Source organism: Zophobas morio, unplaced genomic scaffold, assembly GCF_036711695.1.
Source record: "Zophobas morio isolate AGI-343-1 ecotype UQ-CSIRO unplaced genomic scaffold, CSIRO_AGI_Zmor_V1 ptg000011l, whole genome shotgun sequence".
Taxonomy (NCBI): Eukaryota; Metazoa; Arthropoda; class Insecta; order Coleoptera; family Tenebrionidae; genus Zophobas; species Zophobas morio.
The window spans coordinates 7,700,105-7,842,677 of NW_026972116.1; the positions used below are offsets into that span (position 1 = coordinate 7,700,105).

Here is a 142,573-nt window from a genome sequence, read left to right on the forward strand (position 1 = left end):
ATTTACAGTGGTAACATGTCTGTGGTAAAATATGTCTTGGCTAAATATTGTGATCAGTGTTCTCGTAAAGTGACTACATAATAACAAACCGAAATTCATGAATTGCACATTATTTGAAGAAGTTAGCATAATTAAAATTTGAAATCTATAAATTTGTATGTTGACTGTCAATTATGCAGTCGAAATTAAAACTAAACTTACCATTTGTAAAATTAGCTTATATTTCAGAACACAATTATTTGAAACAGTACGAAATTTTGTTTTCATTTCAGAAAAAACAACTGTTTTGTTTTCTTACAATTTTCTGGATGAAATTACTGTAAATAGATTTTTAATTACTTTTCTCCGCAAACATTTTATTTAATTTAAAATAAAAGTAAATGAAAATGTTATAACAATGCAATGAATAAAACTATAAATATAACCCGCTATAAAAACAAAACTTCGTTCTTTAACACCTGTTTGTGGTCATAAATTTTAGTTATGAACGAAAAATTTGTACATGACATTTAATCTTAAAATGCATTTTAGGCGAGCGTAACTTTTTTCATCTAAAAATGACATATCCTTTATGTAAACGCCGAATAAAACACTGACTATTAAACAATTCGTAATGTTGACTCGTATGCAACTAACTAAACGATGAACTAAAGCGCCACACGTAAGTGTGGCCGTAATGTGAACACGACAGCAAATCATTTAATGCTCCAAAGCTACACCGAGCGACATCTGTTGGGCTTTTCTATGCTCGTCTAAATATACACTTCGTCGTAACACGCTGTGCTTTTTACCGTGTCACGCGGTCTTTTATCAGAGATCGGTTTGCTCACATTTCATAGCAATATTATGACCATTTCTTCGATAAACATACCTACACAATAATATTAAATAGTAGGTATTTAACTTCGTCATATTTTTTAAATTAATGGATTATTCAGGAATTTGTTGCCCAAATTCTCCACGCTATTAATTTTGATTTAGTTTGTAGGTTTGCGGATTTTTCGGGAAATTGGCGCCTAGATTTTTACAACACAAAAATTGAGATGAGATTAGTTATTTACTGCATTAATTTTTGTGTGTATTCTGTTTTGTTGCCTGGAAATAGTTAATGATCTTATACGCTTATTATAACTACATATTAGAAGTTCTATGTGTATACTTTGACCAGAACTCTTATGCGGAGTCTGCCTTAGGCGTCTTTTGAGTTCCACTAATTTTTATGAGGGCTTAACTAAAGACCCTTGTAAACTTATCGAGACCTCTTCCCAATGCAGTTTCAGCTCTCCATTCCCAAGGAAAAGGACACACATCCAAATAAATAATTTTCGTGATGACTGAAATTGTGACAAAGTTCCAACAGCGGCAGAGGATAAGGGTAGGTTAATAGACAAACAACGCCAATGTGGACGCTAGCGACAGATACACGACTACACACCAAGAAAAACCCGTTCCCAGAAGCAGTTCCTTTCTTCTTAATAGATAATTCCTTTTTCCAACAAGTAAAGATCCTTCCAAGTTATATCTTGCAGTCGTCATTCTATTCTTTAATCTAGATTTTGAATAAAATTCGAAGTGAGAATTGTTAGCATGAATTTCCTGGACACAGCTGAAAATAGAAAAAGAAACTGGGGTGGCAGGTAATCCGAATGATTTCCGATTGGTCGAAATTGTAGGTACAATATGTTAGGACAGTTTAATTTTAAGATTATTATTATTTTATGATTATTATTTATAGGACGTTGGGCATTAAGTTGACTTGGAGACTGGCAATATCGAACAGAAGGAATTTAGTGTACAGAAAATGTAAGAGTGGATCGTGTAAGCCCTTCGAGACCGTAAAGGACTTCGAATTAAAATGCATCCCTTGTTTGATCACAGGACGTGACGTAAAATTATTAAACAAACCTTTATTGAAAAATACGGTTCAATGTAAATGCAAAATCAATGGTGGGGGACACCTGAACTATCTGTACACACATTACATCAGGCGCAAGATGTTTGATTATGGTTTACAACCTTTACATCCTGACGAATTCGCGATATCATATCTCTAAACTTTCATAAACCAAATAATGTGGCAAGAACATTATTTTCATTGTGCTGGAAACTATTCAAAGTCGCTTGGTTGCCGAAATTGGCGCCCAGCTAGAATTATGTGCATGGGCATATTAGACACATGTATGCATTACTGCGTGTTTTGTCATATCCCATTTATTGGAATTCTTTTTTCTGAACTAAAACTGATGAAATATTAAACACAAACATTATCAGTTCCTTAGCATAAGACAACATATCTAACATACCTACACATTTCTAAATTTCTCAGTCCGCGTATACAGGGTGTTATATATATACATTACTTTTGAGTTCCTGTATATTTCTAGGAGATAAGTATATTTTATGTTGAAGATTTATAGTCGCTTTTAGATGGAGCTGAAAAATAAAAAAAATACTTATCTTTCTACTATATTAAATACAATAGTTGCAAGACTTGAACATTAATTAATAATAATAACAATAATAATAATACGCGGATAAATGATCGGTAGTTACGCTAGATTCTTCGGGATGCGGGTAAGATTGGACAATAATAGCAGACGAATTTGTATGCTGTAATTCTAAGATCTCAAAAGTTTTTTATCAATCTAATCAATACATATTATTACAGTGACAACGTTCCTTTTGTATACAATAAAATTTTATGATAGTTTAAGGCAGTTAACGTCACAGCGGTTCATACCCACCACAAATTGCAATTTTAAAATCGGACAAGTATAGTAGAAGACTAGTAATCTGAGCGGTTCTTAGCTACCCTTCTTCTGGTAGAACAATAGCGGCGCACCCCAAGCCGGTGGGACACTCAGTGGGTGAACAGCTTAGCCGACCCCTCGTAATGACATTGTAAAATTTTATTGGATATAAATGGAACGTTTTTGTATATTTGGTCTTAGTATCCGTAATGACAGAAGTCTTGCCCAAATGCTGTTTTTTTCCCGTCAGTGGTGGGTTTTATGCAATGGAGTGATAACCTCTTCAGCTCTTTCTTCTCCCTTATATAAGGAGGTCTGAACCATTTCGAATAAAAGAACCTGCACGTGGGCACATCTTGCGCTGATGTATAGTTGCATCAAAGTTAAACATGTCATATATACATATCATGTGTTTGTGAGTTTATAATCGTACTAACAACTAGTGCCCTTTATTATCACTTGTTTGTTAATTGTGCAATCAGTTTAAACACTGCACAAAAGGAAATTATTTTTATCTTATCTGTGTAGTAGGTTCGGAGGTGTAGCTCAATAGTAACAAAGTACTGCGACAATGTCTTTGATCGAATACGTTCTGATAGTTCTAATAATAGTGAATATAGATGCTCAGAAACTCGGCGAGCAAAAAATACGTAAGTTAAACTAATTACAAGACGACACTTATACCGTTTTGTTATAGTTATTTTGTAAATACATTCCCAATTACGTCCCCTCTCTATACGTTACACTTTTGTTTCAGAATCATATGCGTCATGTAGATCTGATAAAGACTGCAAACCTAATGCTTTCTGTTTTGATAACGACGATGAGATAGATGGAAAGTGTAAATGTGAAAAAGGATATGAATTAATTAGAAATGCGACGTTTTATGAATGCTTGCTAGGTAGGAAAAAAAATCAGTCATTATTCATTAATATTTCATAACCACACAACATTAAATATTATTATATTGTTGTATCTATACGTTACACGAATTCATACAAGGTGACTTATTAATTATTGTCTATAGTACGTGTAAAATCGGAAACTAAAATAAATTAAAAAAAGTTTTATGAAATAAGTAAACAAAGAAATGTAGGAAAAAAGTATTTTTATAAGAATCTTAAAATAATAATCAATCAAAATGAAATCATTAGTAATTTTTATTTTTAAGATGTGTTTGTTTTATATATTTTTAATCTCCTGTTGTGTAACAGTGGCTAACTCCTTCCTTGCATTTAATGTTTTCATATATTTTTTTTGCAGCACATAAAATAGGGGAGGCCTGTGAAAAAGATATACAGTGCCAAATTACTGCCGGAGACTTGGCCTTTTGCGATAAATATAAATTATGTACTTGTAATGATACATCCCACGCATATGAAGGAAAATGTGTACATAAAGCTAGTAAGTATATATTTGACTTTATTAGACGATAAACAAAAGCAACAGGTTTTTATCCACACCCAAATGAAATATACATATGTACCTATTGTAATACAGCCTGTTATTGAAAGGTACGTACAAAATTAAATCGGCAATTGGTCTCGAAGTATGGGGATGGGTGCTAAAAGTTAAAAAAGGTTCAGGTAAAAGTGTTCTCCTTTTAGAGATAAAAATTATTAAAATGTATGTCCAAATTCGTTGTACGCCTCTGATAAAAAGATCATCTTTCGTTTCTATAGCAACATTTAGTCTTGACAAAAGTTTTATTGTTACAGTTACTAGGATTTACTAAAATAAATTAATGTTACCTATTTATCCTTCAATAGCGCCAAAAAAGGTTGGATAAGGGTTAATTTTCCCCTTATAATTTTGACAACACAAAATAAGTTTTTCCGACTTCTTAGACTTCGCGAAGAACTGTCCATTTTGTTATACGTACCTTTCAATAACACCCTGTATAACTGTATTTCTGATGGTGCTATATTGTGCATAATTTACCCCAATAATAATAAATGCATAATTGATGTTACATCTAAGAACTCAAAATGTTCTCATTGTTGATCAGATATGAATCAGACGAATAACACCCAAGAAGAAATAATTTCGCTACAAAAACTTATAGAATAAGGAATAGGATATACATATTTTAGAACTACTTACATAATTGAAAATTTGCAATTTCTGCTGTAATAGGTATTAATTTATCAAGAAGAGTCAAATATGCCGTGCTGCTGTTCAATTTTTATAAAGAATAAGAAATAACACTTTACGGATATAAGGGCCAATTCTGAATCAAACATGTTAAAATTTAACAGGTTTGATTCAGAATTGCCCCTATAGTCTATCAATAATCAGGAATAAAAACAAGTGTTAATACCCCCAACACAAGAACAGTGACCCTCAAAAAGTCTGTATTTGGTTGAGATTTGCTGCGACGGTCGACGCTCTATCCCCACTTTCGTACGAATTGAGTTGATTCTTACACTAACTGTTTTATGAGCTGATGATTTTGAAATTACGTAGCTAAGAAACATCCCGATTAAATCAGCTTTCAAACAAAAAAAAAACGCATTAAAATCGGTTCATCTGTTTGGGAGCTACGATATCCCAGACAGTAAAGTAGACAGACAGACAGAGGCTTCAAAATTATAACATCCCGATTTTTACGTCAGAGGTTCATAATTGACAGGAAATCCTTTACCTCCAATAAATTGTTATAATATAAAATAGATCCACAGAAAAAGCAGAGTTAGAGAAACTTGTAGAAAAACTATTTTCGAAGAAGACGAGATAGGCATATTTTGACTTTAGTATGCAAGTGAAATTGAAGAAAGAAAGAAATTGACTTTCTACAACAGTTCGGAATGAGAAGTAACAAGAAAGTAACAAAGAAGTTCGGCTACATTGCATTAATTTACGTATAAAATTATCGACAAAGTTTGGAGAAGGTTCTAGAATATTCTCTTGAGAAGGGCATTACTTTTGTAAATTGGGATAGTTCACAATGGGTCATAGAAGGGGGAAGGACAGAACCTTTCTAAGCTATTTTATAATTGTACATTATATAAATTTGTGTTTTTCGCTGCGAAAACCACAAATTAGAATCTAATAAGAATCTATTGATGAGAGAATTTCAGAAATTTTAATTTGGACCATTTTGATAACACGGAACCGTCCATTTTCAAGAAGAAAGTAAATATAAAACGCATCGTACAATCAAGATTTCGGAAGGAAGAGTTGGAAACTATAAGAAATATGTACATGAATTAAATCGATTACTGGAGAAGAACGTAATTCAACAAGATCCCCTTTAGAAATGAAAGTATATAAGAATATTGTTGGTGCTGTGTGTCGGTAGAAACGAGAAACTATCGTTGAAGGACAACTTGTGAATTAAACACATTCCAGAAAAGTGAATATTTTACAAGAGTTTGCAGTTAAGAAAAACTAATTTGATTGTGGATCCGAGTAGAAGAATTTTCTGTGTTTATAGGAACGTAATTACTAGGAGTTCTAAAAGATGCTAGAGCTGTACAATAATAAAATTTCTAGAGGTTGGAGACAAGCATGACAAAATGATCTCAATTATGTTTAGAAGGCCTCACCAGAAATTCTTGACAATAAGATATTGAATTGTTCTATACGTATATATTGTTCTAGTCAAAATGTATTATCTATAACCCTCTTTCGGAGGGTTTTACAGCGAACGGCAGCTCTTTAGCCGGGGCGGGTCGCGGTTCGGAGAGTTCTTATTATTTTTTTTGTATTGGGCGCCACGTAGCTTCCTGTTGGGGTAGTTTACTCCGCTACGTCGAGTAAACAGTCGAGAAGAATCAAGCCACAAGAAAACACAGGAAAAAAAAACTAAAAATATATTCAACGGATAATAAAATTGACAAGTGTTGATTAAATGAAATTCTTCTAATATTTCACAAAAAAAAATACCATTAACGTCCAGAAGGGACTATCACTGAAATATATTAACGTAATATATCAGAAAATGAAATGTATTCATGTGTCCTCGTACAAACTATCTTGCGATATGATAAATTAAAATACAAAAAAACTTCCAAGAATTTCGATAAAGATAGCTGTGACCGGGCTACTAAATGGAAAATTAGAACTATAAGGCGTTAGAGTGGACTTAGCTCGTAACCGTAGTTATCAGCAGCTCCTCTTCGTCTGGATTGGGATTGATAAAGAAACAGCGGCGTCACAGACCTCTGGATCCGAAGAAAAACTTCAAGGTTAGCGGCGGCTCCGCAGGAACAACAGCGAAAATCAAAGTCGTCGGTTCGATATGGTCTCTTCAAGGGAACAACAGGGACGACAATAAGCTACTCACTGCAACGGCATCACGATAAGCTTGGTTCTTCCAGGAACTCTTCACTTGGGTGCGGTGATAAAAAAACGAACGATAAAATTCCTCTTTTCTGTGGTGGACGATACGAAAACGGCTCAACTAAACCTCTTGCTTCGAACAAAACGATAAAAATCTCTATCTTGAGTACTTCCTCTTCGTCCTTCCACTTCCTTCCTTCAGAAACTCCACCAAAATCTTCTCGAAAACTTCTTTTCTCCTCTTCGGCTACGTCCTAGCACTTCCTTCTTCCAGGATCTTCGCCAAAAACGCCTCACGAGAACCTCTCTCTTCCCCTATCAGGTCGATACTCTCTCGAATATTCTTTTTCGCGGGGTGGGAGTACCAGCGCATTAGCAGTGCCACGACGTCGTTTGACACTCCCCATAGGCAACCATGATGTCTTAGATGTCGGCACGTAAAATATTGCATCCCCAATAAAACAACCCTTTTTTTTAAAGAAGGGATGAAACAAAACAATTGGAACGTTTATCTCTTCAACAAAATTGAAACGTTACACTACCCCTCGCCAACAAAAAATTGATAACGCGAGGTGTCAATTTTTGTTAGCATAATGACGCTATGGCAGTAACAAGGACGGTATCTGCGCGTACCAGACGCCTTACTAAAAAGGGACATAATCGGTGTGGGTCAAATTCGAGTGAAAGTCAAAATCAGATAGGGTCAAATTCATTTTAAGTCTCATGTTGTTACTACCGGGCTAATATTGATATGCGTCATTGTGTATGAGAACGTTGGGGGAATAACAAAAAAATGAAAAATGAACAAAGAAAGAAATAAATATCGAAAAATAGTAAGAATGGCGGAAAATCTATTGGGTTGCTTAAGCCTTTCCACCTATAAAGATTTACATGTTCGAAATATCAGAACCCGACTGGAAATAAGGTTTCAACTGACTGACATGCCAGGCGCCAGCGTCGGTGCCGTTTTCATATTTTAGGTCATAAACTAAAGGTGACCGGACCTTATGAACCGTACATAGAAGGTACCTAGGAGCGAGATGAGCGGTAAAATCTTTTGCGGCGTTTGAAAGAACAAAATTTCTCTTTCAAACTTTCTCTCCGACTTTAAATTGGTGATGACGCCTTCTCAAATTGTAGATCCTAGCATTTTTTTTATAGTTAGCCGTCAGTTTATCCTGGACTTTTCGGTACAAGTCCGGTAACTTGTTAAGCTCAGCTGCAAAAGTTTTTACGTCATCAACGTCGAGATCGAAATTTGCGTTAGGATTTTCTTTATGATCGTAATATTCTCCAGAAACAGGCACTTTCCTACCGAAGTTGAGAAAATTAGGACTGTAACCCGTGACTTCGTGGATTGCTGTTCTTAAAGCATGACCGATACGAGGTATTTGCAGATCCCAATCTTTTTGAGAATCTTTAATAAAACATCTTATTGCCGTTCCGATAGTTCTGTTTACGCGCTCTACCGGATTTGCTTGCGGATGGTACCGGGCGTTGTACCAGATATTTTGAATTTTGTACTGTGCGGCTAGATCTTTAAAAAGTTTACTAGTAAACTGTGTACCGTTATCGCAAATCAAATATTGGGGGACACCAAACATCAAAAAGATTTCGTTTTCCAAAAAGTCCACCACGATTTTCGCGGTTACTTGACGTGCTGGCCTTATCAAAACAAATTTACTGAAATAGTCGGTGGCAACAATTAGATAGGAGTTTCCTTTACGAGAACGTGTATAAGGGCCCATTATGTCAATAGAAACACATTGCCAAGGAAATTTGATTTTTCTCTGGGCACCCATCAAACCCAACCTAAGGTAATTTGGCATCTTTTGCGAAGGACACACTGGACACTTTTTAATATGAAGATAAACGTCGCGCCTCATTTTTGGCCAATAGTAAGACTCAGAAACTTTGTGGACGGTCTTATAAAAACCAAGATGACCGGAAGTAGGGACGTTATGGCTGGCCTCGAGAATTTTTTTCCGGCATGATGACGGTACAACAAGTTTCCAAGGCGATATATTGGTTTGTGGAACTCGTAAGTCTAAGGGACGATAATGATAAAGGTAATTATCCTTAATGGCATAACTGGGAAAATTATCAGGATCGCTTTGTACCTTCTGACGTAGCTCTACGTACCAAGGATCTAGGTCCTTCAGATCTACACCTAAAAGATCTACATTCAGTACTAATGGTGGAGGGACGATAGGGGCGCGCGAGAGAGCATCAGGAACCACGTTAAGCTTCCCTTTCCGGTGGAGCAATTCGAAGTTGTGCTGCGCCAATTTAACTGCCCATCTAGCTAGTTTGCCGGATGGTTCTTTCATGCGGTTCAACCAAAGGAGAGAGTAATGATCTGTTATAACCTTGAAACGGGTTCCCTCTATGTAAGGCCTGAATTTGTCAATGGCGAATATCACGGCAAGACATTCTCTTTCCGTTACACTGTAGTTTCGCTCCGCGCGAGACAGACTCCTACTGGCGAACGCTATCACTTTTTCGTCACCATCTTGAATTTGAGTGAGCACACCACCTAGACCTGTTTCACTAGCATCTGTCTGTATCACAAAAGGGCGAGAAAAATCTGGAGATGTGAGAATGGGTGCTGAAATGAGGGCATTTTTCATATTATGGAATGCTTCTTCTGCGGCGTCATTCCACTCAATGGCTTGCTTCTTGCCTTTGCGTTTTATCAAATCGCTAAGGGGTGCCATGAGAGACGAAAATAAAGGAACAAACCGTCGATACCATGAACACATACCCATGAAACGTTTAATTTCTGTTGTATTTCGTGGTCTAGGATAGTTAACGATTGCTTCTATTTTTTCTGGACTAGTTCTGAGTCCTTGAGCGTCTATCATAAATCCAAGATAATTTAGAGAAGCGCGAAAAAACTGACATTTTTCTATGTTAATCGTGAGTCCTGCGGAATGCAAACGATCATGAACTACTTGTAAAAGTTCAAGGTGTTCCTCAAAAGATGAAGCTGTTATTATCACGTCGTCAAGATAAACAAAGACTTTCGGCTCAAGTTCTGGACCTAAAATATAATCCATTAGCCTTTGTTGGCACTGAGCAGAGTTCGAAAGTCCAAAAGGTAAAACAGTAAATTGAAAGAGGCCACGACCAGGTACTGAAAATGCTGTTTTTTCTTTGGATTCGGGAGTTAGGGGGATTTGCCAGAACGCATGTTTTAGATCAATGGATGACAAATATTTGGTGTCACGCAACATATTCAAAATATGGTCGACTCTAGGGAGTTGGTAAGAATCGAACTTAGTGACGGAATTTAACTTACGACCATCGAAACAAAATCGGTATTCTCCGGTTGATTTCTTTTTCACGAGAAGCACTGGTGAGCACCAACTACTGGTGGATGGTTCAACTACTCCAAGCGATAGCATGTTGTCAAGGAGGCGATTAAGATGTTTCAACATAAACGGGGACATTTGGTATTGTCTCTGGCGGAAAGGTTTCGCGTCACCGGTATCAATATGGTGTGTGATCTTGTTGGTTCTTCCAAGACATCCTTCTGGCGATAATTCTTTATATTGTTCAAGGACTCGTTCAACTTGCAACTTTTCGTCACTAGACAGATTTGATAATGATTCCAAACCATGTCGCCAACTCTTAGAACTACCGGTAGGAGAAGAGATAGTTTGTGTATTGATCTTCTGGACACTCTGATTACTAATACACCAAGAATTATTAGAAAAATTGACAACCAAGCCAAATTCTTTACAGAAATCACTGCCTAATATTAATGAATGACATAAGGTAGGTACTACCAATATAGGGAGAGACCGACATTGCCCATTTAATTTGATAGTCAACTCAACTTTACCAATTATTTTTTGTTTTGTACCATCTGCGACAGTCACTTCAGCTTGCGAAGTTGGACGAATATTGACATTAAAGGTGTGCAACAGATGAATGCCTTCGCTACCCAAGACTGAAGAATTAGCACCACTATCTAGAAGGGCTACTACGGGAAAATCAAAGATTAATACTTCGAGATAAGGTCTGTTATCACAAGGTTTCTCGACGAAAACGGGCGTTATTTTTGGCAACGACTCGGAACTACACGTAAGAGAGCGAGGAACAGAACGAGACGTACAAAAATTATGGACTTTACGCAGCCATGAATCCCATTCTGTGGAAGAAGTGTATTTTAACGGTTGTGCTTTAAGTTCATTAGATAAAATGAATACGTTATAGGCCTTGATTTGTGTGAAAGGAGACGCATGGCGACCAGCTCCGCACGCCTCGTGAGTTAGTTTTTTGAACAGACCGTACAAGATTTCACAGTGCAGCCAGGTTTTCCACAACGGAAACAAAATCGTTTTCGCGTTAATCTGCACTCAGAAAAGGTGTGGTTTGGTTTCTGACAGTTCCAGCAAACTAAATTTGATTTTGACCGGGTTTTTGGAACAGACGAAGATATTTCCCTCACGGATGGAGAAGAACTGGACGCTGTGTCAATATACGCGAGATCAGATTCTAAAAATTTAGATGGACCAGGTGGTGGTTGGTATTTTTTTTGTTGGGCCGAAGCTTCATCTAACTTCCTACACACGATAGCTAAGTTCGCTACAGAGTCAAATTCTATTAAAGCGAGATGACTCGCGTAATGGGGCAATAGGTTGTGCTTAACAATCTTAATTTTGGTTTTTTCAAGTGCCGGGCGCGAGAGTCTACCGAAAAGCGACTCCATAATAGCAATGTAGATATGTATCGGCTCACCTCGACCTTGTGTACGGCTTTTAATTTCCTCCCATAACTTGTCGTCATAATTACTTGGTAAGAAATCTCGTCGAAGTGCAGTGACTACATCCTCCCACGACTTTACTGTATTTTTTATCGACCGATACCATAGGAGAGCATGCCCGCTAAATAAGTCTACCGCGGAAAGAAATACATTTTCTTCGCTGACCCCTCGAGCGGCGGCTAATTCTTTTGCTCGCTCTAAAAATGCATTTAACTGGCTCGGGGTGCCATCGAATTTTAATCCCCATTTATGTATGTCTATCTTCCTAGATTGGGCTTGGGCGATCGCACTCTTCGCGACTGAAACTAAGAGATCCTGCGGATTACTACTTTGGCGTAGGAAAGACGATTCAAATTCATTAGTGGTCTGACCTTCGACCTTATCATATACTATGGCTTCTAATTCTACGCACGTGGCTAAGGACTCATTTTTAAAAGTTGCTACTTCTTCCGGGTTTTCTTCCGGAATAGGCATGCGCCGTACTCGATTAGTTATATGAATGAGACGAGAAACAATACGTAAGAAAGCTGAATCCGATTTCGGGCCCTCAAACTCATCTACATTATTTTTAATTGACTCGAGAGTTCTGTCGATCGCAATTCTTTCTGTTTCGAACGCATATAAAGGGTCGATAAATGTAAGGGCTCTATCCGCGTCTTGCGTCATCATGCGGTGCAAAATTTTACGTTTTTGACTAGCCTCTTTCCTCTCCGATACAATGCCACGGATCCTTAATTCATAATTAAGTTCCTCCTTTAATAGGTGGATGGGTTTCATCACACCCTCCATGATTCAAAGAAAATAATTCAAAAAGTCGAAACAAGGGAAACAACTCGATGAAACAAGTATAAGAAAACAAAAAAATATCACTCCTATTTCCTATTATGCGCAATCGAAATTGTAAATACCCAATGATAAAAATATCTCGATAAAATTCCTTGTGGTTTGGTTCTTCTCTAGGTGACTTAAGCTTGCCCACCGAAACTCAAAAAAATTCAGTCTGGCCCCACGTTCGTGCGTCAATTTTGTATAACCCTCTTTCGGAGGGTTTTACAGCGAACGGCAGCTCTTTAGCCGGGGCGGGTCGCGGTTCGGAGAGTTCTTATTATTTTTTTTGTATTGGGCGCCACGTAGCTTCCTGTTGGGGTAGTTTACTCCGCTACGTCGAGTAAACAGTCGAGAAGAATCAAGCCACAAGAAAACACAGGAAAAAAAAACTAAAAATATATTCAACGGATAATAAAATTGACAAGTGTTGATTAAATGAAATTCTTCTAATATTTCACAAAAAAAAATACCATTAACGTCCAGAAGGGACTATCACTGAAATATTTTAACGTAATATATCAGAAAATGAAATGTATTCATGTGTCCTCGTACAAACTATCTTGCGATATGATAAATTAAAATACAAAAAAACTTCCAAGAATTTCGATAAAGATAGCTGTGACCGGGCTACTAAATGGAAAATTAGAACTATAAGGCGTTAGAGTGGACTTAGCTCGTAACCGTAGTTATCAGCAGCTCCTCTTCGTCTGGATTGGGATTGATAAAGAAACAGCGGCGTCACAGACCTCTGGATCCGAAGAAAAACTTCAAGGTTAGCGGCGGCTCCGCAGGAACAACAGCGAAAATCAAAGTCGTCGGTTCGATATGGTCTCTTCAAGGGAACAACAGGGACGACAATAAGCTACTCACTGCAACGGCATCACGATAAGCTTGGTTCTTCCAGGAACTCTTCACTTGGGTGCGGTGATAAAAAAACGAACGATAAAATTCCTCTTTTCTGTGGTGGACGATACGAAAACGGCTCAACTAAACCTCTTGCTTCGAACAAAACGATAAAAATCTCTATCTTGAGTACTTCCTCTTCGTCCTTCCACTTCCTTCCTTCAGAAACTCCACCAAAATCTTCTCGAAAACTTCTTTTCTCCTCTTCGGCTACGTCCTAGCACTTCCTTCTTCCAGGATCTTCGCCAAAAACGCCTCACGAGAACCTCTCTCTTCCCCTATCAGGTCGATACTCTCTCGAATATTCTTTTTCGCGGGGTGGGAGTACCAGCGCATTAGCAGTGCCACGACGTCGTTTGACACTCCCCATAGGCAACCATGATGTCTTAGATGTCGGCACGTAAAATATTGCATCCCCAATAAAACAACCCTTTTTTTTAAAGAAGGGATGAAACAAAACAATTGGAACGTTTATCTCTTCAACAAAATTGAAACGTTACATATCAATAAATATTAATTTAATTATATATTCTATTTTTCAATAGAAATTGGTGAAATATGTATAGGAGATGGGAACTGCTACCTAGAAAATGGCACACCAGATGGAGGTCTTGGTTCCTGTACAGATGGCCGTTGTACATGTGGTCTAAAACAACGACCTTCAGCAGACGGAACTAAATGTCTCAACAGTAGAAAACTTGGTGAACCTTGCGTTACCGACGAAGAATGTATTGTCACAACTCTTAATACTAAATGTTCTGGAAAATGTGTATGTAATACAGCATACACGGAGTCAAGAAATGAATCTACTTGTGTTAAAGGTAAATTATAGACATATTTAAAAACCAAAACCTGTTACACAAATAGTAACTTTAACGTAGAAGAAAGTTTTTGTTTCTGTAGTTATTATTACTTTTCTTATCGTAGCTGCCACACAGTTTGATGAACCGTGCGACTTTGATGGACAGTGTTCAAAATATTTAATAGAAAGCATTTGCAATGATCGCAAATGTGGATGTGAAACGGGTTTTCATAGTTATTCTCTTCGATGTGTAAAGACGAAATTACCAGGAGAACCCTGCGAAGAAGATGCAGAATGTTTGTATGAAAAGAAATTATATGAAAATGTTAAATGTCAGAATAGGGTCTGTAAATGTTTGTATGGAACTGGAAATGACGGATCTTGTAGTATTGAAAAGACAGATAATAGCTCCGCCATTCAACTTACATATAATCTAGTTTATATCGAAATGTTATTTATTTTGTTACATGTAACGCTGATAGAGTACTAATTTATAAAGAAATTCTTTTAACATAAATTTTTTATATTGATCTAAATTAACTGGTTTTGAATTCCTTGCCAATGTTGCCTTACGACAATGTATTATGTATTTTACTTTTTACGTCTACTGTTTTGATTATTATTGTTATTATCAGTGTTACTAAGATCTGAAAAAAAGGAAACTTGTGTAATTTATTAAAAAGTTTGTATTCGATAAACAAATTTGACCTGTTCGTAAAACCATCTCTTTTGAAAAAACAGGAACTGTAGCTTACAACTAGACAAAAGGAGCAGATATCTATCTGAGAGTTATTACTCTAATCAGTCGTTGCACCATAGTGTTTGATCGTAGTATGTGTTGTAAAAATAAGAGGTAAGTGCAACATCTCTGAATTTGCATGTTTTTTTGATAATTTGAAAATGTGGTGTTTTGGGTTATCGTCTTGGTTTTTGCAAAGTTTGAAGTTCTGGGAGAACTGTAAAAATAAGAGAAGAGTCTCGTCTTGGTAGACGTGTTCGTCGTGTTGGAGAGTCATCGGGGTGTGTCGGTCTGGGTCGTACGGTCGTTGGTCGTATCCTGACGGATGTCGAGAAGTTATGTCGGGAGCGGAGACGTCAGCATTCTCGCAGTGAAATCAGCGTTTGCTCGGAAAGTCGGGACATAGAGCGGTAGGTGAGTGTTTGAATTTGGTACGATTCGAGGCGCCATCTTCCTCCTTGACAGATACCACCAGACAAAGCGACGGTCTGCCTCTTCACATAACAGCGCACACCGTGACTCTAACTATGCCATGCATTTCCACTACTTCCCCTCGAGTCACTAAAAGCTCGTCCAAAACTACTTTTAGAAACAAAACAGTTCTTGCACACTAATCGCACAGTTCCTTAACAAACCATAACTAATTTTGGAAACAAAACGGTACACCGTTATAACTGTTTTGAGTCTTCCCTTGTTCCGGGTCTCATTATTCGGGACAGAGCCTATCACGACCCTTAGCCTAGCATTCGAAGGTATTTGTATACTTTGACCAGAACTCTTGTGCAGAGTCTGCCTCGGGCGTCTATTGACTTTCACAAATTTTTATGAGGGCTTAAGTAAAGACCCTTGTAAACTTGCCGCAGTCGAGATGGCTGGGAGGGAGTTTGTCGAGATAGACCGTAATGAAAATTTTCCTGCCATCGGTATTACTCAAGACAGAGGTCGACAAGTTTACAACAGTGGATGGTTAAACCCTCATAAAAATTAGTGGAAGTTAATAGACGCCTGAGACAGACTCCGCACAAGAGTTTTTGTCGAAATATACTTGGGAGTTCCTATTCACCTTCGCTTTCAATGCTTTTTGGGGCTTCTCCGTCGTTTTCTTTCATCAAATCGTTACTGTGATCACTCGGTCCTGGCTGTCGATTATTTTCCTCTCATGGACCACTCCACCTGTGCGTCCAATTATGCGAATGAACATTGCGTCGCGAATGAACTGTAATCGCCGACGTATTGTCTTTGGGTTCACGCAAGTAGTATATAAGGTATCTCTGCTTTTATCTGCTGTGACGAGCCGTCACTAAATTCGTTCACGAGAAAATTGTAACTAAAAAGACTAATAACAAACCCTCAAAACATAACTCGAAAATTTGCAAATCTTAATTAATTAACACGCATGTTCTAATCGGCATATAGTACCATTCAAATAGATAAACAAAATCAACTATCAATCCCCAAATGCAGGAACAAAATTCGCGTATTCGCAAATTGCGAATAACATTGCGCTTGCCAGACATTGCAAATAACTTGTACAAAATAATACGCCAGAAACATCGCCAATCGCAATTACTTTCATATAAAATTGTATCCAAACTAAAACAGCTGCAAACGAAACCCAGACACATAAACAACCTCAGAAAAAACCGCCCTCTTTAAAAATAGCTACAACAAGCTAACCACATGTAGCGATGACGACATGAAAAGCATGACGCAAGTTGAAAAAACCCGAAAATATACGACACACTAACCAATAAAAAACGCCAGCCGCGGAACCATAATTAAAAGCTAAACCCTATATAACAACGAAATAAAACCTAAAATCCCGTACCGAGTAATACACTAATCATGAAGAAATATAGTCCACTAAAGTCACGGGAGACAAGAATAATGAGTAAAAATCCCTATATAAGCAGTAGCGCCGAAAACGGTAAAAAGAGAAGTTTCCAGTTGCCGCCGAAGGCTCTGTCCAAACCGGTGTCGAGAATTTTTATTAATTTTTGCTGAATTTTGAAGAAATCCGAACTTAGAAGAATTTGCTGAGCCCGAGAGGAAGATAGAAAAATTCTCAATGCTGCAGCTGTGTAAGTCTACCTTTTAGTCATTCTTAATTTATCTTGCTTTCCGTTTTTTCGTCATGTGTTCTCGAGTTCGAATCGTACATGTGTAGCGTTTAATTTATGCGTTTTCTCCGTTACGTTGGGTGTGAACAGTTAGCACCGGCACCGAAAGTAATCTTTAGTGCTTCCATATGTTCCCGTTTGTAGGTGGCACGTTTAGCCTTGCGTCGGTTCTTGATTATTGGGGAGGATTTTTCGATAAATTACCGTTTGCTTTTATGATAATTATTCCAAATTTCTGTAAATTGCCGATTTAACTCTTTTGCTTGCGACATAAATATTTTATATGCGTTTTGGAGAGGATTTTTCTGATTTTTACCATTTGCTTTTATAATAATTATTCCAATATCTCTTTAAATTTGCCGATTTAATTCTTTGCTTGCGACATGAATATTTTATGTACGTTTTTGGGAAGTTCCCGAATTGAAACCTATTAATCTAAATTTCTTGCAGTCGATTATTTTATATTGAATTTTTGCCGTTTAAATATGACTCCGTTCTCTGATTATTTTGCTATAGTATATATTATATTGCTATCTTTCTCACATTATACTTTATTTTAATCGTCTCATTGTGTTTTAGCGCATTTATGATACTAACGTCCCAATGTTTAACTGCATGTATAAATTATGACTGTTTATTTTCACATGTACCTACCTGTCCTGTAACCATCAATTTTTCTCGTGAACGATTGTTGTGCTCGGCATATTTAGCTAATCGATGTATGTGAAAACTTATTTATCTCTCTTTTTACATGTTTATATTCATAAGTTGTCGTAGATTTAAGTGCATGATTTTTACCCGTTATTTTAGTTGTTCTCATGATTTAATTAATATATATATATATAAATGCCCAATCGCAATTTATTTAAATAATTAAGTAATGATACCATTAAGTAGTTAATAGTTTATTTTTTTGGTTATTTATCATGCTCGTAATATTAATGTTGTTTAGAAGGTATCGCATTTAATTATGGATTTACCGAATTAATTTTTAGTCTTTTGCATGCTGATTTTTCTAGGATTAAGTTTATTAATTAAAAATGTGGGTTATGTTCATAGATTTTAAGAGTTTTATTAGTGGAATATAATTGCGTAGCGCTTTAGAAGAATGTTTTGCATGTTGTTTTGTTTTTTCGTGTTATGTGTGTGAATTTATTTTATGTTTTATTTTTCTGTTGATTATTTGCACATTTACTCGATTATTCTTTTGACATGCTTATTATGCTTTCTTTTAATATACGTATAAAAATGTTATATATGTTTAATTATTACCTCTTCCCCTACATGCAGTTTAGCTCTTCCATTTCCAAGGAAATGGGCCTACACCCAAATAAATAATTTTGTTAGTGTCCAAAAGCTCGGCCGCGGTCAAAACTATTTGGGCACGACACTGCATTTAATACCACGCTGCCATTTTTGTCCACAACTTCTACCTCATTCCTCTTGAAAATAACTTGTCGGTTATTTTGCCTATGGACAGCAGATTTGTTCGCAAATCTAGGACAAGTGCCGCGTTTGCGAGCGAAACTGCTTTCTTCGCACCTTTGGGTATTTCCCTGGACCTATGCCTTTAATTTCTGTAGTCGAATTATTCGCCAAATTCAGGGGGCTTCGTTTCTCGTCACTTATTTCGTGAAAACTGCTAACATCGTTACACATCTGTGCAGTCGCGTCACTGTCGAACCCAAATTGTTTGTTGTCCACGGCCGGGAATTTGGACACTAACAATAGTGTATTAAATAGGTATACAGCAAGGTAGTGAAAACAATCATCATAGATCGAACGCAGATTACAGACGAAGAAAGCTGCGGTATTGGAAAGAGCACACGTGGAAAAATTTTTGACAAGGGCTTGCGATGAAAAATATTTGATGATTAAGATAATATCTCTTAACCTTTTAGACATTGTACACAATAAACCTTGAAATATTTTAGGTTGCACTAATAATGGGGGTGTCTGGTGCTGTGAACAGACAAATTTGAAAATCAGTGATGTAGAAGACAGGGGCGCATATTTGCTTATTTCTATACCAGATACCAAAACCGGCATTTTACGAAAATTCACCATTATAGAAGAAGGATTCTCTATCAATTCTGTGGAGATGTGTAGAAAATACATGTCCTTACGTCCAAAGAAGTTATCAAATGACAGATTCTTTTTACGATACACTAATCAAAAATGTACTTCACAACCTGTTGAAATCAACACTTTGTCGAAAGTTCCTTCAAGAGTTGCTTCATTTTTGAATTTCGCAAGCGCAGAAGCTTATAGCGGCCATTGCATGAGGCGCACTTCGACAAGTTTACTGGCTAATAAAGGTGCTGACCTCATAACAATAAAACGACATGGTGGGTGGAGAAGCTCCGCTGTAGCAGAAAGTTATATTGATGGTTCTATATCTAATAAGCTTGATATCGCGAGTAAGATCCAAGGTACCCCTGGTACTAGTCGTTCCTTACAAGAGGAGACATCCATTGTTTCTACAGACAAGCACTATGCGTTCTGAAACTGATGAAAACTACAAGCTTGTTATTAATGGAAACGATGAAACAAAAAAGGAAATGTCTATTAATATAAATATTAATGTTAATATTAATAAATAATAAATAAATAACTATGATTTAAGATTGTATTTTTCATTATTCCACTAGTGGAATGAAGAAATTGGATTATTCCACTAGTGGATAAAGTGATACTTTATATGTTTCATAAGTGTGGAAAAAACTCCTATTATAATGTGATTGTAGATAAATAAATAAACATAACATAGAGTTCACACCTATCAACTATACAAAAAGCAAAACGTTATTTATTCTCCAAATAAGTTATTAATGATTTAGAAATGTTATCGAAACTATGATCACTAATATAGCATTGGTTACAAATTAAGTTAACGTTTATACACATAAGAATTATTGGTAACCTAGTCATAATATTGGTTCTATAGAATCCATAATAAAAAGTAAGAGTATTTCTATGGTATAATCTGGGTACCTAATAAATATGGATAGTCTATTTTGTTATTGATAATATTATAAAGAAACTTGACACAAAAGACGATTCGTCTAGTGCTAAGTAGGTTACAACTAAACCTGTTCAATAAGGCATTATGGTTAGATCCTCGAGCAAGATAGATTCAATTGTATTTTAAAAATTTTCGCTGTAAGGACTCTAATAAATTCGTATATATAGAATAAATCGGACACCATATTATAACTGCGTACTCTAACCGAGAGCGTATTAGAGAATAGTACAGGGAGAGCAATGCGTGTATTAGTAAAGCCGGAACAACTCCTATAGATAAACCCGAACATTTTATAGGCTTGCACAACAGATTCAGTAATATGATTCCTAAAAGTAAATTTATTGTCAAAAGTGACACCTAGATCTTTCACTGTATCCAATCTGGCCAGGTGAGTTTCCTCAATTGAGTACCTAGTACATTACTAAATAGTAATGTTCTCTTTTCTACTGTATCTCACAACAAAACACTTGCTTTTATTTAGAAATAGTCGATTTGATTCGCTCCGTGCAGTTAGTGCATTTAAATTTTCTTGTAAAATATCACAATCTCCAGGCTCACTTACTAACTGGAACAACTTAAGATCGTCAGCGAGTAGTAATTTCTGACAGGAAAACGAATTAACCACATCGTTACCATATAACAAAAACAGCAATGGTCCCAGACTGGACCCTTGTGGCACACCAGATGCGGAACAAAATGGCTCAGAGACAAAGTTACGGTATCTAACAAACTACTTTCTATCAAATAATTCATCATTCAGGAGGTTAATGAAAGACATAAACGGGCTAAAAACATAATTATTTTTGGCAGTGCCGAAAAGGCTGATGTGTCGATTGACGAGCAAATTGAACAAGATCGCTTATTCATTCATCAGATCCTTGAACAACTAAATTTACTAGTTCAACCTAATGAATTGAATATCCATAGAATCGGTAGACGCAATCTCTTAAATCTACGTTCAAGGCCTATCAGAATTACTCTTAAATCCTAATCCAACGCTCATATAGATTGTCAGAAAATTTCAAAATCTACGCAATATAGATCTCTACAAAAATATTTCAGTGAATTATGACAAAACGCCTAAACAGATTGCGAATTATAAATCTGTGAAGCAAGAACTGACAGATAGAATTAGTCGTGGTGAAGCAAATTTAAAAATTAAATATATTAATGTATAAAATAATTAATTATAAAAATAGCGATTTTAAACTAGCTTGCTCACTCAGTTATGATGGTAAATTCTTACAGTGCTATTATCAGAATGTTAGAAGTTTATGTTCTAAATGTGTTGAATTTTTTAATTCTGTATCATCCAATTATTTTGATTTTATAGCTGTTTCTGAAATTTGGTTAAAGCCAGATATTTTTGAAAATGAACTTTTCTCAAATAATTTTGTTGTACATCGTCATGACCGTAATTTAGCCGAACTTGGTTTGTCCAAAGGTGGTGGCGTACTTTTAGCAGTCAGTAGGTAATCAGTACAACTCTACGAAGTTAGATCTTTTGTCCATTACAAGCCTGGTTCCCATTGTAGATATTGTAGGTGTTAAAATCACCGGTAAATTTAGTCAAAAACTACTAATCTTTGTTTTATATATACCACCATCAATTACTCTAGCAGAATTTGAGTTATTTTTTGAAACATTCATAAATCTAGATTTTATACAGAATGAAAAATTAATAATTCTGGGCGACTTTAATACGCCTGATTTTAGCCTTAATCTTAAAAGTAATTCAAACTTAGTGTTAAATATTTTTAAAGAATTCTATAATATTTCACAGCACAATAATGTAAGTAATAGTATGGGTAGGCTTCTAGACTTGGTTTTTTCTAATTTGCAATGTAGTGTCACAAAATCTAAAGATCCGGTTGTAAAAGAAGATCCTCTTCATCCAGCGCTTATTGTCAAATTCTTCTTAACTGATAAACTGTTTAAAGAATTTTATATGAACTCACAGTCTAATAAATCTTTCAACTTCAAAAAAGCGAACTATCCATTAATGTATGATCTCCTCTCGAAAATTGATTGGTCTTTTGTTGATGATATATCTGATGTCAATACTGCTTGCGAATTACTTTATAATACGATTTATGAAATTTTTGAGTGTACTATCCCCAAATATCATTTCAAAACTTATCATCATAAATATTATCCTCCTTGGTTTAACTCTGAAATCCTAAATTGTATTCGTAATAAATCTTTAGCTCATCGCAAGTACATAAAGCATAAATCTACACATAATTACAATATTTTTAAATACCATCGATCTCAACTAAAAAGGATGATTAAGAATGCATACAAAATTATATATCAAATATGGAGGATAAACTGCATATAGATCCAAAAAAGTTTTGGGAGTATATTAACAACAAAAAAGGCCATTCGTGAATCCCCGGCTTAATGAAATATAATAACGAAGAACTCAACTCTCCGAATACAATTGTTGACGGTTTCGTAAATTATTTTAATGGAGTCTACACAAATTCTAATCCCAATACAACTGCCAACGACTATGAAATCAATCCATCGCTACTAGTGAATATCAATAATATTTCACAAAAAGAAATTAAAATATGTTAAAAACAATTGATAATAATCCTCAGCAAGTAGATACTATTCATTTTGACTTTCAGAAAGCGTTTGATCAAATTGATCACTTTATACTACTCGACAAATTAAAAAGATTTGGATTTTCAGGCCTTTTATAGTTATTTACGTGGCAAGCTTTACGGGCGAGCCGGAATGTTTGCAGGGCGAGCGACGTAGGAGCGAGCTCTGTAATCCGGTGAGCCCCAGTAAAGGCTAGTTGCAAGCGAGCCGCGTACAACGTTTTACTTCCTCTTGCTGAAAATCCTGAAAATGAACAACTTTGGCATCTCTAGAAATTTTACTTCAAATTATAGTCATAGAAATTATAGTCATTTTTCATAGTTTGCTCCGGTAACTATGGAAAATTGAATTGTTTGAAAATAACGGGGCTGTCAATTTGTAAATTCGATTAATAATTTAAATAGTTTAATTTTGTTTCTGAGCTCTGTTAATTGTGGAATTCGATGAAGATGAAGAGTTTGAAGGTGATTTTAACGTTAGTATTAGCACAGTATTAGTGAGATTAAGAAAAAGGCCGACGCAGCGAATGTGTGTTTGATTCCGGTGCTGTCATGACAACGTTTTACAGGCAAGGTGCCTGTAAAGCTGCCACGGTAACGCTTTACAGGCAGGGTGCGTGTAAAGGCTAATTTACCGAGTTAGTTCAGACGACAGTAAACGAGCTTTAACAAGACAAGAGGAAGTAAAAACTTTTTTGCACTCATGACCTTTTTTGATAGCTTTCGCGCATTCACCAGAGTGCGGGAGGTCGAACTTCCCGCACACGTGCATTTAACTTCCCGTTGCCATGGTAACCTTAAAATACTCGGGTAGTGTCAACATTGTGACGTGTTGACGGCGCTGTCAATGGCGTTGTTTATAAATAACTCACAGTTAATCTCTTCAGTTTAAAGGTTTATTCGTAGCAAAAAATATTGTACACAACACGTTCGTGAGCCTGCTTCCCGCATTCACGCAAATGCGGCACTCCCTTCGGTCGTGCCTCAAACAAGCGTTCATGCGGGAAGCAGGCTATCCCGAACTAGTTGCGTAAATTACTATTTCAATCATACTTATTTAATCGTGAACAATATGTCAAATATCGCAATTACAAATCGAATATTATCAAGCCCGCCTCTGGTGTTCCGCAAGGCTCTAACCTGCTTTTCCTACTTTTTATAGATGATCTTGGAGACGTTATTTCATGTCAGAAATTATTTTTTGCAGACGATCTTAAATTGTATTTAAAAATTGCCTCAACATTGGACTGTCAACAAATACAATAAAATATATGCTCAGTATGCGACTGGGCTTCCAAAAATAGATTATCTTATCGTTAAACAAAGATAAATGCTTTACTATGACCCACTCTAGAAAAAAGGAGAACATCATTTTTCCCTATCGAATCGACAACAGTTTGATAAATAGAACTGAAAGGATTAAAGATCTAGGTATACTCTTTGATACTAAACTTCAGTTTATAGAGCACATTCATGAGATGGTACCTAAAAGTTTTAGAACTTATGGATTTATCTACAGAAATTGCCGAGATTTTACTTATACACGAACCTTGTGTCCTCTATTGTTTTCTCTAGTGCGATCACAACTTGAATACGGAGCTTTAATTTGGTTCCCAATATATCAGATTCACATTCAACATATTAAACACGTCCAACGTGTTTTTTTTAAATTTCTATGCTTTCTACTTGATGGTACTTACCCAGCAAGAGGCTATGAACATTCTGCTTTACTCTCAAGATTTAACTTTTTACCTCTCCACTTAAGGAGAATTATAATAATAATAAAATTTTTAATACATCTTATAAATAATAAAATAGACTGTCCGTCACTTTTAGAACAACTCAATTTTTTAATTCCAGGGATTAATACTAGACAAAGTAAATTATTCTATTGTGAATCAAGCAGAACCAACGTATTAGTAAGATCGCCTATTGCATTAATGTGCGAATTATTCAATGATATTGCCGCCTATTGTGATATTTATAGTGACTGTATTAAATTCATACAAATTGTATTAAAAACCATTTCCGTTAAATAGGTTTATTTTTAGTTTTTTTTTCTTTTTTAGGGTTTTTTGGTTTGTAATCAATATTATAATTATTTTGTTATCTTTATGTATTCACTCTCACTCTATTAATCAATTATTTGTCAATATTTCCTGTAACTGGGTGTAAATATCGCAGGAAATAAAGATTTATTATTATTATAAATTGATACGAGGCCATGCAACAATTGACTAATTGTCATTATTGCTGACAAATGTCATTCTTAAGACAGCACCTGCTAAAATTTCGTGCAGATTCTACGTTCCGTTATCATTTTATAAGCATTTGAAGAGATCACTTTTTGAGTTAGAAAAAAAAAATCCAAAAAACAAGTTTCGTACCGTGATTAAACATTTTTATTTGAAGAAGTGGACGACCGCGCAGATTAAAGCGAAACTGGAAGAAGTTCACGGGGACTCTGCACCGGCCTTCAAAACCATTTATTTTTGGATACAAAAATTCAAACGTGGTCGCACATGTACCGAAGATACATCGCCTTCTGGACGCCCAGTGGAAGTTGCCACCAAAGAAGTTATTGAAAAAGTCCATGGTATCGTGATGGGAGATCTCCGAATCAAGATACGTGAGATAGCTGAGATTGTGGGCATCTCAACTGAACGGGTTCACAACATTTTGCACGAACAATTACATATGAAAAAACTCTGCGCAAGAAGGATGGCAAGGTTTCATCGCAACCCGCAGGACTTTTTGCGTAGATTTGTGACTGTGGATGAAACTTGGATCCACCATTACACGCCAGAGTAAAAAAATCAGTCAAAATAGTGGACACAGGCTGGTGAGAATGCTCCAAAGAAGACGAAGACCGTTTTGTCTGCGGAAAAGTTGATGGCTACTGTTTTTTTGGGATACTCAAGGGATAATTCTGATAGACTACCTGCAGAAGGATCAGACGATAACAGGAGCATACTACGCTGCATTCCTGGATCGTCTGGATGTTGCGTTGAAGGAGAAACGTCCGAGACTGGCACACAAAAAAGTGCTTTTCCATCAGGACAATGCACCACAAATGCGCAATTCTTTGAATTGGGTTATGAACGGATTCCTCATCCACCCTATTCTCCCGATCTGGCCCCTTGCGACTTTTTCCTGTCGGAAAATGAAAGCTGATTTATTTAAAATTACTGCACTTTCAACCCGTTACAATCTAAACGTTCCCAAACGAGTTTCTTTTCTCGGAAAATATTTTGAAACTGTCTTGTTCTTGTGGGGAAAAAACATTTTTTGTAAAATTATTAAGTATATGTCTTACAAACTTATTGAACTCTTTGAATCTTAAATTTCTTCACAAATTTTCGCCTGATGACGAACTCAAAAGTTTGGAAAAACAATTCAATTAATAAATGAAAACCACTTAATTTTTCTTAAAGTGAAAAATATGAGACAATGACGCTGCTATCATATCGTAATCAAATAAATAACAAAGCTTCAACTGCTAAGCAAACGATTTTTAGGGAAAAAGACGGTGTCAAATATTTGTTTTGTTCAGAGAATATTACCGTGATTGAGTAGTGAAGTTTTAACAGCAAAAACAATGTGAAAAGTTTTAAAAAACACATGTACCACTTTGAAACTGATTCTGTTTAAGGACAATCAGCTCAAATAAGTTCTTATTCTTAAAATATCGACATGTAAAGATCGACGAAAGCTTTAGTTCGTTTACAACTTTGACTTCATAAGTATTTTACAGGGGAATCCCATAAAATTCAATCAATGCAAGCACTGGCACGTGACAGAGACGGTTGGGTACGCCAAGTGCCGCATTGAAATAATGGGAAAGGTCTTTCGAGGCAAACGGATTTATTGCACCCCACTGTGATGAACTCGTAAAATTACTTCAAGATGATTAGCAAGTAAGCCATAACCGCACTAAAACTTTTCGCGAAGTTTCATACCCTGAATGATACGAAAACATTTACGTCTGTTTGTCTATCTGCTTGTCGATAATTTTATTGGGCAAGTACAGTGGTGGATTTACATAAGGGGCACGAGGGGCATGTGCCCCGGGGCGGCACCTTACAGGGGGCGGCAAGCGGATAAAATTTTAAAATTGAAATATCCCGTAAAAATGATAATTAACTTTTAAAGATCTCATATAACGGAACAATTGACCACCTAAGCAAGATTACTCAGCTAGTCTACTTATTACAATTTTGTCAAGCGATGGTGTAGGTGTGGAATGTGCAGATGTGGTAACTTTCTCTTTCTCCGATAACGGGGTTGGGGTGATCTGTAGCATGAGCATCATCTGTGCTTTCGGTTGCTCGGTTCACGTTCTTTCTTCTTTCTGGTTCTTGCGGTACTGTGTGCTGTGATAGTCAATTTGAAGACTAGGGTTGTACAAAAACAGTTAACTTGTTACATATTGTCATCAGAAGTTTGGCAACATGAGTGAAAAACGGCGTAAATTAAGTGGTGCTGCATACAAGAAAAAGGCACATGAAAAGCAGGAAAAACAGAATAAAGTTTTGTTAAACGTGCCTAAGCTTGAGACTTTTTTTAATAAAACTGAAAAAGAGAAACTCTGCCATACAGAACTTACAGAAGAGACTGAAGTTGAAGAAAAACAAATTTCGGTAGCTGATGACGTTGACAAAAATGGTAATCTATACAATTTATATTACATTTCTAAATAATAAGTATTAGACGTTTTTTCGATATTTACCTACAGTTTTCAGTTCTAATTTATTACTCGTATAATTCGTCTTTTCAGCGACAACAAATTTACCCGACGATCACGTTGAAGATGACCTGAGTTCACAAGATTTTCAACATGATGCGCAAACAATCAAAAACGCAAGTGTAGATACAGATAATCCTCAGAAAGATTCTGATCCTGCCTATTTACTTGACACCGATCCAGCTAACTGGATTATTGATGAAACCTTGCGTAATTATGTGGCTCAATATGGATACAGTCAAAATCAAAATGCCGATTTTTCCCAAACTAAGCGCATTTATAGTAACGGAGCAACAAGGTATTTATCTCCTGCCTTGTTTGTCAGGACTCTACTTAATAAGGAGAAAAAACCTCGTGCTTGGCTTATTTATTCTCCAGTTAAGCAAACACTTTTCTGTGCTCCCTGTTTACTTTTTGGCAACACGACCTCTTTTTCAAATGCTGAAGGGTTTAATGATTGGAAACATTCATTTGAAAGAGTTACTGATCACGAAAATTCCAATAAACATAAAGAATGTGAAAGACTTTTAAGAGCACGATCAAGGAACCAAGGTCGGATTGACCAGAAATTATCTGCTGCAATTGACGAAGAAGTTAATTATTGGAAAAATGTTTTGCGAAGAGTTGTGTCGTGTGTAAAATCATTAGCGTCGCGAGGACTTTCTTTCAGAGGACATGATGAAAAATTTGGATCCACGCACAATGGAAATTTTATGATGCTCCTGGAATTATTAGCAGAATTTGATCCATTTTTAGCAAATCATATAAATAGATTCGGTAATAAAGGTAGCGGTAGTACAAGCTATCTGTCAAAAACTATTTATGAAGAGCTTATTCAATTAATGGCGAAAAAAGTTTCAACTGCAATTGTCAAGGAAACAAAGGAAGCAAAATATTATTCCATCATTGTAGATTCCACCCCAGATATTTCCCATGTCGATCAACTTACATTTATCGTACGATACGTGAAAAACGATGGTTCTGCCGTAGAACGTTTTTTAACTTTCATCGAAAATCCGGGACACAAAGCCGAGGAGCTCGCAACTGCAGTTTTTACCAGGCTTTCAGCTTACGATATTGACATAGCTGATTGTAGAGGTCAGTCTTATGATAACGCAAGAAACATGTCAGGCATTTACACAGGACTACAAGCAAGAATTAAGGAAATAAACCCATACGCTGAATATGTTCCTTGTTCAGGACATTCGCTAAACTTGGTTGGCAACTGTGCAGCAGAATGTTGTTTAGAAGCAGTGAAATATTTTCGAATGGTTCAAAATTTATACAACTTTTTTTCTGCTTCCACACATCGATGGAAAATTTTAAACTCATTTTCTGACACACAAAACGTCAGAGTAAAATCTCTTTCCGTTACGAGATGGTCGGCGCGAAGTGATGCTGTACGCTGCCTAACAAAATTTTGGCCACAAATTTATAATTGTTTACTTAAAATAGAACAAGACGAGTTTGAAAAAGCAAGTACACGAAGCGAAGCTGAAGGAATCAAGTCTCAAATGGAATGTTTAGAAACTGCATTTTTGCAAAATTTGTGGGACTTTTTACTTTCACGATTTAATTCAGTAAGTAAAAAGGTACAAAGTGTCGATACAAGTATTATTGAAGTTATAGATCTATTATACCAAGGATTAATTAAGTTGGTAAATGATACACGAGACCAATTTCATTTTTACGAAGAAAAAAGCATTCAAATATCTATTCAGAAAACGTATGAAGCTGAAACTAGTCGTAAAAAAAAACGTAAACTGCATTTCGATGAAATCCAAAACAACGAGATTGAAATGACAGCTCAAGATAGCTTCAGAATAAAAACATTTAATGTTATTTTGGATTGCTTGAAATCAAAATTAATACAAAGAAACGACAGCTATAAAAAAATTAACGAAAAATTTTCTGTAATTACAGAACTTAGACATTTAGATGCAAAGAGTGTACGCGAGAAGTCAAAATCTTTGCAAAGTTTTTTTAGTTTAGATTTAGAGGATTCGTTGGAAGATGAAATGCTTCATTTTCAAGCACACTGCGCCGAGAAGAATCTTGGTAACATATCACCTATTGATTTGATGAAATTTCTTCGTAAAAATGAACTTGATTCCGTGTTTCCAAACGTAGATATTGCATACCGGATGTTTGTATGCACGCCAACCAGTAATTGCAGCGCTGAGAGGTCTTTTTCAACTTTAAAAAGGGTGAAGAACTATCTGAGATCCACAATGACTGAAGACAGACTAAATTCACTTGCTGTGTTGACGATCGAGTCTGAAGTTTTATTATCATTAGATTTCGATGATATCATTGAACAATTCGCCTTCCAAAAAGCAAGACGCAAGACATTTTAGAACTAATGGCTTGTTTTTAGTCTTAATTGTAATGATTTATATTGTAAGACCTAAAATAGAATTTTATTAATTTAGTACATAAATTTAATTTTTGTTTCTTAATTTAACCCCTAAAATATTTTGAGGTTGAGTCAAAGGGGCGACAGAATTGTAGTGCCCCCGAGCGCCCAAAACGTAAATCCGCCACTGGGCAAGTAATAATTTTCGACATTATTTGATTGTTGTGAAATTTTAGGTACACTTTAAGGATTACGAAAAACGAGATTCTTTAATATTATCAAAGATCATTATCAATAGAACTGTATTAATTTCACATAGACGTGTAAACATGTCGAAATATACTTTTAAATCAATCACCCGAGATTTCTCAAAACTGGTTTCCTTTTCTAGAACTGTTCTGTACTACTTTTGACATTTTAGTTTACAAACTGTACACAGCAAAGAAGGCTTTTCGTGATGAGCATTTTTTTATAAGTAGGTGACAATGTATAATAACATTTTACAATTTAACTTTGAAACTGCACTGTGAAATCTTCCAAACGTTTTCGTAAGCATGATAAATCGTTAATCATATGTAATTTATCCGGTCATCGCTCCAAAATTGATGACGTCATGTCAAAATTTTGCTAAATAAATCCTCAATAAATCATCCAAAATAGTATGAGTCTATGCTTGTGGTTTATTAAGGAATGCATATTTTTTTAATTGCTTATACAGGATGTTTCAAAAAATTTAACGAATGGGGCAGTTAATTTCTTTTATTGATCAAATCAAAAACGGCTGACCCCATTTTTGAGAAAATTTGGTAATATAGTACTTCTATTATTACTATTATTATTAGTTTTATACATATATCACACAAACAAAATTTTGTAATGGAAAAACTTACAGGAAACACACGCATAGTATGTTTCTTTACCTTTATTTTAACACTACACACATATCTTTAAGGGGTTATCTTTAAAAAAAAAAATAAAATACGTAAAATCAAATTTTGTAATTTTTCAAAAAAGCTGAATATGTATGCATTGTCCTCCAGGAGTGAGGAAAGTTCTGTAGAAATAATCCTGTTTGTGAAAGCGGCTGAGGCTGCCGCACCTGTTCATACCATCATCTAGAACGATTATATGAGTAATTCGCGATATCATATCTCTAAACCTTCCTAAATTAAATACTTAGTACGATAAGAACAGTAAGCATTTTTTTATTTTTTCTGTGAAATATTTATGAGAAATAAGTAGGTATACATAGGTTTCGATATTTTTGACCTGAAAGAATTTTATCATTAAAGATGTATTTGGTACAAGTACGACGCGTCAATTTATTTGATTCACTGAAAACTACCCCTGTTTAGGTTAGCTTAAAACGAAAGGTCCAATTGTGCCCATGGCATTGTTGCTAATGCCATTTTAACCAAATAGCATGAATTTCTACTATTTGTTAAACCAAATATCCATAAATTGGATTAATTATAAAAAATACTGTTTTATTTCATTACGTATTTGTAAATTTATAATCATATATAGCTTTTTACTAATAGTGTCACTTATTATTATCACTTGTTTGTTCACCTTGCGACAAGTGTACGTCCTATACAAAATAAAATTAATTTTATCTTATCACTATCGATGTGTAGGTCCCGAGGTGTAACTCAATAGTAACAAATTCCTATGACAATGTCTTTGATCCAGTATGTTCTGGTAGTTATGATAAGTATAATAGTGTCCATTCATGCCCAGAAATTAGCCAAACAAAAAATTCGTAAGTTCCAAGACTTTCAAGACTTCATATCTGTCTTTTCGTTACGTTTTATAAATACCTTCCTAACGATATGTCCACACCCTATATATCTACTTTTGTTTCAGAATCCTATGCGTCATGTAGAACTGACAAAGACTGCAAAGAGAAAGCATTCTGTTTTGGTAACGACGATGATACAGATGGAAAGTGTAAATGTCAGAAAGGATATGAATTAATTAGAAATACTACATTTTATGAATGCTTGCCAGGTAAATCAATCATTAATATTTCATAACTACATAACATCAAATGTTATATTGTCGTAGATATATGTTACGATTAGGCTATTTGACCTCTTCTTTATATATGTAGCTTAAAAAAGTGATCATTCGTCCGATGGACAGGATTACTATACTTCCTTAGCTTATGCTCAGGATCTAAAAAGCAGTTTATCCTATTTTATAAATATCACGTTCAAAAACACTTACAAATATGGCAGTAAAACCTAGAACTATATTAAGTTTCATCGATTTTGTGTGCTTCCTCGAGAGTCCGTTTTGAAAATACTTTTTTTCATAGTACGTAGATGTAGAGGATGTGTGATCTAAGATTTGACAGTTGTTCTTTTTTTTATAAGATACCGTATTATCATACTACATCGATTATAAGAAGTATATTTTTACGTTTTTTGATATCTTTGTATTCATGGTGTGTCTTTTATTCTATGGCGTTTCACCATCTACATGATGTTCCTAATATTGGTACATACAAAATTTGACAACAATCGATCTTGTAGTTTCGGAGATTATCAGTCTAATAAAAGTCGGCACAGACAGACAGACAGACAGAGTGACAGGAGAAACGAGATACTGACAAGTCACTTACACTCGGGAAGTAAAAAATAATTTAAGAAATAAATATCTAAATGAGAAAACTTAGAAAAATATTATATTGTTCAACGAGTGAGAAAACTGGACATTGCACGAAGATGAGAGTTTCCGGAACGAGCCAAAGGAGAGTGGAGGAACTCATCCGAGTGGAATGACCAATTTCTCACGAGTTTAACACTATACTTTTTCTGCTCATGCAATCAAGAAAATAAAGACAAAACATCAAGAATTATTTTTATTAACATTAATGGTGACGTGTAAACAAAACATAACCAGCCTAACGCATGGACGAGTTGAATTTTTATTACGGGTGATGGTGGGGAATTCTGGAGAAAAGGAAATGTCGCGTTCTGATTGGACAAAAGCTGTGGAGAAAAGTGATCATTCTTTAATAGATTGGTCAATTTACTCAATCCAAAATGCAGTAAAAATTTAACATTTTTTCAATATGAGCAGGAAAACATATTTTTTTAAGAATCTTAAAAATAAAAATCAAATTAAAATTATTCATAATTTCATTCATAATGGTAGCTAATGTTTCCTTAAAATTTAGTTTTTTTATAGCAATGAAGATAGGAGACCCCTGTGGGAAAGATATACAATGCCAAGTTACTGCCGGAGACTTGGCCTTTTGCGATAAATATAAAATATGTTCTTGTAATGATGAATCCCATGCATATGAAGGAAGGTGTGAGTACAAAGCTAGTAAGTATATACTTGATTTTATTATAAAATAAACAGCAAGTATTTTGTCCGCCCCCAAGTAATTTCTAGTTTTTAATAATAAAACTATATAACTATACTGATTCCAAAATTGCGTAGTGTGTAATTTGCACTAAATGTTGGATTAAGTAGTTTATAAAGAAGAATAGGAACACGTTTCAGAATGTGTTGACAGTGCTGATGTTAAGTTCCTATAAAAAACAAGAAATATCAATAGCTACGAATATATTCTATCAATAATCAGGAATAAACATAATTGACGATACATCCTTTATCCTAATAAATTGGGCTAATGTAAAGTAGGTCCGCAAAAAAAGGCTGCAGTGAGAAATTTGTGGAAAAGAAACCTAGAGGAATTCCGACTTTAGTATCGAAGTAACGTTGAAAAAAAAAAAAGGGAACTGACATGTTTTAATGAGAAGAAGTTCTACAACAATCCTACTCGAAATGAAAAAGAAAGACAAAAAAAATATTGCATTACAAGAGTAAAGTTTAAATACGAAAATCATGGACCAAATTTAAATAAAGTTCTAGAATGTTTTGTGGGAAAGAGGAGTTAATTGGTGGGGTATTATGAAGGGAGCAAAGGGAGAACTTTTCCACAAAATTCTAGGATATGTGATAATTATAATATGTTATAATCATCTCCTAATGATATCATCTCCTAATGAAGAACATTGTTAACATTCACCCGTCAATGATTTTCTTCTCAAAATTTTCCCATGATAGGTAATTGTCACGTCTTCGTTATCATTACAGGAAGAACTTCGTTTCCGAGAATTTTACTACAACATGATGGCTTGGATATTTCTTATAGTTTCCACGTTCTGTATTTACTTTTTTCTTAATAAAGGACCAACCCTGCACTATTAAAATACTCCAAATTTCAATTTTTAGAACTCTCTTCAATACGTTGTCAACTGACTCTCTTCTATAATTCTAAACGTAAACTCACAGTCTCACACCGAACTCCAAATAATGGGTGACCACTAATGATTGAAGCGTGGACCCAACTAACAAAATTTTTGCGTTCGTAGAAATGTAACGATTAATAAGTGTTCTGACAATTGGACTGTGTTATAATAAAAGTTATAGAATGAGTTTTGTTTTTAATTTTTTAGCCAATATTGGAGAAAATCGTGTCAAAAACTAGATCAGTCATTTTTAGAACACCTCATTGAAAGTTAAAAAAAACACACCGCATTGTTCTATGTTCTATTTGAAATTTAATATCAATTATATACTATTTTTCGCTAGAGATTGGTGAAATATGCATGGGAGATGGGAACTGCTACCTAGAAAATGGTACACCAGGGGGAGGTCTAGGTTTCTGTACAGATGGCCGTTGTAAATGTGGTCTAAATCAAAAACATTCAGCAGACAGAACTAAATGTCTCAACAGTAGAAAACTTGGTGAACCTTGCGTTGCCGACGAAGAATGTACTGCTACAACTCCTAATACTAAATGTTCTGAAAAGTGTATATGTGATCCAGCATACACAGAGGCAAGAAATGCATCTACTTGTGTTAAAGGTAAATTATGGTTTGATGTAGACATATTTAAAAACAAAAACCTGTGATACAAATAGTAATTTTTGCGTAGAAGAAAGTTTTTGTTTCTGTAGTTATTATTACTTTTCTTATCGTAGCTGCCACACAGTTTGATGAACCGTGCGACTCTGATGGACAATGTTCAAAATATTTAAAAGAAAGTATTTGCAATGGTAACAAATGTGGATGTGAAACCGGTTTTCATGGTTATACGCTGAAATGTGTAAAGACGAAAAAACCAGGACAACCATGCGAAGAAGATGCAGAATGTTTGTATGAAAAGAAATTATATGAAAATGTTAAATGTCAGGATAAGATGTGCAAATGTTTGTATGGAAATGATGGTGATGGTTCTTGTAAAATTGAGAAAACTGATAATAGCTCTGCCTCTCAGCTTACGTATGGTGTAGTTTATTTCGAAATTTTATTTATTTTAGTACGACTAGTATTGAGAGAATACTTTTAAAATAAATTTTGTGTACTCTATATTTACGCTTATTTAAATAAACATTTAAAAAAAGACACTGGTAACACACATCAAAAAATTCATGTCATGTTTATTATAGCGTAGCCTTACTATCGCAACCGATAATTTTCAAAGCAGTGTAGCGCGATCATTTAGGCAGAAATGTCGCAAAGGCCTAAAAATAGAATACCTATGCATTTTACATTTGACACATTTTTAAGTCTCAATAACCTTAAAGTTATTTTTTAAGGGCTGGTGATGGTTAAAATTTACTTTACTTATTTCACTGTTCTTGTTTAGTGTAGCTGAGCTCAATTTGCACTCACGTCCCAGGCAACAAAGTTATAGTGAACCAAGACCTATAAGGTTATATGGCCATCATAAAAGTAGTTGACCGCAAATAAATACCCCCTTTGTGTAGTTCGCACTAAGCTTACCGGTTGGCAATAAATCACCTTCTAAACATTTCTTGCTCATATTTAACAGGGTCGGCTTTCAAAGCGAGTGGTTATTTCGGAACCCTCAGCGGCTGCAGGTAGTAAAGAAATAGTGGAGTGGTGGATTTTCATATTTAGTGAAAGCCGCCCCTGAACGAAACCACAAGAGCCGGTCGAGCTGTAGTGGACACGTTATTTACGACCCTAAAACCTTTTCTATTGTAAACAACTTAACTTCGACACAATGGGATGATTTTATGATGGCCATATAACCTTATAACTCTTGGTTCACTATACTTGAGTGGTAGTTTTTCAGGGCTACAACTCAACAGGGTAGTTTAGTGGGCAGTTTTTCTACACTTATACAGTTGTAGGAATAACAAAATGATGAGATTATTAGTAGCAATAAATTTAGCAATGTTCAAATTAATTAATATATTTAATTAACAATAATTTACTTCATAGTAAATAATCTTACACAAATTAGCTGAACAAATTCTATAATTTAATTAAATAAAAAATTTCGTTTGTAAGTTTGTAATTCAAATAATTTTCAAACACTGATATAATAAAATTCCTGTAGTAAATAGGTGTGGTTCAAGGCTAGCAATCGATGGAGATTCTGGAACAAATTACAGCAAAAATGTGTGATTAAGGACTGTCTACACTATGCACCTATGTATAATATAACGATAAAATAATGAACCAGATGGATAAAGTAAAAATAAATATCCATAAATATGTATTTAAAAAATGTAATTACTTGAACAAGAAAATCTATCCTCAGAAGGATATAAGTCATCCTTGCACTGACAACTCATCTGAATTTCACAAAAGGCCCCTTCAATACAGTGTTCATCATAACGACATTTTTGTCCGATTCCTGAAAACAAGGAAATACGTTTTTATAAAATAAACAAAACAATACATTAAGTAAACCTCCAACACATTTGTCTCCATAACTGTTGAGTACATAAAACGGACCACACTGGCAAGTATCATTTTGTCCACAAAGGTAACCAAAAGTTCCACACTGGGAATTTTTCTTACAACTACGAGAAGTCACTGGTCCTAAAAATATAAGTTGATGTAGCTGTTCCGAGTTACCTAGAATAATACCTCCTGTTGTTTCGATTGTTATTAGTGTAAAAAACATGCAACTCAAGAAATACCACGCTTTCATCATGTTGTAATCTATAAACTGTATTACCTTCCGCTTATACCTATTTTATTCAATTGTTGCTATGTTCAAATGTTTGATCAATATTATCAATATTTTATTTACTTTATTGTACGCAAAAGATAGCACATACATATAGGTCTTCATAGGGGACGAATGCACCTTTTACATTTTCACCTATCTCTACTCTCCTCGCCCAAAATTGATTAATTTTGTTAAGTAAACAATATTTTTAAAATAACTTATTAAACTAATTTATAGGTCATATTTTTACTATTCGAGCGTAAGCTAAAGAAGAATTGCAATGAGATCATTTTGATGATAGTTTAATTTCATGGTTTCTTACCGTTCCGCAACGCATAGAATACGAAAATGTTGGTTTCCAGTTTCTGTTTACCTGTGTCTACAGAGTATATCTGTTGACAATTTTATTAGAATAATTTCTGGACTGATTATTATGAAATTTTACGTATATTAAGCCGGTATCTAAAATTTTTATGTTCATTCCAACGAAAAATTTGTTGACGCCTTAAAATTTTCCAAAAGTAAATACTACTTAAAATTTACATTGTCTCATGTTCCTTTATCTATGATTTATTAATAATATATCCACTCCATAGTTTTAAACTTATAAGTATATACAGAGGTTACCCTGAAAAATAAAATCGTTAAAATGAAATTTTAAAACGTACATGACAGACCCTGTTGGTATCTTGGTAACGCAGTAAAAAGTTGACAAAGCGATCATCCAATCTAAACTAAAATTTGTTCACTTATTCGTTCCAAAAATTTGATGACGTTGGGTTAACCCAAACATCCTACCAAAATGAGACATGTGCACAAAATTATAAAACCTGTGAAAAAATCCAAATTTGGCCCTAAGCTGTGATCGTCAACAAAATGAAACCCTATGTTGTGTTTAAAATGCAAAATATGGAGGACATTGTTTATCCCTCCTTCCTAAGGAGGCAAACGCTGTGAAATAAGTCTAAGAGCTCTAAAATCTCCCCAGAAAAAGTATAGTTAAAGTAAGTGGATCATAATACCCAAGGTAATACGAGGTATGGAGGCAGATTTAAAAACGATCAAAACCAAAGACTGTATCGGAAGTTCAATCATAAATCACGGTTATGGTATCCTCTCAAGGGCTTGGTCAGGCAACTGACTAGACAAACTCCAGGTATCCGAACTAGGGTCATCTGAAGATGTTCGCTATTACCGTAAATTGGATTTCATGCCTGATGTACATGCCATTCCCTGTGAAGGTAATTGAAAGTCGGGGAACTTGGCTTAACCGCCTGGTCCACGAGGAGACTGCTTCTACGCACAACCCCTTTACCTGGTTGGAGTAGAATTGGTTACTAATATGCGGACTCATGGGAACCTGGTGAACCCGTGTTTAAAAAGTCTTCCTATAGCATGTGGGGCTCTGCTATTGGGTGACTTTCTTTACCTTCCCAGTCGTGGGACCTATTGTAAAAGCCAATAGTATAGAACTAGAAAATGAGTTCAACCTCTCACTAACTGCAACCGAGGATGTTAAGCTCCTTGAGAATCCTCCAAGACCAAAACAGTCCATTCCTAAAGAATCCAAGGAGAAAACCTCCAGTACAGGATCGAAAAGGGTTCGATTTGAAGGTGATACTCCTGACGGCTATGGAACAAAAAAATCAAAAAGTCCATAGTATACGGCGGGAACTGATCGGCTTTAGTACTTTGGCCCATTTTGGCACAACCTATATGTTTTTCGCAACTTCAACGAAGAGAAGATGAAGGACTTCTGCTTCTGTAGGTGATGCCAAAGAAAAAACTTGATAGAGAAGGGGAAGAGGTTGCCTCGGATTTCCTCTCTATGTCGCAAGAAGTATCACTGTATACAAATTTCATGCGTGGTCTTCGAGGGACTTTCTCACGGCTGTGAACGTACTCTCTGTTAACAAGACAACGAAAAACATATCGACTTTAAGGAGGAAATATATTAAAGCATCACTGCAAGCTCGAACGAGCGAGCGACGCGAGTCTTCATTTCTCCAACAAGTTTGATATTGTATTTAATTATGTTTGTAAAAGGTAAAATTATGCTTCAAGCAACGAAAACTTTACACAAAATGGGCTGTTGTTATAATCCTAGAAAGTACTAAATTAAGGTCAGGTCTATAATGGAAACAAACTTGGTACATATGGCTTAAAATTCTGAATTTTTGAAATGTTTAAAATAAAGTTCAAATAATTCATGGAGTTTTATGTAAGTATATTGCGACGAAATTCCGAATGCGGACGGACGGTCCGGAATCTCGCCGATAACGTATGGGGTGGCGGCGTACTTGGGTGCCAAGCTTTGGGTCCACTAGTATCGCTGATGTCAGAAACACGTCTGGTCGACCAAGCTTATGCGACTACCTTCACGCCGCCGGGGGTGGCGCCTTCGGTCAGGAGCGGCGGTCGCTCGGGGGAGGGAGCGCCGGGGTGCTCTAAAGCCGGAGACACGGAATTCAGGTGGTGAGCCGCCGCGAAAACTCGAGAATAATAAATAAAACGGCAAGGATATTTTATACCCAAAAATAGGGTTTATTCCCTGCCACCAGCTACACGGTCTAAAATAATAAATCTTGCGGCTAATATTATACTAAACAATTACAAAACGGTTTTACAAAAACAAAGAATTAAACGTCCGGCATGGTCGTTCCTCCTGGGCGGCGACTTCTCTCAGGACGGACTCCTCTTGGCTCTGGGGGCGGCGACCTTGAGATCTGGAAATCGCGCGAAGACGGCACGGCGACCCGGGAGGGGAGCGCGGTGACGGTAACGACGCGTGCACGACGGTTTCGGCTTTTGACGGTGACAAAAAAAAAACGCGGTGACGGTGACACGGTTTTTCGCTCGGGAGCGGCGATTCCAAAACCGGTACTAAGACGGGCAGACTACCCAAATACGCCATATTTTTGTGTCGTAAATTCAACGCCACTTTTCCACCTTTGCGATTTACCACTTTGCATCAGAACGCAGTCTGCCATATCAAAACACAACGTAGGGTCCCATCTTGTTGACGATCACCGTTTATGGAGAATTTTTCAGATTTTCGCGGGGGTTTTCAAATTTTGTTCACGTGTCAATTTTTGGCGGAATGTTTGGGTTATTACACGACGAAAAAATAGACGGAAGAATAGAAAAAATGGACGAAATATAGACGCAAGAAAAAGAAAATGGACGAAAAAATGGACGCAAGAAATGAGAAAATGAACGAAAAAATGGAAATGGACGCAAAAATAGACAAGCAAAAATATCGCATAATCATAACTAAAAATTCCAAAAGAAAGCAGAAGTAAACAAGAATGAAATAGAAGAAATCAGAAAAGAAATGAAGGACGCAAAAACAAATTTGAAAAATATGGAAAATATTGTCGGACGAAATATGGTCTTAATGAAGCATCAGTTAAAGAGTGAGTTAGAAAAATCAATGGAATGTATAGAAGATCGAATGGAGAACAAAATGGAAGATGGAATCAAATCTAAAAAGCGCTAGGGACACCTCAAACGTGGGCGCCAGAAAGATCTCAAACACAACAGAGATCTCCTCATCAAAATGTACAGGAAAACTAAAAACACCCAGTACATTAGGTGATGTACTGACTGGGAAGAAAGGGGAGAAAAACTCATCGAGTACTTCAGCAGCGTACTTTCGAAACCCGAGAAGAACTATTGTGCTACGAGGAAAGAGTTGTTGAAGAATGTTAGGGCTATTGAACACTTCCATAAATATCTCTATAGACGCGCTCCACAATAATGCGGACTCTTTGTTAAGAAGACCGTGTAAGAATACTTAGAAAAGACTAAGAGGGGGACGTGGATATCGGACCGTTGATCAAATGGAAAAAAGGTGGTGTAGAATGGCCGGACCGGACGGAAATATCAAACGAGTCACTCTCTTTTAAAACGTTATGGTCTCAATGGAACTCCCTGCGTGGCGAGAAAGGATTGTTTAAACGAGCTTGGGAGAGTCCGGATGGAAAACATACCACCATGTACTTGGTAGTTCCGATCATCAGAATCAAGAAAGTACTTCGACAGATATACGGAGATTCTAGTACTCATTTTGGAATGAACTTGATTTTACTGGGTCCGTCGTCGAGAAGACGTCGAGAGCTGGTGCAAAAAATACGACCTATGCGGCGGTCAAGAAACCTAGAACTAGGGCAAGAAGGCCGAAGCAACAAAATAACGTCGCTTTCGAAAGAATTGCAGTTGACATAGCAAGTCCTTTCCCGGTGACCGAGAACATGAAGAAGTACATAATGGTCGTCAGCGGTTACTTCAGCAAATGGCTCGAAGCTTATGTCATACCGAACCAAGAAGCCATGATGATTGCAAAAATGCTGATTGATAATTGGATCAGCAAGTTTGAGGTCCTAATGGAAATCCATTCGGACCAAGGCAGAAACTTCGACTCAAACCTATTCCAAAGGATTACTGAAATACTAGGGATACGGAGGATACGGAGTACTCCGTTGCACCCGCAGTTAGATGGAATGGTAGAATGGTTCAATCGTACCATGGAAGAACGTCTTTTGAAGGTGATGGCCGAAAATCAGAAAGATTGGGATCGACATCTTTCACTGTTCCTAATTGCTTATCGATCAGCTGTCCACGACACGACGGGTCAGACACCGGCGCGCATAGTTTTCGGAAGAGAACTTTGTCTACCTTGTGACATCTTATTTGGCTCTCCGAGTGAAGAACCAAAGAAGGTCATAGATTACATCAATGACTTGAAGGAGAAGCTACTGAGCGTTCACGAAACGGTGCGCCACAAGATCAAGGTGGCGAGTGACAGAATGAAAACACGCTACCACCTTAAGGGTAACTCAGTAGGATTCCAAGCAGGGGATTTAATACGACTTTATAATGCCCGAAGAAGGAAAGGTTTTTGTCCGAAGTTGTCACCCGACTGGGAAGGTCCATACACTGTCGTGACGAGAATCAAAGATGTCGTTTACAGAATTCGAAGAAGGCCGAAGACGAAAATGAAGATTGTTCATTTAGACCGTCACGTGAAGTACAACAGTGACACCGTTGACGTTTTTGATCACGACGTTCAGAAAATCGTCCTATTCTACCATCCTCTACGGTACGACAACACTTCGACCGCTGTTCGACCATCACAATTCAAGCCGGCAAGTAGAAAGTTGTGGTAAACCAGCGCTCACTTTTATGTGAATAAATTGCTTCTTAGCCGGTGAATTCTTATAAATTACTTGTACAGTTGCGGCCCCCCAAAAGTGCACGACAATTTTCTCTATTGTAAATGTATCTTCAAATCATGGGCGCTCGAATAACAAAATTTGTCAAAATTGACATTTTGTTTATTCACTGGTAATAGCTAGACTTACATTAATTTAAAAATTCAAAAAATTTCATGACAATGAAAAATCGTGCACTTTTGAGGGGCAGCAACTGTACCTACGTTTATCCTCTCCATTTGCATACGGGAATCAAGGCAAATATTCGCAAGTTATGCTACACCCCCAAAAATTAAGACATGTTTACAGACAACCAAAAAAATAAAATAAAATGGATTTATGAATTTAGACAGTATATTATGCACCTCTATTATGCATAAAAGAACAATATTGCTTATTTGCAATACTAACTGATACTATAATGAATTCTGATCAGTGATTTATAATGTTCCCAGTAAATATGTGTACAGAACTTCAGAGCAAACGAATTTTGTACTTTCTAACATAAACTTTCAAAATGTGTTGTAAAATGTTGATTATTGTATCAAAATAAATATAGATAATGTGGTGGCCAAAATAAAGTAATGACAACTTTTGAAAGGACTTTTTCAAAAAGTTTTGTTATGTAAACTGGACTCAACTGAATAGGTATTCGTTGAAAATGGCATTTAAACGTCAATAAAAATTTGAAAGTTACACTGGGGAAAGAAAAGTATCCTACTTTATTTTAGCTGCCTCTGTATGTAAAGTTAACTCCTAACTTGGTAACGTACCTACCTCGCGAGTGACATACAATTGCTTTTTTTTGCTGTTAATTTGTAACATTTCTTTTTTTTGATTAAAATCATACATATGTTTTACTGTACGTCAAATTTATACTTTTTAGTTCCCGAGCATAAGCTAAGAACGTACTGTAACACTGTGGTAACAGGGTCTGTCTAAATAAACATAATTTTTGTTATGGTTCTGTTCAACTTTCCGGTAGAACCAGGTGTAATGTTATACTGTATTATTATATGTTGCCCGAATTTACTACGAAATAATGTCAAATATGTGGAAATTTGACTCCTTGTCTACTTTATTCTCTATAGGTACCTAGTAAGTGTTTTTGGGATTATGGAAACTCGCAGAGTAGAGGCGGAGAAGCCTAATACTTCTCGCCGCTGGGTACCAACGATACTTTTGCCTGCGATAATGCATACATAGTCCGACACAGGTAAGCAAGTATATATTTCCACACCTAAAATGCGGACAGTCTTTATCTGCAACACAGAAACAGAAATAAATCAGATATCCCAATTAGTACAGTTTTACATCTTGCCAAAAAAAATTCTGTCGCAGGGATGCCGTGTTGAAATTCCGATAGGACGTCGTAATCCGCTCCCGGGTTCAATAATGAAAATGTCAAACAAAAGAATTTGTAGTCACGACTAATAAAGATTCTTGCAATTTTCTAAATTAATATAAAGTTATTTAATTCAGGTCATTGATCATAGTCATTTGAGTTATTGCTGTAAATTAATGCTTGTTATTATTTTTATCCAAAAACAATAAGCTTCGCAATTTTTGGTCAAAAAATTTAACTGATTAGATAAAAAATTTGTGATTATTCAGTATAAAAATAATTTGTGATCAAATGGAAAAAGAACATCCATATTTTTTTTCTGTGCTATTTATTCGCGATTTCTTGTTTTCTATTAATTTTGAATAATCACAAATTAAACAAAGTCACACTACAAACTACAATATACTGAAAAAGATTTAACAAAGTGGAAAATGTAGTAGAAAAATCTGAACTCCAAATTCACTTCTTTATATAAATTATTTTAATAACATTTTTACCGTATCAACAATCATTTACATTAAGTACCTCGGATTTACAAATAACTGATATTTTTTACAGTTTCGTTTGTGATTTCGAAATTTGAATTCGAGAACGTACCTTAATTACAAGAACTTAAAAAAATAGTAAATAGTTCATATTCACTTGATCTCTCTGTTTTTTAGAAAATTGAAAATAGAGTTTCATACAGTTGTTCACCATTGGAATATTTAATTAATTTATGATCAATCGTGTTAATATTTCGAGTTGATTATTGTTGTCACTAAGCGTACGCTACTTGATATTTGATTAATTCTAGATCTAGATCTAGTTTTAATTATAATTATATAGTTGTATGGTTTTTTAAACACCATACACTAAAATTATATTCAACTACTGCATACAATACTGCGAATATTCAGCATGGCGGAATTGCAGATATGTGATAGATGCTGGACTTACTCTCACTACCATAATGTGTTCTCGACTTCGGGGTTTAATTTATGCGTTTTTGTCGGCGGTTTTCGATGCGTTTGGTGTGAACAGATAACGTCGGAGGGCGGAAAGAATTTTTAGCGTTAACAGATGTTCTCGTTTGCAGGCGGTTCTCTTGGCCTTGCGTTAGCTTTTGGTCGTTGGGGAGGATTTTTTTTGATAATTTACCGATCACCTTTTATGAAAATGAATCCAACGTTTTCTCGGCGTGTGGATTCGACCCCTGTGTTCACGACACAGACATGGGTTTTGGGAAGTTTCCGAGCCAGAACCATTTTAATCTGATTCCTTTACAGCTGATAAATTTATTTTGAGTTTATTACCGTTAAATATGACCCCGTTCTTTGATTATTGCGAATTTAATGCTTCCACCGTACTTTAAAATATGTATGGTACTATTTTCTCGGCGTTTAGGTTTACTGAAATGCTCTGATTATCCATTTTTGCTTTTATCTGACCACCCCACAACCGCTGATTTTCTCGTGAACAAGTGTTCGCGCCCGGCGTATTTCGCTAAATAATTAATTAAAGTAAAAATTACTTATCTCTCTTTTTGAATGTTTTATTTTCAAAATTGGCGTAGATTTAAGTGTATTATCCGGTTAGTTTTAGTTCTTCTTCATTTTCAGAGGAAAATTTCTTTGATTTTCACTGAATTTTTAGTTTTTAGCAGTTTTGACAGCACTTAGCAAGCGTGTAAATACTCAGTAGCAATTTCTTATTTGATTAATTACATTACTCGAATTCGTATCTTGCAGTTTTCGAGGTTTAGTTACCAGACACGTACTACTTTTATGTTTTAGAAGGTATCACACATATTTAGGGTTTATTAGGTTATTCTTAAGTTTTTAATCGCATGAAGTTATTCGTGGATTTTTAGGATTTATTTTAATTAGTTTCACGGGTTATTACTTCCCGAGCGTAAGCAAAGGAAGTATTGTAATCGAGTCCGTCGGCCAACTCTCTACTTTTACGTTTTCTCGATCTTTCATGACCCCTAGAAGACGAAGAAATAGGTCTCCCATTTCCGTCTGTCTGTCCGGCTGTCCGTCTGTCCGTCCGTCTGTCCGTCTGTCTGCCGTCCCGGATTTTTATTAGACAGATAATCTCCGAAAGTACTGGACCGATTGTTGTGAAATTTTGTAGTTATACCTATTAGGAATATCATGTAGATGGTAAAACGCTAACCAAAATTTGTCTAATCATCCCCACCACTAATGTGATGACGTCACTTCAAAATTGTACATAGTAAATGGGTTTTAAATTGTATAAAATAATATAGTCCTAAACATGTAGTTTACGACTCCGAATTGAGTTTTTACCCAAAACATCCAAATTTTTGGAAAAAAAATCAAAATTATAAAACAACATTTTGCAATTTAATTTTGAATCTGCTAATCCGAATGTTTTGAAATGTTGCAGATGTTTTAAGGCTATAAAGAGCATCATAAATCTTTACTCAAAACATATTTGGTTATCCCCTCCAAAAACTTGATGACGTCAGCTCAAAAGTTTTCCAAATAAATCCTATGTAAAATGTACAAAATATGATGAGTCTGTGCTTGTGATATATCACTCCATTCATATTTTTTGGATTTGCATATACAGGGTGACTCAAAAAAATTAGTGAATGCGCAAATTTATTTTACTGATTTACTCAGGAACTACAAAACTGAATGCTTTGAAATCTTGAAGGTGTTTTAAAGTTATCATAAGCATGGTAAGTTTTTGATCAAAATGTATTTGCTCATCCGCCCTAAAAAATTTATGACGTCACCACAAAATTTTGCTAAATAAATCCTATCTAAAATGTACAAAATATGATGAGTCTTTTCTTGTGATTTATCATTCCATTCATAGTTTTTGGATTTGCATATACAAGGTGACCCAAAAAAATTAATGAATGGGTAAATGTATTTTATTGATTTAATCAGAAACTCCAGAACCGAATGTTTTGAAATCTTGCAAGTGTTTTAAGGTTATAAAGAGCATAATAAATTTTTAGTCAAAATATATTTGGTTATCTTCTACAAAAAACTGATGACGTCAGCTCAAAAGTTTGCCGAATAAATCCTATCTAGCATATACAAAATATGATGAGTCTGTACTTGTAATTTATCATTACATTCATATTTTTTGAATTTGCATATACCGGATGACTCAAAAAAAAATAATGAAATCTACTGCGAAAAAAAAAACATAATAGACATGCAGTCGTCACGTTTCCGACAGCGAGGGAAGTACTGTCTAAACTCTTTAGACCAATTTTTTTATTTTCGTCGATTTTAAGATTTAGGTAATGGAACAAAAATTACATATCGCTTTTATCACAAGTACGCATGTTTTAGTTATGTAAGTTTAACCTTACATTTTATTTTGTCGTTTTCCTGATATATATTTATTCATTTTTCTCCTACTAAGATTGTAGTTTTTATCTTTCAATATATGTAGGTATCAAAATGTTAGGAGCGAGAGTAGAAGTCGGTTTCTATGACTGCAAAATCGGGAGAGAATAGAACATTTGCCCTCTAGAGAGAGAAATCGAATATTTGCTCCCTGGAGAGAGAAATACATAACAAATTTCCATAGACAATTTTTGTCATATCGGTCACAATTAAACAAAGAGAGTGAACTATTTATTTATTAACATTAAAAGTAAAAGATACTTGACAATTGTTACAATTAATATTCGGAATCATATTCAAACATTCTACTGCGTATTGATATCTTGCACTCTCAAGTTGACCAGGTCCTCACTTCTACCGGCACCCGCAACTCCAACAATAAGAGCAACCTACAGAACAAATGATTAAAATTTGATATAAACAATCATTCAATTCATGTTTTTAACTTGATCATGCGATATTGGTTGTCATTAGCAGTCAGTAAAAAACTCTCATTTTCATTTCTTGCCAAAACCTTTCTCCTTTTAGCCTGATATCTGTCAGAATTTCGTTTCAAAAACGAAACTAGTTTACAATACTTGTTTATATTCACGTTGTCGTGTACTTGAACACAAGCTTTTACCATGGAGTACTGAGCCCACACAGTAGAGGCTTTAAACAGTTTTGCCTTCTCGCTGCAATATGGCAACATTGCATTCTCTCTTCTCGCAGCACCACTCTCTAAATCTCTGATACGCTTGATCCTATAGTTTTCGCAATACAGCAGCTTCAGGAGCATCACGAATTTCTTGTAGATCTTCATGTTGCATTTTGTCAAAAAATGTTGACATTTTCGTTAAATTTTTAGTGGGCAAAGTGTTTTTTTTTGTCACATCACCGCGAAACACTTTTTCGTTCTAGAAAGTCAAAAAGACTTTTTCGTTCTAGTTTCGGAAATTTTGCTATATTTACATTTTCGTTAACGTTCAGTGTACTTTTTAACATCGAATGTATCGACCATAAAGTTGAGGGTGCTAACTTTTTTATTTTATGCTCAAAGTATGCCAATAACACAGATTTAGACACTTTTTGGATTTTCTTGGAACCGCACCACTCTTTGAATTCCGTATAGACAAGTTCGTATTGTCTTACGGATTTTTGTGGTAACTCATTTTCACTTTCAAAACCTCGTTCAGAACTCATTTTTTAATAAAACACTATAAAATTTCAGCTCCAAAACGAGTTTTTGAAACAACTTATTTTTATTGTTTGCTACGTTGCTATAGATCGTCTTGCTTCAAAAATTTACTTGATTTGATTTCTTTGCTTTGATTTTATTGGATTCTCGTAATTTTTCTTTGAGTTTCCGCTAATGTGGAGCTGTGCATTTTCGAAAAAACGTTGTTTGATACTTGATTGCGAAATTCATTTGCATTCTCGAATGTTTTTTTGCGAGCATCGCGAGCAAAAAAAACTGATTCTCATCAAAATGTAGCATTTCGCAATCTAGAATTAAAAATAACTATTATTGTTTACGTTTTTTTTTTTTTGTTGTCATGACATAGACTATTATGATTACTATTTTATCTGTATTTAATCATATCTTTTATCAGTTGAAAGAATGTGGAGGAGTCTCTGCGAGTGCAAAAAATTGTATATACGCCTCAGGAAAAACCATACATTTCCGAGACTAATAAAATTGTTATTTTAGTCCCTGTAAATCGGGACTGAAGTGGTTCTTTTTGACCCTAGGGATAGAAAGTGTTTCCATAACAACCAAACACTTTAACCTCGCTAACGCTCGGGTACTAATCTCCACTTTCGGGATTACATCGTATACTTTAGTCTTTTGGTATATAATGTACTATTGTTAGTGTTCAAATGCTCAGCCGCGATCAAACACAATTTGGGTACATCACATTACCGCACGATTTCAGATTATGGCACGATTTATCGTTTCATAGAGGTGCCATAGCGACGAAGTGGAACACCTCAAGAATTAGCGTGATCTCTTATGTTTCTTAAAAACAAAGTAAAGCAGTCAGTTATTTTGTATTAATTTCTATTTAAATGTAAAATACACAATTTGAGTTTCCGGTAATTGTAAATCCAGAGGTGGCGGTTTTGATGGTAGATTCGCTTCTTGTAGAATTAAAAGTGTGTAGTTCTAATCGGTGATCCAACTCCCACTGATGATTCAACTGTTTCTTTAATTTCAACCGATAATCCAAATGTTCGGACAACTTACTTTTTATTTTTTATGGAATCTGCCACATATGCTTTTGCAACGGTATCACTTTTCCAGTCGTCGTGTCTTTTTAGGGTCCTAATACCGGCAACACTATCCTAAAGAATTGTGGCAGACGTCCTCCGGAACGAGTGCCCCGTGTACATACCCGTTAGCATTAGGTAGCTTGAAGTATCCTGCTATTTTTCTCGGAGTTTGTCCAAATGTATTGATTCCTACGGGATTACAGGTGCATTGATTGTTGTTATAACACAAAAAAAAACCTTTGAATTTTAACATATTTTGGTCGCCAATTCCTATATGTTTTAATCAATGCAATATCATCAAATCTTCCAGTTTCATTTAAATGGTGAAAATTCTTGGTCTATGTGTTTTGGTGTATTTAATGTGAACAACTACAACCGATCCTTCCTCTTTAACGTCGTTTATTATATACAAGTTTTAGAATTCTACGGTTCTGCAGGCCCAAAAAAAAAACTTTTGACTTTTCTGGTATATAACCAATTGAGCGAGTCTTCAGGAAGGCATTCAATTTTGGGAAACTGCCAATATCTACGTTATTTTTTTATTCGCAGCATACACTTTATCTTTGAATAAGCACACCATAATGATGAAGCTTTGTATGTTTTCGACTATATAATAAAAAGAAAACAAAATTAGTATCAGCGTATTTAATTACCTACTGTTTCGTAATACCTGATCCAAAAAGTAGGCAAGTAGAACTTGTTCCGTCACAGTGTACACTTTTTGCTGTTTTCAGCAAAATGAAAAATTTTCAAATTTTTTGGCATACATAGTTCCGGACTTTTTTGGAATTAAACTTTGCTCAGCTTCCGCAGCCTGTTGGCTAATTTCATCGTATGATGAATTATTGAAAAAAGCATGGATTGCTTTTGTAGTTTTATTCAGGTGAGAATATAATTCATGTATCACATGACCTCATTTCTTCCAATAGAATTTGTTCATGCCCTTAGTTACATGTCTATCACAGCGATAATAATTTTATTGCCTTATTGTGGTCTGTTGCTACCTAAATTTAAAAACTGTCAAATTGACAAATTTTAGAATTTCATAAATTTTTTTGTCTTTTATGGCTTGCCAACGTTGGGGGCAAGCTCAAAACGACGAAATCAATTCTATTATCAAAAAATGTGTTCATTTATTATATTCTCATGTTGAATATAACTCGTGATATGATTAATAATCGAAGATATGGCTCGTGAAACCGAAGCAGCACATTCAACGAGTGCTTCGCACTCGTTGAATCTGCAGCTCGGTTTCACTCGAAATATTATCGATAATAACCATATCACTTGTTATATTATAATTGAAAGTAAGATTTCTAGAAATTAAAACTGATTTTTCTATTACCGCTACTTCGACCACAAAATGAAATATGATATTCGTTTATAATGCACGATTATGGCACTCGTGAAATTATCGCATTCGTTTCGCTCATGCGCTAGTCGCTAGACTTTCATTCGTGCCATAATCCTTTGCACCAGTGGCGGCTCGTCAGATGAGGCAAGTGAGGCGGCGCCTCACAGCATATATCTTACGAACAGATTGACTTAATTTATAATTAAAAAAGAGCTTTCAATGCATTTTTAGTTACAAAAATATGTTGAAATGACAAATCTGTACATGATTTTTTATTTTTTACACTTCCTGCTAACATTTTCCGTTGAATACCGTACGATTTATGCCCCTCGTTCTTCAACTGAAGCGGCCAGAACGTCGGTTCACTTGAACCAGCGAAGCCCAATCACAGACACGGATTTCCATGGCTCAGCTCCTATACTCATATACAAGAGTTCGCTCGGAACTGAGGCGATATCTTCGGTGCTTCTCGGCCAATTTCGGCGTACTCATTAAACCATTTTTCCATTTACTTTACAGAACGGAAGGGTTGCGGGGTGCGTGGGTAATTAGCATGAACGTGAATAAAAACCCACGTGTTGGTGTTTTGTGTTATTGTCTCTTTCATAGGTACAGGTGAGTGAAAAATGAATCCCGAGTACGACATCGTCATGTTGCTTCTTGAAACGCCGTTTTCACGGAGAACCGAGCTAGGACGTCGGCAAATTTTGCTAAATATCGAGCAGTCAAAACGGTTAATTCATTTAACTGCCATTGATAAGCGACAGTATCGTCAGTACTCCAAGTCTTTTAAATCAACTTGGTACCTACGAAACATATACCTAAATGGCTCTGCCGTAATATTTACATAACATCTCGGGATAGATATAACGATTTAAAGAATTTCATCCGAAATGTAAAGTTACATGAAAGTTCCAAAGTACACATTAAAAATTTCATGGGCTTAAAACGTTTAGAAAAGAACACAACAACTATTCCCGAATCCCTCCAAGAAAGTGCTACTTTCAACAAAATTTTGACTTGTAAAAACATTGTTGATTCAATGTGTTATGGGTGTTATTATTATTATTATTAGGACCTACTACTGAGCCGGGAATGACCGGTATTCAGGCAAGACTTCTATCATTACTAACTAGTAAGACCAAGTAATATTACTATTATTGTCAAACTTCTATCATCGCCTCACCACATCAGACAGTCACGAGCCGCCACTGCTTTGCACTATAAACTAATATCGTAACTTCATAACATACTAATGATACTACAAACACACTGGACATAGCAAAATAGTAATTTTCAACATTTAAAAAATTATCCGGAAATGTGTGTCATAATTATCAAAACTAATTTTTTTATCTCGCTCCACTTGTATAAAAAGTATCAAAACTTACATCTACTTACATCTAAAGATGTTATGATATGTTACTGCTGATAAAAGCCTGGCACAGAAACCGAATCATGGCTGTTTTAAAAGTTTTGTTTACACCATTGCCATGGAAACCACACGTCCTAGCCATTTCATTCAATAGAACTGCGGTCCCGTTCTGACAATGCTTGGCAGGAGTAACTCAATCGCGGGTTTTAATTTTCATGCGTGATAGACGTAAAACAAGTATGAAAAATATTCTTGGATAAGCTTCTAGGTAATACGGACATTCGGAAACAACTAAACAGCGCCTATATTAATAATATTCGGGCACATAACGCAAGGGTCGACAAAAATCGCCATATATTACAACGACTGATTATGTGCATACAATTTTGTGGAGTGTTTGAACTTGCTTTACGTGGTCATGACGAAAGTAGGGAACCACAAAATCCAGGTATATTTCGAGGTCTGATTGATTTTACGGCTAAATTGGATTCTACTTTATATGATTATTTGAAAGAAGCAACGGTTGTTAAAGGAACGTCTAAAACTGTCCAAAATGAACTTTTATTTTTATTGAATGTATTTTTGTATTTATTTTCGTCACACAATTTCGTCTATTAATTGGTAACAACAACCTGTTTTATATCTTCATATAGTTATATGTATTTAACTCATCAATCAAATTGTGTCCCCCCATTTCAAAAGGTCACGAGCCGCCACTGTTACATAACGAAATAAAGTTTGTCTACAATTATAAGAATTTTATGAACTCCTAATGTTAATTCGTTTTACAGCTCATGGTAGAAGGAGACATGGTATAGGCATCCGATGTACCAATTTAAAAATGGTCTGCGCATCCATTTGTGACGTTAGGTGGCATCAAGGACCTTGTGATTCTTGTGAGCTTCGCTAGGGAAGTCTAGGGAATTTCAGTTTGAGTTGTTATTGCTCTGTCCAATACGTCAATTAGTTGTCGGATAACGAAAGTTTGTATTTTAAATTTCGCGCTAATTTCACCCCACTTGACGTCACACCCGATGCGTATGCCTATACCACTGCCTATACCATGTCCATGGTAGAAGGAGACATGGTATAGGCATCCGATGTACCAATTTAAAAATGGTCTGCGCATCCATTTGTGACGTTAGGTGGCATCAACGACCTTGTGATTCTTGTGAGCTTCGCTAGGGAAGTCTAGGGAATTTCAGCTTGAGTTGTCATTGCTCTGTCCAATACGTCAATTAGTTGTCGGATAACGAATTGTATTTTAAATTTCGCGCTAATTTCACCCCACTTGACGTCACACCCGATGCGTATGCCTATACCATGTCTCCTTCTACCATGACCATGTCTCCTTCTACCATGTTACAGCCCTCGCTACAGAATTAACTTTGGGAGTCCATCAAATTCTTATAATTCTAGACAAACTTTACCACCTTATGCTGTCGTTTTCTATCCATCTTTGAATAGCTCGCATTAGTTCCGCCAGGGTGCGACACTGTTTCTCGATTTGACGAATGTAACTTAACCCTGAAATGGTGCGTTCGGCCCGCGCTCGAGTTTCGACCTGAATCTGAAAAGGCAAGATAACATATCGTATTTTAGTTATGCTGTGGTAGATAAGTGTGTGCGGCTGTGCGTTTTTACCTTGTTTTTGTTACTGTGTGTGTATATTTTGCTGACGTCGTTAACTTACGTCTGTGTCTTGAGTGTTATTTGTATCTTGCAAACTGAGAAACTTTTCGTTTTTTTGAATTTGTTTGACGGCGAAAACAACTACAACCATGGAAGATCTTTATGAGTAAGTTTTATAAATCCAATCTCACAGTGCTTGTGTGTTAATACCGTGTCGTATTTATTTCAGCCCTGAGGAAAAAATTCTGTGTCCTTACAATAGTGCCCACCACATACGAAGATGTAAAATGTCATTTCATCTTGTAAAATGCAAAAAAAATTATGGGGAACAGAAAATGGTTCCTTGCGATTTTAATTCAACTCATATGGTTCCAGAGCCAGAGTTACGGGTAAGAACTTCAAAAAACTGAGTCCATAATCACGAGAATGAATTTTTAGTATCATCATCAAAATTGCGAAGATCGAAAAAAAATCGAAGCTCAAATTGTTGAGTCCCAGATGAAAACTGAAAGTAGATTCCCAATTCCAGTTCTTGATTGTCCAACAGATGAAAGTTGGGATCATGTGAGTTCCTTGTTAATATACAAAAAAAATAAAATAAAATCCACATTTGCACAAACAATAGAGTATTGGTGGTCATCATAAGTTGAATGAGTTACAAAATACAAACTTGTTTGTGGAGTCCACGTTTTTTTGTATTAGAAGTGTTTTTTCAGTAGTGAATTTTTTATTAGCAAATTATTTTAATTAATTTATTTCAATCTTGACCTGTAGGAGAGTGCTGCTTCTTATGATCCAAAAACATACATACAAAATCGTGACATTTTATGTCATGTAGATGTTGAATCACAGACTGTAAGAAAGAATTTTCGTCTTAGTGAACGTATAAAATTCGCAAATATGCCTGATTCAAAATTTCCGAGTTCAAGTGTCAGTTACGAAGCTCGTGAAAGTTGGGACACCGTGAGTTATCTCTTAAGATTATGAAAAACCATGAAGAAAGAAGAATCATACAATTTGAGTTGGTTTAAACATGCATGTGCAATGCTGATTTTTTTTACTGACAGAATTTATTCTTCTTTTATTGCATCATGTATTTATATCATCTGTATATATTTGCTGTTCCCATGTGTAATTAATATTACTTTTTTCCGCTTCCCACAGGACAACGCTCCAACATATGATCCAAAGAAATACACTGAAACTCATGATGTACTACGTCAATTAAATGTTGAATCAGGTGCCAAAAGAAAAAACTTTAGACTGAATGAACGTCAGAGATTTAACAATCTGAGTGAACAAAACATTGTGTCTCCACCTGCACCAAAACCAGTAAGATTCATTCCCCTTGTGACTGTAACTGTGATAAATAGTGTCACTTTTAGGAAACGCGGCGTCTTCCGACGCACCATCGTGTTGCCATCGTGGAAGAAGAAAGGGATAGATCCGATCCAGAAAGTTTCCGTCAAGCAGTGCGGTCTCGTAGAATGTACAGACAGCACTCAGAATCAGATACAACTAATTCGGAAAATATGCAATGAACTGAAGAAGTATGCAAAATCCATTCTTAAATGTAACTGTGTTACCTTTTGACTTAATTTGTGTTTGGAATTTTTAATTTTTGTTATTGTTAAGAGAAAATCTTTGTTTTTTCTAATGAACAAACGTTAACTGAAAATACGTTATTTTAAAGAAAAATATAATTCTGTACGTTTTTTAATAATAGAACGATTAAAAAAATGGTGTTTGAATATTTAACCTGAATGAAGTGATATTAGAAGTAAGTTACTTTGGCGAATGTCCAGTATATTTTTTCAATTTCAATCTTGTGGTTGGCGATTTTACCAAATAGATAAGAACTAATTTAAAATCTTATGTCTACTTTAAGGTTAGATGCTTACGATAGAAATTTGTTCAATATTCATACTTTCCAAAAAATTGATGACACCATCGCAAAATATTTAAATTTGTAGCGTAACATGCCTTACTATCTTTGGGTTAACAATAGCCTTCTGTTTTAACTTCTTATATACGAATTACAAAAAATCGTCCAAAATTGAAATTGACCAAAACAAAAAATAACATGGTGCATTAATAGCAAGAATCTGCAAATGGAAAGATCAGATTTCAGGACTACGTTTTGAATTGGAGAATTAAAAAATTCCACTCTTGAACATCACGAATCGTTAATAACATAATAACACACTAATAATTTGTTGTTTAGTTTTGTTATCACAAATTCTTTAAGTAATCTCATGCGTAAAGCATCTGAGGAATTTCAAACTAGGTTAAAGATATTGAAGTACATAATACAGTATAATATCTTTGAAGCAGACATATTATGTATATTCCACTTAAAAAAAAACTGTTTTAAAAAGCATTCCATTGAAATTAGAAATTAATTTCCTTGCTTCTTAATGCTTCATGTTTATTATTTAATACACTGATACCAAATCTACTTCAAAAAACAACAGGGGAAGGTAGGTAAGTACTTAACAATGTTTGAAGCTAACATATTTTATTGTTTTCAACTTAGTTGTTTCTGTAACCAAATGTGTACCTATTATCAGTGACTATATATAGTCACTGCTATTATCTATCTAAAATTTTCGAGTTACAACTGTAAAACGTGCAAACGCCCCATTGTTAGACAAACTTTCCCTGTATTTATTAGATACAGCTGTCTTTTTGTTACGAGAATTTTTGAAGAGAACGGAGATGTCATCCCATTCTTTTATGTAGAATTCCTAAATTACCCACGCAATATACATGAGTACCATAAACTTCCCTAAAACCCCATGGATCGAGGGCGTTTTCGGTTTAGTGCACGTTACACAATAATAGGTTCAAAAAAGGTGGAATCCCGTTGTTTAAAGCCATAAAATTGACCGAAAGCCCATGAAGTAGTAGTAGATATGTCAATCTTATTGTTGTTAGCCAATAAAGTACGCGTCGAATTTATTCGTAGAAAGGGATGCATTTCTTTAGAAATTGTATGATTAATTATATATTTATGTAGATGTTTACATTGTTTAAGAGAAGAGATTTATTAGTTTCGGTCGTGTAGATTGTCTAAGTTTCGATCAATGCTTTCGAACTTATAAAGTGTATTTTTGTAATTGCCACCTCGAGCCAGGGCTGAAGAAATGAGTCGGCAAGTTCCGAAGTGTGATAAATTTAATTAATAATTAGGGTTCGACCATAAGAAAAAGGCGTTTCTAATTTGCAGACCACAGTTTATCTTGCAGACTGGGGGTTAAAAATGCTCCAATCAAGTTGAAACTCAACATTTGCTTATTTCTCAATACAAAGATTATTGACACAAAATTTCAACCCAATCGGAGAAACCGTTAAAAACTACCCCCAAAACAACCTTGCAGACTGGCACTTAAAAATACTCTAATCAAGTTAAATTTTGACATTCGCTAGTTTTTCAATACGAGGATTATTGATGCAAAATTTCAGCCCATTCGGAGAAACCCTCAAAAATCACCCCCAAAACAACCTTGCAGACTGGGGGTTAAAAATGCTCCAATCAAGAAAAAACTCGATATTTGCTTATTTCTCAATACGAAGATTGTTGATACAAAATTTCAAGCCGTTCGGAGAAACCCTTAACAACCACCCTTAAAACAGATTTGCAGACTGGGGGTTAAAAATGCTCCAATCAAGTTAAAACTCGATATTTGCTTATTTCTTAATACGAAGATTGTTAATACAGAATTTCAACCCGTTCGGAGAAACCGTTAAAAACTACCCCTAAAACAACCTTGCAGACTAGGGCTTAAAAATACTCTAATCAATTCAAAATTTAAAATTCGCTAGTTTTTCAATACGAGGATTATTGATGCAAAATTTCACCCCATTCGGAGAAACCCTCAAAAATCATCCCCAAAACAACCTTGCAGACTGGGGGTAAAAAAAGTTTCAATCAAATCAAAAACTCGATATTTGCTTATTTCTCAATACAAAGATTATTGACACAAAATTTCAACCCGTTCGGAGAAACCGTTAAAAACTACCCCCAAAACAACCTTGCAGACTGGAGCTTAAAAATACTCTGATCAAGTTAAATTTTGACAGTCCCTAGTTTTTTAATACCAGGATTATTGATGCAAAATTTCAGCCCATTCGGAGAAACCCGCAAAAATCACCCCTAAAACAACCTTGCAGACTGGGGGTTAAAAATGCTCCAATCTAGTTAAAACTCGATATTTGTTTATTTCTCAATACGAAGATTGTTAATACAAAATTTCAACCTGTTCGGAGAAACCGTTAAAAACTACCCCTAAAACAACCTTGCAGACTAGGGCTTAAAAATACTCTAATCAAGTCAAAATTTGACATTAATTTCTTTTTTTATTATTTTATTGTTAATTATTAGTTAATTTATTAATATTTAAATTTAAAAAATATATAAATTACGAACATAGGAGTATTTGTTACAGATACGTGAATTGTGATAATTTGAGTTCATGTTTATCGCTGTTAGATAATTGTTGCTACTATGTAAGAATGCATAAGTTCGGCATTTTTTCGTCCAATCTCTCATTTTTTGTGCGTGAAAGTGAAGTGTCAAATTTTGAATTGATTAGAGTATTTTTAAGCCCTAGTCTGCAAGGTTGTTTTAGGGGTAGTTTTTAACGGTTTCTCCGAACGGGTTGAAATTTTGTATTGACAATCTTCGTATTGAGAAATAAGCAAATTTCGAGTTTTAACTTGATTGGAGCATGTTTAACCCCCAGTCTGCAAATCTGTTTTAAGGGTGGTTGTTAAGGGTTTCTCCGAATGGCTTGAAATTTTGTATCAACAATCTTCGTATTGAGAAATAAGCAAATATCGAGTTTTAACTTGATTGGGGCATTTTTAACCCCCAGTCTGCAAGGTTGTTTTGGGGGTGATTTTTGAGGGTTTCTCCGAATGGGCTGAAATTTTGCATGAATAATCCTCGTATTGAAAAACTAGCGAATGTCAAAATTTAACTTGATTGGAGTATTTTTAACCTCCAGTCTGCAAGCTTGTTTTGGGGGTGGTTTTTAAGGGTTTTTCCGAACGGGTTGAAATTTTGTACCAATAATCTTCGTATTGAGAAATAAGCAAATGTTGAGTTTCAACTTGATTGGAGCATTTTTAACCCCCAGTCTGCAAGATAAACTGTGGTCTGCAAATTAGACAGGCCCATAAGAAAATCTCACCGTTTTCAATGGCGCCGGGTAAGGCGCTGCTTATGAATTAGGGGAAATGTGCCTGAGATGGCATAGCGGACGAGTTGGCATAGTGGGCTTTTTTCCATCTATTAATTTAAAAAAAGCGCCAGAAATTTACTAGGTGGTGTGTAACAATGCGAATTCACGACTGTGAGCTGTTATAGTGACCACCAGTAAAATAAAGAATTTTATTACGATTCTTCCAAAATACAGGTACGAAAGTTTTTTTCATCGCATTACATTTTGTTTTGTTTCATAAAAATGCACACCAATCCTGGATATTTGAAAATATCTGGTTTTTTATACATTCATAACTTACAAAACTCACGTCTGTGCAAATCATATGTGCGTTTCCTAAAAGTCACAAATTTTGATCGTGAATGTGCACACAAGGGAGAGTTGGCATATATGCACTTCGGCTTAATTGGCATATGTTTGCGCCTGCTGAAGTAACGAATCATGAGATTTTAAAAGATCCTGACTTCGAAGGACAAAGAGAAGAACAAACAGAGGAACACTTTGAAGAGCAAGCAGACAAGCGATTGGGGAAACAAACTGAAGAACAAACCGATATTTCTTGTAGCAGTCTTCTAAATTTAGATCTTGAAAGTATAACAAACAAAACTGGTTCTGCAAAGAGCATCATCATGTCAAGTTCCACAAGTTCTAAAACTAAATACTCTCCTATAAGAGATATTTCGCTGATTCCAAAAGCTACAATTTAGAACGCAAAACCAATAAAAATGAAGGGAAAATGGGAGTCGTCAATACTACGCCAGAAATACAAATGCTAAAGCAAAAGGAAGCTGATAAGCAAGTAGCAGCTTTAAAAAAAATTTGCACGGAAGACTTTGGAAAAGGATGGAAATTTGCACTGAAGAAGAAGAAAGCCTTGAAGCCGATGAAGAAACAGATGCAGCATGCATATACTGCAACGAACTCTACTCCCATTCCCGATTTAATGAATGGTGGCTTAGGTGCCAAGTTTGCAAAAAGTGGGCCCAATGTGAGTGTGCTGGATTAAAAAGAAATATCAAAAACTTTATTTGCGATATTTGCCAGTAATTATAATTCAGTAGGTAATACATATCTTTTATTTTATTATTATTCCATTTTAGATTTTTTATGTTAGGTTCTGAAACAAGCTATGCCATCTCACCTTGATGGTGTTGCTGAGATGGCATGGTGTCACCTTTTTTAAAAAAATTAATAAATGATAAAATTGTTTTTTTTATCATTCTATTATAAATACATACATGGAGAAAATAAAAATTTTAAAGGCACAATAAAGTCATTGGAAAAAATGTATGCCAACTCAGGCACATTTCCCCTACATAGGTATATATACAGCCTGGCTACCGATGTTTGGAGGTGACTTCACTAATCTCTAATCGTTTTAAGGGCTTCTACCAGCCCGCATAACCGCCTACGGCAATAAATGGTCGGATACATGAATGTTTCTTTACCTGCGAGCGAATCCTCGAAAAATTTGTAAACTTTTTTAAACACAGTCTTGATGGCCACATTTACAGCGAGGCTAAAGAATAAATCCTTTTAAGCGCATTACCCGCAGTGAATAAGTCACCTCCAAACATCAGTGGCTAGGCTTTACCTGTACAACCTGCATATATTGCCCCATTCAAAAACTGAATAGTCATTTTATTCAAAAATTCTTATGAGATTTGTAATATGCGTGACTAAAGATGTTTATTGTAGATACACAGGTTAGTCACTAAGGGCGCGGTGCCATACCTTGTTAATTATTATTATCAGAGATAAAAAAAGTCAGAGGTTAAAGTTGTATGGTTATTTGAGTAGCATACAGTAGAATTATTTTCGACTAAGTAGAGTTGTTTTGTTTAAATACATAGAACCCCCTATATTTTCACTTATCTTCATTAGCCTGAATTAGCCTCTTCCTAGGCTTTATAGCCATTGTTTATTTTTGAAATTCTGATGCGACGTTGTCATGTTATTTCAATTCTCTTGATTTTTAACAATGCGAGGGTTCATAAAAAAAAGTAATAATGTTATTTTTAAGATCTGTGTTCTGTGTTGCAACATTTTATAGAGCGATAAGCAGAGGTACACAGTTTGTTGTGAAATCAATTAAATCGAATTTTAATTGTTTTCAGATAAAATAATGTCGGTGTATCACTCAAAAAAGTAAAAAAAATGGCATTAACTATCAACTTATGCAGGTGACTGAAAATGGCACTCTAATTCAACGGTAAATATTATTAAATTCAAAAGTCTAATATTTAAAAGTTTGAGAGAAATCGTTAAGGGTCCCCAGTCGTCGCTCGCAAAATCGGTTTCAGTGAGAAGAATTATTTTTTGTAACTATGCAACCCAAAGTACGGATGCACGGCAGGTAGCGATCCAAGAGAGGAAAGATTATGGTCACTGTAGGGAGTCCGTCATAAAATGCAAATCGGTAAACAACACCAGATAAGCTTATTTATTTTGAAATGAAGGGTACAGGGAAATAACCATCGAAATCCATTTGTATGTATTTTGAAAGAAATTGAGTTGAAAGTTTAAAATGCTGCGCAAAATAAATTAAGAAACCCACAAGGTTCAGTCTAACACAACTTTTTATTTTCTTTATAATGTTTTAAAAATATATAAAATAAACTGTTTATGTTTAAATATAACAGCAAGAAAAATTGGTGGAAAGTTGTTTCGACAGAACTTCCCTCGCACCTAAAATACAATGAAACATATCCAGCATTAGACGAAAAATAACAGTATTCCAAAAATTTCTGGGAAAATGGAGTGAGTCGAGACTGATTTAATCAATAGAATATTAGCAAATCTAAAAAAATATGAATGCAATGATAAATTACAAGTAAAAACTCATCATATTTTGCACATTTTTAGTAGAATTTATTCAGCAAAATTTTGAGATGATGTTATCAATGTTTTAGTAGCATAATCCTGAACTTGTGGTTTATAAATACATTATTGAGATTTTCGACTTTTCGGTTTTTCGATTTTTCAACTTTTGATGTTTCAATTTTTCAGTATTTTTATTTTTGATATTTTAAACTTTTCCATTCTTCAAATTTTCGATTTCTCCATTTTTTTTATTTTTCGATTTCTCAATTGTCCGATACGATTTCGCAATTTTTCAACTTTTCGATATTTTAATTTTTCAATTTTTAAAATTCTAGATTTTTCGATTTCTCGAGTTTTTAGTTCTTCTATGCATATTTCAGTTTTTCAATTTTCGGAATTCATTATATTTCTGATTTTCCATTTTTTTTTTAATTTTTCGATTTTCCAGTTTTTCGATGTTTCGATTTTTCAATTATACGATTGTTCAATTTCTCGATTTCTAAATTTTAGATTTTCCAATTTTAATTTTTTTTTATTTTTTCATGTTTGGACTATTTATTATTGCTAAAAATAAAAGTAAAAAATAACTACCAAAATTGTAACTAAAAATATGTAAAAATTAATAGAAAATAGAACACATTGCTGCTAAAACATAAACATTAACTGTACTTTCCCAAAAAAATCTATTGCATGATTACTGTTCCACTAGTATTGCTAATTTAGGACGTTAGTATCAAACGCAGTGAAAGTATTAATTCTTAGTTAAACAAAAAAATTGTTGAGTGTCAAAGTCGAGTGAAACATGTGAGACGTGTGTAAACAAAAGCATCTAAATAATAACTATTTCCCGCAGAATTTCGTGAGGCTTATAAAGTCGACATTGGCCTGAGCGCGCTCCGGTCTGTGGATCATACAAGTTCTCGGGCGACGATGTATCTAATAACGAGGCAGTTGAAATACCTGATATGTCACAGCGCAAAAAGTATTTCTCAAAAAACTTTCAAACGTTGATGTCTTTTTAATCGAACAAAACACAATTGGCGAACGCAATAATCCAGAATGGTGCGCAGAAAAATCCTTTAGACTAACCGAACGTTATTTTGGTAAAATTTGCAAAATGAGAGAACAAGTAACACGGCTAATCTTACTGTACTGTGAAGAACATTTTACATCCCTGCAAATCTAGTTCGGCATGTACTCTCCCAAAATTTTTGCATAGAAAATTAAACAAGGGCAACTGAAGCATTTTGCAGTAACACCAAACTGACAGTAAGACAATGCGGTTTGTACGTTTTTAGCGGCATCGCCAGACGGCTTAATAAACAAAAACGCTATCTTAGAAATATATAAAATGTCCAATTTAAATAATGCTTAATTCAACGAGATGATAAATTTTGGGAAAATAATACGATAGAGCGAAATAGATAGAGACAAAAATTTTATTTTATGCCTTACTTCCGAAGAGAGTAGATTCTCGTTATTAAACAAATCAACCCATTAGACAAATTGTAAAGAAAAGATTGTACAATTAAAATTTTTTATTTGCATTCGCGTCATGTGTAGTTCATATAAATCTTTTCCCCTCCTACTATAAACACGCACAGGAATAAATAGTAATATTGGAATAGGTTTACTGGAGATATCACGTAAAAAACGTGCCTATAATACTCTACCTCATAGGTGGTGTGGAAAAGAGTATCAAAAAATTAAATTTAAATAAATATGATTGTTCAGGTAAATAAGTGGTTAGTGAAGTGATGAGAATCTAAATCTTGTCAGTTTTGTGTATTGATTTATATATAGAATGACAGATTAGTAAAAAATACTGGAATAATTTTTTGTAAGAAAATGTTTTAGTAGAATGTATAAAATTATAAAAATTTGCATACTTTTAATTCAAATTATGTTAGCAATGAAAGAAGTCGACTTGTAAAAGAGTTTCAACAATGTTCGTAAGCTAAAAGTATTTATGAGTTTTATGACATAAGTACCTGGACGGATTACCTGAAAGGGTCGGTCGGCAAGGCTCCCTGCTGTGTCAAACTCAACCATTTATGGAAACGAATCCTTTGTAAATAGAGTTGCCTAGTTTCAATTTAATTTCATTATTCAGTATTTTTTTAAAACGCAAATATTTTGATAAATATAAATTTTAAACAAAAATGACCGGTTCTTCCCCATAGAGCTCAATGTTGTCTTTGCACTGATATAAAAGCTGAAGCGAAAAATGCTCTCTCCTCGTCTAAAAATGCAAATTCCTTCGAAGAATGAACAATTAATTAAACACTAAACAATCACTTATTTTAAAAAATATTGTGTGTTCCCCAGAGATTTAGACATAATCTATCAATTGAAATGTCGATCTTTTTTTCAAAGTTGAAATTACGCCCGTAAAATAAAAATCTATTTAGCTCATTTTTCGGTCTGCTACTGGGCACCCTTAAAAACATCCTTACGTTAATTTGACGTTTACTTGCAAAAACAAAATATCATATTAATATTACATAATGATTAAAAAAGGTGAAAAATCAGCTAGGTATCTACTGTTGTTAGATTCATTTTGAACAATTTTTAATTTTTTTATAATATATCTACAAAATGAAAAAACTAAGTATATGGAAAAAGACATGATATTTCCAAAATTATTTTGAATAATAAAAGTCGGTGGGACACTCAGCGGCTGAACAGCTTAGTAAACCCCTCGCAATGACATTGTAAAATTTTATTGTATACAAATGGCACGTTTTTAGTATACCCAACCCCAACACTATAAGAAGTGAATCTAAAATATGGTCCAAACTCCAAAAGAAAAATTAAACTTTAAGGGCTATGTCTTTTGCATTTGGCCCAATAAACAGTCCTTAACAACGTGTCATACAGTTAGTGAGCCATTTTTGAATTACTTTGTGTACAGAAAATACTTAATGAAAAGTAGAATAAAATTCAGGATTTTCTGTTTGAAAAACTGAAATATTGATATTTGAAAATTGTAATAATTAGAATTTTTATAAACATAGTTTTAATAAACTCAATTTTATTTATACCACAACAAAACAGGTTTACCTCTCCGCAAAATATTATACTTAACACAGATTTTAAAAATAACCCTATTGCGATTTTTTTGTGAACCCTTCCATTGTTAAAAATTTTTGAAGAGAAATAACGTGGCAACGTCGCATCGAAATTTCAAAAATAAAATACAGCCTGAGAATATGTAAAAATATAGGGATACATATACTTACTTGTAAAGACTAAGTTGCCTGTTATGCTTTAAAAACAAAACACTCTGTATAGTTGAAAACAATTTGAATGCATTGTTCTCAAAGAACTGTATCACGTTAGTCTTTGACTGTTTTTCTATTTCTAATAATTAATGACTAATGAGATACTGAGGAGTGCACGCTTAGTGATTCATCCGGTATGTCTAATAGAGTACAAGTCATAAACATTGATTAAGTTATTAACTACAAATGTACTTAATCAGTGTTATAGATCAGAGACTTGTACTGGTACTATTGTGCTTTTTTTAATTTTTAGTCTTCATTTAGTGTCGGTTCCAACATTTTAGATTCATTTATGTATCTACATGTTTCACCTTATCAAAATAATAAAACAAATAATACCTACAGTTTACTGACCCTTGATGAAAATATACATATGGAACTACGCTTCATTTCTTTTAAATGCGCAGCTGTTGTTGATACACCTGGAAAGGGCGCGTGTATTTCACTAAAGTACTATGGTAAAAACTTTGTACCTACATCATATAGTCCCTCAAACTACATTTTTTAGAAACGACAAGCTGTTGTACAATTCGCCTAAAAGTTGTTAAAACTTTGAGTTATTATTCCTGCTGTTCTAAATGAAGTGAAGAAAATTATAACACTTTGGTAAGTCGTATTTTTTAAAAGTGACAATAAACGTTAAAAGACCTGATTTTCAAAGAATTCATCAAATGTGGAAACTTTTTACTTATTAGAAGATTAGAATTATCAGATTATCACACTGCGCTTCGTCGAAATTAACTTCAGATTGAGATCTAGATTTTCTTTTTCGATATTTCTTATCATACAGGATTTATTTTTTATTTCCCGAGCGTAAGACAAGAAATAAGTAGATATTGTAATAGGGATGACGTCATCTCCAAAATTTACAATCGTAAATTTACTTTTAATTTTATACTTGTGGTGTATGAATCTCTGTTGAGTTTTCACCTTGGACATCCAGATTTTTGGAAAAAAAGTCAAACTTGTGTAACAATTGAAACTGCAAAACCGAATGCTCTGAAATCTTCCAAACGTTTTAACGTTGTCGTAATCATGGTAAATCGTTAATCAAAATTGAATCGTTTATCCCCTTCCAAAAAATTGATGACGTCATCTCAAAATTTTCCCAAATAATCCTCTCTGAAATATGCAAAATATTATGACTCTATACTTGTGGTTTATCAGTGCAGTCATAGTTTTTAGAATTACTTATACAGATTAAATCAAGAACGACTCACTCAATTTTCCAATTTGGGAATACAGTACTGTTATTATTAGTAATTTAGCATTAAACTCATATATCTAATTTAATTACACTGTCTCTATCCAAACTGATACGCGTTCCTTGCAAACTGTTGATGACGTCATTACCAAATTTTGTAATGGAAAAACTCACTCAAAACAGACGCATAGCTTAGAAAACTCTAGCATCCTTTCAGACACGTTGTTGACCTCTTTTGCTGAAAATAAGGTAAAAAGAAGCTTCTACGACACGAAATTTCCATAAATAATAGGAGTAATTGATATTGATTTTTAAAAATATGTGAGGCAAAAATTTCAACAAAATTTGAAACAAATGATAAACTGTTTTCATGTAATGCAGATATATTACATTCTGAAATATTTTGACGTCATATGAGCAAAACGTGGCGATTCTTCTTAAAACATTTACAAGTTGCAAATTTTCAAAAATTTGGATGTCTAGGGTAAAAAATTAACACAAGTTTATAAACCACAGACCACATGCAGGGTTAGATATATTTTATAAAATTTTAAAAACATTTATTACTATGAAGTTTTGCATTGTTGGTGGGGATGATTAGACAAATTAGGATCGGCGTTTTACCACCATTTAACATTACAGAATTTGACAATAGTTTCGGAGATTGTCTGTCTAACAAAAATCGACACAGGCGACAGATAAACGGAAATGGAGAGCCTATTTTTTCAGTCTAGAAGTCGTGAAACGTCGAGAAAACATGAAAGTCTCCATTCGTCTTTCGTAGCTTACGATCAGGAAGTAAAAAATATTACGGCTGTATTGTCGTTATTTTCATAAAATAAACTTACGAATCTAGAGACCAAACCGAATTGAATTTGAAACTTATAAATCCGTGTAGGGCCTCTACAGGGAGTTGTAAGTTTCAAACTTAATTCTGTTTGCTTTGAGTTCACAAACACTAAACTTGGTCAGTTGTCCCATATTTAAGTAACCGTAATGGGATTAAACCCAGTAATAAGCATTCACGTTCGGTAGAAGTAACTGACAGAATTTTTTCTGTGGTTAAGTTGCAATCTTAAGATCACTAGAAATTAAAGGTTGGCATCAACTGTCTAATTTTTTAATTCAAATGTCAAATCTGAATTGTCTGGAAAAAACGAAGTTTTTCTAATTTTAACACGCTTCGTTTGAAGAAAATCCTTAAATACAGCGTGGCAACAATTTCCACAAAAGTAGTCATAAGAAAGCCCATTTTAAAGGAAAAGAAACAAGAAATATTTCGTAGTTTTGAAAAAATTACTGGGAAAAATAGACAATGCGTGGGTAAAACGGAAACAGTTAAACTGGTGGCAGAAATATTTTCCGTAAAGTTCGCTAGTGTTCTCGAGTGTTTTTCGAATTTTAAAATAATACCGATACAACGGCGTCGGTGCCGTTAATATTATACTCAGAATCAGAAAGACGACTGCCCAGATTTATATACCTACATGCTTTGTTGGGTCCGCTCTACAATTGGTTTTTAAGTTTATATAATCGTTATTGTTTTGTAAAAGGGAATATACTCGGCTTGGAGAATAATTGTACGTACTACACGTATAAATTTAGGTTTCCGAAGGCGAAGTTTTTCACATTAAATCGCTACCAGAATCAAATTTCTAAAGCGGTATCTCTAATTGCGTGATAGTGGTGAAGATTTACTTTTCATTTTCTTGGATGAGACATGGATGCACCAACACGGATCCATGGTAAAATTGTGGATCCATGATGATGACATCAAAGCTTGTCCTCCTAAAATAACTAGTGAAGAGAAAAGATTCACATTTTTACATGCGGGTTGCTCTTTGGGCTTTTAGAGCGATGCAATTTTCTCCTGGATTCAAAAATAGATTCACCAGATCACCAGAAAACCATCACATTTTCGATATTTGACATTTACTTACTTACATGTCACATTTTCGATACCTAATTTCTGACATTCCAGTTATACATTATACACTAGAACAATTATGTCCGCAGTTACACAGCTTAAAAAAAAAAGTTACCAAATCTAGTTACATCTACCGAACGTGAATTCCTTATAACTTCTCTGCCCTAACCAGTTCCGCACGAATAATAACCTTGTACAAATAAAGGTAGGTATTTAGACTTTACGAATGTCAGCTTACCAATAAAAATATCTAAACGGAGCTTTTCTTCTTCATAAAAAAAGGACGTATCTATTATTCTATTAATTATGTACCGAGTTTACTAATAAACTGCTGTGAGGGCATCCCCATTATGCTTGTTTGTTTGGCACAGTTTAATATGTAGGCTAATACAAAGTAGATTAAATTATTATTATTAGTATTGTGATAGCTACACCGTATGATACAAAAAAGTGATATGAAATGTCTCCATAAAAATAAGTTTTAAATCTTCTGCCTGTTTCACTAATCACTAATAAGTAATAAAAGTGGTGGTATCTAGTTAACTACTTTACATGTAGGTATCTAAACTATACAAAACTCACTTGACATACGCCTTGTAAAACTGTTATGACTTAAGCGGCCAAATCACCCATAAGTCAAACTGGCTATTGTAAGCTTAATGGACCGGAATCGCAAGGATTATTACTGTCATACTGTCCATTGTTGCCATAATGGAACTGTAAAGTTTTACTAGGTATATGTGAACGATGTGAACTGAGTTAAGTTATACAAGAGCCAATTTGACTTATAAGGGTGTTTTGGCTTAAGCCGCTTAGGTCATAAAAGTTTTACAAGGTGTATGTGAAGAGAGTTTTGTATAATTCATTTATTTTGTATATAGATATTTTATATGTATAGCAATTTTCCTCAACCGTCTGTATTTATCATTGTTTATTTTACGTCAAATAAAAATATATACCATGATAAACAATATTTTTTAATTGTTAACGACGATACGAGCCCTGTCAGGCTGACTACAAATTACAAATTGTGTTCTACCACCGTGGTTGGAGCGCGGTGGAGTAAACAGTTGAGCAATTTACGAATTCTGTCATCGAACAACTGTCACTGTGACTGTCATCCCCACGGTCACACTGGTCACTAGACTGTCACATTATTGTCATTTTACGTCATTCACGTTTCACAGAACGTGGATTCAGAGAGAGTAATCTGGTTTTTGGTTAACATTACTATTGACTGCTCCCAAACTTGCGTAGCAAAACAACGAACGACAACGGTGACAGCGTGAGTAAGAGCGAGTAATGCATCAGTAGTGGGCTGGTGGGTGTTGTGCGTTTGCATAGTGAAATAGTAGTTGATCAAAAGACTTTAACAGGAGACGTGGATTCTTGTAAGTTGTTATTTCTCTCATGCTACCTAATTGGTTGCAACCGGATAGAGATAATTGTTACTAAAGTCTATTAATTTATTTTTAGAAAGTTCCACTCCTCAGTTCATTTGTAAAATATCTGTATGCAGTTGTGTTGTGATCTAGTAATAAAGTTAGTTACACATTTACTTTTGCGCTCATTTCCCCTGATCGTGTTATAGTCGAATTAATGTACCAATCTGTACCATTCACAAAAATTGATTTTTTTCCGAGGTGCTACCGTTTCTTCTTATTGTACCATATTTATATTTATAGAATATGACTCACTGACTTCATCTGATGATCCCATCATTAGAAAATCTATATGAAATTGTTGCAGCAAAACATTGAAATGGAAACACCACAAGAACAAGTTGTGATGACCCCAAAATGCAAAACTGCCAATTCTACAACATTAATTATCGAAAGACGGGCTGTGAACAAAACCAATGATAAGATGCATGTGGCTGGTGGAGAACACACGGGAATCATAATAAATAAAGAAACGGCAAATGGTAAGAACACAAGCAGACTTTCGAAGTGACCCATTTAATAATAATTTCAGAAAACGGTGAATCGTCTCCTGCACAACTAACTCTAGAGTTTCGAGTATTCCTTGTTAGCGCACAAACAGGTAAACATACACCAGAATCTCGTACTTTGCGATTTTGGTTCCGGGATCACCCAGAAGTGAAGGATATGGAACCAGCAACCATTGCGCAGGATTTCTTTAAGGAGTTGGTTAGCCCTCAGGAGTTTCCAAGAGGTTGTAATTTAATTAGAAATTTACTTAAAGTTAATCAAATGTTGTAGATTATGTGGGCTTTATTAAAAAAATAATGAAGCTAATGCAACACAGTTACAAAAGTATAAGTAAATTAGAAGTTCAGTTGACGCAACTACAAGAATCTGCAGTTCCCGAAAGGCCGCGTAAGTTTTTATATTTACATTGTTATGGAATGGACGAATTTTCATTTACTGCGTTAATTTATTTTTGTGGTTGTAGCTCGACCTGGGTATCTCCATTTCGAGCTAACATCTAAGTGTTCAGGTTTGAAATTAGACACTTGGTTGAGAGATTATTTTGCAATTCAGCATTTTGACTTATTTGCAGTTTTTGTTTATTTGAAACCAACTAAACAAGTGCTAATTCTGTAATTTGCATTTTTTTAATAGAGTATTATTGAGATTGTAGAATTTTAACCACGTAATGATATTCACTAATGGAATGAAAATCAAACTCGAGTATTTGCAACTGTTACCATTTTTGTACTAATTCATGATTTCCATATATTGCGCCAGGAAGTAAAACGTTATTCTATGACATCATTTCCATATTGTTTGATTGTTTTAATGTTAATTTTTAGTAGATCAAGGACGTTTAAATTGTGGGAATTATGGATTTGAGACAATTTTTTTATTACACATTTTATAAACTATTTTTGTTGTAGTATCAGCAGATGAAAATTCTCTGGGCAATGTGGTTTTACTAACAAGAGACAAAGTTATTGAAATTATTGAGTCATCATATCCAAATCCTGTAACAATTCAAGACATAGCAAAGTAAGTTTTCAGGTTTTGTGTTCATTTCCATTTTAATTATTATTTAATAGGGAACATGGATGGGATGAGGAAGAAGTTGCTCAGTATATGGCTGAGCTGCAATCAAGTAATGTTGTTAAAGCAATGGACCATGGAGCTTACACAAGACAGCAATCTCAAGACACTCAAGTAATAATCGTTAAGCAAATGCCAACAATGGTTAGCTCTAAACAACCAACAATAGCCATTATTACAGCTCAGTACTGTGAGAAGTTAGCTGTAGACGCAATGATTGAAAACAAGGAGACTTTCGTTAGATACACAACAGTGGGTGAGTATTTGTGACATAAATTTTATTGTTATAAATAAATATACATAATATTAATCAGTGGTGCTATCACTACTGTCACTGGAAGTTTCTTCACTAGAACTATCACTGTAACAGTCAGTGTCGTCAGAATCGTGGTCGCCAATACTAAGACTGGTGAAATTACCCAATTTTTGACAAACGTCGTCTTCTATTTCTTGTAGATTTAAACCTAAATCATTCTTCTTAATTACTATGTTTTCAACTTGAGACACAATTTCTTTCCATTGTGTTTGGTCCCACTTCATTATATAAATAATATAATCTTTAATAAATAAATTGTTGAGAATATATCGACAACAGTCGCCTTTTAAAAACATGTTATATATTTCGATCAAACATTTAATAATATATTTTTCGCCTAAATGCAACAGCTGTCTTAAATCTGCCAAAACTGTTTGGCTTAAGTCAAAGTTACGATACAATGGATAAATTACACTTCTTCTGAATCCACTAACAAGAGCTTCTTTTGGAGTTTGGAAAACATCCAGCCAGCAAAACGTAGCAGCAAGTTTGATGATATTCCATCCAGATTCTGATGATCCTTCAAATTCTGTGGTTCTTCTGTCATAACAAAACGCAAATAATATATCCACTAGAGAATAGTAACAGTAATTAATCTGCGTTTCGCTCAAGTTATATTGTTTATTTGGTAAATCTTTTAGAAAATCTAACTCACTGTCAGTAAATTGGATATCATTTCTTTTTAAATCTGCCCATGGTGATTTTAAAGCCACAATTTCCAATACTTCATCATTTTCAATATAATCACTCAAATAATGGTCCACATTAAACTTTCCTTGTTCATACTGCAGTCGCATTTTATGTCTTTCAGCTAACTTTACTTCTCGAGGATCCACTTCAAATACATCTTTGAATTCTGCTGCTATGTGATGAAAATTTTCTTTACCAGACAGCGCAAACCCAAACTCTTCATTTAATTCTTGCTCCGTTTTTTCAGTTTGATCTTGATTGGACAAAACTGTTATTTTTCTGCTAGCATCGTTAGCGTCCGTCACTTGCACTTTTGGTATAAGTAGTTTGGTAATCAAGTCTAAATCTGGGAAATACTCGCCTTCGATAGCCTTCTTTATTGTGAACGTAAACTCCCCAGCGTCGACATCGAACGAACTTTTGTTAGAATCGTCTTCGACAAGTCGACCTGGTAACTGTAGGCGTAAATAATAGGGGCTACTGAAGAAAATGAACACATCTTCATCAATTGTCGCTTCTAGGTCACGTAAATTACTGTATGGGGCTCTTATGTTTATAGTAACCGTCGTTTCTGTTTGCGCTAGCTTAAATCGCGGGGTTATCATCGTACTTTTCGTTTTCGGTTTACATTAATCGAGATAAAAATAAACGTGAATGTATATTTTGAGGTTAGGAATGTGACACTCCGGATATGATTGACGTTTGGAAACGGCGCTGTTTTTAAATTTGAATTCATTACCCTCAATTTCTTTTTTGTGGAGAACAATATAAACAAATTCGGGAAATCTTGGAATAGGTTAATTTACTTTTTGTGGCTTTATTTTAAACCAAATTTTAAAACTTTCCACTTTATAACCCTTTTTTGGAAAGCGTCCTCAATTACGTCATTGAGTTAAAGATATAAATAATTAATTAATGGTTATTCGTGGTTTTACAGCAACTGCTGTGGTAAATTTGCATATGTTTCTCGTCAAAATAATTATATGGCCATTTAAATTTAAATGTTTAAACCAGAAAAGACTCTTTATACTTTACCCAGACGCATCAGGAGTGGTTCATTTAAACGATTCTTTGTGTTATCGTTCCTCCAAAGTGAGAACTCATGAATGAAAAACAAACAAATCTGCACTGTTAAAATTTGAATTTCAATTTGTTCACCTAACGTTTTGTTTTTTTATTTCAAACCAAATTTTGTGTATGTTTACCTGTTTTTTAAACATTTGTTTCATTTGACTAGTGAACTTTAAACAGTTCAAAACTTTTCAGGTTGGTCTGCAAAATATATCCACGTGAAAAACTTGGCTTGTACAGGCTTCTGTTTCGATTTTTTTTATTTGAATTTGTTCCATTTTTCTTGGACATACTACATAACATTTTTACAAAGTAATTGCACTTTAATTTTTAGTTTTAAGCAAATATTTATCGCGTTTATTCAGTACTATCATTTAAAATGTGTTCTTGTTAATTGCCTTTTGTGTTGATAAATGTTTAAAACTATACGTCTTGCAATGGACAGGTCCCAACAGCCCTACAAGCGATAAGTCAAGGACCAGATTCGGTAAGGTTAAAAAATTGGTATTCAGATGCTGGGGATTCACTTGTGACGTCACCATTTATGTGTTTTGTACATAGAAATCACTTATCACGTGTTTGTTCCGTCTGCATTTGTATGCAATATGCTTATTTCCACCTTGCCACATAACGCTAACACTAGACAGACTTGGATTGTCATTTAAATGCAACTGTACAAATAAAAAAATCATCACGGATTGTTTTGGGTAGTGTGTCAGTCGTTTATTCATTTGTTTAAAGTAGGTGTGGTGTCATTCTAGGAGAATCCAACGTGTACACATTGGGCAATATCGGAGCGCATCGTATTGTATGTACTAAACTACCATCTGTTGGTCATACCAGAGAAGCAATGACTGCAGCTGGAAATACAACAACGCGACTATTAGGAACTTTCCAGAAAGTCGATTATGTGTTTTTGGTGGGTGTGGGAGGCGGAGTTCCACATTATACTGATTATAATAAGCATGTTAGATTGGGCGATGTAGTGATTTCACATCCTGTCAGTAACAAGTAGGTTTTAGCTGAAAATCGGTAAAGAATCTAATTTGTGCATTTTATAGAGATGTATACGTTTATTGCGAAACTACTAAAGCCAGCGACAAAGGGTATGATTTTGAAGTGAAACATTACAGACCTAATAATTTCATTCTACAAGAAATAGCGGCACATTTGAGGTCGTCCGCTAGTGGTGATAATGGAACTGTGTCACCTTGGGGCAAATATCTCAAAGATGGTTTAAATGTTCTTAATTCTCAGATTGAAACTGACTTCACGCCCCCGAGTGTCGAAACTGATAAATTATACATGACCATAGGCGAAAGAGACCTTATAGAGGTAGCTCATCCAGTTCCACAAGATAAAACGACTAAAAGGTAGGTTATTTGAATATTTACATCGTTGACTTGTCTTTTAATAATTACATATTAGTAACAAAAAACCTGAAATTAGGAGAAAACCGATGGTTGTACCACGAAAATCTGTTATTACTTTGTCACGTACAAAAACTACTAAGAAAAGAATTATTAGGTGGGTGGCGGTAGAATTGATTTGCACTGACTTGTAGTGCTATACTTTGTATACACATTTGAAATCACGGAATAATTAAAACTTTGCTAGGTAGTACCACTTTATATTTTATTTTATAATTTCAACAATTTTTTTGTAAAGCTGGTTGACTACACTTTAGTAAAACTTACGGTTAAAGATATTGCGCTGTAATTTAATCATTTATCAAACTGTGTTATATTTTAGGCAGGAAGGTTGCCCCAGGATTCATCTGTCAACAATAGCTTCCGGCAGACAAGTGGTTAGAGACGACAGATTGAGACAGCAGTTTGCAGCTGAAGTCGGTGCTTTGGCATTTGACTGTGAGTTTGATGCAGTTATTGAATCAGTCCTTGGTAATTGCAAGGACAGTTTCGTTATAATTCGCGGAATTTCCGATTACAAAGATGGAACTAGACGTAAGGAATGGCAGCCTTACGCGTCCCTAGCAGCTGCTAGTGTTATGAAATCAATTATCTGTGGTTTAGAGCCACCAACTAATGTTTAATTTAAGTTCTAATTTATGTAAATTGCCTAATCTACGATTTGAGTTATTTGGTTTTTTGTAATTTCGTGCTATTTTCCAAATCAATTTATTGTGTGTGATTTCGAGATCTGAAAAAATGTTAATTCTCTTCTTTTTTTTTTCTTAATCAAGTCTGATTCATGTTCCAGACACTTCGAATTACTTCCTCATTTAAATATTTAGGCTATATTCCAAGCGAATAGTTAACTTTACATAGTCTATGAATGAAGTTACCATTTTAGAGTACTCTAAGATTATTGTTGCGCCTATTATGGGTAGGTTAACGAACTAAAGAGACTGTTTAGGGTTTCGTCACAAAATAGTAGATAATTATCATAGTTCACGACTGCCAATGTAGTAACAAATACAAAGACTAAACTAAAATCAAATACTTATTAGATTTATTCGAAATGTGATCAGTAGATATTAATTAGATCAACGATTTTAGTGAACATTAAATTCCATGTAAAATCTTTTAATCAAAATAACGAATTGGCGCGTTTTTCTCGTTCTCCAAATTATAATGCTCATTTCGTGACACTTCCAAAGAACGCGCTTTTATTAAAATATACAACTTGCATTTACTATTTTTAGATGTAGTATGTTACACTGACAATCGTCTGAGAGTGTAGAACTACATCAGAAGTTTGTCTTGTGAAGCAAATCGTTTCGGATTTTTTTTCGTCCAAAAGGCTCAAATAAAAAAAATCGTGGACCCTTCAAACTTTAACGGCTGAAGTGCCGTTTTTATTACGCCGAATAAAAAAAATCAAAATCTCGTACATTTTCAAACGATTATCAGTGAAAGTGACACTCCAAAAAAGTGACAACTGAACTGTCATTTAGTATTCATATTATGTTGTACTCTGTATTTATTTATATCAAACTTATTTTATTCCATATGGTTTTGTACAATGTTATTTATAACACATTTTATTAGATAATAGGTTTTATTTATACTTGCCATATTTTAGTCATCAAATCTGGACTATTAATTTATTAATATTATTGTTTTTATTTATGAGTTTATTAAATTATTTTGTACATTGCATATCTGGAATAATAAAAAATATACAATATTAGCACGTATTTTGTTTGTGGTTAATGGTCATGTTTTTCATATTTAGGCTGGAACAATCCCGGAAAATCCCCTTATTACTGAAAATAATTGTACAAGTTTTACTTTAAAATATTCACAGAATTGTAAAAAAAAGAACATTCACAATACATACTTGCACAAGTAATTTTGTAAATCCTGAGTTCCATTTAAGTACGTATTTAACAAATACTGAACGTCCATATAATTTAGATATGTTGCACACATTTCTCGTAATCTGTACACACGTATAGCATTATTTAGTAACGGCTCAATTACTTACTTTTCTGTCCATCGTCCATCCATTTTCGTCCTCACGTGTGTGCTACATTTGAAATCATTGGTAACTTCTTGAAGTTGTTTAGATTTTCTTAAATCATAACTAAAAAATAATGTAAATAAAGTTTTAAGTATTTTGGAAATATACTTTTCAAAGCCTTCATAGCACATATGTTTAATGTTTTCCGTTATCAGGTCTACCACTGCTGTTTGTTTATTTTTCATGTTGCTTTTGACGATTTTTACGAATAGTTTATCCATCTGAATAACAATGAATTAATATTATTTTTAATTGTTAATTGGGCTTACTTCTCTGGCAACAGCCAAGCACATGCTACACATAACACATACAGATCCAAAGGGTTTAGATGGTACATAGTTTTGTACTTCATTTCTATAAGGATTTATAACTTTTTTAGGGTTGATCATTGCAAAATTACAAGTCAGGGGTATTTTATGTGCTGATTTTTCAGTGCGCCTAAGTCGTGGTTGTTTCAAAAGTTCATAATTAGGACACTCGTAAACTTGAAGATTTACAGAAAGAAATAGGTTCATCCAGATGCAAAAAAAAGGTAAAATGTTCATGACGACTTAAACAAACTGACACTTAAAACTAAAATTTTATGACTTATTGTGAACGACATTTTGAGTGTTCGCTACAAATGTAATGTATTTATCTGAAGAAGGATGTATGTGGACTATTACCAAAAGTTGTCTGGCGGGAATTGTAAAATTTTGATTTTGGCGCATTTTTCATAGCGCATGCCTAGAAATGTCAAAAGGCGAAAGGCTTCAGTCGCCATCTTGATGGAAGAATAACAGTAGTGCTTGAGCTTCTGTTTACGTTCCAAATCGTGAAATTTTGGTTTGTTATGGAAATAATCTCCACAGTTCCCGACGAAATCTACTTATTATTGCCTATAATTACTTAATTTCATTGAGGTCGTGCAGGTAATATCCTCATTCCACAAATTTCCGAGAAATAACCATTTCGGCGCCAACGCGCTTGTGTGCAGTACCGTATTGAAATGTAAATAACAATTGAAATTTCAGGAACTGTTTACGGTATTGTGAGTCGAAACCGGAATAATGTTTTATGCTCACTTCGTTTTGGCCAAAAAGGGCCCTTTGGCCCGAATATGGCTCGCTGCTCACTGGGACAAGAAATTAACAAAAGCTCACGTCTTTGAAACAAACATTGAAAAGTCCGTTGATGGCATTCTACAGCCGAAAGTGAAAATGGCTCTAAGAACTTCAGGCCACTTGTTGCTTGGCGTGGTCAGAATTTACTCTCGGAAAGCGAAGTATCTTTTGGCCGATTGCAATGAGGCTTTTGTCAAGATTAAAATGGCATTCCGACCAGGAATGGTCGATTTGCCTGAAGAGCACAGAGAAGCAGCTGTGAATGCGATCACGCTGCCAGAAGTCTTTCACGACTTTGATACAACAATGCCCGAATTAAAGTAGGTTATTCTGTGGGAGAGGTTAGGTTATTGAGTCTTTTGTTTGTAGTGATGTAGATATAGAGGCTCAGTTTAGTTTAAACCAGTCTCGTGCTGAAGAAATTACAATGAGAGAGGATTACGGAAATATTTCTTTAGTGACAAACGATGATGGGTTTGGAGACATGGGATTTGATACAGATGCACCTGATTTAATGAGACATGCTTCAGGTTTAGAACCATCTATGGAACAAGTGAGTGTAGGAATTCACTTGCTTCGTAAACCGATTTTTTTGTTTTAGAGCAATCTTCTGTTCAGTGATGGAGCTGTGTTGGATGGAGTTGGTTTAGACAAAGAACGGGAGCCTGTCCCATCTACATCAGGCACTCAACACGCTACACCCATGGAAATTGATTCAGCCGTCAGGGATGATGGATTTGGTACAAATTTAGATCAAAATATTATCTGTAAGGTTACGGTGGTTATGACTTTATAGTTTTAATGTTTTTCTTTTAGCTGGTGGTTTATTTGAAGGTGGTTTGTTTGATGATGCACCAATGGGGGATGTTCATCCAGTCGATCATACAATACAAGAGTCACAAAATTTGCCGCCACCACCTGACAGTGATGATGATGATATGGATCACTTTGGAGGACCACCGTCTGTTGGTGGACCAAGGTACAATGACAATTATGTTGTACTGTTGCCTACATTTGTGTTTTAGTTCGGATGACTCAAGACCAGCTTCTGCAATAGGAGGACCACCTACTATGCCGTCGCCAGCTCAGACTGCACCATTACAACATCAGGAACAGCTTGTAGAACCACCTGAAGAAGCAGTTAGTACACCTTTGGAACAAACGACTTTGGTACAAAATGAGGAAGAAAGTTTTGCATTGGCACCTGTGGATGCATCTGCGCTCAAAGGTATTTTTCAGAGTTTTTTTTTAATGAATGCAAATAGAATTGTAAAAATTGATTTAGCGTCCGCCATTTAACAATTAAAACTTTTTTCTCTCTTTAAAAAAAATGCTCGAAAAAACATGTTATATTTTCAATCTGAAAGCGAACTAGATTATATAGCATTGCAGTCAGTTAAAAAAAAACTTATCATAGTTGCTAGTGTAAGTGCGTTAATAAAAAATGTAAAATATATATATTTCAGGTTTTACGAAAACAAAACGCAAAAGAAAATTAATAGTTGATGAAGTCAAGAACATATCTGGCGAAGAAATGAAGAATCAGCTTTCTGACACTAGTGATATTGTAACTACCCTAGATCTAGCTCCTCCTACTAAACGTCTCATGCATTGGAAAGAAACTGGGGGTGTTGAAAAATTGTTTGCTCTCCCTGCCAGGCCTATTCCAGCTAGGACATTATTCAAGGTGATCATTGTTTATGATACACACCTAAATCTTACAGCAGTATTTAAAACAGAATTACCAACGTCATCTAACACTGCGAGCAATCGGCACAGAAGATTTCGCGATGTTGGGTGATCCTGACGCGTTAGCTTTGGATCAAGTGAGAGACGTTGAAGAATCTTTGGTAGAAATTCCAACCCCAGCGAAACGGGGCCGAAAACGTAAAATCCAAGAAGATCCTGTAAGTTTGAAGGATTACTTGAAATTTATATATGTGACTGTTGTAATATCAGAGTCGAACGCCGATGCATTCATTAGAAGAACCACCCTCGAGTCTGCCGATTCCACAGGAAGAAAGTTTAGGTTCTTTGATGTCCCAACAATTGCCTCCTCCCGCCCCTTCGCCGTTACCCCAGCAACAAGTGCCGCCTCCGCAAATGATGATGAGCCACGAAGAACCGCCACAGCATGTCAGCATGCCTCCTCCCGCCACTCCTGCCAGTGTTATGTACCCTCCTCAAACACCAGGTTCTGTTCAGTTAGGTTACCCAACGACTCCGGCACCAGCGTTAGGTTTTCCGAGTACGCCTGCGCCGCCGACGCCGCTACACCACATGGAAGAAATGCCTCATTTGCCTCCGGATCAGGTTAACCGTTTTTTGTTGTTGATAATTTATCTAATATCTGCCATTTAGGTTCATTCTATCTTGCAAGAGCAAGAGTCTATGGGTGGGTTAGTACCGCCAATGACGCCGGCATCAGAAGACATTTTAACGCATGCTATTGGAGCACCCACGCCTCATCATGGACAGTTGGATACGAATTTACCGCTGGAGCAACTGGATAGTTTACAGCATCATTTACCTGCTATGGAGAATATGGGATACGATCAAAATAATCAAATGCAGATGGCTAATATGGGTTACGATGAACATTTGCCAGCACAAACTCCAGCAGGAGGGATGTCTGAAAGAGTCCATTCACCTTGGCAGGGTGATTATGATTTCCCTCCTTCTGCTGGTCCAGTAAGTATTTAGATTTGTTTAATCTAAAAATGGGGTGTTAACGGTTATTTTCGTTACAGGCAGAGGAACAACAGCAAGATGAGACTGATGAGCAGTTTGAGGAACGAGTATTAAACAAGAGGGCTTATCAGATGTTCACAGTAGTTAGATCAAAACTTGCAACCACCAATCAAATTACCTTGACAGAAATGTGTTACAAGAATAATAAAAAACAAGTGAGTAATGCATTTATTTTTTCATACGTTTCAATGAAATGTTATTGTTTAGGCTGCACAGAAGTTCTACAGTTTGTTGGTTCTGAAGAAATTCCAAGTGCTGGAACTGGAGCAAGCAGATTCATATGACGAAATATTTGTTTTAAGAGGACCTAAGTTTGACAACCCGGTCTTGTAAATACTGTTTTGACACAATATCAAAAGAATTTATTTCGTGTTTCTTTATATTTTTTGTGTGGCAACACAATGAGGGAACAAATTTGAAAGCTTTTTACACCAAAGTATTTCTTTATTGAATTTACGATTTCTACAAACGCGTTTTATTTTTACAAGTGTACAATTTGTTTGTTTTATGTTTCACTGAAAGTTTCCATAAAAGAAACAAATTCTAGTCTTTTATGTTAATCTTACTTGTTTAAAATGTGACCAGATTTTTTTTGTTCAGTGAATTTTAGAATTATGTAGACTGTGATATTAAATCTACATTTAAATATTATGCGTGTTTAAGATCAGTTAATATGTACATTGTCCATCTATGTTTGACGATAGTTTATTAATGTATGGTTAATTTGAGGACATGATAGAATAATTGTATTTTTTATGGAAATATGTACATAATGTAATTTTATTATGTCCTCCAAATGTTTATATTTTTAACAAGTAAGATACTTGCATCCCCTAACTCATGAATTGTTTAAGGTGAAAATCAGTTTGTATACAAAAATGTTATTTATTTACTATATAGAATATAAATTTTCACGAAGTAATACAATTGAATTTGTATTGCTTACTTTTAGTTATTTCTCTCTCTTTTTGTAAATTGATAGCTTTTAGGTTTAGAAATTCTGTATAAGGTCAAATTTATTAAATAAAGTAATGTTTAATATTGTTATTATACCGATGTTTTTCTGTTCACAAGAACGGAGTAAGAATTTAACTACCATCAGTCAACAACTTTTCAGTTGTTCTGCACTTTTAAGGAATAATGCTACGGTGATCGGTGTTTAAAAGCGTCGTCGATAAAACTCAACAATTTATTTCTCAGTTACTCAGATTTACACGACTAACTATACAGCGATTGTGTACAGAATAATTATTCCGACTGGAATGGATTTGACTAGACTCTACTTCTCCTATTGTCTGGACTTCACTGACTGCTCCCGACGGTGGTTCTCATTTAACGTGGTTCTCGAACAGTCGCCGTCACCGCTTCTAGGCTTATTCTGAAGCACCCATCGCGACTTCCGCTTCCAGGCTTTTCTTTAGCGAACGCCATACGTACTACCGTACTAGAAAACCCATAGGCGTCGTACCAGGGCGGCGTATGGGTTTATTTCGTAACACTGTCTCCTAATTAGTTCTGATCGTCCCGATCATACATATTGTTACGAAATACACCCTTACGACGCCTATGGCCGTCGAGAGCTTTCTGGTCGTACGCACCGCGTTGATAGGTGAGTCATCATTGCTGACGGTGTCGACGCGGCATTCCACAAAGGCAAGTGTGGAGCGGCTTTCCGGAAGTCTCGATTGCGGGCCCAGAAAACTCTCGAAGCGGCGTTCTGAATCCATCGAGAGACACGCGTAGGTTTAAATAGAGGCTACCGTCGGGAACAGGCATCATTCAGTCGAACCACGAGTACAGCGAATGTTAAGAAGAGCTAGCCAAGTTGCGCCAGAAATAGTTTGTACATAATCGTTGTAATAGTTAGTCGTGTATATTCAAGTTAGTAGGGAAATAAATTGTTGAGGTTTACCTCCGCCGATTTTATTCACCGGAAAACCGTAACAATATCAATGGTGTCACTGTCGTAGTTCATGAGGCGGCCTAACTGAACAGTCTTCATTTTCGTCTTCGGCCCTTGTCGAATCTTGTGAACGACATCATTGGTCCTCTTCACGACAGGTGCGACGAAATTTCGGTGGAACGGGGACGGTCCGGAATCTCGCCGATAACGTGTGGTGGCGGCCTTGGGCCGACTAGTGCCGCTGATATAAACAAACACGTCTGGTCGACCTAGGCTTATGCGGCGACCTTCATGCCGCCGGGGGTGGCACCTTCGGTCAGGAGACACGGATTTCAGGTGGTGAGCGCCCGCGAAAACAAGATAATAAAATAAAACGGCTGAAAATACAGATTTTGAACAATAAATCGGGTTCATTCCCTGCCACCAGCTACACGGCTAAAATAATAAATCTTACGGCTAAGTTTTAATTAACTACAGTGCAAAACAAAACAAGAAAAATAATAACACGTCCGGCACGGTCGTTCCCTCCTGGACGACGGCTTCCTTCAAAACGGACTCCTCCTGGGCCTGGGGGCGGCAACCTTGAATCCTGCAAATCGCGCGAGGACAGTACGGCGACCCGGGAGGGGAGCGCGATTGCGGTACACGACGGTTTCGACTTGTAACGGTGACGACAGAAAAAAAAACCGGTGACGGTGGTACGGTTTCTCGATCGGAGGCGGCGATTCAAAAAGCGGTACGCCGACAGGTAAACACTCCAAGGCGGTACTTACGGTGATTTCAGGGCTTCTCCACAGACAACGAACGAACTGCACCTTGGCAAGCTTACTAAAAACACCCACACGCGTCACGGTTTCCGGCCAGCGAAAATTCGCTTCGTTACACAGGATATGGGCCCTCCCAACCTGGTGACCATTTCTTTTTCGAGGGTTACAAAGTCATACCAAATATTCTACCTGGAACCCTACTGAGGTGTCCCAAAGATCGTAACGTATCTTCATCCTATCACTCGTCAGTTTATTCTTGTGGTGCAGCATTTCGTGAACGCTGGGCAGCTTCTCCTGTAAGCCATCGTGGCAGCCTTTGACATTTTTCCTGTAGGTGCTTGTTCCTTTCTTCGGTCACTGGGACGGGACCCACTATATCTCCTCGCCTTATTCTTAGGTCTTTTAACCGCCGCACAGGTCTTACACTTCTTGCACCTGGTCTCGACGTCTTCCCGGCAACGGATCCAGTAGAATCTCCCCCTAACTTTGGAAAGCGTCTTGTTTATTATTCCAGAACGAGCACCAGAACCTCCGTTGTGCATTTCTTGAAGACCTTCCTTGGTTCTAATGGCCGGAACCACCAACTGCATAGTGACATGCCTTTCATCCGAACTTTTACAGGCTCGCTTAAGCAATCCGTTCTCGACACGCAAGGAGTCCCATTGAGCCCATAACGCCTTGAAAAAAGGTGACTTGTCTGATATTTCCGACCAGCCAGGTCGTTCTATCCCATCTAAGGAGCGACCCAATATCCTTGTCTTCCTCCTGGCCCTTTCTACACCGAGCTGTAGTCCATTTATCATCTTCCACGACTGCTTTCTTCCTGTAGTTGAACCGTGCTTTGGGCTAGTCAACCTCGTCGCAGTGTTTGCAGTTCTGATAAACGATCAATCTTGCAGGCTTTGCTTCAATACAACGATGATGCAGCTTGAACTCTTCATTTCCAAGACAGAGGACATCCCTCTCTCGATTAATTATCAATCTATGGTGGCTAATCAAATCCATTCCCAAAATGAAGTCTTCTTCCATGCTAGCCACAAAAGCCCGATGTCTTATTCTCAGCTGACCAATATAGATCTCTACACCAATGCTTCGCCTATGATCGGCGTCGACTCTCCAGTCGCAGTTTTCAATCTGATCGTTTCGGGTGTAGGTTCTACATCTTCAGCTCTCACGAGTCCTTTGCGTACAATTGATACCTCAGCGCCAGTATTGATGGTGATTGCTGCTAGATTTTCATAGATCTTTCCCGATATCGTTGAACCACGACCTCTGGTGAAACTTCTTATTTTCACTTCGCTGGTGGCTTTATTTTCATCATCAGTGAACCCATTCCCCAGAGTACTGGCTCCTTTTAGATATCGGTAAGGTCTCTGTTGTGTGCTTCTTCCTGGAACGGGTGATCGAGCACGACAATCACGTTTGAGGTGTCTTTGGCGCCCACACCTATAGTATTCCACGCTTTGTTTACGAGACACATCATTCTCCCGTCTTCGAAAGAGGCCATCTATTTGCTGTAACAATTTCTCTAGCAGCTTCTCTATCTTGTTGTTTTCTTCTTCTTTCTCTGTTTCTGCTACATTGACTTTGTAACACGTTCTTGAGGAACTGTACGCCGCTTCCACTTCCAGCGCACGAATCAAGGCATCAGATGATGTCCGATACCTTGATAGATCTTCTTAACTTCAAGGTCCCGAATGCTATTTACGAAGTTTTTTGTCGCAAGCTTTTCTTGAATAGTCGGTGGTGCTTCGGAGTATGCTAGATTCTCCGACTTTCTGTGTTCTAACCTTTAATCGGGTGCCAAAAACTTCCTGTAGATGTTCATCCCGAAATCGCAGTTCTAGAGCAGTAGTTAAGGCACTATTAAATTTGCTTATATCTTCGTCAGATAAGGTTTGAAGTATCTGTAGCGCTACACCTCGCAGAGATATCACCAAGGCTGTATCTTTCTGTTCTTCTTCCCAAAAATTTGCTGTCGCTGGTGCTTCGAACTGCTTCTTGTATGATGACCAAGGCGTCTGACCATCATAAGGTGGCTGAATTGTTCTGTGGACCGACATCATATTACATGAGCTAGTTGTTGCTGCATTTTTCATTAACTTTTCGAATTTCTTCATTTTGTTCTCTATTCTATCTTCCATACTTTTCATTCGATCTTCTGGCACTGATTTATCGAACTCACTCTTTAGCTGATGTTCGACTTGCTCTTTTAAATACTGTTACGAAATAAACCCATACGCCGCCCCGGTACGACGCCTATGGGTCTTCTAGTACGTATGCGTTTCTTCTAGTGTGGTATGACTCATCGATGACAGCGGACGGCGCCTTGACGGCGCTCGCTAGAGAAAGGTCTGGAGTCGGAAGTGGCGATGGATTCCAGAAAGACCTGGATCACGAAACTTCGAGAAGGAGAGTCTGGCTTTAAATAGACGCCACCGTCGGGAGCCATTATTATTTAGTCAAGAAGTCGAGTACAGCGAGTGAGCGAATTCATCCAAGTTACACCACGAAGTTATTTTGTACATAATCGCTGTAATAGTCATGTGATTCGAGTTATTAAGAAATAAATTGTTGATTGTATCCACGCCGAATTTATTCACTGAACAACGTAACAATACTTTTCGATTCATCAAAACCACATTTTTCCGACAAGATTTTGCATAACCTTCAAATTTGTTTTTTTGTCCTTCATTTGTTCTTTAATTTCTGTTATATTTCATTTTTGTTTACTTCCACTTCCATTTGGAATTTTTCAGTTATGCTGGTGATTATATAATTTTTTTGCTTGTCTATTTTCCGTCCATCATTTCCATTTTTTCGTTAATTTCTTCTATTGTTGCATTATTTAGTTTCTCATCTCTTGCGTCCATTTTTTTCATTCTTGCACCTATTTTCTCGTCCATTTTCTTGTTCCTTGAGTCCATTTTTTTGTTTCTTGCGTCCATTTTTTCCATTCTTGTACTCATTTCTTCTTCCATTTCTTTATTTTTCACGTCCATCTGCCCGTAATTCGTCGTAAAACCACTTATTAATTTCAAATCTAACTTTCGACACCAGTGCTATGATGATCGGTGTTTAAAAGTGTCGTGGGTAAAACTCAATAATTTATTTCCCAGTACAGAATAATTATTCCGACTGTAATGGATTTGACTAGACTCTGCTTCTTCCATATTCTGGACTTCACTGACTGCTCCCGACGGTGGTTCCCATTTAAAGAGTCACTTGGTCCTTCGCGAACTGTCGCCGTCACCGCTTCTAGGTTTATTCTGGAGCATCCATCGTGACTTCCGCTTCCAGACTTTTCTTTAGCGAATGCCGTCCGGCCTCCGTCACCGACGATGAGCCACCCATCATCACCGTGCATACTAGAAAACCCACATGCGTCGTACCGGGGAAGCGAAGGATTTATTTCGTAACACTAATTTTAATATCGCGAGATTATGGAATCCTCGTCTTTCTGCGTTAATAATAACTTTTAAACTCGACATGCAATCTTGGAAAGAAAAGTCACAAATCACTAGTAAATTAAATCGTAAATATTTTCAGTTTAAAAAGTATTTTTAGGATTAGTATAAAAATTATATACCTAACATATATGTATTAAAGTATAATACAAAAAAAAACATGTAGAGACTAGTAATTCAAAGTGAATTCCGCAATTTTAATAAATTTTGAAATACGCGGGTAATGTAAGGTAGTATATTTTTGCAACTAATCGACTGGCTCCCTGACTGCTGTCGTCTGTCAAAATCTCCTGAATTCCGATCCGGTGTGGTTTCTGTGTTCACATGTTATAAAAATGTCGATTTTCGCAAGTCCTTTGTCTGTTGCGGGCACCAGAACGTCTGGAGCCCCCGTGCGTACTCAAAATGGTAAGATTATTATATTTTCACCACTTGGAAACTGGTACTTTTTGAGAGTCGTGTGATTGCTATCATGTGCCCAGTGACTAATAGAAAATCGCTTATTATTCTTTATTTCTTAGTTATGGCTGCAGCTTCTATAGCTAACATAGTAAAGAGTTCCCTTGGTCCAGTGGGATTGGATAAGATGCTTGTAGACGACATCGGAGATGTTACAGTAACAAATGACGGAGCAACAATTCTGCGTTTGTTAGAAGTGGAACATCCGGCCGCTAAGGTTCTAGTTGAGTTAGCTCAACTGCAAGACGAAGAAGTAGGAGACGGAACGACATCAGTTGTTATTATTGCAGCTGAGCTGCTAAAGGTAAACTAACCACCAAGTATTTAGTAGCAAACAAAATCGAACTAACAAATTTCCGTAGAACGCTGACGAACTAGTTAAACAAAAGATTCACCCTACATCAATTATTAGTGGTTATCGCCTAGCTTGCAAGGAAGCGTGCCGGTACATTCAGGATAATTTAACAATCCCAGTTGAAGAACTCACAAAAGCTTGTGTAGTAAATGTTGCAAAAACATCAATGAGTTCCAAAATTATAGGAGCGTATCCTTTGATGTATTTTTTTATTAAAAAACTTTTAGTAATAACTTTCTTAACACACATGCAGTGACGCTGATTTATTTGCGGCAATGGTTGTTGACGCCGCTAACGCCATCAAAGTATTAGATTCCAGCAAAAACCCCCTGTATCCAATTAAGGCTGTAAACATTTTAAAAGCCCATGGACGCAGCGCTAGGGAAAGTATGCTGATCCAAGGCTATGCTCTCAACTGCACTGTAGCCAGCCAGGCTATGCCTAAAAAGATCGTTCATGCTAAAATTGCATGTTTGGACTTCTCTTTGCAAAAGGCAAAAATGAAGATGGGCGTTCAGGTGAGATAACAAAATCACTTATAACCAAAAACTAACATTATTAAAAGGTTTTGATCAATGATCCTGAAAAACTGGAAGCTATTCGTGCGCGAGAACTTGACATCACAAAAGAAAGAATCCAGAAAATATTGGCAGCGGGCGTCAACGTTGTTTTGGTTAGTGGAGGAATAGATGATTTATGTTTAAAATATTTCGTTGAAAGCGGTGCCATGGGCGTTCGACGAGTGAAAAAAGCGGATTTAAAACGCATCGCGAAGGCAACAGGAGCTGCCTTTTTAACATCATTGACAAATATGGATGGTTAGATTTATAACTTGGTTGCAACTCAGTATTAATCATAATTTCCAGGTGAAGAATGTTTTGATTCTAGCATGGTGGGAGAAGCAGCAGAAGTAGTTCAGGAAAGAATTTCAGATGATGAACTGATCTTGATTAAGGGGTAAAGTTTACATTATTTGAATGAAATTAAAATGTTAAAAATAATTTTTCTCAGTCCCAAGGCTAGAACTGCCGCTTCGATAATCTTGCGTGGACCCAACGATTTTTATTGCGACGAAATGGAAAGATCTGTACATGACGCTCTCTGTGCTGTTAAGAGAGTTCTCGAATCAAAAAGCGTTGTTGCTGGTGGAGGTTCCGTCGAAGCTGCCTTATCTATTTATTTGGAGAATTTCGCCACCACATTGAGTTCGCGCGAACAATTAGCTATAGCCGAATTTGCGAAAAGTTTATTGGTTATTCCAAAAACGTTGGCTGTTAATGCGGCTCAAGATGCGACAGATCTTGTCGCCAAATTAAGAGCCTATCAGAATACAAGTCAAACTAAAGCGGATCTCGCGAATTTGAAGTGGGTTGGTCTTGATTTACTGGAAGGGGTTGTTAGGGATAATAAAAAAGCAGGTGTTCTCGAGCCGACGGTGTCGAAAATTAAATCTCTTAAATTTGCAACTGAAGCCGCGATTACTATTTTGAGAATTGATGATATGATTAAATTGGATCCTGAACAGAGGGGAGATAAGAGCTACAAACAGGCTATGGAGAGTGGAGAGTTGTATGATTAGTTTGCAGTATTGTGGTATTATTTTTGTATTTCCCTTGTAACACAGTAACGTAATTTACACGAAAAAAATAAAAATCTCACCTACTAGCTTTTATTTTTAAGGTTCTAGTACATATTCAGTGTTTTGTATTACTTTAGTAAAAAATCAGACACAATTTTGTTAAATTCGTCTGCAAACCTGAGGTGAATGTTATGTTTGCCTTCAGGAAATCTGTGTAATCTGAAATTAGAATTTGTGTTTGATAATCTAAGCACTATTCAGAGTCTCGTGGTACAATTTAAATTGACCTGTATTACATAAAGTGTAAGTGTTTTACCTGGCCCCTTTGATGTTTGATGCTAAGTGGCCTGGATGTTCTGCAGCTACCATTGGATCTTTATTCCCATGTAAAATTAAAGTTGGACATGTGATATTACCTAGCACTTCTGCACAAATGTTGCCGTTGTTTTTTCTGTACATTTCGCTGACGGCGTCACACCAATCATTCCACATTTTTTGTAAACCTTCCTCAGTATATAACTTGATTAGTGGAGCTTTCATTTTATCTGACCAGTGGCTAATATCACGTATTTCTTAAACAAAAAACTGAAGAAGTGTTTTAGTTTATATAGAACAATTACTTTCATAAGATTTGACTTCTTCAGGAATGATGTAAGAATTTGCACCCCATATTACAAGCTTGTCTACAGCATTTGGGTATTTTGCTGAAATAATCATACTAGATATTCCACCATCACTCCATCCTAATAATGAAAATTTATTAATTCCAAGTTGCTAAAAGTTACAGATGTTGAAGCGGCAATTACATGTGTATTATCCACACACCTGCATGAAGTTAACAGCAGTATCTGCATCATTTTCATAAAATTTTAGGTTAAAAATTCTTTCAGGAGGACGACTGTGGCCATATCCTGGAGGATCCCATGCCACTATTGTAAATTTATCCTTATCTAGGTTTGTTATTTGTGGCTTAAAATCACTCCAAATAGTACCTAAGGCTCCTGGAAAACACAAAATGGTTTTGTTACCTTGACCTGTTTTTACATAATTGATGGTTTGCCCCTCTACTTTGACTATTTGTTCCTACAATTTGTTTGTGGAAAAAGTGCAAAATAAACAAACTGGGATAAACAATTACCTGAACAACACTGGAGAAAGTTTTACTTTTATTAACTACCGCCATTTTTCTAAGCAAAAGAGTTAAGTTCAAAGTTTTCAACATCTTTGATATGACAAATACTATGTGATGTGACTATTACAATCGTGCTGTTAATAACTATATGTGTGATACTGTGATATGAGTGTTAACCTTTAAGATTTTTTGGAGATAACAGAAATATATACTGCAACCAATTATACTACAAAGTCGTGAGTTTATGCTTCTGCATGATCACGTAATCCGTAAACTGATTTATATACAGCACATACTTGGAATATTTATTGTTAACAATTTTTATTTATTACAGAAAGGTCTCGTTCCAAATGAAGCAATAACAATGCATGTTTGTCATCATTGATGATTCACAGAAAAACAAGTACCCTTAAGAGATTGTAAATTGACAACTTTTTATGTGGGTTGGGTAATTACTGTTTAAATCATATTTATTTATATTTCATCAATATAATTAATAGGTTTTCGTTTTAATCTCGGGTCAATTTACAAACAAGTCATTTTGCCAAGTTTGCTGACTTTGTCATTCTAACAAACTGCCGACAATCAACATCACAGAATTTCCAACTTTGTTTTTCCCCGACAATGATTACATCGCGCCCCAAAGTAGCCCAGTCATCTTGTGACATATTTACACCATTTGCCCTCCCCAGTGTTCATATTTCATAGGGATTTTGTTTTTATTATTGATTATGCAGTTTTGACAAGTGACGTTAATGATGAGGTTATAAGGAAAGTTTTGTGTTTATTATTTTCAGTCGTGTTGCGAATAACATGGCGAGAGTGCCATGTTGTTTAAAGGCAGTTATTGTATTTTATTTAAGTATATATATAAGCGCCAAATTTGTTGAAGGCCAAGAGAAATTCGCGCCCGAGTTCTACTCATTGCAACACATAAATTTTACAAAAAATGAGAACTTGACGAAAGTGTGGTTTGAAGTGCGCGGTAAGAACATTGTTGAGGGTTTACACATTAAAGCTACAAGAAATGAAGCGAAGAAAAATAGTTTGTGCGAAGGGGAGTTAAGTTACCCGGTACGCGAGGTTTCGTCGAAATGGGATTCTGCAGTATACGAAATATCGGTACCACGAGTTGTGGCCGGTAATCTCTACTTTTGTTTACCGCATGAAAATCGTGAATTTAAAGAAAATGTGCATAAGCTTCCACCTAGTATGCTCCGAGGGGGGCTTTACAAGTGGTATCACCAAGGACCAGAGGTTGTCATCAAGATACCCCACGATGAACACACCTGGTAAGTCATACCGTTTTTGGCATTGTCTTTAACGATTTGTTGCAATGCGACAGCCGTTAGTATTTTTTGGATTTTTTTGGAATTTCGTTGCACTCGACCATAACTGTTTTACTTTTATTCAAATGCAAAATTTTATTAGAAAATGTTGATAACCATGAGCGGCGTTATAAGCAGATGTTACCAAAATTTCCGGTTCTTACGGGATAAAAATGAGTTAGTAATTGATATCAAAATTTTGGCACGGATTTAGTGCCCCTCATGTGCCTCAAAGGAAGCCGCATAGCATAGATATCCGCACTCCGCATATGTAGGAATGCGTTCAAGTTCTGGTTTAAGCCGGATTATCCAAAGGTCGGTTAGCCGTGATTTACTCTAAGGTTTTGACAACTGATTTTCCAAGACATAAGTGGAGGTTACAGGAAGGGAGCTTAAAATCACGTCATTATTTAGTCACAAATTTGAGGGACTTCTCAGAATCCTTACTATTTACTTGGTGTGAGTCATTTTAGAAAAGATCATAATAAAACCGGATATTTTATTGTACGCATTAATGAACTAACTGGCGCATCGCGGGTATTTGAAATTGTTTTTCAATAGTGGGGTTCCGATGTTGAAAAAAAAATTTACCGGAGTGGATACTCCTTACAAATACGATGATTTCGTTTTTCTGACGTTTTATGACTTATAGAATACAAAAATATAAGTTTCGGTTATGTGCCGTCTTGACCCCGAAATTATTACAGTAAAATAAAATTTTAAATAAATGTCAGCGGAATGTACACTACACTGTGGTTTTCTACGTATGGTTTAAAAATTCAGCCCCTTTTAACTTCGTTTAAAAAAAAAAAAATGAAATTTATCTCGGCCACATAACGAATACTGTGAAACTTTTGTAAAATATTGATTTGCTTTATTTTCTAAAGAACTGTTCTTTGCGTATGTTACGTACTACGAAACGGCATGAAACACATGAAATAAAAGTATTTCCAAAAATGATCCTGAATTCTGTTTACTTTCTTTCATTATGTTATTATATAACTTTAGTAAAATAAAAATGTGGTGTAAAACTATTATAAAAATTATACAAGGTTATTTTGGAATATTTTTTCTGTGACAATACTTATGAAATAAAATAAAGAATGATGTTATGTCCGTGGAACTTAAAAAAAAATTGGATAACCATTTTTTATTTATACAAAATCAATTGAGTAACTTAAACAAAAAACGTGTAAATAACGTTGCATTTCATTTTTAACATACAATATTTATTTACTGAATTTTTACTGTGATATACATGCATTACTAAATGAGAAATAAACGACTTTATAAATTTCAAGCAAGATTGACATCCATAAATTTTGAGATGACGTTATCAAGTTTTTGGAAAGTATAAATAGATAAATTCTGAATAGTGATTTACCATCTTCACGATAACATTAAAGTGCGTGCACAGTTTTAAGAAAATCGCTTCATAGTTTTTAAGTTAAATTATAATTTTTTTTTGCACAATTTCGATTTTTTTTTCCAAAAATCTGCATGCATACCGTTAAAATCAGGGATAGATTAATAAATCACGTACATATATTGAACTTTTTACGGTGGTTTTATTTGGCAAAATTTTGAGATCACGTCAGAAAATTTTTGGAGGGGATGATCAACCAATTTTGGTTAGTGTTTTACAGTTTACCCCATATGCATAAAACAAATCAAAAATTTCACACCAGTCTGTCAAGTAATTTCTGACATTACTCATTTAATAAAATCGCCAACAGACATACGGAAAAGGGGACCTAATTTTCACATTCTAGGATTTTCTACAAAAACGTGTTGCTTAATGATTTCTGTCAATTATAGGTTTTTAATTTTAATGCAAATCTTTCTGATTTATTTTAAAAGTATTTAACTTCGCACATTTTTCATAAAAAATGCGTGAATCTCGATATTTTAGATTCTATAAGCTACATCAATTTGGATAGATCAAAATACGTCACTAATATATTCGATTATTTAAATGCAGTGGCGGTTATTGCATTCCAAACTATGTGAAGAGAGAATATAATAGGATTATTAACATCAATGTAAAGGTCATACTGTGAATTTTATTGTGTGTATCACTTGAAAGATTTTTAAAAGCTGCGGGTAAATAAGTAATCTTTTCGTGAAAAACTTAACTTTTCATAAAACCTGACTTAAATTTTTGTAGATAAAAATTAAGTAAATAAATGAATCAGTAATGACTGAGAGTGCGGCTATCCGTTCAAAAGCCACATAGATAGTTCAAAAGATAAAACAAAATTAAGTTTCAGCACACCAATTCTCGCGCCCAGTAAAACACACGTTTTCTAATTTGCAAATTAGAAGCTAAAAGAAATTCGTTTTATCATACTTTTATGTAAATTTAGTTTGATCGTACTATACTTACGTAACGCTGCTAGTAGTTTACATACTTGTAGTAAAGTATCTGATATGATGATATTTAGAAGATATGCTTATATGCTTACGTAGCGGGCGGATACACCTAAATTGAGTGCGACATTTTTTTTTAGAGCGACAGCTAGGGGAATATCGACGAATAAAATATAAAAAATGTCGCACTCAATTTAGGTGTATCAGAATGCTACGTAAGCATATCATTGATCTTCTAGATAATTCACTTCACCTTAAAATCTCACATGAAATGTGCATGTGACAACCTCCCTTACTCGTTTTTAAATAATTCGCACTTCTTTATCAATTATTATCATTCTATGTACACGGCTTATTCCAAAAAAAGGTGCAATCAAATTTTATAATGTATGTTATAACAGAGTTTTTAGAATTTCTTTTATTTAGTACGGCTAGAAAGTTGTGGATGTAATTTTAAAAAATAAAATAAACTTGTTGAACTCTACTGCTTGTGATTCTGTTTTTTTTTAGAACTGCTAAATGCCTCATCAAATGCGTGAATCTATCAACTGATTTGTATTTGCAACTATCTCGGAAACGGCTTATCTAGTTTAACTGAATTTTTTGAAGCATATAAGTTGCAATTAGTGTTACATTGTACACATTAAAACGAATTCGTTCGTAAAATTTTTCCGAACTTAAAATCTGTTAGTCAACTTTTCCAACCTTTGGGTTGGTTCCGTCGTCTATTCAACCGAGTGATTTTCAGTTTATTAGATTAATATCTGTTAAAAGCCCTTCGTTTGAAATTCATTGATTATATCCATCGCAACGTTTGATTGGTTGCTTGTTTTTTAGTCTGTTTGATAAAGAGACGATCCTATAAATTATTATTCATCGCTTTGTAAAATCACCCTATATGATAGAGTTAGAGTTTGTTGACATTGTTTTCAATACAGTGAACAATGACCACTAAAACAATTATTCTATGCATTGCATCACTGTAGCGTCGAGTAGCGTGTGACAAATTGTTCATGTAAAAGACGTGAACTTAAATATTCCGGGTGCTATCGTTGCCCTTTACACGAAAGCTACACCAGACATTGATCCACGGACTTAATTGCACCTAAGTAAATTCAGAAGTTTTGTTAGACGTCAATATTTGTAATCACTGATATGGACTAGACGCAAACATTAAAAAAGAGGCTTTTCAAAGGGACAAGGGACATGGTGGAAGAATTTTTCTTCAAGGGGTTGTTATTATGTTGTGACAAATTGTGTATGTGCCTTTTAGCATTAGTATATTTCTCCAGTTTTATCATTTTAGGGTTGAACGAAATCGTCGTCAAGAAAATGGAGATGATATTATACAGGTGATGGGTCTACGTCTCGAAGTCCACGAAAAAGATGCGGAATTCGATGAAAACGGAGTGCCTGAAGTTTTGGCAGGAGTTGACCACATAATTCGTATCTTCGGAAAAAATTTCGTGGATAGCATGGTGGTTACCTTCACAGATAGGAAAAGTAATTCGGAAAGGACGTGTCAGTTTCCGAAGAACGGTCTTGAATTCACGGTAAGTCGTTGTCGGTAGTTGTAAATTGCAGCCATGGAGAAATGCTTCTAGGATATGTAAATTGCAGCGACAAGAATGATAACGAATAGGTCTTTTATATATTCAATTTTAAGGCTGTAATATGTGAAGGGTTGAAATACAACAACAAATAATTTTTTGGGGTTTGGTAGAGGGATTGTGTGTGTAGAACTGGGCATTCCGGTCTGATGGGGGTAGTTGTCATTTGTCCAAATAAGACTGCAATAATTTTTTATTTATATCAGGAACTGTGTGCTGAGAAAAAAAATTGTTAGGAATATTTTGTAGATAATATAATTATCTACAACTCTTATTAATAGCTTTAAGATATTGTAAATCAGTTTTGAGGGTGAAACGATGTTTATATTAAGAAAAAAGTAAATCCGTAAATTGATTAAATTGAGTTATGTAACAAGGACAACGGAAGATTTATGGGAAATGGAAATAGGACAAGAAGTAAGCCAGTTCATAGGCGTAAGAGCGAACAAAATACACACATCAAAAACAAGACACCGGTTTTTTTTTTGTGGCGAAAGAAATTGCAATCTTGATATTAGTTCCACGTTTTTCAGACGTTTTATAAACTTTGAAATTCCAGATTTTCTTTCACTGTGTTTTAATCTTGCATTGAGAATTTTAACTTCGAAAATTTATTGAGGAGAGGCTTAAAACTTCACAAAGTTAAGTTTAATATTTTGGAATTCCTACTTTTTTTTAAAGAATTTTAAGTTACCAAACGTAGAAGATCTGGATTTTGTAGAAAGGAAGCAACAGTTTTAATAGTATTTTCTTTCATAAGATTAACATATTTTCAACATTTTCTTTAGAGTTTCACTTTTTATAAATTTTAGAGTTGTTTTATTTCAAAATTTTATTATAGAAGTGTTAACCATTCCCACCACACAGTTTTCATAGGCAACACATTCTCCAAGTACAGTTCTCCAAAGCACACACTTAATAAAGAAAAACGTTGACAAATCATAAAATAAAGTAAATACACACATACAAAAAAATAGTTAAAGATCAATTTTTATTTCTCGAGCGTAAACGAAGGAAGTTTTGTAAAGGGTCCATCGGGCGACTAGCTACTTTCATGTTTTCTCGACGTTTCTTGACCTCTGGAGTACAAAAAAGTAGTCTCCCGTTTCCATCTGTCTGTCGTTTGCATCTATTTTTTATTGGACAGATCATCTCCGATACTGCTGGATTTCATATGTACTTTACGAATATCGTGTAGATGGTAAAACACTAACCAAAATTTATCTGATTATCCTCACCAACAATTTGAAGACGTTCAGGCAGAATATTTTTTAATAAAGACCATAAAATTTTATAAAATAATATACTCCTGTACTTGCGGTTTATGCATCTACCTTGATTTTCTCTATTATTATTTTTTATTGTTTAAACTGTTTTATTTAGGCACATACTACGAACCTCCATAAGAACAGCTGTGGTTCAGCGGTAGAGCGCTCGCTTCGCAGGTGAGAGGTCCGGAGATCAGTGCCGGGTTGCAACTTTTTTTTTTATTGATCAATTTTTTCGAAAATTTGTGAGTATAGTACTGTTATTAGGATTGCACTGCACATATTCAAATTGATATAAATATCTTGGCTAAAATGTTGATGACGTCTTAACATGGAAAACTCACTTGAAACATACACATAACATGCTTTTTTACCTGCACTTACAGTCCACACACAACATTATTTAGATTTATAGGGGTTATTATGAAAGAAAAAATCGGAAATTTAAATTTTATAATGTTTCGACGCTGCATTTGTTCGATTGTACTTCAGGGACAAGGAAAGTTCTGTCTAAATAACCTTAGACCATTTTTTTTTTGAAAATTTAAAATGCACAGTTATCACATCCAAAATTTTTTCATTTTTCTGATCATACTTTTTTTATTATAAATACTAGTTATTGCTAAAAGTTGTAGATAATTGTATTATTTACAAAAATGCTTCTTACATTTTTTTATCGAACACAAAGTTATGATGAACGCAAAAACTCAGTTTTACACTCACGGTTGACCTTTCTACTAAACCGTAAAAAAATCGCTGCCTACCCACAATTGATTGTTGATTATTATTTTTTAACGTTGGACTATAGGTTTGTTTTTAATGTTTTTCCTCAGCGAAGCAATAGCAAAATCTTCAAACGAAAGTCTATTGAGGGACATCATAAAATTGGTAGTATCTTTTAAGTTTTATTGGAAATGATGACAGCTTCATTTTTTACTCTTCCCTTTTTTCCTTTTTTTTTGGTAATGTAGTAATTTTGTTAAAAAATTGCTACGATTTGAATTGCTGTCCCCGTATATGCTTTGGTGGTATTGGGAGTTGATTTGTCTCAACGTATATGAATAGTACTTTAAAACGAATAAAAAGGAAATTGGATCGAGAATTACGAAGAGAAAAAAGTAGGTTTTTCATCATCGTTTCTCTGTCATAGCGAACTTTTCTATCTACGATGGGTACCGGTACCTGTTTAGATTAATGTTGACCAATTCACTTAAGTTTATGTTTCCGCGTGTTATTGTTTGCGATTTAAAAAAATATTTATTTTTTTAACTTTTTAAAAACCACCCCCTTCTGAAGTGTGCATGTTACGCTACTGACTGACAGTCCGTTGTCGGATTCTGATGACTCACCGTGTTGAACTTACAATGATCCATCTCTAAGAACCTTGACCTTCAACACTAGGTAATAGCAATCTGACGCTCATCATGTTTATACCTCGAAAGAATGTCACGTAGAAATTAGTTTGATTTGAATGAGTTAGTCTTGTCAAACACAGGACTAAAATTATTAATTAAACCACAATCGAGCAAAATGTTCTGAATATTATAATTCTTATTTTATCATTATTATATAAAGACGTGCGTATTTTTCACATTTTCGAGAAAATGGGGTGATTCGTTCTTAATTTGACCAATAAGAAATTTGCGACGACGTCATCAACATCGGTAATACTAGTCACAGCACAAAAGAAAAGTAGTCACTGCGTATTACCAACGCAAGAAAAAACAAGGACACGTATATCAACTTGGATTGGTGCAGTGTAATACTAAAAACAACAGTACTGAATTCCCAAAATTTTCTGAGAAAATGGAGTGAGCCATTCCTTATTTAATCAATAAAATAAATTGACTCATTCATTGAATTTTTTGACCCACCTGTTTACGCAAAACTAAAAAATATTAATACAATGATAAATCACAAGTAAAAACTCATCATACTTTGCACATTTAAGATGGGATTTATTCAGCAAAATTTTGAGCTTACGTCATCAATTTTTTGGAGCAAATATATTTTAACTAAAAATTTATTATGTTCTTCATAACTTTAAAACATCTGCAAGATTTCAAAGCATTCGGTTTTGCAGATTCAAAATTAAATTACAAAATGTTGTTTTATAATTTTGTTTTTTTCCCCAAAAATTGTGACTTGTTGGATAAGAACTCAATACGGAGTCATAAACTACAATTGTAGGACTATGTTATTTCATACAATTTCAGGGCTTCCACAGACTCACTTTTTTCACTATTTCTCACTTTTTCCAAGAATGCTCACTTTTTTTACTATTTTTTCAATTCGCTCACTTTTTTCACTTTTTCTCTGTAAAATCTTTTTGGTTTTCGATTTACAAATTTAATTTTTTTTTGTCTTTTAACGAATAAAAACCTGAAGTATTTTAAATCCCCAAGTAATAAAAAAAAATACGCTTTGGAATATTTTTCTAAACTGTGTGAGACATTAAATAATAGCATCCCAGGTAACGCTGTAGAAGAGTACAGGTTATTAAAATTTGAAACCTTACCAACATTAGAAAAGACCTATAGAATTGACAATTACTGTGTAACATTTTTTGAAAGGGTGGAGAAGAACGTCGAAAAATAAAAAAATGTAAAAAGCATTTTTCTAGCAGCATGTTGCTTAAGTCATGGGAATGCTTCCGTGGAAAGGGGATTTAGCGTTCTAAATTAATACTAACTGAAGCAAAAACCAATATGTCGGTGAGAACTTTAAATGCGAGGCTAACTATCGCAGATGTTTTAAAGTATTTCGACAATAGACCAGAGACTGTTTCTATAGCAAACGAACTCCTCCTTCTAGCAGGTCAAGCTAGAAGGCATTATCAAGATTATTTGGACGCGGAAAAACTGAAAAAAAAGGAGCGGGGATCCAGCAAAAAGAAAAGAAAAAGCTGAAAAAAATTAGCTGCTGAACAACAGGCGCTTGCAAAAGAATCGAAAAAGACTTTGCAAGAAATAGATGAAACGATGGTACAGGAACAAAAAATTAAAACTTAAAAGGAAAAAATAAAAAAAGAACAAGGAGGGTAATATTAGACTAGAAGCTGCCTTGGCAAATAACACCATGGAAACACGAATTGTGCAGGCCCTTATTGACGGAGCCTTGTCCCTAGAGCGGACGAACGCGAAAGTGAAAAAAATCTCAATTTCAGAAAAAAGAAAGAGTACAATTGTTTCCAACCTTTTTAACAAAAAAATCAAAACGTCTTCTTGGAAGAAATTCGAGCGTAAATTTGTTTTTTTTTTTTTGATAATAAAATAATCAAAACTTCATATTTTTTATTTTTGTGGTATTTGTGAGATGACTTACGTTTTGTTTGTTTTATATGTATAGGTAATAGGAGTAAAATTTTTAGCTGAATTCGAATACTCACTTTTTTTTACTATTTTCCCAGCCGAACTCACTTTTTTCACTTTTTTTAACACAAAATCTGTGTGGAAGCCCTGCAATTTAAAACCCTTTAATTTTCAAGTGACGTCATCACATTATTGGTGGGGATAACTAGACAAATTTTGGTTAGCGTTTCACCATCTGCATGATATTCCTAATATAAATACGAAATTCGGCCCAGTACTTTCGGAGATTATCTGTCTAATAAAAATCCGGGATGGCAGACAGACGGAAACGGGAGACCTATTTCTTCGTACTCTGGGGGTCATGAAAAGTGGAGAAAACCTAAAAGTAGTGAGTCGGTCGACGGACTCGATCACAATAAAAGTCAAAAAAATGTGGTACTCAAAAGCTTTTGTTTTTAGACATAAAGTTAAAAGAATTGAATGCCATTATTCCTGTTCAGGCATAATTAAGCTTAAAAAAAACAAGATCATTTAGTGCACTTCCTTATTTAACTAAAAACACTCAGAACGAATATTAGGAATTTTGCCGTTGTAAAATTTACATCAAGCGCTGCAATTCATATGCTTATGTTAGAATTAACAAACGTTGCAGTTTACCGTTGCCCACGCTTTCCGCGTTTATTACTTCAACATGTGAATTAATTTTTCTTAATCAGGTAATTAATGGTAGTTTTTCCCCGGAAACCGCAAGAGTGAAGATAAATTTACCACCAATGGGCACCTCCGAAGTTCTATACATGTGCGCCAAAGAATCCAACTCCACCGTTTTTGTCCACCAAGGCGACGACATTTGGCTCCAAATCCGGACTTACGAAACTTTACTGCCTTTGACAGTGACCATTTTAATAGTGTGTTCATGTCTGTTTTTCTCGGCGTTATTCTCCGGCTTGAATCTGGGTCTGATGTCTCTAGATAGGACCGAATTGAAAATTTTGTGCAACACGGGCACTCCGAACGAACAGAAATACGCAAGAGCCATACAGCCAGTGCGAAATCACGGCAATTACCTGCTGTGCAGTATCTTGTTAGGGAACGTGTTCGTCAATTCTATATTCACGATTTTATTAGACGGGCTCACTTCGGGCTTGGTGGCTGTTGTTTTTTCGACAATCGCTATTGTTTTATTCGGTGAGATCACACCCCAAGCGATTTGTTCGAGACATGGATTAGCGGTTGGTGCAAAGACTATTTACATCACTAAATGTGTGATGATAATGACTTTCCCGTTGGCGTATCCAGTATCGAAAATTTTGGATTGTATACTAGGGGAAGAGATCGGGAACGTCTACAACAGGGAGAGGTTGAAGGAGCTTGTTAAGGTAAGTTTAATTGCCCAGAGATTTGTAGGTTAGTAGGTTAACGAAACGTTTAAAAATTGACAATTTATAACTTTATAAACGACTTCGTTTGGTACATGACTTGGCATTGATTACCAATTTAGCTAAAAGTGAAAAAAGTAATTTTGGTTTTGTTTTCTTCTAGTTTTCTTTTGAAATAGTTGACAATTTTGTTACTTAATATGGCGATTGAAAACAGCCCTTTCGCATAAAAAAGCACAAGTATGAGTTTAAAAAATATTTTTTAAACGAGCAATTGCTTTCAATCTCGCTTCGAATTTATATTGATGAAAGAATCTTACCCATCAAGTTCACAATCATACTAAATTGATTTATATGTTTATGTGCGGCAAATGCAACAAAATTTCTCGTCATTTAGATAAAATATGTAGCAATAATACATATACCCAAACATACAGCATTCTAATAAATAACATAAATATAATATTTATTTAATATAATAAATTAATATAAAAATTAAGGTTTACTGATACCGCTATTTACTTGTCTTTTAATCAAGATGGATAAAAGGATGGTGGAACTATTTCAGTCAATTTACACAAGATCCAGTCGTATAGGACGATTACTGGGAGAACGTCATCGTGCGTCTATGACGTCACTTTTTGGAGCACGTTTATACTGAATCCACTAATAACTTGAAAGTTAGGCAACGAAATATACTTTACCTCCAACTTTAAAGGTTATTTAAATTTTGTGTAAAATATGAATAAATTAAATTAAAGAGTGTCTTCACTAAAAATAATTTTTTAAGATATTATTAATTATTATTAGAAAAATACACTTTTTCTTATATGACTTAATGCTATATGATTCATTTCAGATGTTTAAAATTATACGCATAAATTTTAGAGTAATATTCAAGAAAAAGTTGTTCTTTATACATTCACTCGTTGATGGTTTCTCTCTGCTCTCATCATTTTTTCAAGTAGCTAATCTTATGAACGCTGTCAAAACAAGTTTTTATACAAAAAGAACAACATTTTTTGTAAAATAACCATATCATACACATACAGATCTCTCGTTAAAGTACAGCGTGGTCGTGTTCAGGCGTAGGCTACGCCCAGCTTCATCGAGGGTTTGTTATTTATAATTTTACAAATCAGGGGCTCGAGATATTTAAATTTTAGGTCGTGAAATTTCGTTAATGGACAAGTACATTGTTCATACTGTACTGACGAACGCATTATACGTAGTTAATCAAATGTAGAAACTAAATTACGAAATTAGCCAAAGCAAAATTGAGTTATGAATAAGTCATTTCGCCGACGTAGTGGATTTCGTGACACTGGGTCGCAGGAACATCTATAAGGAGAACCACATTTGAAATACAGTTGGTTTTTCTTCATTTTTAGTTTCCATGCACATAAATATGTTGCGACATTGTTGACATTTAAAAGATTTGATTCGACAGCGAATCGAAGTGGAACGAAACTTAGAAATCGCCCTTTTAAAACTTAAAATTGTATGTACGTTTACTGAAATGGAATTCATTACTTGAAATTTATGTAAAAGAAATACAGATATTCGTATTTAAATACGTCTTTTGCGAAAATATGAATTTCGTGTTAGTAATTTGATTTGTACATTTTTACTTCCAAAGCAAAAACTTCAGAAGTAAAAAGAGATAAAATTGTTTTCATACATAGTAAGCATTTTTTTCTTGTATCGGGTTTTTATATGTTCCGTTCGTTTACGAAATTAAGATAAAATGATTTGTTATGCATAATGTTTGCTAAACTATTACTAGTATTCAATGAAAGTTTTAATTGGATGACATGAAGTTGAGGTACTGAATAATTAATGGCAGCTTTTACTGTTGTGGGTAGTTTGAAATTTTGTTTAATAATATGTGACAACTTTCACATTTTTTCCCAAATAAAGATTTAAACTATTCGAAAATAGCGTCATTTGACTTTTCAGAAAGTCTTCTGGCGGAAATTTTTGAAATCAAGTAATTAGTAGACTTTCTATATTCATTTTTTATTTACATCATGAAATTTACACCAACAAAATAATAAGGCTAAAATATCGTTGACTGGAGTGATAAAACCCAATTCGTTTAATTTTAGCATCCAGTCATATACTTGCCGTAGCCGCTGGTTCTAAATGTAGCTGGTAATCGTGAAAAAACACCCAAAAATTTAATACCATAACAACTGGAAATGTTACTTTTTTATTGGTCTCATGTTGCACTTTTATTTATTTATTTTTATATTTCCCAAAAGAATATAATCAACAGCAAGACGAGTCAATGAGTTTTGAAACACGATTAAAATGTGACAGACACAACAAAGGGTAGCTGTAAATTTTTGTTTCGTATTTTCCCGGATTGTAGCGGTTTCAAACATAATACTTATGTATTTGGAAATACATATATATTTTTGTGTTGTGACAATGAGTAATCAAAAGCTTTGTTGTAGAATTATGTAAGTGATTTTTAAAAACTACGTACTAAATCGCTTTTGTCGAGTGTATAATTATGTACCCAACATTTTCTTCCAGTATGCGTGCAAACGTGTAAAGTTAACTGTGTCAGTTACTATTTTTATTCAAACGCAGGGGCAGGAATAACTGGTTAAAACGCGCTCACACTCGACCCAAAGATATTTTAAGTGTACTTCTTAAGGTATTTTTCCAAACTTGTTTGATGCAATCTGTTTTTGTTTATTGCAAAGCTATGCAGTTGTTTGAGTTTGTCGATATTCACATTGAATATAATCGCTCATTGCAAACAAGAATTGTTTTTGTAAAAGCAGTCACGTGATATGTAATATCTACAATATTTACCATAGACGGGGAAGTGATGTGCAGTAAATAATACAACTTCTATAAAATTCCGCCTCTGACGTTGCAAGGAAATTGTGATAAAATCGCGATGTGGTGAACAATTTGTGGCAATGCTGAAAACGAGTAGTACAGGATATGAACCTTTATTTAATTTTGGTCATCACACGAAACATCCAATTGCCAAATTGTACCATGCTCCTACTGCATAATTTTGCAATCTGACAGACTTTAACAAACTAAGAGGAAGTCCTATATTTGCTAACATTTTCAGAATTTAAATGCTCCACAACTCTCCACAATGTGGATAATAAATTAAATTTGGAAAATAGCCAATCTAATACCATTGGTGCTTACTTTTAAATCGTTACATTAAGATCAGACCGGACTGAGTTATGAACTTCACAACAACCTTATATCACGAATCTGGCTATATTTAATTTATCACAGAGCCTTGACTTCTCTGATAAATACAATATTATTATGTATAATTATTGCACAACGAGAATATTAGCATACAAGTCGGAAGAACCAGAATTAGTTGTTTTTAGTCATAGGAAGGTCTGGTAGTATAGTCTATACCCATTTTTATCTGGTTAGAACAGCCTAGAGTTACTTTTTCTCTAATCAATACTTGTAAAAGAAGGTGTGATAATATACCAGTGGTGAATCGATCGAATTTGCGGACCAAAATACATTTATGTGAGACAACCAAACAGGCAACGAATCAAAATAAACGGAATATGATGATTGGAAATTTTTACACTTATGTAAAAACTAATTTCATTAAGGATAAGTACATAAATAGATCAATTAAATTGGGCTGTTGCCAGAAGGAAAATACAGGCACTGCGGCAAAATAGGTCTGTGATTTATTTGTGGGAATGTGGCATTTACTTGGTGTTCTTTCTAACTGTAACATTTTTTTGTTACTTCATTCATGACTATCTTAATTCAGTTAAACCTTTTCTCTAAAATACTATCGAATCTCTAACTGGGTCAAATTTTGACAGAAAAATTGTTATATAGTAACTAGATAAGAGGTAGTATAAATACGTGGGAGCATAAACTGTAATGAGAAAAGGCGGTTTTATAAAAATGCAGATTAATATTAACGAGAGAGTAGCACTTACTAGTGTATACTACACAATACGTTAGGTAGGTAGATACATAAAAAGTGTGTTGCTATTAATTTGTATTTGTATCTTTCGAAACTAGTGTTGGATAACAATCTAATATCATGCTTAAATCGAATAGTCTACTATTTCGTAGCAAGTCGTAAACTTCTCAGGCAGGTGAGGTGAGTATTCGCAGTCTAACGTCCTCTAGTCATGGAAATGTGTTGTCATACAATCTAAAAATAGAAATTATGGGTGATAAAGTATACTACGAATTAAAGGTTTTTGCTGTTGGGATGTAGGTATTAATTATGTGCTGCAAATTAGGAAAATTTGCACATTAACACTGTTTAATGTACTCTTATTATCTACGTATTTATATATTTGATAATGTTGGTGTGTGCTTATTGTAAGTATCAAAGGGGAAGTAGCAGACGACGGCAAATATTCCCAGTTTGGTTTATTCAACAAAATAAAAAACTAATGATTATGATGGAGTATCTTCAATTATCATTTACGCACATGAAACTGATAAATCAGTTTTAATCACAATTTAACTTATATTGGCTCGAAGAGCCACAGATGTAATCAATAGATTGCTATCATACGAAAAGTACGATGTGGATATAAGTAGTACTTTGTTATGTAACTGTGCAGTTTCCAGCGTCGCTTATATCTTTTGATGAAATTAGAATTTTAAATTAATTTATTAATTTTTATTTATATATTAATTATTATTAAATGTTTAAAATGATAACCGACAACGCCCTAGAGGAAAGTGCGGCTCATCTTGTGAGTTACAGAAAGAATTTCACATCGTATTGGAAATTTTTAATCATTAAATAAATATGTTTATGTATATTTTAAATATACACTTTTATAACGAAAATGGTAAGGTGCTAACAAAAATGTTCATCCACTGTAAAAATAGGTAATCTTTCAAAATGTTGTGAAGATTGAAATTGAAATGCACAAAAACGTTCCATCGAGTGTGACATATAGGCCTCCCGTTTCCGTCAGTCTGTCTGTCAGCTTTGTTGATATTTATTAGACCGATTGTTGTCAAATTTTTAGGTATTTTATAACTATCGTATAGATCGTAAAGCGCTTACCTAAATTTGTTTGATTATCTTCACCAACAATTTCATGACCCCACCCGAAAATTTAACATGGTAAATGCTATTTAAATTTTATAAAGCATCATAGTCCTAAACTTTTTCTTCGATTAATTTAACAGAGAATAAAAATGTGGAATATGAGCCCGCGACTGGTTAAAATATGCACGTTGTCTAGGAACGGACCTGAGTTAAAAGTTAATCTCGAATTAACTTTAATTTCGCTTTCTACACATATAAACCGGGTCTTAGATTTTTAGTGGGGATAAAACTGGTAATTACACAAAATACATTGTGTTACTAAATTATCCGAATTCAGGGGTAACTAGATAAATTGTTTCAAACCAAATCGTTTTTAATTTTAAAAGAAAAGTACAAAATTATGTTACTACAACGCAAGCAACATTTCAGGACGTACTTTTTATTACATATTTATATAATAATTCTATAATTACATAATTTAAAATGACGTCGTCAGTATTTTGGTGCAGAAATCAATAAATTTGAAGTAGGTTACTAGATTTAATTCGTCAAAATGACGCTATTATTTTACTTACCTTGGCTTTCGCTAAGGAAGTAAGTAGGTTATTGATTATACCTGTTCACATAAAAATAATTATAAATAAACACGCTAAAAAACGTATATCTTCACAGCGTAGATCTTAATATCTTAAACCATTTACAAACTTATCTAAATATTGCCTGCTAATATTTACGTATGATAGTTACGATTGAATATACTTAAAGAAAACACACAACAAAGTGACGACGATTATATTTACTGAGCTACAAAATTTGACTATTGAGAACAGATTTAATTTCTTGAATTGTGTTGTGAGGTAACGTGTGTAGAAACATTTGAGGAATATCCTATCCTGCAAATGAAAAAAATTAACCAAAGTTGATATATTTGTTCAATTCGATATTTCCCTCCTGCGAACCTTGTGTCCGCGGCCGACCTATTTATTATCTCTTTGACATAAATATCGAATAAGCAAGTCATATGAACCTATAAAGTATATAGGTAAAGAAGATGAACTTTTAATGTCAACAAAACAACAAAAATCACTGATCTTTTAGTGACTTTAAAAGTCGGATCTTGTGGGAAAAGTTGTTCTTATTTTACTTGTTATACCTATAGACAACGTAGGGAGAATGTGTTTAGATTATTGTCTATTGCTGTGTTATTCTATGTTGAGAGTATCATATGAACAGAACAGGACAGGATCGCCGAATGAAGTTAGAGCCAACTTTACATCGCATTTCCTTTCAAACTGACCGGTCGCCAGCCTTAAACATTGAATGATTTAGAGGCTATTGTTTTGTTGTGTTGATTTTTTTCCGACGATAGTACTAAGATACAACTGGAGTATTTATTACAATAATACATGATGTGGTAATTGCGTGGTTTTTATAAAACTACGAATTTTAACTTCACAAAAATAGCAAGCTAGTAACTCCGTTAGTAGCTATTTAAGAATGAATTTGATTTCTACAACATGCTAGCAACCTAGTAGCAGTATGTACATACATACATACTTTTGCATAAAACTTTTGGAGTGTATTTAATATAATTACGTAAAAAACGTTGTTTCTAGTGGCAACATACTTCAATCGGCATCCCGCGGAATTTTTCGAAAACTCAATTATGTGTTATTAAGGTCAAAAACCAATATTATCGTCGATTGTAAATTGAATCAGCAAAGAAAAGTTAATTAGATTTTTCGGGCGATATTTTTGTTCGTCTTTAAATAGAAGAGTCTACCGCCATCCAATTACGCTGAGCAATAACCGGTTAAACTAGACGAAAACCGGCAACTGGAATTCTTAAAAATTCGTTTTCTCAATTGTAGTTCCTTATACTACTTTTGCTTATAATTTTAAACAGAAAAAAAATGAGATATAGTTAGCATTTGTTTTTGAAAGACTAACTGCGGTTACATAACATATTATCAGCATTGTTTTATAAAATATCAAAAAACAAACGAAAAATTTAACTTTAATATTTATTCCATTACATCGCGTTTTTTTTACATCCGTGTATTTAGTCTTTTATGATTAAGGAATTAGACAACATTAAGTAAAAAAAAAAATTATTGCAAAGAAGTTTTTAAGCCGAGGATACAACTCGACTGTTTAACTTAGCTTTTTGTCCATGGACAGCGTGTTCAACGTAATCTATAAACGTATTTATTTTGTGTTTGATTGGGCGAATGACGTATATATTTAAAGATTCAGATAAGCAATCATTTGATGTTAGCAATTAAGGTTATCTTTTAGAGTAACCTGGAGCATTTGTTGCCGATCTCGATGACATAATGCATTTGCTGATTAAAGATGTCACGTATCAATACATGCATACCCACTTTCAGTGTTGTTAAGTTAAAGAAACAATACTGTTTTTAAATAAAGGACATTAAAAAAATTATGAATAATGTAGTTGATGTTTTTAAAATTTGGTTGCCCATTAGTAATTTTTTACCTGATTTACGCATACTTGTTTTACAACATAGAAAAACTTAGTGAACTGTATAGAAGGGGGAACGGTACAAAATGTAGAAATAGGTACTTATCACTCTTTCACTCTTTTATGTTGTGTACAGCCATTAGTACAAAGCATAGATAAAGTACAAAGAATGGAAAAATTGTTGTTATTCTTTGACATAATTATTATCCTGGAAAACAATAATACATATCTAATAAGATTTAGTAACCGTAGTAATCAGATTGCAGTAACAAAAACCAAAGTTGTTATTATTATTAAAGATGGCTGGTTTCAGAGAAACTTAAAAAAATATCAAAAAAGTAGATGATGGTCAGTTAATTTATTTGATTATTGCACTCACATGTCACATGATGTCAACTGACCAATCAAACGCGTCAATATTTGTAAATTCAACCAATCAGCATACAATTACGTGATAATTGCACACTGTGCAATTACCACTACCGATAATTATCACTAGCCAGATGTGCCAACTATAAGATAAGCAAGTACCAGTTAATTGCAAAAAAAAACAAGAGGTTACTAACCAAATATTTAATTATGAAACTAAGAATTGTAATTAATTATGGTACAGTTGTAGTAATTTACAGGGGTTTGTGTGCTTGGTGAAGTAGTAACTATATTTTTAGACATTTGTACCAAAGCAGACGGTGCGCAATTTGTGGATTTGTTATTAGACTCTTCCATAGCCGTTGAGTTGGCGCGTAATTTGTCAATCATTTGATAATGATGATCTCCATCGAGCTGAAGGTATGGTTTGATGGAGAAAGTATTGGCATGACCGGTAATCTTTATAAGCTGTTCTTCACCGACTCCCGCTTTTGCAAGTTGCGACACTGCAGTTGACCGTAATGAATGATTACTAATCTTCTTTTTCTTTATGTCGATGCCTATTTCTTCTGCGGCGGTTCTTGTCCATTTCCCCATTTCATTCCTTCCAACGGGTGAATTTTTGAACCATCCTACAGAACTAGGTTCTCTCCATGCAGGATTTGGCGTTAAAAATAAACGATCGGTGGTTATATGTTTACCTCTCTTGCTCAGCATTTTTTTGTAGAGCCTTAAATAATAAAATAATTATTATTTTGTATTTGAAACAGTATTTAATTACCTAACAGGGCAAATTCTAGGATCTGTGGTGTTTGTTGCAAGCCATTTGCTGTCTGTTAATTTATGGCTACCTCCTTGAGCTGTTTTGGAAAAAATACAATTGTATTCTATTCGCCCCGTAGGCAAACCACAATTATCACTTTCTTCCTTAAAATGTTTGATAGTAACGTTAACACCTTCACATCCCCTCCAAGCTAATTCTAATCCAGCCACATAAAAAAACATTTTCTGTAAACCATCTGGCGTGTCTTCGTTATAAATCTTTAGAATCTTGTTGTATTCTTCTAGAGTCAAAATTGAGGAACTAGTTTTGCGTTTTTCCGGTTGTATTTGTAGGTTCCGGCGTTTTGCGTCGCGTGCATTTCTACTACCCTTGAATTCCAGGTCAACAAAAGGATCAAACTTTATACCAAATTTATTGAAATACAGTTCTTGCAACTGCTTTGCCGTTACATTCCACATCGTTTTTATTACTGCTTCTTTGTAGTCATTACCATCGACTTTTTTCATATTGTACCCCCAATCTTTGAGGATGAATGCTAGTTTTTCCGTGGAAGTGTTTCCATCAAAAACATATTTGCGTTCACCGCAAAACTTCTCAAATTGCCTCCAGATTGAATTTCGTGAGTTCTTCGTATTTAGCGGCGTAATGTTTGTAATAGAATCATCAATTTCTTTTGGCGTGTTACGACCAAAACGAAAATTGGACATGGTTTTTTAAACCCACACAAATTTTGCAAAATGGCTGTTCTTATTTACTTGCGTCGCCATAGTATCGCACACCAAACTACTTCGTAAATCATTATAAAATTATTTTTAAAATGTTTGTTCTTGCAATAATCTGTTGAATATATTGCGTGCATCACAATGAAATCGATAATTTTGAACAACAATAATCTCTCATGCTTGTTGCCTAAGAAAAATGCACTCGTGCTAAAGCACTCGTGCGTTTTCAATGCAACAAGCATTCGAGTTATTGTTGCTCAAAATTATCGATAACATTGCGATGCACTTAATATATTATAACTGATTATTGCACTCACATGTCACATGATGTCAACTGACCAATCAAACGCGTCAATATTTGTAAATTCAACCAATCAGCATACAATTACGTGATAATTGCACACTGTGCAATTACCACTACCGATAATTATCACTAGCCAGATGTGCCAACTATAAGATAAGCAAGTACCAGTTAATTGCAAAAAAAAACAAGAGGTTACTAACCAATTATTTAATTATGAAACTAAGAATTGTAATTAATTATGGTACAGTTGTAGTAATTTACAGGGGTTTGTGTGCTTGGTGAAGTAGTAACTATATTTTTAGACATTTGTACCAAAGCAGACGGTGCGCAATTTGTGGATTTGTTATTAGACTCTTCCATAGCCGTTGAGTTGGCGCGTAATTTGTCAATCATTTGATAATGATGATCTCCATCGAGCTGAAGGTATGGTTTGATGGAGAAAGTATTGGCATGACCGGTAATCTTTATAAGCTGTTCTTCACCGACTCCCGCTTTTGCAAGTTGCGACACTGCAGTTGACCGTAATGAATGATTACTAATCTTCTTTTTCTTTATGTCGATGCCTATTTCTTCTGCGGCGGTTCTTGTCCATTTCCCCATTTCATTCCTTCCAACGGGTGAATTTTTGAACCATCCTACAGAACTAGGTTCTCTCCATGCAGGATTTGGCGTTAAAAATAAACGATCGGTGGTTATATGTTTACCTCTCTTGCTCAGCATTTTTTTGTAGAGCCTTAAATAATAAAATAATTATTATTTTGTATTTGAAACAGTATTTAATTACCTAACAGGGCAAATTCTAGGATCTGTGGTGTTTGTTGCAAGCCATTTGCTGTCTGTTAATTTATGGCTACCTCCTTGAGCTGTTTTGGAAAAAATACAATTGTATTCTATTCGCCCCGTAGGCAAACCACAATTATCACTTTCTTCCTTAAAATGTTTGATAGTAACGTTAACACCTTCACATCCCCTCCAAGCTAATTCTAATCCAGCCACATAAAAAAACATTTTCTGTAAACCATCTGGCGTGTCTTCGTTATAAATCTTTAGAATCTTGTTGTATTCTTCTAGAGTCAAAATTGAGGAACTAGTTTTGCGTTTTTCCGGTTGTATTTGTAGGTTCCGGCGTTTTGCGTCGCGTGCATTTCTACTACCCTTGAATTCCAGGTCAACAAAAGGATCAAACTTTATACCAAATTTATTGAAATACAGTTCTTGCAACTGCTTTGCCGTTACATTCCACATCGTTTTTATTACTGCTTCTTTGTAGTCATTACCATCGACTTTTTTCATATTGTACCCCCAATCTTTGAGGATGAATGCTAGTTTTTCCGTGGAAGTGTTTCCATCAAAAACATATTTGCGTTCACCGCAAAACTTCTCAAATTGCCTCCAGATTGAATTTCGTGAGTTCTTCGTATTTAGCGGCGTAATGTTTGTAATAGAATCATCAATTTCTTTTGGCGTGTTACGACCAAAACGAAAATTGGACATGGTTTTTTAAACCCACACAAATTTTGCAAAATGGCTGTTCTTATTTACTTGCGTCGCCATAGTATCGCACACCAAACTACTTCGTAAATCATTATAAAATTATTTTTAAAATGTTTGTTCTTGCAATAATCTGTTGAATATATTGCGTGCATCACAATGAAATCGATAATTTTGAACAACAATAATCTCTCATGCTTGTTGCCTAAGAAAAATGCACTCGTGCTAAAGCACTCGTGCGTTTTCAATGCAACAAGCATTCGAGTTATTGTTGCTCAAAATTATCGATAACATTGCGATGCACTTAATATATTATAACTGATTATTGCACTCACATGTCACATGATGTCAACTGACCAATCAAACGCGTCAATATTTGTAAATTCAACCAATCAGCATACAATTACGTGATAATTGCACACTGTGCAATTACCACTACCGATAATTATCACTAGCCAGATGTGCCAACTATAAGATAAGCAAGTACCAGTTAATTGCAAAAAAAAACAAGAGGTTACTAACCAATTATTTAATTATGAAACTAAGAATTGTAATTAATTATGGTACAGTTGTAGTAATTTACAGGGGTTTGTGTGCTTGGTGAAGTAGTAACTATATTTTTAGACATTTGTACCAAAGCAGACGGTGCGCAATTTGTGGATTTGTTATTAGACTCTTCCATAGCCGTTGAGTTGGCGCGTAATTTGTCAATCATTTGATAATGATGATCTCCATCGAGCTGAAGGTATGGTTTGATGGAGAAAGTATTGGCATGACCGGTAATCTTTATAAGCTGTTCTTCACCGACTCCCGCTTTTGCAAGTTGCGACACTGCAGTTGACCGTAATGAATGATTACTAATCTTCTTTTTCTTTATGTCGATGCCTATTTCTTCTGCGGCGGTTCTTGTCCATTTCCCCATTTCATTCCTTCCAACGGGTGAATTTTTGAACCATCCTACAGAACTAGGTTCTCTCCATGCAGGATTTGGCGTTAAAAATAAACGATCGGTGGTTATATGTTTACCTCTCTTGCTCAGCATTTTTTTGTAGAGCCTTAAATAATAAAATAATTATTATTTTGTATTTGAAACAGTATTTAATTACCTAACAGGGCAAATTCTAGGATCTGTGGTGTTTGTTGCAAGCCATTTGCTGTCTGTTAATTTATGGCTACCTCCTTGAGCTGTTTTGGAAAAAATACAATTGTATTCTATTCGCCCCGTAGGCAAACCACAATTATCACTTTCTTCCTTAAAATGTTTGATAGTAACGTTAACACCTTCACATCCCCTCCAAGCTAATTCTAATCCAGCCACATAAAAAAACATTTTCTGTAAACCATCTGGCGTGTCTTCGTTATAAATCTTTAGAATCTTGTTGTATTCTTCTAGAGTCAAAATTGAGGAACTAGTTTTGCGTTTTTCCGGTTGTATTTGTAGGTTCCGGCGTTTTGCGTCGCGTGCATTTCTACTACCCTTGAATTCCAGGTCAACAAAAGGATCAAACTTTATACCAAATTTATTGAAATACAGTTCTTGCAACTGCTTTGCCGTTACATTCCACATCGTTTTTATTACTGCTTCTTTGTAGTCATTACCATCGACTTTTTTCATATTGTACCCCCAATCTTTGAGGATGAATGCTAGTTTTTCCGTGGAAGTGTTTCCATCAAAAACATATTTGCGTTCACCGCAAAACTTCTCAAATTGCCTCCAGATTGAATTTCGTGAGTTCTTCGTATTTAGCGGCGTAATGTTTGTAATAGAATCATCAATTTCTTTTGGCGTGTTACGACCAAAACGAAAATTGGACATGGTTTTTTAAACCCACACAAATTTTGCAAAATGGCTGTTCTTATTTACTTGCGTCGCCATAGTATCGCACACCAAACTACTTCGTAAATCATTATAAAATTATTTTTAAAATGTTTGTTCTTGCAATAATCTGTTGAATATATTGCGTGCATCACAATGAAATCGATAATTTTGAACAACAATAATCTCTCATGCTTGTTGCCTAAGAAAAATGCACTCGTGCTAAAGCACTCGTGCGTTTTCAATGCAACAAGCATTCGAGTTATTGTTGCTCAAAATTATCGATAACATTGCGATGCACTTAATATATTATAACTGAAAAACACACTTACTATGTATAAGTATAAATTAAGCCAAAGTAACATACCTTATTTATTTGAAGTTCTTAAAACTATTAAATTTATATTTTGTAGCATAATCTTAATTTTAAATTTTTTCAGTGTAATAAGGCATTCTAACGCCAATTATTATTGCTACCTTATTATTTACAAAATATAAAAAAACACAAATTAATGTTGTTCATTATTTGGAGACTTCAGTGAAATAGTTGACTATATTTTTTTCTATTCATATCTTCAAGATAATGAACAGGTCTGAAGAAATTGGGTCATTCGAAAATAAAATGTAACAAATTTAAAAATACATTTAATATTAAGACGTGTTCTACATCAGCGAAAATTAAATTTAAACATTGTTTTAAAATTTGGATGCATTATTAAATTTAGTCCGTGCGATTCGAAAATAATACGAATTAGAATTGGCTCTGGCATCGGATTATTCTGGCCGGTTACCTAGCGGTGTCAAAAAGTAAACACTTGCAGCAGAATTGAATGAGATTACGTTCCCCTGCCCATCTTTTCACTGTTTCGGCAATAACTGCACATGAGAAATTGAAAACAATATATCAACAGCCAGTGACAAAATGTTATTAGAGTTGACAATTAATTACGTCAAATTGAGGGCAGTAGTACCACCCAAGTTTGACAGGCGACGCCAACTCTAATCCATTGAGAAACTTTGTAAATTTTAAGGGTGAACAGAGTAACGGTTTTCTGTTATTTTATAGTCCAGAACTGGGTGTAAATTTGCAAAGAACGGACAAAATCGATCAGCAATGGTTTTTGTTGTAGACCTTAATTAAGACCCACCACTGACCCGGAAATGACCGGCATTCAGGCAAGACTTCTATCATTACGGGTACTAAGACCAAGTAATGATATGCATTGATTAGATTAACAGAACAACTTTCGAGATTCTAGAATTACAGCATACAAATTAGTCTGCTATTATTCTCTAATCTCACCCCATCCCCAAAAGTCTAGCCTAACTACCGACCATTTATCGGCGCATCACATGAAAAGTGACCTACACTATTCTGACCTACTGGTGCTAATCTAATCTGACTGACATGATCAGACTGTTCAAGAAACTTACTTATTATTAATATTTTAAATTATTTATTTAATATTATTTAATGATCTAACAGTTTTTAAACACTGGAGTGCCGGCAAACTATAAACGACAGCGAAAAGGGCTGATTGACTAGGGCGGGTTACACGATAGAATATTTTTGCTGCATGCAAAAGATGAATTCCTCTTTGTCCATACTTATTAAGGCTTCCAAGCCCCAATTTTAGACGCTGTTACTATAACTTACTGCACGGAAACAAATATTTGCGTTTGGGTTTAAATACTTAAGCAAGCCAAATTTAATGGTATTACAATGTCAGATACTTTTTGTAGGAAAGGTCAGTTACATGTTTCACAATTTGCTCTGTGATTTTTAAATTTAAGTTACGACCTTGAGACAGAAATGTTCCCACACAGTAAATTATTATCTTTTTGTTAAAACTGTTGGCATATCTAGGTTTTATTTTTTTATTTATTCGTGTTTTCTAATCGTATTAGTACTTATATCATAATTACTTTTTCCAAAATTTACTATATAATTTCCACTATAGACTTGGTGTTTTACACGTATAAAATTTACCGTGCAGAGCAAGTATCCAAAACAAATTTTATTTTGGTGATTCAGGGACGTATTATAGCATATTTCCGTTCATCTTATTTTTTTAGGTTACTACCGACGTTAATGATCTCGATAAAGACGAAGTGAACATAATTAGCGGCGCTTTGGAACTCCGTAAAAAAACCGTCGTCGACGTAATGACTAAGATCGAAGATGTATTTATGTTGGACTACGAAGCAGTTTTGGACTTCGAAACCGTGTCGGAAATTATGAAGTCAGGTTAATTGAGTTATCTGATCGTTTTAAATATTATTTAACAATTATCTTCCTGCAGGATATTCACGCGTACCGGTGTTTGAAGGCAATCGTCAGAATATCGTGACTATGCTTTACATTAAAGACTTGGCGTTCGTTGATCCAGATGACAATACTCCATTAAAGACACTGTGTCAATTTTACCAGAATCCATGCAATTTCGTGTTTGAGGACGTCACACTTGATGTTATGTTCAAAATATTCAAAGAGGGCAATAAAGGTCATATGGCTTTCGTTCATAGGGTTAACAATGAAGGAGAAGGCGACCCGTTTTATGAAACCATCGGTATTATTACTCTTGAAGATGTTATTGAAGAGTTGATTCAGGCTGAAATTATGGATGAGACTGACGTCTTCAGTAAGAGGTTTATACCAATGATGTGGGGATTGTTTCATGTCATGAATATTTCTAGCTGATAATAGGTCTAAGCGACGACGAACCGCTGAAAGAAGACAAGATTTTAGCGTTTTTGCTGAACGGCGTGGGGAAGGCAATAGAATTCGTATTAGTCCACAACTGACATTAGCAACTTATCAATTCTTGAGCACAGGTAAATAAGCTATTATTTATTTATTTCTTATAGAAAAAAATAATCTTTGTTTCAGCTGTTGAACATTTCCTTCCCAGTGTTATTTCAGAAACAATTCTGAAACGGTTGCTTAAGCAAGACATTGTCTATCACATTAAAAAGAACAAGGAGTGGCGCACAGATCCAACTAATATTATCTATCAGCAAGGGAAAAACTCTGATTATTTTGTACTTATTTTAGAAGGACGTTGCGAAGTGACAATCGGTCGAGAAAATTTAACGTTCGAAGCGGGACCGTTTACATTTTTTGGCACCCAAGCTCTTATACAAAGCATTGGGATTGGTAAGTTTCCGCGAGCACTAATTGGACAAATTTCTAAGTTGACTTTTAGCGGAATCACCATCTGCACCTACTTCCACCCTAGGTAGTCTAGAATCACTGAATTTAGACGCCTTGATCCGTCACACTTTCCAACCTGATTACACTGTTCGTGCATCGACAGAAGTAATTTATATTCGTATTAAGCGTAGTCTATATCTGGCAGCTAAAAGAGCTACTTTGATGGAGAGGTCGCAGCGCGATCATACCAACGAACATTTTGATGAAGAAGTTGATAAGGTTAGCTCGCGTTACGAAATTAATGAAGTGCTGAAAATTATGTTGTAGCTTCTTCATTCGCTGGAGGAAGACGATGCGGAAAGTGGCGGACGAAGAACCCCAAGAAAACGTTCTTCAAAAAATCTGAATCAACAACAAGAGATGAATCTGAGTCCAAAGACTCCTTCGTTGTATTCAAATGTGAGTCCTCCACATAGGATAAGTCAAAGAGATATTAATGGTTCGGTGATATCGAGTCCCGTTGAAGACTCTCATCTTACGAAAGACGAAGAAGTTTCACTCTTGTCGAAAAAGTCATAACATAGACACACTGACTCTGCCATAACAGAGTCACACTTGTACTTAATTTCTCTGTTAAAAGTTTCTCTAGGTTAAGCAGAAATTCCTTACCTCTGTAACAACCTGGTAGGTACAGATTAAAAATTTTATTGTTAGAGTTGTTGAAGTTACATAAAAGAAATAGTGACAATTACATGTAAGCTTTCATGAAGATATAGATTTATAGTTTGGGAAAATTCTCTTGTTTCATAATATAGTAGGTAAATTGAATACAGTAACGAGACCGAGAGAATTAATCATGAACTTGGCTCCACTAGGGCAATGCCAAGTTGCCTAATATTTTTATATTATAGGTACGTTAATTATAATTCAAGTTATTTACAATTGTATTCCGAATGTTGTCTAAACCTTATATGAACATGTGATGTTTTGTGTTTTATTTTCGCTTTTATTTTTACTTTGATTGTTGCTGATGCGGTACAACACATGTAAAACCCGGTTACAATTTACGTGATTATTTTTGTTCATATGAAGCATATGTGCAATCTAACATTAACTAACTCATAAAGGTACTTAACGGCCGAAACTAACTTCGAAATGAACCAGAAAAAATATTGTGATTTTTGTTTGCATGTACTAGTTATTGTATAGTTGTAGAAAGAAATTCATACTTATTATGTTTTGTCATTTATGATGAATTTAACTTTATTTTTGTGTTACTTTTTATTTTATCAGCGTTTTGTTATATAATAAATAAAATGAAGTAGTATGGTTTTTTGTTTTTCACGCTAAGCAAAAATTTGTGGGTAGAGTCAAGGATTAGAGTGACAGACTAGCAAAGTTTACACGTCTGAAATTATTACAGTTTGACAAAATGATAATCCGACGTGAAGACTTTTTTGTTCCTTAATTCATAGAATGAAACGTTTAACAGTTTTTTTTTAATTCCATAATAATTCGAATAACTAAAAATTACTAAATTTTATGGTAAAATCTCAACTGATTTTAACATGTTAAAAATGTAAAATTTATGCACAAGTCACTTTAATACTTCGTTCGCAGAACACCTCAAGAAAATTGTTCTTTGTTGTACGAAGAACAGATAACTTTGTCGTGAACATTATAGGAACAAGTTGCATATTTTCAAAGAAAAGCAAATCTAAATATAGTTCAACCCTGGAGTCGAGTCCGGCCCTGAATTCATATTAGAACTTGGAACTTCCCGTGAAAACACAGTCGATATAGTAGATCTCATTACTGTTAGTTTGACATTTAAATATATTATGATAAGTGAATGTTTGATGTGACAATTATAGAAAAAACAAATAAATTTTTGTGTTGTCAGTAATTTTCTGTGAAGAAGGTGAGTTAATTCAAGTTGGCTTAAACTCCTGCATCGGCTCTTACTTTAACCTCAATTTTTTTATAATAGGCAATGTTGCCTCCTCAACAGCTGATTTTCATAACCAATTCAACACACTGAGTAAATCAGATTAAAATTTGTACAATGGACACCTTTTCTGCTAATATTGAATTAGAATGGATTGACCATACTAACACCAGTTGGTCAATAAAAGACTGTGATAGCATATCCAATAGAGATCTAGTGCAATCAATGTATGACTTGTTGATACAAAATAAGGAAGTACGCTTAATACCAACGACATTATCTTTATTTAACGACGTTCAGATACTCCCAAGTTTTCAATATGAGAGCGCGTCTAACGTGGAATTAAATCATTACATAGCAACTCTTCTAACATCCCAATTTGATTTGGCAAAAAATGTGTGCTCATCGAGCCAATTTGCTGTCGTTTTAAAGCAGAGGCTTTTAATATTGAGGCGAATTTTTTACGCTTTGACAATGAAGTATCACGATAAAGAAAAGAGCGACCAATCAGTAAACGAAAATAACAATTCAAATGCACTGTCTAGAGAAACACTTTCAGGCTCCCAAGCCCTCCTAGAAATTGGAGTTAAAACAGGCTTAAGTCTGTTATTCTCACTGCTAAGACAGAATTGGCAGGTTAGCGATATCCTCAAGGTTCCTTCATTGTGTAACTCAGTGCTTGAGACTTCATTCGAGCTATTACAAAAACTTCCCTCTTTATGTCTTTCCAATGACGTGCAACTTACAAATCTTGGTATCAGCAGCTTGGAACAAGTCTCAGATTTTCTCAAGGATTCAGTGTTGCATTCACCTAATGCTGATCCACAAGGAAGATTACTTTCATGTAAATTATTGCTGGCGCTTGCTTTGCAAAGAGGTTCTTTGAGGTACTTACTAGATTGGATTGAAATGGCTTTGGATGCTTCAAGCAAAGACGGTGAAGCCATTGCCGATTCTTTTTTTAAAAACGCGATCTTGCAGTTAGAAGGGGGCAAATACAAAATCAAATCAGATTTGTGGAAAAATCATGATAATATACAAGTCACTGTCTATGAGGCTGCCATTAATTTAATGGAGATATTAGCGAGTATGGCGATTGATTTTGGAGGAGTTTGTTCTGCTGTGGAGTCCACAAGCTCAGAATTCGAAGTTGGGGTGTATGAAAAGAGTGATGTTTATGTTTGGGGTAGCAATTCATCACATCAATTGGCAGAGGGAAATCAGGAGAAGATTCTGATGCCAGTGAAGTCAAAGATGTTCACCCAAGTACAGCAGGTAAGTTTGTATTATTGGCCATGGAACTGGCCCTATGTAACACTAATGTCATCTGATCTGCATTTTGTAATCAATTTTTGGAAATCAGCACATCCTGTATCAAATATTTACTTTTCAATTATTCTTTCTAATTCTAGAAAACCATGTCTAAAACTATAGATAACGTTTATTTGCTAATAATTAACAATTTTAAGATAATGGATTGTAACACTAAAGATAAGCACTGTATTAGTTTAAAGAAATCATGTTATGTGTGTAACTGATTCCCAAACACTAATAAAACAAAATTTATTAATTAGTTAAAAAGTAATTCTGATATGAAGTGGAAGAATAAATGTGAAATAATAGTACATAGTAATAAGGATTAGAGCGGTGGTAGAACAAGACACTGAAAAAAATAAAATTTGTATACATAAAAATAATAACAACATGTAAAAGAGCTTTTTCATATTAGTATCTTTATTTTTCACTGGTCAAAGGGATGTCGTCAATCATTTTTTTTTATAGAAGCAGATCATGTTCTATTTTTCAACTTAAGCAACTACATAATAAATGCTGAACAAAAAAATTGTGAAATTTAAGATTTTTAAACTTTCCAAATACTGATGGCGTTATTAAAAGTTAAGAAATTATACTTAACAGTCCCGAGGAAATTAGTTAATTTACACGTTCTCGACAGAAAATCAAGAAATCATTGAAGACCAATCGAAACGTTAAATTTTTCTTCCTAACCAACAAATTCCTATATCAGCTTCACCTCCATGCAGCCCGCGGTACATTCACAGCAGAGCAGTGCGCATGCTTACGACGTCCTTTTCTAATTAGTCTACTTATAGATCGATTCTGTAACTTGTTATGTTAATAACATTCTGTTATCACTATGTAAACACAGCTAACATTCTGTTGTTGCTATGTAATAACATATTTAACATAAATTGCAATTCGCTAAGCTTCTTTCTGTTATGTTAATAACATTATGTTATTAAAATACTCTGTAAAATAACAGAGACATTTGAGTCAATGTTATTAACATAATGCGGTTATTTTGAGGTTTATTAATTAATAAAATCACAAATTTGACGACTGAGGTGGCAAAAGAAGTAAAATGACAGAAGTGGATGATTTTCTACCCGTCTTCGGTTACTTACTATTAGAAGACGAAATTCAACGGTAGGTTTTTCATATCATAGTATTACTAAAAATATTACAATACATGTATTATATGAACAGAATGAGAATTCGGCTGAGAGAGCTTCGCGACAATCAAAATTCCTTTGAAAATTTAACAGAGACGGAATTTAGAGAGTCCTTTCATTTTAGCAAAAATATGACCCGTTTCTTGCTGGAGAGGTTGGAACCTCATTTGGGAAATCTACGTGCCAGTGGTATCCCGGGATACTTAAAAATTTTAGCCACATTGAACTCCTTGGGCCATGGCTCCATACCAACACTGCGTAGGAATGTCTTCTTCTGTTGCCATGAGTCAACCATCGGTTAGCAGGGTCATGACTTAAATTTGTCACCTAATTAGTGAAATTTTAATGCCTGTCTGGATCTAGTTCCGAACGACAGCAGAAGCGATAACAATATCTACTAAGCAAAAATTTTATGAAAAAACACATTTTCGTGGTGTATTTGTTTGACAGTGACAGATGATGAAAGTGGTGTCATTACTTCGAAAAATAACATTTTCGGACAAATGACACATCTGTTATTTAGGTACTAACATAACGGTTTACAGAATACGACATTTGTTGTTTTATGTTAACGTCCTGATAACATAGCAATTTTAATAACAGAAATTTAAAATAACATAATGTTAACTGATTGTTACAGAATCGACCTATTAGTCTACCTTGCAAGAATTTATTAAGTACAAGTAGGCACATAACTTCTGAAGTATAATTCATTCTGAAACTTTCTAGGTACTGGCAGTTGCCAAACTTATACTTATAATTACTAAGTACATATAAGTATAATTTGTCAAATGTTACTTGCCATAATGACTGTCTTTGAAAAAATTGACATTGACAATTCTATTTTATGACGTTTAGTACATTTTTTTACATATATTAAAAAAAAAAACTGGACAAGATGAGTAAATTAGGTTCTCATAGTTCATTGAAAATAATAAGACGTTCATGTCATTGTCATTTGTCCAGTTTTTTTTTATAAAATAGTACTTCTTGCTCGTTTACTTAAAAATCTGTGGTTGGAAGACTTTCATTAATTCAGATCTTGTTCTTCACACGAGAACCATTTTCTTTCTGCTGTTTGAATTTTCTAGGAGCTTGCGTAAAATTCTGTTTTGACTTGAGAGAGTTGCAGGGTTGGAAAAAAATTGGTTTAAAAAAAAATCAAAAATCAATGATTTTTTTTAAATCACGATTTTTTGTTTTTTTTATTTTTCTTGGATTTTTTTGTTTTTTTTTGTTTTTTGATTTTTCTTTGATATTTTTTAGTTTTTCGGTTACCCAAAATAATTCAAACTTTAAAAGTAGTAAGAAAAAATCAAAAGTTGTGTGTTAAGTTTGCACTTTTAATTATTTTTATTCAGTTTTTAAAAGCTTCAGATTTTATTTAGTTGTTGTAATTTTCATTAGTCGATAATATTTCTTGGTCAGTATCTCGAGTTCTCTAAGCTAAAAACAGTGGTGAAAACCGCGCTTCGAAATTTCCGTCAATAACAGATATTGATTTTTAAAGATATGTGATGATTTTTTTTTATTGCTCTTGCATTACGTAGCCAAGTTGTGGACAGGTTATATGTAAATTTTCATAACTGTAAGTGTGTTATTATGCGTTGAAAATTCCATACGTCAAACGTAGGGATTTGAAAATAACGTGCGACGATCCTCGATATTGTTTTGTCTGTGGTATTCCTTACAGACTTTGGTTGACTTATTTTTCGAGATTAGGATCCACATTTTTTTATTAAAAAAAAAACTTATTGCGCTCTCGATATAAATAAAATTAAGACGAATCTGTTTTGGTGAGCTATTAGTATTGAAAAGCGATAGTTCTGGCTCAAACCAACTTCATCTATATACGACCCATGGCTGTGCACAGGCTAAAGAAGACTCACACCTTTATATTTATTATTATCACTGTTCACTACCGATTGAAGTGACAATGATAAAGCAGCGGCAAGTGTTAATTAACATGATGGAAGTTTAAATGGGAAACTAATTTCTTGAAAAACATGACATTTCTAAACAAATTTTGTTCTTTACAAATTGTGGTAACTTTTTTTATTACATATAGGTACCTAACTGTGACAATTAATGACAAATAATTTTAAGTACAAATTTTATTGTGTTGAGTTGAAAATCAGAACATCTTCACGTTAAAAAATAATTCAAAGTACGATAGTAGATTATTTCAGTTTTTCTTTAATAAAGTTCGTAGACCATATTTTAAAAAGTATTAGAGTAACAAATTTTCTACGGTTCACGCTTGAATTGATTCATTCGTTTATAGTTGAATGAACTCTATTTCATTCCAATTGCGCTAACTTTTGCACAAAATTTTCAAGATTGATGTTAGCGAATTTCCGACATCCATGACATTTTCCAGTAGTATATGTACTTAATTTATTTTTTATACAGATAATAGTTTTGAAATGATTTCATCGAACTGTTTGAATGGTAACAGGTGTAAACCTATGGTAATTAAAATTCATATTTTATACATAAACACAAGAGTTGGTAACACGCTTATCGCCTTATGATTACAATCCACATCGCATGCTCAGTTTATTCTAAATTTAAAATTGTTAACAATTAGTAAATGTAAAGATAACATAATTAGATAGATAACAAAAATAGTTGTCTGGAAACACTATAAGAATATACCCTGGCTTTCCTTTTTGCGTTTCCTACCTAGACCTGATTCTCATTTGTTTTTGGATGAAGTGATAGATAACGGGTAGCCGTGGGGTGACAACTGTATTTTGAGAATTATTTTTATACTGTTGTAGAATTTTTTTTGTAGCATTTGTGAGACAAAAATTTATACTGCATTGTACACTACATGATTTTATTTATGGTTAGAGCGTTTTGTTATTGAAGTGTACCAATCGCAAAAACACTTATTTTATACTATGTAGGTTATGTTTAAAGAGGAAAGTAGATGACTCAAGTTTCTAGTACGCGTTCTCGTACTCTCAGATTTCTCACATTTCATGTTTAACTTCATCCTTTCGTCGTAGGTTGAAGCTGGTCAATATTGCACCTTCGCTATCCACTGGGATGGCTCAGTAAGCGCGTGCGGCAAAGGAAGTTACGGCCGTTTAGGCTTGGGTGAGTCCTCCAATCAGAGCTTCCCCAAACGCATCCTTCTTGACTCCGTCGTCAAAAAATTATCGAGCTCCAAAGGCAGCGACGGCCACACTCTTGCCCTTGCCGAAAACGGCATAGTGTACAGTTGGGGCGACGGTGACTACGGCAAACTGGGGCACGGTAACTGCGCCACCCATAAGCAGCCTGAACGTGTCTGCGGTCCTTTTATGGGAAAAACTATAAAATACATCAATGCAGGGTATCGGCATAGCGCTGCTGTGACCGACGATGGAAAACTGTACACATGGGGTGAAGGCGACCATGGTCGGTTGGGACACGGGGATAGTAATGGTCGGTATATTCCCACACAAGTGGCCGGGCTGTCAGATGTGGGGTCTGTGGCCTGTGGTAGTTCGCACACACTAGTCGTGTCCAGAGATGGAAAGACGGTGTGGTCTTTTGGGTCAGGGGAACACGGAAAATTGGGAACTGGGGATTTAGGAAAAGTCTACAGACCACAAGTTATCGAAGCTTTGCAGAGTCTAACCATACAGAAAGTGTGTGCTGGAACGTCGTTCTCAATGGCTCTGACGGCATCCGGAGAAGTGAGTGTTCATCACATCAAGAATTTTTAAACGGGGATTGTTGTAGGTTTATACTTGGGGAAGTGGAGCGATTTTGGGACACGGATCGGCTGATGCGTTGTATTATCTGCCGTTGTTTGTGGAGAACTTGGCGCCTCATAGAATTATTGATATCTCGGCTGGCGATAATCATTGTTTAGCGTTGACTAATGAGTATGAGGTGTTTGCTTGGGGGACTAACAGTATGGGTCAGTGCGGACAAGGTCATACTTGTAGCCCTATCACAACTCCAATGAAAGTTATTGGACTGGAGGGAGTTAATATTCGACAGATTAGTGCAGGTGCATTTTAGTGGGAGTTGGAGAGATGCAAATATTTATTCTACAAGCCACTTGAAAGTCAATTTCTTATTTGCATCCCTCACTTTTGTTGCCACCTTATATACATTCTATAAAAATCTCGATTTCAGGCACTTCGCATTCTATAGCATGGACGTCCATTCCAGCTGAAAATCAGCACATGACAAAACACAAACCATTTTGTTTAGATCTACACGAAAAAACTTTCGAGTTACTAAAAAAATTTTTAGAAAAATATACAGTAACTTTTACATACGATACGCCTCCATCTCCTTTTAAAACAGCGACAGAACATCATCGTTTTGTTTTGTTAAGTTTAAAACTTCTTTGTACACATTTAAGTTTGTGCATGAATGGAAATTTGAGCGATAATATTTTGAACAAACACACGAAACAATTACGGACGATCTTATTCAGGTTTGTTTGTTTTTTTTTTTGTGGGCACACTTATCTAAGACAGTTAGTGCAGGTTGGTTGATATTAAGACTCCTACAGAAATTCATGCAACTGTGATTGAACTGATAAATGTGGGAGCATCATTGCTTCTTCCGCAATTACCAGAACGTGTTGAGTTCCTTCATGAACATTTGTCAAAAGACGAAAATTTGTCCCAAGGACAACAAATGTTATTAAATATCGTCTTGAGTAGTTTGGAAGATCCGGCACATATTGCAACATTACTCCGAGAAACTACTAGTCAAGAAAAAAGGCAAAAGTTATTTTTAATCGAAACCTTAATGTATACGCTTCTGCAATCGTTCAGTAAAATTACTGTATGTATAAAGGATTCAATATCATTACCATAAAACTAAACTATTTTTAGGAAGATTCACTTGACAGTATTAAAACGTATATGGAAGAAAAACCGAACAACGAGTGGAGAAATGACGAAAATCCAAGGACTACTCATTTGCAAAAGCTGTTAAGTTCATTACAGAATCATCTTTTGGCTCACATTATAGTCAAAGTAAAACACTCAAAGAATAACAGTTCGAACGCGTTCGAAATTTTAAACACTCATCTTAACCAACTTTTTCCGTTAATAATAAAAGTCTTGAACAAATCGGCGGAAATCCTAGAAAAACATCCGCCGAGTTTGGAGTTGCTTTATAACGTTCTTTTAGATTCCGTAGCCGGTTCGATGTTCCTTAAACTGTTGACTTCTCTTCTTCTCATGCCAGTTAGTTTCGTTAGAAATCTTCTGCCAGAACTCCTAAATATCTTGGCACCGTTGGACCGCTTCAATAAACTCTTGCCAGTAGATATAATGAATGATCTAAGTACGGTTTCGTCAAGTAAGTCACATCACTTAACTAACTAAGTACTAATACAATTTTCACAGGGTCGGAAACACCCACTTTAGCTCAGCTCGCTGATCAGTCGTGGATATGGATGGTCGATTTACAAAGAACCTGTTCTCTGTTAATTGGTCAATGTTTGGGTGGTGTTTTATTGGGAGAACGCTTCACTTTGGAAGAAATGTTTTGTCGGCATTGGATTAACACGGAATTGTTTTCTTGTGGCATAGTCAACGAAGACGTTGACGTTCAGACTGTTATAGATATGTCACATACCGCATCCTTGAACCTTCAAGACGCTTTAGTTATCAGTTTAGAAAATTTGAATCCCACTGTACAAAACTATTGTAAAATGGCGTTTAAATTACCGTATCAGTATGATGAAGCTTGTGCTGTCGAAACGAATTTATTTGAGGATACTGATTTTTATCAACCCGCAATGGAAAATTATCAGTTCGAGTTGTGGGATAGCGATGGGAAACTTGCGGATACGGTTGTGCAGTGTTTTCTCATTACTTTGTTGAAACAAACCGGCTTAATAAAGGAGTCTCCCAAACATCCCGCTTTTAAGGAAGTTTACAAGTATACATTTAAGTTGAGACAGAAGTTAATCAGTACTATTTGTTGTTACAATTACGAAAATGCTGAGAAAAACCAGGTTGCTGAGGAGAAGGAGAAGGAACAAAATGAGAAAACTAGCGATTTATCGGGATTCGATGCAGACGAGGCGGAAGATGAAGAACAGCGATTTACAAACGCTTGCCGACAAATACTACAGAGGTGCTTGTTTCTCCTAATTTTCGTTAAAGGTAAGTTGATGTATTATAAGTGTATTGCTTTCGTTTTAAAATCCATTATTGTGGAGTAGAGAAACATCTTCAGTCTTATTTTTTTATGGCAAAAATTTTGTCAAAGAAAAAGTAATAATATAACTTACACCAAAATACCAATATGAAAAATTTACTAATGGAGAGCCGTATGGTTATTTTATTAACAAATTACTAACAGCGGCAACATTCTGATTACAATTTGTCTTTACATCCGTTAATTTCGCAGGCGTGGAACTTGATTTCTCTGATGGAAGTAGCTCAGACGAAGAAATCGATGCCGACAAGCCTTACACAACTTTTTACAGGGAGAGCCACAACAATCATATTCCTAAAGAATTCACAAAAATATGTTCCCTTTGTTTGAGTTTCGTTTGCAACGAACCAGCCGAAAAAGTGCCATTTATTTCACACGGGACCAGCAAAAATAGCTGGTGTACCGACCCCGTGATCTTCTACAAGGCTCTCATAGCTCAGAAGAATCGAGCTCGAAGCAGACTCGACAGTCTAGAATACTTGCACAAATTAATAACTGAAAAGAAACCGTCACCTACAGTTTCAAATATTGTTCATCCACAATTACTTTCTGGTTACTTTGGTTTTTGTAATTTTAAATCTGAAGACTTTCCCACCTATTTACGACATTACTTAGACCATATTCAAGCGTCACCTTTAAAACTGCAGCAGGAAATTCGAGTTAACATGCATAAAATTTATGACTTTTTGATTAAGTCGCTGCAGCAACAAATTGGTGGAAGTTACGAAAACAGGCAATTATTACTAACAACACTCTTTACTCTAACCGCGAAATACGAACCCGTTGATTTGAATTTTCTCATCTCAAACAACTTGTTGTCTTCATTGATGTTGTTAAATGATGATGACGTAAATAAGACTGACATTCTTAATATTTCTGTGACAAGACTGATACGAATTCTTGCCCTATGTGCGTGCGTACATTCGAAGAAAATCCAACTCGATACTTTACAAAATATTATTGATAAGTTACACGAACAGTTCACTGCGACAGTTGAAAGTCGCGATGAGATTACCGGAGCTAGTTTATTTTCACTCTGTGATAAAAACTTCGGAGATTTTTTGTTGTTTTTACGAATAATTTCGTCAAGTAAGTTAATAAAAGTGTTAATGGCTTCTAAAAAATGGATATATGCGTTGTTGTCGGTTCTGGATACTTGTGACTTAAGTCTGACGTATGCGATTCAACTGAAGCTTATTAGGCCGAAGATGCTGGTTCTTCAAATATTGCAGAATATTTTGCCTTCATTGCAATCGAAGTGGATGCCGGCTGATTTGAAAAAATACGTTGTTAATAAGTTGTTTTCTCAAATGGGTAAAGAACTATGGAAAGAAAGTACTAATGAATCTTTCTCCGAGCGTGTTGTTGATTCGAATGACTTAAAACAAAACGACTTTATCGACAAAGAAGAAGATGAAAATATACCAGTACACGACATGGGTTTTGATATGGATAAGTGTTACAACTGCGTGATCGAAAGTAACTTGACACTTGTTCATGGTTCTGGTGGACGCGGTTACGGTCTAGGATTGCAAGCCATACGCTCTGGTTGTTACCAGTGGAAAATCCTAATTGTGAAAGAAAATCGCGGCAATGAAGGTACTTGCATTGGAGTTTCTAAATATCCTGTGAAGGATTTTAGCCACAGGTCCACTAGTGATATGTGGTTGTATAGAGCTTATAGTGGCAGTCTTTATCACTGTGGTGAAAGAGATACAAGTTTCCAGTGCTACACGCAAGGTGACTATATTACTGTTGTTTTGGACATGGATGCCAAAACGCTAAGTTTTGGTAAAAATGGAGAAGAACCGAGAGTTGCGTTCGAAAATATTGATGCTCCAGAATTGTATCCATGTGTCATGTTTTACAGTACAAATCCTGGCGAAAAAGTGAAGATCACAGACATGAAGGTGGGTTGTTCTGATTGTTTGGTTTGTACTTGGCATGGTCATAGTTACAGGTTCATAGTACGCAAAGAGATTTGTTACCTGGAGAACCCAATTTAGCTCCTTTACCTGCTGTTTTAACAGAAGGATATATCAGTTTAATAAGAAAACTTCATACGTCTAATATTTGGACAAGTGAGGTAGGTAACTTTAGTATTTTAAATTTTATCACCGTCGGTTTGGTTGCCTTATATTTTAATCACTGTTATTAAATTTGAATAAACAGTTGTTAAAATATAAACCAATCAGTGAGACATAAATAAAATTGAATCATACAAATTCTTAGGTGAACACTGCGATTATCGATCGATTGAATTGCATCGAAGACTTATTTGCGAAAATTAAAGTACATAACTGCGACTTTTTGGAAAGAGAAGAAGCCGTTAACAATCGCGAAATTTCCTTTAAAATCAACGAACTTTGTATGAGAGTGTGGCCGGCTTTAGTTATTATCGGAGGTAATATAATTTCTCCATAAAATTTTGTTTTCCAATTTTGAATATTCGTAGGTTTTGATCGAGGTCTAAAAATCGGCGGTTATTGTACCCACAAAGGCACAGGTCGCAAAGCAATTATTTTAGGAATACTGAAAAAAGGAATAACCACTGTTAACGTTCAGTGGGAATCAGATGGAAGTGTTGCCGACGTCGCTATTTCAAACCTAGAGTACCTAGAAACTCCCCCGTTTAACAACAATAAATTTAGCGGACTAACCCCAGGTCTTCTTTTGCAAGTAGCAAGACTTACCGGTGTAACCGATGAACTTCCTTTCCCGGCCTGCAACTTAACTCGACAAGAAGAAGATTTACTAACTGAAGAAAACCACAGTCGCAAATCGGATAATCTGCGATCGAATTCCGATTCGTTTATACATACTCAGTATTCCAGTACGAATCGACAGCAAGGACCACGAACAATTGATTCGCTCACAGATGAAATGGTGACCACCATTTTAGGAGAAGGTAAAAGAATAAGTGTTGAAAAGATAGTCGGTACGCAAAGCGAAGCAAACCTTTCGGAAGTCAACGATAAAAACAGTCAAGCTAAAAACTCCGAAATCAAACTTCTGGAGAAAAAACTTCTTGAGTTGGAGAGCAATTGCTTACAGATCGCGTTCCTTCAGTTTGCTGCGTTAAAAGCACTTGGAATTTTCCTAACTTCGAATTTATTCGCCGAACTGTTTTTGATTGACAACCACGTGAAAGACTTTTCTAGAGACGAAAAGACTCTAAAGCAGATTATGTTGGCACTTGTTGAAAAAAGTATCCAGCAGTGTAAACTGCGAAATGTAATTACTGCAGCAGAATTCGAACGCGTCGAAAGTGTTTTACACTTGAATTTCGTTAAAGCCACAGCTAGTGACAACGTTGCTAAAATTGCTTCTTCTGAAGAAATATGTGAAGCAACAGCCGCTGCTATTCCTGAAGAATCAACCTCGCAAGGTGCCGCAGCCGCCTCGAAACCACTTCTAGCGTTTAATCGATCATCGCCATCTTCTGTAGTTTTGCAAAAACTTGCTGCGTATCCTAAACAAGCAAGTACTAGTACTAGAACTGTGCAGTGCGACGGCAGTGCACACATTTTCGGGTCAGAATTGCTGCCATACATTGATCCCGACGAAGCTGCAAATAGAAGACCATACCCTCCTATCGCTACTCACTTGTTAGAAATGGGCTTCCGACTACCCCATATAATGACTGCCATCAGAGAAACTAAATGTACGGGAGAGTTCAATGCTCAAACTGTCAATATGTTGGCCGTGTGGATGTTAGAACATCCGTATACCGAGCCTAGCAGCGAGGAAAATTCCGCCGGACAGTCGTCAAGAAGGCCCGTAAATATCCGGCAGTTTCAGGAGTTTTTTAGACAAAGGACTGTCGATTGTTGTGACACTGAACGAATAGAAAGGCGATATACTCATACTCCGTTAAGTTTGAGACGTGAACACTCTTTCGACGAACAGTTCAGTATTTTTGCGACGCCCCGAATTCCAGTGAGGTGGACACAGAGGCAACAAATCCAAGAAGAAATACAGCAGATTACTGGACGCGAAAGCGCTACTTCGCCAAGCGATATAATTTCTAGTTTTGTGGATGTAAGTTGTACAAAGTTATGAGAGCTTTAAACATTCTTTGGTTTAGATTCAACGGTCGTGTGCCATCTGTCCATATTGTGATCATTTATCTCCTAATATTAGAGCGCACGTGGAGTACCACCATCCTGGTTGTGGAATTCCTTGGTCATCAAGCATTTGTGGAAGCATTACGGGTAACTTAATATTTTGATATAAGTATTTTTTTAATAAGGAAAAGTGGATTTCAGGTAATTTGTACATTTTGTGTGCAAAATGTCAGCGGAAATATATTCATAAGAATCTCAATGAAAATCATCTGCAAGCGCAAGCTCCAGATATTATCTTTGACGAGCATGGTAATTATGCACTAAAAATTAAGTAGTAATTAAATAAAATGAAACACTAATTTCACAGCAAATTTTTGTGAGACATAACTCTCGTTTTTTTCAAGTTTTTAATATTGTACGATTATTTTAACGCACAGATCTATTAAGTAATAATTTAATATATAATTCACAAAGTTTTAAAACTAAAAATACGGAATCTACACGTATTCCTTTTTTTAGATGGAACTGAAACCGATATCCAATCAATGAAATTCGTGATGCCCTCGTGTGAAGACATATCCCAAATAAAATCCTACCTAGGCTTTAACGAGAATGAATTCAATCTCGAAACAATTCCCTTCTCTCATTTAGACCCCCTGGGCACATCATCTGTCCCAAAAGTGAATAAAGAAACTGAAAATAGAAACGATACAGACACCCGATTTATTGGTAAACAAGCACAAGCTCTACGCACTTCTTACGATAGAATTCAAGCTCTGAAACACCTAACAGCATCCATACATATAATGCTGTCCAGATCCATCGTTCTTAACGTCTTGTCTTTACTGTCTATGAGTACAAACCCTGTCACGTTAATGAACCGTCTAGAAATGATTGGTCTATCCGACATAAGAAAAGTCGTACGATTAATGACCCTAACGGCAATGAATCGAGTTGAAATAGTCGATATCCAGAATTCCGACGACTTTCCGAATTATCAGTTGTCTAATGATTTCACGCGTTTAGCAAGTCATTTATCACCGGAAGCTAATTCTTGTTTAAATCACTTGAGTGTGAGTATCGCCGCTTTGGCTCAGAATGACGTGAAATCATCAAACTTGGTAGTGAATCTTTGCACTAAGGATTTAATCATGTCAGCGATAGGTGTCTCAGTGCCCAAACCCGCATTTGCAGTGACTCAAGCGCTAGTCAACATTTTGTCAACACATGGAGGTTGTTCCTTGTTAGATTTACCAAAAGAAGAAGTTCCTTCAAGCCCTTTGAACGATCCAGCATGTTTGGAACCTCTGACTTTAGTCAACGCGTTAGCTGCATATGTAATGTCATGTCGTGTCGATCCAGAAAATCGCGAATGGGCTTCAGAGCAGCTCTTCAAAGCTATAGCTAGCAAAGTACAAATGTTGTCAGGAGCAAATTCCGAACCGGTTAATTTTGCTGATCTTACGAATCTATTACCGAAAGCCAACGCGGAATACTTCGACGGACATGACAACAGAATTTCTACGTTGGCTTGGCATGAGAAGAAAAGTCGACTTGCTTCAGCTGGTTACGACGGAACTGTTAGATTGTGGGTGTTTGAATCTAAAACGCAATTATCGCTAGATTCCACGCTAGTGTTTCACATGTCGAGAGATATTTTCGGGAACGAGCTACAGGGTAAATTAATCGGACATCTTAAATGGTCTCCATCTGGTGATTATGTTGCCGCTGCTATGGATAACGTTATCAACATATGGCCATTGAAGCAGTCGGAATTGATTGGGAGCTACGAAGATTGGTTCATTGAAGATGTGAAGGAATTTATCACTGCTTTAACGTGGCCTAAGGTGAAGTCGAATACAAGTGAAAAGGATTATTTGCTTGTTGGCAAGATTGATGGTTCTGTGAGTATGGTTGTCATCAGTGGAGGGGCTAGACAAGTGGAAACGCTCATCAACTGCTCGCTGAATTGTGGTAAGCATAACTGATTTTTGTAGAACATCTTGTCTTAAATTTATTTTGAAAATAAAAAATATATATTGTATAGTAAATTTTGGCGCAGTCTTCAAGGATCTCCTGGTTTTTATTTGATTGTTTCTAAGAGTGTGGGACAAAAAATCTGCACAAGTTTCAAACTAGCATAACTTTATTATTAAATGGAGAATTAAAAATGTGACTGTTAACATTTATAACACCAACTTTAAAGAACACAATCTGCACCATATCTACTTGCTTCGCGAATTTTTGTTCTAACACAGCATATTAAATTCGTGGTAGTTGATATTTTTGTCTACCAGATTTTCAGCATTTAATTCTGTATGTTTGGAGGCTTCCCACCCAATTTCACACAAATTCTTCTTTGGATTTCTCAAAAAGCGTTCAGTTGGTCGCAGTTAATACTACTAATAATAATAATACACGTCTTTATTTCAGATACATATACAGTACCTCTTGGAGGCGAAGTTTAGCTTATAGCTTACGCTTCACTTCTGACAAAAATAACCTACAGTTTACACTACATAAATATAAGAGAAATTCTAAGAAATGAATAATTATAACAGAAAAGGAAAATGATGAGATAAAAAACAATTATAGATTTAAAGAAGCTTACATGAAAAACAACCACATGATTCATTAATAAGAGTGTAAGATAATCAAATAAGTAACTTAATAGTTTAAGAATTGTTTCTTTTTAAATAAGTTGGAAAATACATATTTCTTAAATCGGGCAAAGGAAAGATTCTTAATGTTACGGTCTACAGCATTATATATCATTATATAACAGCATTGTAACTAAAACAGCGTTTAAATTTTTTGACAAATCGTATTTTCTGATATTCGATATAAAGCGACAACATAAATTTTGGATCTTCTGCATTCTACTTTTATGTATGCAATACAAACAAGGGTGATAAACAGTAATGACGTAAAATAAAACCGAGAAAATTAATGATTCCGTTAATTTTTTTTTTAATTTTGAAGTTTTGGAGAAACTTGGAAGCATATAATATTTTAACCTTAAGTAGACCGATTTAAGTAAGTAAGAAATATGTCACTTAAAATGTAAATCATAATCAAAGTGAAATGCCTAATATTCGAGCAAAATCAGTCCAATTTAAGACGTTACCAATAAGTTTGACTGTTACTACATTTTTGATCCTTTATTTGAATTACCACGTAGTATCTTTTTTTGAATTTGTTTTGAATCTGTCTCAATCAGGCTTGTGGGAACTGTAACTATATTAGGTGAAAAGTTAGTGACATTGTTTTCAATATTTAAATTATTTTTAGTCGCAAATACTTCATCAATATTTACCGTTCTATCTGGTGTCGGTGTTGGCGGAGTATTTTTTGACTTTACAAAAATTGCTCGTTGTTCAGTTTCTTCTAAATCATTTGCAGTGTGTATATCATCATTAACATAAAGCTTATTTCCTTTAATACATATAAGCATTCAGTTTCTTTTGTTTAGCCAAACTAAGATGGGCTCTTAAAATTTTGTATTCCTTAATTTCATCCGTGGTTAAATTGTTATTTATAATATAAATCCTCGAGCCTTTCAAATTTTTGCGATCTTGGAGTACTTCATATTTTTTAATACGCGAGATAAATTCAATAATTACCGGTCTTTTGTTTTGGTTTTTCCTAATAAGTAGATATTATTTAGGTCAGAAATGCCAATTTGAATCTGTAGAAACTCCTTTAATTTCTCACATACAAAAGATGCTAGTTCCGGTGAGGGTAAGCGTTCATTTGTTACTTCCAATCCAAAGATGATATATATATATATATATATTTTTGTTTGCTTTTTCTAGATACTTAATTTTATTTTTTAAGTACTCGTTTTCTCTTAATAACTGGTGACTTACGTTGGACAATGTACTAGATTCGGCCTGTCCATTTTGTGATTTAGATCTTCACGTCATTTACGAACACTTTTGTCCTTGAGAATAAACTCAATATTTAACTCATTATATGCAGTAATAACGTTTTCTGCGTATTAATGCAGAAAAATTCCTTAATTTTTACTTAAGTTCCAATTTTTGTTTTTCTAAATATTTGGAAGCTGATGTTCGCTTTGAAAGTATGACTTTATGACTCCCTTAATATGTTACTAACATACTTTTTAAGGCTTCTCTCTTCTTCTAGGTCATTTTTTTTGTAAGAGTAACTAGCGATAACAATTTTGTCCGGATTTTTGGTCCCCACACCCTTATTAATATTTTCTTCAGTAGAATAAAATGCTTTTAAAAAGTGCTGTTTCTCAAATTACTAGAAATTGCATTATACAATATATGCCGTAGTAATTTGTCACTAACCTTAAATTAATTATTAAGTAATTAATTATTTCTTATAGCCGTGGTCCAGGTTGACTGGAACAACGAAATCCAACCGTTCGCAATAGGCTATCTCGATGGCACGCTAAAACTAGGCTGGATCCACCAAAATAGCAACATCGTGACTGTCAAAGTACACGAAAGTGGCATAACAAGTTTGGAATGGGATCCCAGAGGCACTATTCTTGCTACAATCTCCACAGATCTTACGTGCAAGCTATGGCGTGAAGAAGAGGGCAAACTAATCTTGCTCCACACGTTAATCCAACCTTATGAACCAGTGAGTCTAAAGTGGTCACCATTGATAGGTGAACACAAAGCAGCGCTTTTACTCGCCATTGGCACTTCCTACGGAACAGTGTGTACATGGCGTCTACCCGACAGCGACTACGAAGACGCCATCCCAGAATTAATGATGCATGTTCAAGGTCATGCATGTAATGCTGTAACATCTTTATCTATACACGGCAATGGGTTGCTGCTAGGTAGTGGTTGTCCCAACGGAATATTAAACATTTGGTCACTGCATGACGGAAGTTTAGTTCAGACAGTTGTCGGTAGTGGCGGCATCAATCACAACGGTTTGTTTTGGTGTAGTTCTGATTGTCTTGCAGTGGCATTTCTGCGATCGAAAGCCGTCTGTCTGATCCAATATGGCGACAACAACTTGTCAAAGTACGTGTCTTTAACAACTGCACGGTGTGCTCTTATGAAGAGAGGTATTAAAGGATTGAAGACCGCTCCATTTTTCAAAACGTTGATTTTGTATTTACCGAAAATCATCAGTGATCAGTACAATGTGGAAAAACTACCCGTCCAAACCGGCACTCAGTTAGCTCATTCCACGTATCTTAGAAGTCTTTCGTCTCTCGCTATATTGCTAGAACTCGATAACGTCATCTGCTACAAACTGAAACCGTTCAATAACCAAGACGACTCAGAAGTGATACCAGAGATGCAGTGGTTACAAACATTCAGTCTCGGGGCGCAGATTGCCGATAGTTTAATAAAACGCACGAATCTCTCTGACAGAGTCATCAGTCAATCTCAGGTACTCGACGAGACGGTGAAACCTTCAGCAATACAAAATTGCTTCTGGACTGCCCAGCAAGACGAGCAAATCATGCAGTGGGTATCGCAGAGACCGCAAGATTGGCAAATCGGAGGTAAATGTAAGGCATACATGTGGGGTTCCGACCGCCATGGACAGCTAGCAGAGTTGGGTTACAGTGCTTCGGTACCCGCCCAAGTCGAATCTTTCTCGATAGCCCGTAAAATCGTCTGTGGCCAAAACTGTACCTTCGTCATTCAATCAAACGGCACAGTTTTGGCTTGTGGTGAAGGCAGCTACGGCCGACTAGGTCAAGGCAATTCCGACGACTTGCACTCATTAAGTGTCATCTCAAGCCTACAAGGTTTTGTGATCACGGATTTAGCAACATCTGTGGGTTCAGATGGGCACAGTCTAGCGTTAGCTGAAAGCGGAGAGGTGTTTTCGTGGGGCGACGGTGACTACGGAAAATTGGGACACGGCAATCCTGACAGACAGAGACGGCCTAGGCAAATCGAAGCCTTGCAAAACGAACAGGTTGTCCAGGTTGCTTGTGGGTTTAAACATAGTGCTGTGGTCACAATAGACGGAAAGTTGTTCACTTTTGGAAATGGGGATTTCGGAAAACTCGGACTCGGTTCGACCGCTAATAAGAAATTGCCAGAGAGAGTGATAGCGTTAGATGGTTATAAAATAGGGCAAGTGGCTTGTGGATTAAATCATACGGCATGTGTGTCCACAGATGGCATGACTGTGTGGACTTTCGGCGAAGGCGACTATGGAAAACTCGGCCTAGGTTACGCAACGATGAAACTAATCCCTCATAAAGTGGAAACTGTATGCAACATCGGCATCAAAAAAGTGGGTTGTGGAACCCATTTAACCGTGTTTTTGAGCAAAGATGGGAAAGTGTACGTCTGTGGGATCGATCGTGTACCGTGGCAGACCTTGTTAAGAGAACGCTCGGACTATAAACCCCAACTCATGACTTCTTTGATTGATCACGCTGTTGAAGATTTCGCTATTGGTACCGAACACGTATTATTTTTAACTTCCTGCGGAAAAGTTTTTGGTTGGGGAATGAACAGCGAAGGCCAGCTTGGTTTGCCTCACGTTTCTTTAGTACGTGAACCGGAAATTATAACTGAGTTGTCGGATAAAGGAATTCAACAGATTTCGACCGGCCGAACACATAGTGCTGCTTGGAGTGCCCCGCTTTTGCCTCAGAGAATACCCGGAGTGACCAGATCTTTGACTTTTGGGTTACCAACAAAAGTGCCAGCACAATTCGAACATTTAATAGGACTTCCACTTACATCGATTCAAGCGAGACTGAAATTTTTGCACAACTTTTCCGATAAGTTGTATTCCTGTTGGACATTCATGCCACTGAGTTGTCAGCAGAGTGATATGCAACTGCCACCACTTGAAGGATTGATTTCACCAAGATTGAGACCGCTTCTAGCTTCCAGGGTTTACACACTACCGTTCGTGAGGTGTATAGGCAAGACTATGGTTCAAGGGAAGAACTACGGCCCACAGATTATCGTAAAGAGAATAAATCAAGAAGGTAAGTTAAAAGTAGAGATTGAATTGAGGAAACATATGAGTATTATTTATACAATCCTGTATGCCTTGTATGTCAAAAAATGAAAAATGAACACGTCATATTTCTGAATATCGTAGCACGTAAAGAGAAACAAAACAGCTGATTTTTTTCAATAATCTCACATTTTTGGAGCAGCTGTTTGGACGTTTCATTAGTTTGATACAGTTCGTTAAATATGATACAGTGTTTTAATATTTTATTATTTATTTATTTATGGATATTATGTTTATTCAGACTTATTTTTTCGGATATCCCCTAAATAAGACTACATCATTTTAAAATAATAACTAATACAGGGTGACTCAAAAAAATTAATGAATGAGTCAATTTATTTTATTGATTAAATCAGGAACTGTAAAACCGAATGCTTTGAAATCTTGTAGACGTTTTAGAGTTATTGTAAGCTTGGTAAATTTTTAATCAACACGTATCTGTTTATCCTCCCCAAAATATTGATGACGTCATCTCAGAATTTTGCCGAATAAATCTTACCGAAAATGTGCAAAATATAATGAGTCTAAAGTATATTTACGGAGACGAGTCACCGCCTCAAAACAAACACATTTGCGTGATCATCACGTCTCGATTAAAAGGAAGTTCAGGTAGGTGGACTTCACGGAAATTCATCTTGCAGTTTCAGATTTTTCAGTGACATTAAATATTTGTTACTTATTATGTCGTCAACGGATTCTACAGAAGAGACTGTTGAAATGCACTAGGAGGCCTATAAGTTGTGCCGGGAAAAATATATACTCCTAATTAAATATTTATAAAACAGAGATGCAATTAAATCCCAATGCACTAATCGCAGATATTGCGTTGTGTGCTGGGATTAGTAAAAGATCCGTCTATCGGATTATAAAAGAGTATCAAGAAAATCATGCATTAATATCGCTCAAAAGAACGAAAGAAAGACCAACACTCTTAAGTAAAATTGACGATTGAAATCATAGTTTGGAGAAGGAAGTATTTACGAACCATTTAATTTTTGAGGGAAGAGAACAGAAAGATACATTTTTTAGATGAGACATGCATAAACCCTGACCACACAAAGAGCAAGGTGTGGATAGACCAGACCGTAAAGTCAGCTAAGCAAGCATTTCTCTCTGGGTTATCTACAGGCCTCAGAAATCATGCACGAAAGGGAAAGCGTATGATTATAACTCATATAGGCAGTGAAGCTGGATTTGTTGGTGATGGCCTATTGGTGTTCGAATAAAAAAAAAGCGGCGACTGTCATGAAGAAATGAATGCAAAAGTATTTGAAAACCGGTTTGCAAAAGTTTTTCTGCAGTTGGAAGATCAAGCCGTAATCGTTATAGATAATGCGGCCTACCACTCCCGCAAATTAGGAAAGAACCCTACGGCAGCCTGGAAAAAACAGGACATGAAAGACTGACTAGGTAATAAAATCATCGAGTACAGAAATGGCTCGTTAAAGGCTGAATTACTACAAATAGCCAAAGAACACAAAGCGGCTATAAACATTTACGCCGTAGACGAAATGGCAAAATCACAAAACAAATTAGTAGTCGGACTTCCACTGTACCATTGTGAGCTCAATGAGAGTTGAACAACATTATTGAAGTAGCGGTAGAGCCATTAGTTATTAGTTTAAATTCTAGCAGTGAAAGTGATTTAGAATTTTACTCCGATTTAGAATTTTAGAATGAACCAAATTTGTTTCATTTTGTTGTTTTAAGTTTTATTTAGTTCACAACTAGTCCGCAATTTTAATATTGCATAAGTTGAATTAATATTTATACATTGTTTATGTTATTTAATTATGTTGTTTTTTTATTGTTTTCTTTTATACTGCTATACAGGTTGTTTTTTTCCTTCGTATTTTGTTTATCTACTTTGCAGCTAGTTTTATTTTAGTATTAAATAAGTTGATTTTAATTTATGTTTATTTATTCACTTTGCAATTAGTTTTTATTTTTTTATATTACAACATTTCAAATTTATATTTTATTTTACTATGGTTTATTTTGTTTTTATTGCATTTAACACTATATTTAAATATCGATTAATTTTATCATGGCTATGCTTTTACGGAAGGGGCACTCATAGGTTGAACGGAGCATCGGTCGATTCACGTGATGTTGTTTTGACGCGGTGACTCGTCTCCGTGAATATACTATATACTCGTAATTTATGGTAGCATTAATATTTTTCAGAATTGCATATACAAGGTGACTCAAGAAATTAATGATTTAATTGATATATTTTCGAAAAGTTGGGCATACATACATTTGCAAGGTATAATAACGTTATATTACCAACACGGGATACAAGTCTTGATGGCGCAGGGGATTTCTAGGGGAACGGCGGTCGTGCGTTCGATGCCGAACTTGGCCCTTTCTTTTTTTTCCGCTTGCATGTTGATGTTGATGATGTCATCACAAATTTTTCATTGGTCAAATCAAGAACGAGTCACCCCATTTTCTCGAAAATGTGAGAATACGCACGGCTTTATATAACAACTAGCTGACCCGGCGAACGTTGTTTTGCCATATAAATTATTTCTAGTGAATATTTTGGTAGTTAAATAAAAAATTAAATTAAAATAAATAAATTATAATTAAATTAAATTATAAATTATACATAAAAATTTATCGTACAACAATGATTATATTCAACACCCATCTTGCAACCCTATTGCGCATCTGTGGATGAAAGTAAATATACTAATATCGTTATTAAAAAATGGGGGTTGGTGGTATAAGGGTGAAAATTTAGGGTTATATGTATTTTTGATGCCAAATCTTAAAAAAATAAAATAAAAACTTTTGTCCAAAAAATAAACTAAACATTTTTTGGGTGGGCCACCCTTATCACTTAGGGGTGTAAAATAGTTTACGGCCTATTCTCAGAACTACCGAATATACACAAAAAAATTCATAAACATCGGTCAAGCCGTTTCGGAGGAGTTTGGTTACAAACACTGTGACACGAGAATTGTATATGTTAGATGATGAAATAAGAATTACAGTATTCAGAACATTTTGTTCGATTGTGGTTTAATTAATAATTTTAGTCCTCTATTTTGAGAAGAGAAACTCTTCAAATCAAACTAATTTCTACGTGACATTCTGTCGATGTTTGAACATAAATAAACACTTGACCTTCAGATTGCGATTACCTAGTGCTGAAAGACATTTTATCCCGTTAGTTGTTTGATTTAAATATATTGTACATTGCCCTACTTGGGAGCGCAAATTCCAAGAATTTAAAAATTTTTTACTTGTGCCGCTGGTTTTTACTTCACAGGGGTTATAACAAAACGAAAATCGGAAAATCAAATTTTGTCATTTTTTAATGACCTGTGAGATTATACTTCAAGGGCGAGGGAAGTTCTGTGGAAATAACCTTCGACCAATTTTTTTAAACATTATGCTTTATGACA

General features: G+C 35.1%; 13 protein-coding genes and 2 long non-coding RNA genes across 25 annotated transcripts in view; 10 read left to right on the forward strand and 5 right to left on the reverse strand.

Moving 5' to 3' along the window:
• Positions 1-3,265: 3,265 nt before the first annotated feature.
• On the forward strand, positions 3,266-14,855 carry LOC135126786 (prion-like-(Q/N-rich) domain-bearing protein 25). The gene is made up of 5 exons (XM_064052927.1): positions 3,266-3,400; positions 3,508-3,651; positions 4,014-4,154; positions 14,082-14,357; positions 14,464-14,855. Exons 1-5 carry the CDS (start codon positions 3,322-3,324, stop codon positions 14,826-14,828), a joined length of 1,005 nt encoding a protein of 334 aa, XP_063908997.1. The 5' UTR covers positions 3,266-3,321; the 3' UTR covers positions 14,829-14,855.
• A 12,430-nt stretch (positions 14,856-27,285) lies between these two features.
• On the forward strand, positions 27,286-29,935 carry LOC135127316 (zinc finger MYM-type protein 1-like). Its single transcript, XM_064053759.1, has 2 exons — positions 27,286-27,499; positions 27,612-29,935. Exons 1-2 carry the CDS (start codon positions 27,286-27,288, stop codon positions 29,933-29,935), a joined length of 2,538 nt encoding a protein of 845 aa, XP_063909829.1.
• Positions 29,936-31,533: 1,598 nt separating this feature from the next.
• LOC135126788 (rh5-interacting protein-like) lies at positions 31,534-35,325 on the forward strand. Its single transcript, XM_064052928.1, has 5 exons — positions 31,534-31,696; positions 31,801-31,944; positions 33,130-33,270; positions 34,546-34,821; positions 34,938-35,325. The coding sequence occupies exons 1-5, from the start codon at positions 31,606-31,608 to the stop codon at positions 35,303-35,305; spliced, it is 1,020 nt and encodes a 339-aa protein (XP_063908998.1). The 5' UTR covers positions 31,534-31,605; the 3' UTR covers positions 35,306-35,325.
• Positions 31,952-32,609, forward strand: LOC135126790 (uncharacterized). Its single transcript, XR_010280138.1, has 2 exons — positions 31,952-32,346; positions 32,472-32,609. It is a non-coding gene; the product is annotated as an uncharacterized LOC135126790 (long non-coding RNA).
• An 837-nt stretch (positions 35,326-36,162) lies between the features above and the next one.
• Positions 36,163-37,182, reverse strand: LOC135126789 (uncharacterized). The gene is made up of 4 exons (XM_064052929.1): positions 36,862-37,182; positions 36,682-36,813; positions 36,506-36,625; positions 36,163-36,364 (listed from the first exon to the last, which is right to left on the reverse strand). Exons 1-4 carry the CDS (start codon positions 36,926-36,928, stop codon positions 36,285-36,287), a joined length of 399 nt encoding a protein of 132 aa, XP_063908999.1. The 5' UTR covers positions 36,929-37,182; the 3' UTR covers positions 36,163-36,284.
• Positions 37,183-53,369: 16,187 nt separating this feature from the next.
• LOC135126797 (uncharacterized) lies at positions 53,370-68,658 on the reverse strand. Its single transcript, XR_010280139.1, has 2 exons — positions 68,541-68,658; positions 53,370-53,433 (listed from the first exon to the last, which is right to left on the reverse strand). It is a non-coding gene; the product is annotated as an uncharacterized LOC135126797 (long non-coding RNA).
• Positions 53,392-55,135, forward strand: LOC135126796 (gametocyte-specific factor 1 homolog). Its single transcript, XM_064052947.1, has 5 exons — positions 53,392-53,661; positions 53,725-53,884; positions 53,934-54,059; positions 54,660-54,827; positions 54,881-55,135. The coding sequence occupies exons 1-5, from the start codon at positions 53,645-53,647 to the stop codon at positions 55,034-55,036; spliced, it is 627 nt and encodes a 208-aa protein (XP_063909017.1). The 5' UTR covers positions 53,392-53,644; the 3' UTR covers positions 55,037-55,135.
• Positions 65,342-76,214, forward strand: LOC135126793 (uncharacterized). Of its 7 annotated transcripts, none has more exons than XM_064052937.1 (11): positions 65,342-65,433; positions 69,708-69,882; positions 69,933-70,133; positions 70,181-70,297; positions 70,374-70,418; positions 70,819-70,930; positions 70,981-71,240; positions 73,507-73,548; positions 73,823-74,072; positions 74,123-74,434; positions 74,814-76,214. In XM_064052937.1, the coding sequence occupies exons 2-11, from the start codon at positions 69,720-69,722 to the stop codon at positions 75,112-75,114; spliced, it is 1,803 nt and encodes a 600-aa protein (XP_063909007.1). In that variant the 5' UTR covers positions 65,342-65,433; positions 69,708-69,719; the 3' UTR covers positions 75,115-76,214. The 7 variants fall into 7 exon arrangements, with proteins under 7 accessions (XP_063909007.1, XP_063909006.1, XP_063909004.1 ...); XM_064052936.1 differs by lacking the exon at positions 65,342-65,433 and adding an exon at positions 68,064-68,163; XM_064052934.1 differs by lacking the exon at positions 65,342-65,433 and adding an exon at positions 69,021-69,349.
• On the reverse strand, positions 71,246-73,147 carry LOC135126794 (protein SHQ1 homolog). The gene has a single exon (XM_064052942.1). It carries the CDS (start codon positions 72,593-72,595, stop codon positions 71,291-71,293), a length of 1,305 nt encoding a protein of 434 aa, XP_063909012.1. The 5' UTR covers positions 72,596-73,147; the 3' UTR covers positions 71,246-71,290.
• On the reverse strand, positions 76,205-77,299 carry LOC135126795 (uncharacterized). 4 transcript variants are annotated; one of them, XM_064052944.1, is made up of 6 exons: positions 77,213-77,299; positions 76,817-77,163; positions 76,656-76,768; positions 76,512-76,610; positions 76,365-76,466; positions 76,205-76,290 (listed from the first exon to the last, which is right to left on the reverse strand). In XM_064052944.1, exons 2-6 carry the CDS (start codon positions 77,090-77,092, stop codon positions 76,212-76,214), a joined length of 669 nt encoding a protein of 222 aa, XP_063909014.1. In that variant the 5' UTR covers positions 77,093-77,163; positions 77,213-77,299; the 3' UTR covers positions 76,205-76,211. The 4 variants fall into 4 exon arrangements, with proteins under 4 accessions (XP_063909014.1, XP_063909015.1, XP_063909013.1 ...); XM_064052945.1 differs by having other exon boundaries at positions 76,512-76,598; positions 76,817-77,299; XM_064052943.1 differs by having other exon boundaries at positions 76,817-77,299.
• Positions 77,300-77,301: 2 nt separating this feature from the next.
• On the forward strand, positions 77,302-81,451 carry LOC135126792 (double-strand-break repair protein rad21 homolog). Of its 2 annotated transcripts, none has more exons than XM_064052932.1 (12): positions 77,302-77,458; positions 77,561-77,970; positions 78,020-78,203; positions 78,252-78,417; positions 78,467-78,629; positions 78,676-78,878; positions 79,117-79,337; positions 79,390-79,557; positions 79,610-79,963; positions 80,012-80,341; positions 80,401-80,556; positions 80,609-81,451. In XM_064052932.1, exons 2-12 carry the CDS (start codon positions 77,597-77,599, stop codon positions 80,732-80,734), a joined length of 2,445 nt encoding a protein of 814 aa, XP_063909002.1. In that variant the 5' UTR covers positions 77,302-77,458; positions 77,561-77,596; the 3' UTR covers positions 80,735-81,451. The 2 variants fall into 2 exon arrangements, with proteins under 2 accessions (XP_063909002.1, XP_063909003.1); XM_064052933.1 differs by having other exon boundaries at positions 78,252-78,390.
• A 5,356-nt stretch (positions 81,452-86,807) lies between these two features.
• LOC135126799 (T-complex protein 1 subunit alpha) lies at positions 86,808-89,017 on the forward strand. The gene is made up of 7 exons (XM_064052950.1): positions 86,808-86,946; positions 87,060-87,301; positions 87,360-87,541; positions 87,606-87,870; positions 87,918-88,170; positions 88,219-88,309; positions 88,364-89,017. Exons 1-7 carry the CDS (start codon positions 86,874-86,876, stop codon positions 88,929-88,931), a joined length of 1,674 nt encoding a protein of 557 aa, XP_063909020.1. The 5' UTR covers positions 86,808-86,873; the 3' UTR covers positions 88,932-89,017.
• LOC135126800 (valacyclovir hydrolase) lies at positions 89,008-90,234 on the reverse strand. The gene is made up of 5 exons (XM_064052951.1): positions 90,070-90,234; positions 89,757-90,014; positions 89,552-89,705; positions 89,248-89,503; positions 89,008-89,150 (listed from the first exon to the last, which is right to left on the reverse strand). Exons 1-5 carry the CDS (start codon positions 90,151-90,153, stop codon positions 89,060-89,062), a joined length of 843 nt encoding a protein of 280 aa, XP_063909021.1. The 5' UTR covers positions 90,154-90,234; the 3' UTR covers positions 89,008-89,059.
• Positions 90,235-90,618: 384 nt separating this feature from the next.
• Positions 90,619-118,819, forward strand: LOC135126798 (unextended protein-like). Its single transcript, XM_064052949.1, has 9 exons — positions 90,619-91,355; positions 95,068-95,314; positions 100,667-101,329; positions 116,415-116,586; positions 116,642-116,980; positions 117,036-117,173; positions 117,229-117,495; positions 117,545-117,771; positions 117,820-118,819. Exons 1-9 carry the CDS (start codon positions 90,877-90,879, stop codon positions 118,069-118,071), a joined length of 2,784 nt encoding a protein of 927 aa, XP_063909019.1. The 5' UTR covers positions 90,619-90,876; the 3' UTR covers positions 118,072-118,819.
• Positions 118,820-119,311: 492 nt separating this feature from the next.
• The window catches only part of LOC135126802 (probable E3 ubiquitin-protein ligase HERC1), a 25,016-nt gene continuing 1,754 nt past the window's right edge, over positions 119,312-142,573 (forward strand). The window contains exons 1-16 of the mRNA XM_064052953.1: positions 119,312-119,413; positions 119,483-120,715; positions 124,926-125,600; positions 125,647-125,920; positions 126,049-126,355; positions 126,408-126,711; positions 126,762-127,233; positions 127,281-128,045; positions 128,293-130,010; positions 130,061-130,186; positions 130,333-130,504; positions 130,556-132,141; positions 132,188-132,314; positions 132,369-132,476; positions 132,687-134,141; positions 136,525-139,125. Coding sequence (XP_063909023.1) covers positions 119,558-120,715; positions 124,926-125,600; positions 125,647-125,920; positions 126,049-126,355; positions 126,408-126,711; positions 126,762-127,233; positions 127,281-128,045; positions 128,293-130,010; positions 130,061-130,186; positions 130,333-130,504; positions 130,556-132,141; positions 132,188-132,314; positions 132,369-132,476; positions 132,687-134,141; positions 136,525-139,125 — 11,848 coding nt within the window. The 5' untranslated portion in view covers positions 119,312-119,413; positions 119,483-119,557. The remainder of the gene's footprint in view (positions 119,414-119,482; positions 120,716-124,925; positions 125,601-125,646; positions 125,921-126,048; positions 126,356-126,407; positions 126,712-126,761; positions 127,234-127,280; positions 128,046-128,292; positions 130,011-130,060; positions 130,187-130,332; positions 130,505-130,555; positions 132,142-132,187; positions 132,315-132,368; positions 132,477-132,686; positions 134,142-136,524; positions 139,126-142,573) is intronic.

Excerpts from the sequence above, each read along its gene's own strand:
- LOC135126786 (XM_064052927.1), top strand. The coding sequence starts at position 3,322 with ATGTCTTTGATCGAATACGTTCTGATAGTTCTAATAATAGTGAATATA. Across the intron at positions 3,401-3,507 it reads ACTCGGCGAGCAAAAAATAC|AATCATATGCGTCATGTAGA; the intron begins GTAAGTTAAACT and ends CTTTTGTTTCAG. Across the intron at positions 14,358-14,463 it reads TGAATCTACTTGTGTTAAAG|CTGCCACACAGTTTGATGAA; the intron begins GTAAATTATAGA and ends TTCTTATCGTAG.
- LOC135127316 (XM_064053759.1), top strand. The coding sequence starts at position 27,286 with ATGAGTGAAAAACGGCGTAAATTAAGTGGTGCTGCATACAAGAAAAAG. Across the intron at positions 27,500-27,611 it reads TGATGACGTTGACAAAAATG|CGACAACAAATTTACCCGAC; the intron begins GTAATCTATACA and ends TCGTCTTTTCAG.
- LOC135126788 (XM_064052928.1), top strand. The coding sequence starts at position 31,606 with ATGACAATGTCTTTGATCCAGTATGTTCTGGTAGTTATGATAAGTATA. Across the intron at positions 33,271-34,545 it reads AAGGTGTGAGTACAAAGCTA|AGATTGGTGAAATATGCATG; the intron begins GTAAGTATATAC and ends ATTTTTCGCTAG. Across the intron at positions 34,822-34,937 it reads TGCATCTACTTGTGTTAAAG|CTGCCACACAGTTTGATGAA; the intron begins GTAAATTATGGT and ends TTCTTATCGTAG.
- LOC135126789 (XM_064052929.1), bottom strand. The coding sequence starts at position 36,928 with ATGATGAAAGCGTGGTATTTCTTGAGTTGCATGTTTTTTACACTAATA. Across the intron at positions 36,814-36,861 it reads AACAATCGAAACAACAGGAG|GACCAGTGACTTCTCGTAGT; the intron begins GTATTATTCTAG and ends TTATATTTTTAG. Across the intron at positions 36,365-36,505 it reads GGATAGATTTTCTTGTTCAA|AATCTCCATCGATTGCTAGC; the intron begins GTAATTACATTT and ends AATTTGTTCCAG.
- LOC135126796 (XM_064052947.1), top strand. Across the intron at positions 54,060-54,659 it reads CAGATGAAAGTTGGGATCAT|GACAACGCTCCAACATATGA; the intron begins GTGAGTTCCTTG and ends CGCTTCCCACAG. Across the intron at positions 54,828-54,880 it reads CTCCACCTGCACCAAAACCA|GAAACGCGGCGTCTTCCGAC; the intron begins GTAAGATTCATT and ends TGTCACTTTTAG.
- LOC135126793 (XM_064052937.1), top strand. The coding sequence starts at position 69,720 with ATGGAAACACCACAAGAACAAGTTGTGATGACCCCAAAATGCAAAACT. Across the intron at positions 70,298-70,373 it reads TGCAGTTCCCGAAAGGCCGC|CTCGACCTGGGTATCTCCAT; the intron begins GTAAGTTTTTAT and ends TTGTGGTTGTAG. Across the intron at positions 71,241-73,506 it reads CGTTAGATACACAACAGTGG|GTCCCAACAGCCCTACAAGC; the intron begins GTGAGTATTTGT and ends TGCAATGGACAG.
- LOC135126794 (XM_064052942.1), bottom strand. The coding sequence starts at position 72,595 with ATGATAACCCCGCGATTTAAGCTAGCGCAAACAGAAACGACGGTTACT.
- LOC135126795 (XM_064052944.1), bottom strand. The coding sequence starts at position 77,092 with ATGAACATTTTACCTTTTTTTTGCATCTGGATGAACCTATTTCTTTCT. Across the intron at positions 76,611-76,655 it reads TGCTATGAAGGCTTTGAAAA|TTATGATTTAAGAAAATCTA; the intron begins GTATATTTCCAA and ends ATTATTTTTTAG. Across the intron at positions 76,467-76,511 it reads GATGGACGATGGACAGAAAA|ATTACGAGAAATGTGTGCAA; the intron begins GTAAGTAATTGA and ends ACGTGTGTACAG.
- LOC135126792 (XM_064052932.1), top strand. The coding sequence starts at position 77,597 with ATGTTTTATGCTCACTTCGTTTTGGCCAAAAAGGGCCCTTTGGCCCGA. Across the intron at positions 78,630-78,675 it reads CCGTCTGTTGGTGGACCAAG|TTCGGATGACTCAAGACCAG; the intron begins GTACAATGACAA and ends TTTGTGTTTTAG. Across the intron at positions 78,879-79,116 it reads GGATGCATCTGCGCTCAAAG|GTTTTACGAAAACAAAACGC; the intron begins GTATTTTTCAGA and ends TATATATTTCAG.
- LOC135126799 (XM_064052950.1), top strand. The coding sequence starts at position 86,874 with ATGTCGATTTTCGCAAGTCCTTTGTCTGTTGCGGGCACCAGAACGTCT. Across the intron at positions 87,542-87,605 it reads AGTTCCAAAATTATAGGAGC|TGACGCTGATTTATTTGCGG; the intron begins GTATCCTTTGAT and ends ACACACATGCAG. Across the intron at positions 87,871-87,917 it reads AAATGAAGATGGGCGTTCAG|GTTTTGATCAATGATCCTGA; the intron begins GTGAGATAACAA and ends CATTATTAAAAG.
- LOC135126800 (XM_064052951.1), bottom strand. The coding sequence starts at position 90,153 with ATGTTGAAAACTTTGAACTTAACTCTTTTGCTTAGAAAAATGGCGGTA. Across the intron at positions 89,706-89,756 it reads CTGCTGTTAACTTCATGCAG|CAACTTGGAATTAATAAATT; the intron begins GTGTGTGGATAA and ends TGTAACTTTTAG. Across the intron at positions 89,151-89,247 it reads TCAAACATCAAAGGGGCCAG|ATTACACAGATTTCCTGAAG; the intron begins GTAAAACACTTA and ends TTCTAATTTCAG.
- LOC135126798 (XM_064052949.1), top strand. The coding sequence starts at position 90,877 with ATGGCGAGAGTGCCATGTTGTTTAAAGGCAGTTATTGTATTTTATTTA. Across the intron at positions 116,981-117,035 it reads GGATGAGACTGACGTCTTCA|CTGATAATAGGTCTAAGCGA; the intron begins GTAAGAGGTTTA and ends GAATATTTCTAG. Across the intron at positions 117,174-117,228 it reads TTATCAATTCTTGAGCACAG|CTGTTGAACATTTCCTTCCC; the intron begins GTAAATAAGCTA and ends TCTTTGTTTCAG.